Here is a 142075-nt window from a genome sequence, read left to right on the forward strand (position 1 = left end):
GGCAAGTGCTCTACCACTGAGCCATCTTCCCAGCCCTTATTTATTTTTTTAAAATCAGCTGTGGGGCTTGCACTCTGGGCCTGGGTACTGTCCCTGAGCTCTTCAGCTCAAGGCAAGTGCTGAACCACGTAAGCCACAGCGCTACTTCCTGTTTCCTGGTGGTTAAGGACTTTCCTACCCAGGCTAGCTTTGAACTACCATTGATCCTCAGATCTCATCCTCCTGAGTAGCTAGGATTACAGGTGTGACCCACCAGTACCTACCTTGAATTTATTTTTATTTAATTTATTAGACAGGGGCTAGGAAGGTGGCTCAGTGGTAGAGCGATTGTCTTGCATGCCTGAGGCCCTGGGTTTGATTCCTCAGTACCACATAAGCAAAAAGAAAAAAGCTGGAAATGGCGCTGTGGCTCATGTGGAAGAGTGCTAGCCTTGAGCTGAGGAGCTGAGGGACAGCGCCCAGGCCCAAAGTTCAGGCCCCACGACCGGACCCAAAAAAAAAAAAAATTTATTAGACAGTCCTGAGGCTTGAACTCATCAGGGCCTGAACATTTTCCCTGAGCTTTTGCTCAAGGCTAGCACTCTACCACTTGAGCCACAGTGCAACTTTTGGCTTTTTCTATTCATGTGGTACTGAGGAATTGAACCCAGGGCTTCATGAATGCTAGACCTACTCCACTACTAAGCCACCTTCCCAGGCCTCAGGATCTGAATTTTGAGAAGTAATAAATTCGGTCCTGAATTCTCCCATCTTTCTGTTTTTCCACTTGAATGCAAGAAAATTACAGGCAAGAACTTGCTTTAGTTTATCTCTGTATTTGTCTTCTCACCATTCAGCCATGTCACTACGTTTTGGGAATGTTTGCACAGTACATGTGGTATGAAGGAAGGTGAAGTAACACTAATCCTGTGTGTCTGCTGACTTAGTGGAAAATGATTCCCCAAGCCCAAATACCACATGGGCTATATTTTGGGCTGAATGTATTTCTATTAGACTCAATGACCTTGCTGAAGTGGAAAGGACAGATCTATAATCTATGGGTTTAACTGTTTTTCTCTCTCTTTTTTTTGGAGGGGTGTCCAGTCGTGGGCCTGCACTCTGGGCCTGGGCGCTGTCCCTCAGCTCTTCACCTCAAGGCTAGAGCTCTACCACTTGAGCCACAGCGCCACTTCTGGCTTTTTTTGTCTGCATATGTGGTGCTGAGGAATTGAACCCAGGGCCTCATGCATGCCAGGCAAGCACTCTACCACTAGGCCACATTCCCATCCCTCTCATCATTTTTTGCTTATTTGTTTTGGCAAATCCAGACATACCATTAAAAGGACCCATGAAAGGATCCGTCCAGGGGATTCCAGGGGACCATGCGGAGGCAGGCAGGCAGGCACAGGAGAAAGATTATTAGAAGGTTTATTAGAGGAGCCATATTTCCCCAGGACAGAGAGCACATGGTGGCCTTCACTATCTAGGTAGCAGCAGGGTCTGGGGGTAGGAAGTGAGGTAGATGGGAGTTCAGGTGGGTCTAGGCGGAGAGAGGGAAGGGCCAGCTGTATGGCGGGAACTCCAGGGCAGGAAGGAGCTCAGGTCTGGGTGGAGCTGAGGACCAAAGGTGGGCATAATGCTTACTACCATCAATCATGAGACTTCATTATTTTCTGTACTTGCTAAGAAAGAAAAACATCTCCCAATTGTAATTATGAAATATATCTCAAATTTCAGAGTGCTGGGTTTGGCCTTGCTGGGAAAATGGAGAACAGAAAGGGAATAGGCTGGGACTGTTTATTGAGGAACAACAAGGGCACAGCCCTTCTAGTGGGCTTGGAAAGGTTGTGCAAAGGGACTGGATTTTGGGGTGGGTTTATATAGATCTTAACAGGGAAGCACAGAATAAAAAATGGCCAATGGTCTCTTGAAAGCCAAGAGCAATGTCCTTGGCCAGGCCCCAGTGGAATGCTGGGTGTGGGGGCTGTTGTCTCCTGGGGACCAAGGTCAGATTAAGCAGGAGAGCACACACCTGGTGCTTTGCTTGGCCCTGGGGAACAATGCAGGATTCAATCCTTCAGGTACCACACACACTACATAATCCACACACATCATCTTTTTATAAATTGTAGTGGAGAACGCAAAAAAATAATCATATATATATATATATATATATATATAATGACAGCACCTAACAGCCATTTTTGCTTCTGTATGAATTGCTTTGTACTAGATGATTGTATGGTTTTTGTATGATTTTAACTGTGACTGGTTTTAGTTACTTAGTAGTGGAATGTCAGCCTGGGAGCCTAGAGTTGCTTAGTAAAAGACTTCAAAGGGTTTACAGCCCTGACCAAGGGGGCAAAGTCCTCAGAATTATCCCCACAGCTGCAACGCCCCTCCCGGAGGCCGAGGCAGTAAGGCCCTAGGGAAGAAATATGTTTTAAGAAACCTAAGCAACTCCATTTTTGTTTAACACTCCATCTCAGTTCTGCGACTTGACTCGTGATCCACTTTAGCCCCAATGCTAGGAATTTATGACAGAAAGCCATGCACAATTCTTGGAGCCATAGATGGCGTTTGCTTAAGGCAGGTGTTAGCCCCCAAGTGGTGTTGCCCCCCACCCACCTAGGACTAAGAGTTTCTAACCAACCCATTCTTCAGAGCCCGGGGCCAGACATGCCATGCATTCTGTTGGTCCGGGTGTGACTCATACCTTTTTCAGTGAAGCTATGGACCAAGGACATTTTTTCTGTAAAGGTCAACCAATCATTATTTGCCCAGTTTAGCTTGCTTTAAATGTAAATGTTAACCAATAATGTAATTTCTTATGTAAAAGTTCCTTAAAGTTGTTGATTCAATACTATAAAAGCGGCCCTGATTCTATGCTCAGGGCCTCTTAGCGTCACCGGTTACCACGTGCGCGGAGGACCAAGCTCGAGCTTGCAATAAACCGGCTCTTTGTTGCTTACATTGATCGTGGTCTCTGGTGGTCTTCTGGGGGTCCCCGAATTTCGGTATAACAGTAGGGCTTGAACTGGAAGCCTGGGCACTGTCTCTGAGCCTCTTCACGCTCAAGGCTAGCATTCTAACATTTGAGCCACAGGGCCACTTCCAGTTTTTGAGTGGTTAATTGAAGGTAAGCATTTCATGGGAACTCTTTGCTGGGTCTGGGCTTCAAACTGCAATCCTCAGATCTCAGCCTCCTGAGTAACTAGGATTACAGATGTGAGCCACCAGTGCCCAGCTACACACACATCAACTTTGTTACTTTCCCTCTGTATTAGGATCCTGGAGGAGCTAGGCACATTTCCTCTAAAACTCTCCAGATCACAAAAGGATTGGCACGTGAGGGTGTCGTTTTTCTATTTGTTTTAAACTTTTGCATGTATCCACAAAATATTGTTCTCCTTACTTTGAAACGTATACCAATGCAACAATAGCTCACATTTACTGAGTGCTAGATAAGTGATTTATTTACATTTTTTCAGACATCTTAATCCCATCCAAGGGACCGATTACCCTTGCAAGGACAGCTTTATAGGTGAAAGAGGTAACACCTTTTCTTTTGACAGTCTTATTTTTTTTATTTTATTTTTTTTACAGAAGCAAAGCAAGCTAGGTGGAACAATCAGGACTTAGGACACTAGTGTCCTGGAGCGAGACTTTCCTGGAGGTAAAGAACAAGATATATCTGTAATTCTATAAATGACCTATTTTACCTCTAGGGTTTTTTAACTCTGGGCCTGGGCACGGTACCAGTGCTCTTCAGCTCAAGGCTAGAGTTCTACCACCTGAGCCACAGCGCCACTCCCGGTTTTCTGGTGGTTTACAGGTGGAGAGAGTCTCACTGACTTTCCTGCCCGGGCTGGCTTTGAACAGCGATCCTCAGATCTCAGCCTCCTGAGTAGATAGGATTAGGATTACAGGCATGTGCCCCGCCAGAGGTTGGTTTTATAGGCAGAAAGAGGCTAGAAAAAGTAAAGCCACAAGTGGTAGAGTGCTAGCTTTGAGCAAAAGAAGCGCAGGGAGAGTGCCCGGGCCCTGAGTTCAAGCTCCAGGACTGGCAAAAGAAAAAGTAGCTGGGCGCCGGTGGCTCACGCCTGTAATCCTAGCTACTCAGGAGGCTGTGGCTCAGGTGGTAGAGCACTAAGAGCGCAGTGACAGCGCTCAGGCCCAGAGTTCAAGACCCACGACCCACAAAAAAAAAAAAAAAAAAAAGTAGAGTCAGAATGGGGACAGAGGTAGAAGGAGGAAAGAGTAAGGAGGGGAGGGAAGACGAGTGGGCTGTAGAGAAGGCCAAAAATCTGGACTAGGCGGGATGCTGGGTGTGCCTAGGTGTGCGTGCAGTGACTAAGGCTCCCGCCGCCAGAGGGGCTACGGTGTACAAATCAGGGGGTTCGAAGAAAGTCCTGGCGGTGGGCGTGCCCGGGTGGGCGTGGCCAGGGGCGGGCCCTAGCTCGGCGGGGCGGGCCCTCCGGTGGGCGGGGCCTGTGGCCGAGACTGCGGGCGGCGGCGGAAGATGGCTGCGGCTGAGGCTACCGACACCCAGCTGATGCTCGGAGTCGGGCTGATCGGTGAGGACGCAGGCGCCCTGCCCGGCAGGCCCGCACCCTAGTTCCGCCCCGGCCCCCCGCGCCGCCCGCGAAGGGAGGGTGCGGCACCCTCGTGTTGGGCCTGGGCTGAGGCCTGCCCAGCCGGGGCCGGCCTCCTGGTCTCCCTGGCCGGAGGCTGGAGCCGGGCCTGCGGCAGCGGCGCCGTCCGCACGCGGGACGGGGCTCCTCGGGCTGGTCCGGGGCTGCTCCGCGGAGCCGGAGCCGGGGTACCCGAGGCTCGGAGGCTGAGTGGCGCGGGGGCCGGGGCAGCCCCGGTGGGGCGGGACTGTCCGGGCCCGCGGCCTCCGTGGAGCATGGGGACCCCGCGTGACCGCCCGCCCGCCCGCTCCATTGTGCAAGCCGGGGTGGGGACCTGGTGGCCGACGCCGCCGGCCGGGTCCTGCTCACGGGAAGCGGGGGTCACGGCAGGCGGAGGCCCGGACTCGCGCCCGCAGTGGCGGGGCCCGCACTGAGGCCCTCGCAGGGTAGCCCCCGACCCCCCACTCCAGCACCGTGCGGTCTGGAATTTCTGCCCAGTCACGTGTGGGATCCCCGTCAGTTTTGAGGAATTCGGGGGTGAGGAAGTTCCTTGGGCAGCCCCAAATGTGTGTACGGTTCCAGATAGTGGATAGTTCCAGAAATCATTTGGCCGAAGGTGACAAGGAGTACCGAGTTGCTCAAATGAATAAATGACTGTCAGTTCCCTTATTTAAAAAGTCTTAATTCTCCTGATACTTGTAACTCACCCCTAAACACTCTGTCCTCTAGTGTACAAGTGTGGCACAAGCTTGGCTTAGGCTTAGCTAAACTGGAGAAGTGTGCTTAATTTTCAGTGTCTCTAAAGAGTGAATCTAGGAATTATTTCTTTGTGTTCATTTCTAAGGTGATTTTTAAAACTGCTTCAAAACAAAGCCTATCTTAGTCTTGTTAAATGGTACTCCTGAATTAAGGTGTAGTTAGATTCTGACTTTAGTAACAGCGAACAAAAAGATGACATTATTGTTATTATTATTAGTAATAATAATACAAAGGACTTAAAATTCCTTAAGTCAGGTTATAAGTACAAAGTTTCTTGGTCAGTGTTATCCCTTCCTATATCCTTCCCCATTTTTCCTCTCCTGTCCTTACCCTGAAGTGGAAAGCTGACTTTTGATCATATATTTTGTGTGTGTATGCTGGTCCTGGGACTTAAACTCAGCACCTCGGTGCTGTCTCTGAGTTTTTTTTGTTTGTTTGTTTTTGTTTTTGTTTTGGCCAGTCTTGGGGCTTGGCACTCTTCAGCTCAAGGCAAGCACTCTACCGCTTGAACCAAGCTGCCACTTCCGGTTTTCTAGTGGTTTATTGGAGATAAGAGTCTCACAGATTTTCCTGCCCAGGCTGGCTTTCAACCGTGATCCTCAGATCTCAGCCTCCTGAGTAGCTAGGATTACAGGCGTGAGCCACCAGCGCCCTGCTTGTCTCTGAGCTTTGGGTTTTTTTGGGGGTCCGGTCGTGGGGCCTGAACTCTGGGCCTGGGTGCTGTCCCTCAGCTCTTCAGCTCAAGCTAGCGCTCTACCACTTGAGCCACAGCACCACTCCTGGCTTTTTTCTTTTTGCTTATATGGTGCTGAGGAATCAAACCCAGGATCTCAGGCATGCAAGGCAAGTGCTCTACCACTGAGCCAACTTCCCAGCCCCTTTCTCTGAGTTTTTTATTCAAGGCTACACTCTAACACTTGAGCCGCAGCTCGTGTGTGTGTGTGTGTGTGTGTGTGTGTGTGTGTGTGTGTGTGTGTGTGTGTGTGTGTGTGTGTGTGTGTGTGTGTGTGTGTGTGTGTGTGTGTGTTTAATTGGAGATTAGTGTCTCTCCTACTTTCCTGCCTGAGCTGGCTTGGAACCTCTATTCTCAAATCCTGAGTAGCTAGGATGATAAGCGTGAATCATGAATGTCCAGCAAATCAACTTCCCTTCCCTTCCATTCTCCCTCCCTCTCATCCATCTATCAATATATATATATAGAGAGAGAGAGAGCTAGATAGATGTATATATATACACAAATATACATACATTTATATAATACATATCTATACATATACATACATATATAGAGAGATGTTTAAAGATAAAGGCACACATAAGACTGAATAACATCTATAAATATTTAAAAAGTTTTTAGGGACTGCCTGGGTAGCTCTGTGGTAGAGTGTTTGCCTGGCTTGCAGGATGCCCTGGGTTCAAGTCCCCAAAGAGTCAGGTAAGAATTTCAATACAGTATTTGCACAATTGGTATGTGACATGATTTGAAAGAGATTTTCATATCCATTTATTTTATGTTCCCCCAATGCTAGGGATGGAAACCAGGGATTCCTTTATACTTGCATTCTGTCACTGAGCTACATCACTCAGCCTTCTTCTTCTTCTTTTTTTTTTTTTCTTTAACAAACTTTTTCTTTTCTTTTTCTTTTTTGCTGGTCATGAGTCCTGAACTTGGGGCCTGGGCCCTGTCCTCAGCTCTTCAGCTCAAGCCTAGCAATCTATCACTTGAGCCACAGCACCACTTCCAGCTTTGGAAAGCCTCTTGGAAAGGTTTTGTTTTTGTTTTTTGGCTCAGTGGTAGAGTGCTTGCCTTGTATGCATGAGGCCCTGGGTTCGATTCCTCAGCACCACATAAGCAGAAAAAGCTGGAAGTGGTGCTGTGGCTCAAGTGGTAGAGCGCTAGCCTTGAACTGAAGAGCTGAGGTCAGTGCTCAGGCCTAGAGTTCAGGCCCCACAACTGGCAAAAAAAAACAAAAAAATGTTTCAAATTAATAAGCATTTATGTGACAGAGAGGAGGAATTCTATCATATCTAAGGTTAGAGTATATATTCTCTTATTTTATTAATTATTTTATTTATTTTTGTTCGGTTGTGGGGCCTGAACTCTTGCCCTGGCACTGACCCTCAGCTCTTCAGCTCAAGGCTAGCACTCTACCACCTGAACCACAGGGCCACTTCAGGCTTTTTCTGCTTATGTGGTGTTGAGGAATTGAACCCAGGGCCTCATGCATGCAAATTAGGCACTCTACCCCTGAGCCACCTTCCCAGTCCCTATTCTCTTATTTTTTGTGGGTACTAGGATTGTGAACTTAGTCTTACAGTTTCAGCTTGCTTGGTCATGACTGGTATTCTGCCACTTGAGCCATATCTCCAGTGCATCTTTTTGCTGGTTTATTGGAAATGGAATCTGGAAGTCTTTTTTTCTTGGGGTGGCTTCAAACTGTGATCTTCCAGGTCTTTGCCTTCTAGTATCTGGTAATCCAGTGTGAGCCACCAGTGCCCAGCTACGACTAGACTTTCTTCTTTTTCTTCTTCTTCTTCTTTTTTTTTTTTTTTTTGTCAGTCATGAGGCCTGAACTCTGGGACTGGGCACTGTTCCTCAGCTCTTCAGCTCAAGGCAAGCGCTCTGCCACTTGAGCCACAACACCACTTCCAGTTTTTTCTGCTTATGTGGTGCTGAGGAATCGAACCCAGGGCCTCATGCATGCAAGGCAAGCACTCTACCACTGAGCTACCTTACCAGCCTCTAGATTTTCATTTATGGTTTGTTGTAAAAGCTTTTTACTGAAGTGGACAAAAATTCAAAGTGATGACTTCATAGGATTTAGAGTCTCAACTGCCCTTTATAAAATAAGTTATTAAAACTGATTCCACTAAGTGCTTCTCAGTAACCAATCAATTTACTTCCTTGCTGCTGTTTGACATTCTCACAGTGACCATCTTTCCACCATAGAAAAGGACACAAATGGAGAAGTTCTGTGGGTATGGTGCTATCCTTCCACGACAGCTGTGTTAAGGAATCTGCTGCTCAGAAAATGCTGCCTTACAGATGAAAGCAAACTTCTTCATCCCTTTGTCTTTGGTCAGTACAGAAGAACATGGTTTTATATCACAACAACTGAAGTTCCAGATTTTTCTGTCTTGCAAAAGGTATTTAAAGTGAGATAAGATTATTCCCATAACCCTTAGCTGCAAATCTTATGAAGTGTTAGTGTCTGTGAGAAAGTTCTTTTTTTGCATTCATTCCTTCTATTAATATGTATTGTGGTTGGTAGAGTGGTGAGTAATACAGAAAAATGTACTCCTTTTCATCAAGGTCAAAGTGTGATGAAGTAGAAATGTAAATGTAGCTTAAAGCCATACCTGATTAAAAGTGACAAGTATTTTCATAATGACAAACTATTGTAACTGGGTGATGGACTCACATCTGTAATCATAAGTACTCAAGAGGTTGAGATCTGAGGATCAAGGTTTGAAAGCAGCCAAGGTAGACAAAAACACAAAACTTCTTTCTAATTAGCCAGCAAAAAGCCAGGAGTAGATCTATGGCTCAACTGGTAGAGAATCAGCCTTGAGCAAAAAAGCTGATCAAGAGCTGAAAGCCCTGAGTTCAAGCCCTAGTATTGGCCCAAGACAAAGAAAGCAAAAACTTTTGTAGAAGATATAATAATAATAAGTCTTGGGACTTGAACTCTGGGCCTGGACACTGTCCCTGAGCTCTTCAGCCTGAGGCTAGTACTCTACCACTTTGAGCCACAGCACCACTTCCATTTTCTGGTGGTTAATTGGAAATAAGTCTCACCGACTTTCTTGCCCAGGCTGGCAAGATCCTCAGATCTCAGCCTCCTCAGTAGCTAGGATTACAGGTATGAGCCACTGGCACCTGGCTTGATATAATTATTCTTGGTAGAGTTAAGAATTTGTGTGGTGTGTGTGTGTATGTGTGTGTGTGGCCTAGACACTGTCCCTGAGCTTTTTTGGTCAAAGCTAGAGCTCTACCATTTCAGTCAATTTCCACTTCCAGTTTTTAACATGTTAATTGGACATAAGAGTCTCCTGGACTTTTTTTGCCCTGCTGGTGTTGTCTTTAAAAACATGATCCTCAGATCTCTGCCTCCTGAGTAGCTAGGTTTACAGGTAAGAACCACCAGCATCCAGCTAAGAAAAAGTTTTTTTATTTACTTATGTACTGTAAGGATAAGAATTATAGAAGTTGGCCGGGCCCCAGTGGCTCACACCTGTAATCCTAGCTACTCAGGAGGCTGAGATCTGAGGGTCTTGGTTCAAAGCCAGCCCAGGCAGGAAACTCTGAGAGACTATCTCTAATAAACCACCAGAAAACCGGAAGTGACGCTGTAGCTCAAGTGGTAGAGCGCTAGCCTTGAGCTGAAGAGCTGAGGGACAGCATTCAGGCCCAGAGTTCAAGCCCCACGACCAATAACAACAAAAAAGGAATTATAGAAGTATGGGAGGCACTAGTAGCTCTTGCCTGTAATCCTAGCTACTAAGGAAGTTGAGATCTGAGGATCAAAGTTTATTCAAAAGCCAGCTGGGGAAGACAAATCCTTGAGTCTCTTATTTCTAATTAACCAGCAGAAAGCAGAGGTGAGGTAGATTGCCGACTTTAAGCAGAAAAAAAGTAAGGAACAGCATGAGGCCCTGAGCGAAAGCCCTAGTAATAGTAAAGGAGGAAGGAGAAGAAGGGGAGTTACACACATACATACATATATATATACATACATAATAGAAGAAGCATGTGAAACTTTTAAATTTTGGTCTTTGCTTTTTTAATGCTGGTTATCTTGTACAAGAAGTTTGTTAGAATAATAAAATTACTATTCTATCACAGTATCTTAAATTCTATTAAAGTACCTTTAAAAAGTATACCTTTTTTTGTTTCTTTTGGACAGGTGACTCATTTTTCTATTGTTCTGACCGCCAAAGATTTTAACCCAGAGAAATATGCTGCCTTCACTAGGATATTGTGTAGGTCTGTATAAAACCGTGTTAAATGCTAATATACCAAAATGGAAGTCTCACTCACTAGTAGCACAACAGATTTCTTCACAGAGGAAGCATATTTTAGCCCTCTGTCTCTTGGCTTTATAGTTTTATCGTAGCAGCTATATAGGGCTATTTTGTAAAGAGACCTTTCTCTTCTACTTTGTTGACTTCTCTTCTGATTTGGGAAAGTGGGCTGGGGAAAGAGAAAAAGCAGTTTGCCAGCTGTTATACTTCCTGGGTGTCTTGGGTCACTTGCCACTTTTGGTCTGTTACTTGTTACCTCCTGTCTAGGAATTTCCCTAGTAAAATGAGAAAGTTAAGTGCCTTAGGAACTTGCCAGCTGCTTCATATGTATCAGGATCTGTGTGTGACATTTTGAGGAAACTTAATAGAGATTTAACCATGATTCAAGTAGACTCAGTTTCAGCTCAACTATAAAAAAATATTTATTTAGCTGGATATTGGTGGCTCATGCCTGTAATCCTAGCTACTCAGGAGGCTGATATCTAAGGATCATGGTTCAAAGTTAGCTGGGGCAGGAAAATCCATGAAATTCTTATCTCCAATTAACCAGAAAACCAGAGTGATGCTGTGGCTTAAAGTGAAAGAAAAAAAGCCTTGAGTGAAAATGCTCAGACACAGTGCTCAGGCCCTGAGTTCAAGCCACATGACCCCCCTCCCATATATTTTTATACATACATACATATATATATATATATATATATATATATATGTATGTATGTATGTATTTGAAATACACCAATTCAGTTAGACATGGTGGCTCATGTTTGTAATCATAGTTACTTGGTAGGCAGAGATTAAAGTCATTACTCCATCTTCACCAGTGTTGGATATAGTGGTGCACACATGTCTAATTCTAATGACATGGGGTAGCACAAATAGGGGGGGATCACAGTCCAGGCCAGCTTAAGCACAAGAAATAACTAATAGAGCCAGGTGCTGGTGGCTCATGCCTATAATCCTAACCACTCTAGAAGCTGAGATCTGAGGACCATAGTTCAAAGCCAGCTGGAACAGGAAAGACCATGAGATTCCTCTCTCTAGGTAACCACCAAACATCCAGAAGTGGAGCTGTGGTTCAAGTGGTAGAGTAGTAGTTTTGAGTAAAAAAGCTCAGGGAAAGCACCCAGGCCTTGAGTTCAAGCCCTGGTGCTGGTACAAAAATAAAAGAAAGAACACTAAAGGTCTTTCAGAATGGTTCAGTAGTCTGCCTTTAACTAAACTGCAAGTGCAAGAGGTCCTAAGTTAACATTAAAATTTTTTTTTGTCAGTTGTGGGGCTTGAACTCTGGGCCTGGGCACTGTCCCTGAGCTCTTCAGATCAAGGTAAGTGCTCCACCACTTGAGCCACTGCGCCACTTCTAGTTTTCTGAGTGGTTTATTGGAGATAAGAGTCTCACAGACTTTCCTGCCGGGGCTGGCTTTGAACCTCCATCCTTAGATCTCAGCCTCCTGAGTAGCTAGGATTATAGGCGTGAGCCACTGGTGCCCAGCCTAGGGTTTTAGTTTTAATGTTTTAATATTAGCAGTAGGTAAAATTGTAATTTTAGATGCTATGTATACTCTGACATATTGGATCCAATAATTTTTTGGGAAAGTGAAGGGAATTGTTCATGTTTTTCACACTATAGGCTCAGGAAATGGATGCCTTTTGTCTTTTTGTATGTGTGGACTGGTACTGAGGCTTGAACTTGGGGACTCCCACTCTACCTTAGCTTTCGCACTCAAGGTTGGTGCTCTACCACTTGAGCCACACCTCTACTTCTAGATTTTTTTTGTTGGTTAATTAGAGATAAAAGTCCTATGAAATTTTCTGCATGGACTGGCTTTGAATTGTGATCCTCAGATCTCATCTTTCTGAGTAAGGATTACAGGTGAACCACCAGCATCCCTATTTTTTGCCTTTTCCACACATGCATACTCCTCCTTCTTCTCATTACCTAAAAGTTAAGTTGTATTATGAGTAAAATTTTACTGGTTTTGCAGCTAGCCACAATACAAAAACTTTCTTGCTATCTGAAGACAAATTGCAGGTATATGGCTCACTGTAGAATGTAAGCAACTATTTGCTGATGTGGCATTGACATAAAGGGAGGTTGTTATTGCTTGAAGAGACTCTTCCTTTTTTTTTTTTTTTTTTTTTGGTTGTGGGGTTTGAGCTGGGCCTAGGTGCTGTCCCTGAGTTCTTTAGCTCAAGGTGAGTGCTCTACCACTTGAGCAACAGTACCACTTCCAGTTTTCTGGTGGTTAATTGGACATGAGTCTTATGGGCTTTCCTGGCCTGGCTGGCTTTGAACTGTGATCCTCAGTTCTCAGACTCCTGGGTAGCTAGGATTACAGGCATGAGCCACCAGCGCCTGACTTGAAGAGAGTCTTTATAGAAGCCACAAACTAAAACCTCAGCAGAGGTGTTTTTGAACAAATACTGGACTCTACTGTATTTGATTGAGTCAGGATTAGGTTACTCAGTGGAATTCCCTGGAAGTATTGCTGGGCCCAGAAGGAAGAGTTGCTTCAGACCCTACTTTCTGCCCAGGGGGAAGGCCATAGATTTTCTAGCTGCTGCAGACATAGTATTATGGATTCCTCTGTCACAGAGAAGAAAGGAGGACTCTGCTAATATCAGCCTCCTCATGCCCTTTCTGCCTTCAACCTTCATGTACATACCCACATGCCCATGCACACCTATATACACAAGCCTGTGCACACTCAGAGAAATCATTTTTTCATCGTAGGATAACATGGTAGTTCACCTTTACGGCATGCGGCATTTATCACTGGAAACTTGAAAGAACTTGGATTTCTTAATTATCTAAATATAGCTACCTCTGGGAGCTCTGATAATAAGTATGTATTCTACAGCTAATTACTGCTTTTGCTGGGAACAATGCATAAAACTTCCTGCCAAAGGAAATTGCAGCAGTAAAACAGAGTTGTATGACTAAGTACACTAGTTGAGAACATGTGACATTAAAAACATAATGCAATATTCCTGGGAATAATGGGCCTCAGAAAGCCCATCGTTAATTCTGTTTCCATAGGGAAGTTCTATAGTCTTCTCCATATGTATGGAGAGAGCTGCCTTCAGAGATTGTGGTAGATCTATCCAGTGTTTTCTAACCTCATGAGAGAAGAAATACACTTGGGAAGGCTTAGACGTGCAGAAGTGTATGCGCAAACTGGCTTTAGACTGTGTAGCAAGTACCGGTGCCTAACCTCAGTGCATTTCGTCATGTGATTCACACCAGGTGAAAGCATGGCCACTTCTTGCCCTTTCTTACAGAATGTATGTGAAACATGGGAGCCCAGTTAAAATGATGGAGAGTTACATTGCAGTTCTCACCAAGGGGATATGCCAGAGTGAAGAAAATGGGTCATTCCTTAGTAAGGACTTTGATGTTCGAAAGGCATATCTGGCAGGTTCCATCAAAGGTAAGGAAAAAGGCAAAGGAAGACAGAAGAAACAAAACCCAGGCCAATAACAAAGGTCTCATTTTCATCTCTATAATGTGTTTTCTACATAGGGGGGCACTTTAACTTTATATATCCCTATTAGAAAGCATTCTTTGTGGCATCACTTTCCGTATTATTCTCTTGTTTGTTATAGAAATGTTCTTTCATCAGTAAGCTGGATTTCATGGCTTGAGTGCTCCCCTGACTTTCTTTTTTTTTTTGTCGTGGGGCTTGAACTGGGCTTGGGCGCTGTCCTTCAGCTCAAGGCTCAAGGCTAGTGCTCTACCACTTGAACCACAGCACCACTTCCTCCCCTGACTTTCATAGTTGTTCTTTCCTTACATCTTAGCAGTTAGCTCTTCTATCAAGAGCCCTCAAGCTGCTGGCCCAGAGTCCCTAATCCAGCTCCTATCTGGAAAATCCAGATGGCAGAGGTTAGAGTAAGGAGAAGGGGAATTCTGCAGGTGAGGCTATCCTCCATTCCTCCGTGTCAGAGCCTGACTGCTTTTTTTTTTGTGCCAGTCCTGGGGCTTGAACTCAGGGTCCTTTTTTGCTCAAGGCTAGTGTTCTACTACTTGTGCCACTTCCAGATTTTTGGTGGTTAACTGGATGTAACAGTCTCATAGACTTTCCTGCTGTGCAGATTGGCTTTGAACCATGATTCTCAGCTCTCAGCCTCCTTAGTAGTTAGGATTACAGGCATGAACCACTGATCCCCCCAGGGCTATACCCTACCTGCTGTCCTTTGTGGTTTCTGAGAATGTTGAGGTCTTTAGTGTTCTTTCATATTAGCTGGTAAGGACCTACGTAATGTCATGGGAGTGGGTTAGTGAACTTGCGAATAAGGAAAAAGAAAGATATTGGTTCTTCACATCAGATATTTTACTTCCTTGTTAGTCTGGCTTCTCTGTATATCCATCATAGAGTCCCTTGTGGGCCAGTTATCATCAGCTAAGACTCATCTTGGTGTACAGACATGGATAATATACCCATCCACCAAATGAGATGCTTCTGTGCTTAACATCTGCCTAGGTCTATCTTCTACATTAAAAATAAATTTTGTATTTGTATGATGAGAATTCTTTTTGGTTAAAAGTTTTATGCCAGGGGCTGGGAAGTGGTAGAGTGGGAAGCTCAGTGGTAGAGTGCTTGCTTTGCATGCATGAGGCCCTGTGTTCAGTTCCTCAGCACCACATGAGCAGAAAAAGCTGGAAGTGGCACTGTGGCTCAAGTGGTAGAGTACTAGCCTTGAGCTGAAGAGCTGAGGGACAGCGCCCAGGCCCAGAGTTCAGGCCCCACAACTGGCCAAAAAAAAAAAAAAAAAGTTCTATGCCATTACATAACATTTAATGCAGTAACATGATAATTTCTGTTTCTTTTTAGACATAGTATCTCAATTTGGAATGGAAACTGTTATATTACACACTGCACTGATGCTAAAAAAACGAATTGTTGTCTATCACCCCAAAATAGAAGCTGTCCAGGAGTTTACCAGGTATCATCATTAATTATTTAAACAGCATGAATTTTCTTGGCAGATTGAGATACTAGATGCCACTGTGTGCTGTGTTTTGTTGCATATTTGGTATAAATAGTATTGGCCTGGCCGCATGACTCATACCTGAAATCCTAGCTACTTACATGATTGAAATCTGAAGATCATAGTTTGAAGCCACCTTGGGTGGAAAAGCTTGAGAGATTCTTCCTGTAATCAACCAGCAAAATGCTATATTGGAAGCATGGCTGAAGTGGTAGAGCTACGGTTGTGAGCAGAAAAAACAAAATGAGTGAGAGCACAAGGTCCTGAGTTCAGGCACTAGTACAAGTACAAGTACACGTACACAACACACCAGATTCTTCTTCAGCATTAGAAATAGGATTTTTTTTTCTTTTTCTTTTGTGGGTCATGGGTCTTGAACTCTGGGCCTGAGCGTGTCCCTCAGTTCTTCAGCTCAAGGCTAGTGCTCTACCATTTGAGCCACAGCGCCACTTCCCATTTTCTGGTGGTTTATTGAAGGTAAGAGACTCACAGACATTTCCTGCCTGGGCTGGCTTTGAACTGCAATTCTCAGATCTCAGCCTTTTGAGTAGCTAGGATTATAGGCGTGAGCCACAGGCTCCCGGCAGAAATAGGAATATTTTAAAATAGGGAGTTAACAAACTTTTCTTTCAGCAGAGTAAATATATGAGGCTTTTGAGCTTTATGGTTTTTGTCCCAACCTCTGAGTTGTATGTAAATGAGTGAGCATAGCTGTGTCAAACTTTATGTACAAAGACAGGCAGCTGGCCCATAGTTCATAGTTTATTGATCTCTGGTGGTGGTTTTTTGTTTCTTGTTTTTGTCTTGTGCCCATCCTAGGGCTTTAATTCAGGGCCTGCACACTGTCCTTGAGCTTTTTTTGCTTAAGGCTATTACTCTACCACTTGAGCCACAGATACACTTCTGGTTTTTTGGTTGTTAATTGGAGATAAGAGTTGCACAGACTTTCCTGCTTAGGCTGGCTCAAACAATAGTCCTCAGATCTTAATCTTCTGAATAGCTAAGATTACAGGCACAAGCCACAAGCACCTGGCCTTGATCTCTGTTTTAAGTGTGTCATTCTTTCTTTCTCATCGTTATGGTGAGTTTCTAAAAGTTTTTGTTTACCAAATCCAACTTATCCTTCAATTCTCTTTGAAAAATAAGATGAGTTAGCATTTGTGCTGAGTTTATTGCATGATGAGCATTATCTAAGTAAGACCTACCTTAAATTATTGAGCTTCATCAAGGAAGCGTCATTACTCTGTTTTATGAATGAGAAAATTGAGGCTGGCAGAGGCTAAGTGGTAAGCTAATGAAAAGGAGGAGGACTTTATAGACAGAAAGGCCTAGGTATAAATTTGGAGAGGGCAGTTTGTTAGCTCTGTGACCACATAAAACATACTGAGTGTCCCTAACCCTAATGTCTTTATTCATAAAATGAAGATTATAATACTTCTTAAGTTTGATTTGAGGACTGGAAATACGTAATGTGCTTATGCATGTGCCTTGCCCTTAATATTTGCAATGGTTAGGATTATGATTATCTTACCTGAAGTGAGAGCACCAGAACTTTCACCCTCCCTATCTGGCCTCAAAACTGTATATTGTTACAGCATGATCTATTGCTTCTGAAACTGGGTGTCCCCAGCTGCTGAGCTGTCACAACACACCAGGGGTTTCCAAAGCTACAGATACATTCTGTATATCTTCCTACAGTACCTGTTTTGTCTTTAGGATTTTTATGGAAACCCGTGTTGTCTGAAAACAAACATGACATGATTTGCAGGTATGGCCAGAATGTTAAGTCTAAATGGGAGACTTCTATAGAATTTCTTGATCACAGGGACCACTTTGGTTATTAGTCCCCAACTCCCTCCGCATGGCCAGTTTAGACAGTCGCATGTTTAAAGAAAGACTTTAGAATCATCATACTGTATCTTGAGCTTTTTGGAGCTGATTTTACCCAAAAAGTATAGTTTAAAACGTGACATTGTTAGCCACATGCCAGTGCTCACACCTGCAATCCTAGCTACTCAGGGGGCTGAGATCTGAGGCTCAAGATTTGAAGCCAGCCAAAGCAGGAAAGTCCTGAGATTCTTATCTCCAGTTAATCACCAAAAAGCCAGAAGTAGAGTTTTGGCTCTAGTGGTAGCGTGCTAGTCTTGAGCAAAAAAGCTCAGGGACAGTGTGTAGGCCCTTAGTTCAGGCCCCAGTACACACACACACACACACACACACGCACGCACGCACGCACGCACGCACGCACGCACACACACACACACACACACACACACACACACACTTTAATATGAAGCCTACGGGTATAGGACTCTACTCCTTTGTTTCCTCTCAGGATAAGGAAGTGAACATCCAAGGTGTGGGCCAGCAACCATGTGATAGAATTCTTGCCTTGATTCCCCAGGACTTTGCCTGCCTTGGTGTGGCATCGACAAGACTGGACTATCCTGCATTCCTACGTGCACCTCAGTGCCGATGAGCTGGAAGCCCTGCAGATGTGCCCAGGTAGGCAACAGCATATGGGGAGGAGAAGTTCTGCTTTAGGTGTGTTTGGGTTTTGTTTAGGTGTTATGTTATACGCATTCCCTCAAAGGAAGTGCTGATGATTACTGTTTCTTTGGAAAATTCAATGAATTTTGTTTCCTATTTATATTTTCTGGTACCAGGGATTGAACTCAGGGCCTCACACTTGCTGGGCCTGCTTTTTAACACCTGGCTCTCTCTCCCTTGAGATATGCCTCCAACTTAGCAAGATAGTTTGTTAGGCAAGTGCTTTAGCACTTGAGCCGCATACCCATCTTTCCTCAGACATTCTTTGTTGTTGTTGTATTAGTTGTTGTTGCCAGTCCTAGGGCTTGAACTCTGGGCCTGGGCACTGTCCCTGAGCTTCTTTTGCTGAAGGCTAGCACTTGAGCCACAGCGCCACTTCCAGCTTTTTCTGTTTATGTAATACTGAGGAATCCACCCAGGGCTTCATACGTGCTAGGCAAGTACTCTACCACTGAGCCACATTCCCAGCCTGTCTTCAGGCATTCTTTTTTTTTTTTTTGGGGGGTCCGGTCATGGGGCCTGAACTCTGGGCCTGGGCGCTGTCCCTCAGCTCTTCAGCTCAAGGCTAGCGCTCTACCACTTGAGCCACAGCGCCACTTCTGGCTTTTTGTCTTTTTGCTTAAGTGGTGCTGAGGAATCGAACCCAGGGCCTCAGGCATGCAAGGCAAGCGCTCTACCACTGAGCCACCTTCCCAGCCCCCCTTCAGGCATTCTTGATCCAAATAACAAAGACCAAAAAGCAAATGCTTCCCTCCAACTTTGCTCTTTGACACTGAAGTCAAACTTTGGAACATTTTGAGTTGTGTGAATTTCTTCCAGCAGTTGACATTAATGTAATTTTAATCAATGCTATAGGGTACAGCAAATGTTTCTGCATATATAAAACCATGAGTAAAAGTAGATGATGACCTGTGAGACTCAGTTCTCTCTTGATATATTCAAATAATGATTTCTTCCTGCTCCAATAATTTGATCATCTTGGTAATACAGGTTACATTGCCGGCTTTGTAGACTTGGAGGTGAGCAATAGACCAGATCTTTATGATGTGTTTGTGAATCTGGCTGATAGTGAGATCAGCATCGCTCCACTTGCAAAAGGTTAGTTCTCTGTTTTTTTGTTTTTTGTTTTTAATTTTTTTATTGTAAAGATACTATACAGAGGGTTACAGTTACATGAGTGGGGTAATGAGTACACTTCCTCTTGAACATTGTTACCCCCTCCATTGTTTTCCCCCTACCATCCCCTCCCTCCCTCCCTCCCTTCCCCAAGGTTCTTTTTTTTTTTTTGATTGTGATTAAGTGATTACTTAATTTCCGGAAATTCACAGTATTGTGGAATAATGATGCTCATTTAAAGTCACAAGTTCATTCTAACTTTCCTGGAGCAAATTGTCTATCACAGTCTGTAATATATAACGGTGCTCATATGTTATATACCATATATGTGATCAGCAGCATGGGGATATTTGGTAGTGGTTCAACCAGATGAGTGGGAGTTCTTTGTTTCTTAAGTCCTGTTAGTTTTGTCATATCACCTAACATTTTGGATTTATCATCCACTTATCAGGGAGACCATGTACTGTTTGTCTCTTCGTTCTTGGCTTACCTCGCTCAACATGATTCCTTCTAGCTCCATCCATTTCCCTGCAAATGCCATTATTTTGTCATTTCTAATGGCTGCATAATATTCCATTGTGTATAGATACCACAATTTTTGGATCCATTCATCTGTGGTGGGGCATCTAGGTTGTTTCCATATCCTAGCTATTGTGAACAGTGCTGCAATAAACATGGAGGTGCACGTGTCCTTGTATATTGGTTCCTGTTGTTCAGGGTAGATGCCTAGAAGTGGTATGACTGGGTCGTAAGGGAGGTCAATCTTTAGCTTTCTAAGGACCCTCCAGACTGCTTTCCAAAGTGGTTGTATGAGTGTACATTCCCACCAGCAGTGTAATAGCGTTCCTCGTTCTCCACATCCCCTCCAGCATTTGTCGTTGGCTGATTTGTGGATGTGGGACATTCTGACTGGGGTAAGGTGGTATCTCAGGGTTGTCTTTATTTGCATTTCCTTCACCACCAGGGATGATGAACATTTCCTCATGTGTTTCTTTGCCATTTTTATTTCTTCATTTGAGAAGTCCCTCTTTAGTTCCCTTGCCCATTTAGTAATTGGTTTGTTAGGTTTGGGAGGGATTAGTTTCTTGAGTTCCCTGTATATACAGGATGTTAACCCCTTGTCTGATATATTGCTGGTAAATATTTTTTCCCAATTAGTTGGTTGTCTTTCTAGCTTGGTTGTGATAGCTTTATCTGTGCAGAAGCTTTTTAGTTCTCTGTTTTATTCTATTTTTCTCTGTGCTGTTATTGGCATGTATTGAGATACAAGCCAAGCAGTAGCAGTTTTTGGTTGTTGTTGTTGGTTGCGGGGCTTGAACTCAGGGCCTGGGTGTTGACTCAAAAGCTAATGCTCTACCACTTTTAGCCATAGTGCTACTTCTGGTGGCTTACTCCTGTAATCCTAGCTAGTCAGGAGGCTGAGATCTGAGAATTGTGGTTCAAAACCAGCCTGGGCAGGAAAGTCCATGATTCTTTTTTTGTTGTTGTTGATTGTGGGGCCTGAACTCTGGGCTGGGGCGCTGCTGTCCCTCAGCTCTGCAGCTCAAGGCTAGTGCTCTACCACTTGAGCCACAGCACCACTTCCAGCTTTTTTTTTTCTGCTTATGTGGTACTGAGGAATCGAACCTAGGGCCTCATGCATGTAAGGCAAGCGCTCTACCACTGAGCCACCTTCCCAGCCCAGTCCATGAGATTCTTATGTCTATTTAACCACCAGAAAATTGGAAGTGGTGCTGTGGCTTAGTGTGGTAGAGCACTAGCCTTAAGCAAAAAAGGTCAGGGACAGTGCCCAGGCCCTGAATTTTAGGCCCATAACTGACAACAACAACAAAAAAAAGGTGGGGAGGGTCTCACAGACTTTCCTGTGCTGGCTGGCTCTGAACTGCAGTCCTTAGGTCTCAGCCTTTCCTGTGCTGGCTGGCTCTGAACTGCAATCCTTAGATCTCAGCGTCCTGACAGCTAGCAACCACCAGTGCCTGGCTTGTTTTTTAGGATGATTTTTGGAAACCAGTGTTTCAGAGCCGACTTAACCTGGTCTGTGGAAGCTGGAGAGATTTTCAGTGTCCATGTCATTTGTTCCTTCAGACCTAGACATGTTAGCAGTCAGGATTAGTGGTAGTAGCTTTTTGTGGTCATTACCTTTTTCTTAAAAGTAGGAAAAGTGGAATGTTAGCATGTTCAGAATCTCTTTCAGATTCTGTCTCTGTGAGGTTTTATCTAGCAACTTCAAATTAAGAAAGCCAGAATTGGGCTGGGTGCCCGTGGCTCATCTTAAGAGACTGAGATCTGAGGATCACCCTTTGAAGCCAAGCCAATCAAGAAAGTCTGTGAGACTATTATCCAATTAACGATGAAAAGAAAAGCCAGCAGTGGTGCTGTGGCTTGCCTTGAGCTGAAGAGCTGAGGAACAGCGCCCAGGCCCAGAGTTCAGGCCCCACAACTGGAGGAGGGTTGGAGCGAAGTGTTTACCATCACACGTAGCTCAGATACTGCTCTTTGTAAAACCAAAGAGACAGAAAACTAGCTACTTAAGGTTTCTTAAAGATGGGGCCATAGTCTGGGAAGGTGGCTCAGTGGCAGAGTGCTTGCCTTACATGCATGAGGCCCTGGGTTCAATTCCTCAGCACCACATAAGCAGAATAAGCCAGAAGTGGCGCTGTGGCTCAAGTGGTAGAGTGCTAGCCTTGAGCTAAAGAGCTGAGGGACAGCGCCCAGGCCTAGAATTCAGGCCCCACAACTGACAAAAAAAAAAAAAAAAAGTTAAGGTCAGAAAGGGCATCTCTTCTGAGTCTATAAAGCAAGCATATTCCTATTAGATTGTCCCTGGAGGTGACAAGAACTTTCTGTCAGTCTTGTTGCAGACAGCAGCCAGGCTGTGGCTGATGTGAGTTAAGTTTCCTCCACTGGTGGCAAAGGGCCTCAGCCCATGCAATTCTCAGCCGCTTCCACCACACTGACAGGAAGCATGTCCTTTGCAACGTTCTCCACAAAGATACGGTGACATTCATTCATCACTGTAAGCAACTGGCTCGTCTTCAAGTTGCAGCTTATTTGTAGTCAGTTTTTTTTTTTTTTTTTTGCCAGTTGTTGGGGCTTGAACTCTGGGCTCTGGGCACTGTCCCTCAGATCTTCAGCTCAAGGCTAGCGCTCTACTACTTGAGCCACTGTGCCACTTCCGGTGGTTTTCTGAGTGGTTTATTGGAGATAAGAGTGTCACCGGACTTTCCTGCCCAGTCTGGCTTTGAACCATAATCCTCAGATCTCAATCTCCTGAGTAGCTAGGATTACAGGCATGAGCTACTGGCACCCAGCTGTTTTGTTTTGAACTGTTTTGTCTAGAAAAATAGTCCTTCTTATCATGTGGGTGTGAAGAGGAGTTCACTTTGGTGTTGGTGTGTTTTTCTTTGGCCTGTGAAGAATATAAATCATGCTCATGCCTTACCTCTATCATGTCATTCCATTTGTGTTTCATAATCAATGGAGTCATAAGAATTCCAATGGAATCAGCTGCCTTTTGAAATTTCTCTGTAGATATGGTCTTCCAAGTTTCCAATTAGGATGGCATGGTTATTTTATTTATTTTATTGTCAGTTGTGGGGCTTGAACAGCTTGGGCGCTGTCCCTCAGCACTTCAGCTCAAGGCTATCACTCTACCACTTGATCCACACTGCCACTTCTGGCTTTTTTCTTTTTGCTTATGTGGTGCTGAGGAATCGAACCCAGGGCCTCAGGCATGCAAGGCAAGTGTCTCACAGGCTTTCCTGCTCCGGCTGGCTTTAAACTGTGATTCTCAGATTTCAGCCTTCTGAGTAGCTAGGATTACAGGCATGAGCCACCAGCACCTGGCACATGGTTTTGTTTTTTTTGTTGGTCATGGGGCCTGAACTCAGGGCCTGTGTACTGTCCCTCAGCTCTTCAGTTTAAGGCTAACACTCTACCATTAGAGCCACAGCGCCACTTCCAGCTTTTTCTGCTTATGTGGTGCTGAGGAATTGAACCCAGGGCCTCATCCATGTAAGGAAAGCACACTACCACTGATCCACCTTCCCAGCCCCTCATGGGTATTTCTCTTTTTTTTTTGCAGGGGGGCGGGTTGGATCGTGGGGCCTGAACTCTGGGCCTGGGCACTGTCCCTCAGCTCTTCAGCTCAAGGCTAGCGCTCTACCACTTGAGCCACAGTGCCACTTCCAGCTTTTTTTCTTTTTGCTTATGTGGTGCTGAGGAATCGAACCCAGGGCCTCAGGCATGCAAAGCAAGTGCTCTACCACTGAGCCACCTTCCCAGCCCCCCTCATGGGTATTTCTAATTATATAAAGTCGTAAATATTCACTCAGCACACTTTTCTTACTCTCACAGAGGCCATGACGATGGGCAAACTGCACAAAGAAATTGGCCAGCTCATTGTTCAGTCTGCAGAAGACCCAGAAAAGTCAGATGGCCAGGTTATCCAGGTAACTCCTCCATCTGATCTGTTACCCAAGTAGGCCTGCTACCTACCCATGGCCAGGAAGAATGGCTAGCACTTCCTCCAAGGATCTGGACACTGAGACCGTCTTTGCTCCCATATAAGTCAGAATCACTAACCCTTTGCCCACCCTCTGCCAGCATTAGAGCAAAACCACTCAGGTTTACAATGTTGGTCATATACAGAGGTTTGAGTTTAGGATTTAGGTTTGATTCTGCATCGTGGACTAGAAATGATAACATACATGACTGTGTAATGTCTGAGAGCTTAGGAAGGAAATTGAACGAATTAAGCAGGTTGTCTGTTTGAAAATTATTTTAGCGAGTAAATGTCAGCAAATCAGGCCAAAAACATGGCTTTGCTAAGAGTGCCAGTGAGCCATCAGCTGCTTTAGGAGCTGCCCTGGGTGGCGGGCACCGTAGCGGCTCTTATGAAGAGTTGCATGCCAACAATAAATATCAGCATTCTCCTCCTTGGTATATACCCAAAGAACTAAAGGCAGACTCAGATGATTGTACACCCATAGTCACAGCAGCATTGATCAGAGTTGGCAAAAGGAGGAAGTCACCTAAGTGTCCAACAGATGAATGGATCAGCAAGATGTGGTATGCGCACACAACAGAATATCAATCACCCTAAGAAAGATAAAGTTGAAGTCAGGCGCTGGTGGCTCACACTTGTAATCCTAGCTACTCAGGAGGCTGAGATCTAAGGATCACAGTTCAAAGCCAGTCTGGGCAGAAAAGTCCATGAGACTTTTATCTCCAATTAACCACCAGAAAACTGTAAGTGGTGTTGTGGCTCAAAGGTAGAGCACTAACTTTGTGCAAAAGAGCTCAGGGACAGTGCCTAGGCCCTGAATTCAAGCCCCCTGACCCACACACACACACACACAAATGTAGTTGATTTATGCTACAAAATAAATGGGCATTCACAATCACATTGTGAAATGACAAATCTATTATGACTTGTTAGCATCTTTAAAAAAAATAAACACATGGTCTTTGTGACATACCCCCCCCCAAAAAATAAATGGGCATTATGCTAACAATACAATAATGAATAACATTATAATAATATTCAGGATGTATTTTGTGAATGCACTTAGATACCCACAATGGGCAGGTTTAAGAGGAAGAAGTACAGGGAGGGGCACTAGGATTCTGAGGGTTGGGGATGGGCAGGTACTGATACAGTGTAGTCTCTCTTAGGAATGGTGAAAAGATTCTGGAAATCTAGTTGTTCATGGTTGTTTACACCATGATTACACTAATGCCACTTTAAAATTACAAGGCTTTAAAAAATGCCTGTGATGCTGGGCGCTGGTGGCTCACGCCTGTAATCCTAGCTACTTAGGAGGCTGAGATCTGAGGATTGCGGTTCAAAGCCAGCCCTGGCAGGAGAGACCGTGAGACTCCTATCTCCAGTAACCACCAGAAAAACCGGAAGTTGCGCTGGAGCTCAAGTGGTAGAGAGCTCGCCTTGAGCTGAAGAGCTGAGGGACAGCGCCCAGGCCCAGAGTTCAGGCCCCACAGCCAACCAAAAAAAAAAAAAAAAATGCCTGTGATGTTGATTTTTCTAAGTCGTTTTGTTTTCAGAACTAGTAAACAGCCGAATTCTAGAGAAAAACTCACTATTTTTAGGTACTAACATACCTCTTTGTATTCTGCTCTATTGAAGGATATTGCCCTAAAAACAAAAGAAATCTTCACCAACCTCGCTCCATTTTCGGAAGTCTCCAACGATGGAGGAAAGAGAGTCCTCAATTTTGAGGCACTAAAGCAGAAACGATTTCCACCAGCAACAGAAAACTATCTATACCATCTAGCAGCAGCTGAGCAAATGCTGAAAATCTGACTGTGAGCCAGACTGGTTGTCTGATGTAAAGCTTTCCTTTCATTCTGATTTTCCATTAACGATGTAAATTACTGAAGATTACAGAGGAAATGTTCTATTTTTAGCAATTTATTTGAAAGTATTGAGATCTAACCCCAAAAGCCCTGAAAAAACACTTGTGATTTCCTCCCTGACTGCTGTCCATGTGGGAGTGTTGTTTCTACTACATCTGGTATGAGCCAGTGTCGTCTTGGAGTGAGGGAAGAGCAGATCCTGCATAGGCAAAAGCCTCAGTACACATTCCCTTTTGCCTCCTCATGTAGTCATAAACTAACATTAATTTTTCAGAAAGCTGCCTGAAGTTTTGCTTTGTATTCTTCCAGGAAGAACTATAATGCCTCATGAGGAACTCTTTCTGAGCCAAACTGCTAAGTTTTCTGCAGAACTGTCTAGATCATCCAAGAGGCTCTGCAGTTGCACTTTCTTGTAAAAGATTTTTTTTCTTGGCCTTTGAACGTTTTGCCTATATTATGAGGGTTTTGCATAGATTTTATACTTCAGTAGACTTTAATAATCCATATTTATATCGTACTGATGTAAGCATTTGGCAGATTTAAGTCAGCACTCTAAATTTAATCCTGCTGTGGCAACATTTAGGAAAGAAATCAGTCCTTGTCTGGTAGCATACATAGAAGGCCCTTTCAGTATGAATCTCTGGGCCTGAAACAAAGCCTTCATGTGATTGGTAAGGTAGTGAGTCAGTTTTTTGCAGGGCCCATGACCAGAGAATGTGAACATCTTCAAAGGCTTCAGTAAAAGTAGTCTGTACCTTTTTCATAGTTGAAGACCTTACATTTGCCAAATAAGCAGAGGTCTAAATTATATACTCATTTCATTATGTCTACTCATATTGATTAGGAAAGGTTACACTCAGTACTGTTGTCCTTTGGCATCTTACTTGGAAACATGTTTGCAAAAAAATTGTAGTAGATTTTTTTTTCTTGTTCTTAGACACTCCTTAAGTAAAAATTAAAAAACAAAAACAAAAAACCCTCAGGTTTTCCCCTCCTTCCTTGGGTGGGGACAGTGAGGACCTGGAATGAGATGATGTTTACTGAGACCAACAAGTGAGAATTAAATTTGCACTTTGGGACAAACAATACTAATGTCTTTTTCTCCTTCATTTTTTCTCATAATTACTCTTAGCTACTGATCAGAGTTGTTAGAAATCACAAACTTATAGTACATAAATCAAAGTGTTTTCATAGTCAAGAAAGTTTTGGATAGTGAGAGATCATGTCCACTCTGATTACCTACTCCAAACATAGAAATGAAAAAAAGAAAACCCTTTTCTCCCGTCCTAAGGCCTCAGGGATTGTGTGGTTGGGATGAGTGCGAAAGCCTTGTCCATGTCCTCCATCTCTGCCTGCTCCTCTCTTTGACAAGGTTTCCACATACCTGCTCCATGATGTCAGCCTTTGCCCATCCTTCTCTACCATTAATTTTGCTTAGTGTACACCTGTGACCAGACAAACCATCTGGTAGATAATTATGGATTCATTTTGGGCTTCTCTGAAAGTCCTTTTTATGAAAATTGGAAATAACCCTTTATTTTGGCTTAAGAAAAACTGAAAGGCACAAGGTTCAATCTTTGGTGATGTGGGTAGGGTGTATTAGAAACATTGTTTCAACATCCAAACAGGGACCCACCTTCTGCTATGTTCTGGGCTACCTGAAGGGCAAATGGTGCCTTGAAGAGTTTACTGGGGAACAGGATCAGCCCACAGGCTGATGTACTAATGTAGCCAAGGCCAGACCTGACAGGAGGGGGACAGGGTAAAATGGAATCCTGTGGCAAGGGCATCTTGGAAACCTGGAGGAAAGGATTAACATACAAGAGCAGAAGGGACAGCTTCCAGGAAGGCCTAGAGAAGCCCACAGTGCAGGTGAAAACCAGATGCTGACTCAGAATGAGGAGAGGAACTTCCAAGGAAGGTAATGGTTCCCCAGGGCCAAGTGAATTGATTTGGTCACCTGGCACTGGAAGCCCAGCCTTGTCTGCAGGTATGTGAAGAGCAGCACCAGTAGGGGGCACTACTGCGCTGAGCTGGATGGCAGCAAGGCCATGGTTGTCTGGACAGTTGGGAAGATGAGGCATCCTGTAGAATGAGGTGGGGTGAGGGTGCCCCCAACACTGTTGCCTGATGTGGAGACGCAGTGGCACCAGATGGAGGGAGCTGAGCCCATGTGTGAGTGGACCAGCTTTGTATCTGGCGGACACCCTAATAGCCTAATCAGGTCTTGCTCAGAGCCAGGATAGGTCTAGGGGCCCATCAGCATGGCAGTGTAGCCTTGGGATAGGGGTACAGGTGGGAACAATTCTTGGCTAACAATGCGGACCAAGCCCCCAAGGCCCCAGTGCTGATCAAGGCTGGCTTTGAAGGGCTTTTGTTACTTTCTTGATGAAATTGGCTTAGGAGGAACCAATTGAAAGGGAAGCTGGAGGCAGAGGGGACCCCAGAGACAGAACAAGGCCCTGAGCCACAGAGGGATCAGGAGCTGAAGCCAGCTGGCCATACAGAACAGGAGGTACTGCTGCTGGTAATGGCCATGGCTGACCCAGTGAGGAAGCTAACAGGGTCCTGTCAGTGAGGAGCTGCGAGTGTGGCAGGTGGGCACTGGTTATCTGGGATCGCCAAACTGAGCAGGACTATGGCAGGCACTAGGGCTGGGGCTGCCTGGGCTCCCAATCTGGAGATGGGCAAGGGGCAACCTTCACCTGTAATCTTTGAAGCATTCAGTTTTAGATGTTTATTAGTACTTTTCCCAGGCCAGCTCCTCGATGCCAGCTAGGACCCTCTTGTCCCTCTTCCAGCCTCAGAACCCAGCTCCAAAGCTAGTCTGTCTTGCAGGGGTCTCCTGAGACCTTGAAGGAAAGGAGGATTCCAAGCAGAAGCCACATAACTTCACCTAAAATAGCCTACACTCCTCTATTATAGAATAGTTCTGTTTCTTCTGTGGAAGACTGAATTTCCTCTTCAAGCTTTCTGCTCTGCACCTGAAAAGCAAAATTAAATTCTTTGTTGTTGTTGTTGTTGTTTGGTCCGAAAGTGGGGCCTGAACTCTGGGCCTGAGCGCTGTCCCTCAGCTCTTCAGCTCAAGGCTAGTGCTCTACCACTTGAGCCATAGCACCACTTCTGGCTTTTTTATTTTCTGCTTATGTGGTGCTGAGGAATGGAACCCAGGGCCTCATGCATGCAAGGCAAGCGCTCTACCACTGAGCCACCTTCCCAGCCCACACAATTAAATTCTTAATATTTATATGCACAAACTTCTGCCTTAGAAGTTAAACAATAAGCTAAGCGCTGGTGGCTTATGCCTGTAATCCTAGCTACTTGGGAAGCAGAGATTGAAAAAAGAAAAGTTCAAGCCAGCCTGGGCAAAAAGTTATCAAAACCCAATTTCAGGGCTGGGAAGCTGGCTCAGTGGTAGAGCACTTGCCTTGCATGCATGAGGCCCTGGGTTTGATTCCTCAGCACCACATAAGCAAGAAGAAAAAAGTCGGAGGTGGCGCTGTGGCTCAAGTGGTAGAGCGCTAGCCTTGAGCTGAAGAGCTGAGGGACAGCGCCCAGGCCAAGAGTTCAAGCCCCACGACCGGACCCCCAAAAAAACAATTTCAAGCAAGATGCCAGGTAGGATGGTGCACACTCGTGGTCGCAGCTACTTGGAAAGTGCAGGTAGGATGGTCCCAGTCTGAGTCTGGCCTGGGCAAAAAAACATGAGATTCTCCCTGAAAATTAAAAGTTTGTTTATATGTCTTTGGGAGTGTAAGGGGAGACACAGAAATGGAGGGGCAAATCTGGGGGGGCGGTGGCTAATGCCTATAATCCTAGTTACTCAGGAGCCTGAGACCTGAGGATCTCGGTTTGAAGCCAGCCTGGTCAGAAAAGTCTGAGAGACTCTGATCTCCAATTAACCACCAGAAAACTGGAGTGGTACTATGACTCAAAGTGATAGACTGCTAGCCTTCAGCAAAAGAGCTTAGGGATGGTGCCCAGGCTCTGAGTTCAAGCCCCACAACTGACCAAAAAAGAGTAAGAAATGGAGGGACAAAGGGTGAACAAGTGCAGCGGTGGTACTCACTAGACATATGTTGAAAATGAACTGTACAACTTGTGGGTGGGGGATGGGAAAAAGCAGAGAGAGGGCGAGGGAAGGAGGGACATTGTCCAAAAAGAAATGTACTCTTTACCTGAATTATGTGACTGTAACCCCTCTGTACATCACCCTTATCATAACAAAAATAAATAAATAAATAAAGGCAGGGGCATGGCTCAAGTAGTAGAACTACCACCTAGTAAGCTTGAGGCCCTAAATTCAAATCCTAATACCACCACAAAATTTAAGTAACCATTTCAACTTTTTAAATGATGTTTAATGAATAGCAATATCTATCATCTAAAATCTTTTTTTTTTTTTTTTTTGTCGGTCATTGGGCTTGAATTCTGGGCCTGGGTGCTGTCCCTCAGCTCTTCAGCTAACGGCTAGCGCTCTACCACTTGAGCCACAGCACCACTTCCAGTTTTCTGAGTGGTTTATTGGAAATAAGAGTCTCATGGACTTTCCTCCCTGGGCTGGCTTTGAGTTGCTAGGCTCAGATCTCAGCCTCCTGAGTAGCTAGGATTACAGTGTGAGTCACCAATGCCTGGCTTATCATCTAAAACTTTTTAATGGAAATTTTCAAAATTAAATGTAGAATTGGGCATTCGTGTTTTGTGCCTGTGATCTTAGCTACTCAGGAGACAGATGTGAGGATCAAGGTTTGTAGCCAATTCTAGCAGGAAAGTCTGAGACTGTTATCTCCAATTAATCACCAAAAAGCCAGAAGTACAACTGTGGCTCACATGGTAGAGTGCCAGCCTTGAGCAAAAAAGCTCAAGGACAGCACTCAGGCCTTGAATTCAAGCCCCATGATTGGCACACACTAAAAACTGTAGAAGGAATATAATAAGCTCTCCTGTACTCCCCACTCAGCCATAACCGTTAACCATCTGTTGATCTTATTGCCTCAAGCATCTCCCACACCCAGAAGTGGGATTTTTCTCCTTGAGTACTTTAAGACAATTTTCAAATGGCTGTGTCTTTTACAAATTCCAAATGGCTAGCTATTCAGGAGGCTGAGATCTGATTATCATGGTTCAAAACCATCTTGTACAGATGAATATCCAATTAACCAGCAAAAAAGTCAAACATGGAGTGAAAAAGCTAAGAGAGAGGGTGAAGCACCAATTTCAAGCCCCATATTGGCACCCACACAAAAGAAATTCCAAATGATAAAGATTGTTACTATGTATATGATAATGACAGTAACTACCTATGTCACTATGACACCTAAAAAAATTAACACTTCCTAATATCAACATCTCCAGTATCAAATAGTCCCACAAAACTGGCTATACTGGCTGACACAGGCAGGCAGAGGGTCTCCGAGCCCCTCCTGGTCCTGAATAGAATTATGTCCAAATACAGACATTGTTTTATTGCTTATTTTTTTATTTAGCAGTTGTGGGGCCTGAACTCTGGGCCTGGGTGCTGTCCCTCAGCTCTTCAGCTCAAGGCTAGTGCTCTACCACTTGAGCCACAGCACCACTTCCAGCTTTTTCTGCTTATATGGTGCTCAGGAATCGAAACCAGGGCCTCATGCATGCAAGCCAAGCGCTCTACCACTGAGCCACCTTCCCAGCTTCCTATTTTATAATTTTTACAAACAGATTTAGACAATAATTTAGCTGTATACCAAATGCTCACCTGTGTAATCCTAGCTACTCTGGAGGCTGAGATATGAATCTCATGGTTTGAAGTCAGCCCTGGCAGAAAAGTCTTTGAGACTTTTATCTCCAATTGACCACCAAAAAAGCCAAAAATGGAGCTATGGATCAAGTGGTGGTGAACCAGCCTGGAATGAAAAGACTAAACAAGAGCACAGGCTCTGAATTCAAGCCCCAATATGGCATTAAACATTTTTGCTGTACTTTTTTTTGTTTTTGATTGGTCTTGCAGCTTGCACTCTGGGCCTGGACGCTGTCCCTCAGCTCAGCTCAAGGCTAGCACTGTACCACTTGAGCCACAGCACCACTTCTGGCTTTTTCTGTTTATGTAGTACTGAGGAATCAAACCCCGGGCCTCATGCATGCAAGGCAAGCACTCTACCACTGAGCCACCTTCCTAGTCTCCCGGCTGCTGTACTCTTATAAACATGAAATTACATCTGTTACTGCTGAGATGAAGTGGAGGACACTCACCCGTCCAACTTGAGGAAACATGCTAAACGATACTGGCACCATCAGTCCCATCACCAGCACAGTACAAGATAGTTTGGCAGTCCACAATGACCATGGGTTTTGCAAGTAAAACAGGGTCCTGTAAGAGATAAGGCCACAGCTCACAGCTGGCACTGAACACTTCTGGCCTCTTTTTTTGGTTGGTCGTGGGTCTTGAACTCTGGGCCTAGGTGCTGTCCCTGAACTCTTCAGCTCAAGGCGAGCACTCTACCACTTGAGCCACAGTGCCACTTCCAGTTTTCTGGTGGTTAATTGGAGATAAGAGTCTCACGGACTTTCTTGTGAGGGCTGGCTTTGAACTGTGATCCTTAGACTTCAGCCTCCTGAGTAGTCAGGATTACAGATGTGAGCCACCGGTGCCCAGCTCTGGCCTCTCTTCTGAGGCAAGCCTCTGCCCCACTGGTGCAGGCCCGAAAAGCTGCATGAACTAGGTGCTTGCTGTGTGGGTCGGGCTCCGAGGTGGCCCTTGCTCACTGAATCCCCCACAGCCTGGGTGTAAGGTTGGTATGACCATAAGCCTCACACAAATGAAATGAACACACAGGCTGGTGACATAAGCATGGCATACGACATGGCTCAAAAAGTGGTGGATGAGTCAGGTGCTGGTGGCTCATGCCTGGAATCCTAGCTACTCAAGAGGCGGAGATCTGGGCTTCAAAGTTGAAAGCCAACCCAAAAAGGGAAGTTAGTGAGACTCTTGGCTCCAATTAATCACCAAAAAGCCAGAAGTGGAATTGTGGCTCAAGTGGTAGAGCACCAGGCTTGAGTGGAAAAAACCCAGGGGTTTGAGACCCAGGTTCTCTCAGACACTGTCCGAACCCCTGACAAATCTGCAGCCCCTGGCAACTCTACCCTTTGTTTTTTCTCTGATGCAAAATGGGGGAGTTAGGAGATCCACCAAGCCCTTCAGCTTCGATATTGAGGCTCTGAGAGGGTGCTTCTTTGAGATCACTGATAGCTCAGTTAGCTTCTAGATTCTTCCATGCTCATGAGGAAACTGTGACTACCTCTGCTCATCAGGCAGCCGGTACCACTTGTGTAAGCCTTGAGGGAGGACAGAGATCCCAGCTTTGACGGATTTGTAGTGTTGGGGTCACCCAGAACAGTCTAGAAAGACCTCAACTGAGCAAGTTTCCGCATATATACAACTGGACCAACCATGGGAAGTGATGGCTGCCTCTGCCCCGAGCACGACTTCCTGACATATGGCTCATGTGTTGCTGGCAGTTTCCTCCACTTCCCACGCTCTACAGTTGGCTGGCCTAGAACCAAGCCGGTGACCACTGTGGCCCAATGGGCTCCTCCTCTGGAGTGTCCTGATCTGACTGAAGACGGTCCAGCCTCACCTGGGCTTTGTATACATTCACCTCTGACTGGAGGCTGAAAGAAGAGTTACATGACTGGTAGTTTGCCCCGAGTCTACTCTGGCAGGAGAGGACACCAACAACAGTGGAGGAAGAGAGCATTCTCCGGAGGTCCACTGAGCGTTGGTTCCAGCAGCTGTGCACAATATTCCACCCACGCTGGTCCCTACATCCCAGGTCTCCCTTGTGGCGGGGTGGGCTCCTATTTAGCAAGCACAGGATCTCTGCCTAACAGGTCATAGCTTGCTTCACAATTGGGAGCCGGTCTACTATATGGGGGAGGGGTCAGGAGAGCAAGTAAGCTCATTACAGCATGCTCAGTGTTGGGGAGGGGGAACCTGTGCAAAGCTAATAGCACACTGGAGCTGGGTGGGTTTGCAAATCACCAACTCCACTGTGCTGGCAGCCTATGGACAGAGCACCCAGGCTTGATTCCAGGCTGGCTACAATCACCACAGCTAGATGTCTTCTGGTCTTCAAGAAATGAGTTTTTATTAGGAAGGTGATTGCAGCCCCCTCTTTCCGCCCTTCCCCCTAGGTTCACATCCCACAAGCTTTCTAAAGATTTTAATTGCTAACGTGTTTTTCCCTACCTATGGTAAGAAAGGTCCCACTTACCTTTTGTAAAAGTAGGTGAAGATTTCTGGGATCAAAGCCGAGATCCCAAACAGCACTGCCCTGGAGATGGATGTTTCCCTAACAGCCTGGTGAAAATGCAAAAAAAGGGGGCAGCTGAGTACACGGAATGATGGAGCTGGGGATTCTACAGCTCCTTGCACACTGAGGAAATGTGCTGGCAAGAGATGGAGCTGATGCGTCCCGGGGTCTTTCTAGATGTGGGGACAGGGAGGACAGCTGGGGCCGGCGCCAAGAGTACTGAGAGGGGATTTACTCCCTGACTCCGCTGTGGACTCCAGGCTCCAATAACCCAGCTCCTGTGTCTAAGCCCAGGGATCTAGACAAAGCCTTGCTTAGGACAAACAGCCCCTTGGAGGAGACATGAAACTTGCCACTGAAGTTGGTTCCACATTTCCTTTCAACTAGACCTCTGCCACTGGCCTCCAACCTTGAACCTGATCCCAGTCATTCCCACACTGTCAATGCGGGAAGCCATCAGAAGGCCAGCATCTTGAGACCACTGGTTTGGTACAGTACCATGTGAGCTCACTGCCCATACCCAGCTTCTAGCTGTGGAATTAAAGTGGTTTGCTATAAAACTATATTTTGTATAGGTATGTATTTATACTTTATAACATTCTCCCACTTTTCTTCTTCTTCTTATTTTTTTTTTTTTGCCAATCCTGGGGCTTGAACTCATGGCCTGGGCACTGTCCCTGAGCCTCTCTGCTCAAGGCTAACACTCTACCACTTGAGCCAGAGTGCCACGTCTGGCTTTTCCTGTGTATGTGGTACTGAGAAATCGAACCCAAGGCTTCATACATGCTAAGCAAGCACTTTACCACTAAGCTACCTTTCCAGCTTCTCCCACCTTTTCTATACCTTTTTCTATCTACTAAAACATTGAACATCTGAATGTATCAATTTGCTATATGAATTATATGCACAAACCATATATCTGTAAGGGCAATGTAGGGACTGTGAATGAAGAGAACTTGTGTTTTTATTTTGTCAGCACTTTGTTTTGTCCAGCTTGCTAGCTCAGCTTGTTTTTTTCTACTGGTGCTCTGCCATTGAGCCATACCTCCAACCAGCTCTTTGCTGGTTCCTTTGGAGATGGAAATCACATAGACTTGTCTGCCTGGACATGCTTTGAACTGTGATCCTTCAGATCTCAGCCTCTAGAGTAGGCAAGATTAAAGGCATGAGTCACTAGCAGTTGGCCTGGGAAATTTTGACTCGGTTTACATATTAACTGTAGACCTCAGCCCCGATAGATATAACTTCACAAGCTGGATGAACAGGCAGAGGCTGGAGGTGTGGTTTGGTGGTGGAGCACTTGTCTTGTATGTGCAAGGCCCTGGGTTCCATCCTATCTTTATGGGGGGCGGGGAAGGGAGGAGGAGGCTAACATTTGAGGGCTGAGGGTATGATTTAGGTAGAACACTTACACAGCACTACTGAAAAAAAATTAATCCTTCCAGGTACCCCTTGTGTTCCCCAGACCCTGTGACCGGTCCACATCCTCCCTTCCCAGTGGCCCTGCTCCCCTCAAACCACTGCTCAGCAGACAGCCTGTGACACACGCTCCAGCTCAGACCTGATGGATCCTCTGGAGAGAAGGCCTTTCCTTGCACAAGAATAGGAAGAGGCCAGAGGATCGTTTCCAAGGAAACTTTCAGGAGAACAAAGTAAAACCTCTGCTGTTTAGGAAGAGAGCAGGGGCTGCTGAGCCCGTAGTGCTTCCACACTGATGGGCGAAGCTTGTCTCTCTGTCTGGCCTGTGAGTGAGGGGAAGATACACCCCAAAAGGATACTCGTCATCCAGAGGCCCTAGAGGACGCCTGGCCGCTTGCTTACTTGGCTGAGGTGGCCAGAGAGGAAAGCCTTACGCTGACCTCCTGAAAGCCGACCCAGGAGCCCGATTACAATCAGATACTGCTGGTTACGCAGTTTCTGAAATTTTAGCCAAAGAAAATAGATCTTTCAGCCACTGGGAAAAGGTAAAAGAATGCGTATGCTTACGCACAGCCATAGGCACTTTATGCTTAAGAGAAAGACATTTTTTTTCTAAAGCAGATCATCAAACTCTTCCCTTCACCCTAAACTGGCCTCCTGCGAGAAACCAGGTTCCCACTGGTGAGAAGGGGTACAGGGAGGCTCCCACGCGCTGGCGGGCTGGCGGCCACACCCCAGGCACAGGCTGCACAGCCAGAGGGAGCAGGCCCCTCACAGGTGAGGGCTCAGGTCTGTGGACCCTAACACTGCACCTGGCAGGCAGGAGAGGCTGGGCAACAGGTGGCTACTTCAACACTTGTTCTCACTCTATCCTCCAGCTTCATGAGCCATTCTCAGCCATACTGACACCCAGGAGTTAAACTGAGTTGAAAAGAAGTGCAAACACAGGTCCACACGTAGTCTCCAGTCAAGGCTTGACGCAGCCACAAACTAGCCTGACTCCCACTGTCTACTGCCTGTGTGTAAAATGTCTGTTACACACACACGGTACTAATGTAAGAAAGAACAAAACACTGATGTGTGGTTCAAAATGGATGAGCAAAAGAGTAAAAGAAGCCATGTAAAAAAACTACTAGTTGGAGTAGGCACAGGAGGCTCACGCCTATAATCCTAGCTCCTCAGAAGGCTGAGATCTGAGGATTACAGTTTGAAGCCAGCCTGAACAGGAAAGTCCATGAGACTCTTAGCTTGTTAGTCACCAAAAACATGGAAGGGGAGCTGTGCCTCAAGTAAGAGTACTAGCCTCCAGCAAAAAAGCTAAAAGACAGCACCCAGGCCCAGAGTTCAAGCCCCAGGAATGGCACAAACACACAAAAAATCTACTGGATAACTCATTTATATGAAATTTCTAGAAGAGGTAAAAGTAAGAAGATAATGTTTTTCTAGGGCTTGGAGTGGAAGCAAAGAGTGAATACATGGGGGGATAGGAAGGTTTTAGGGAAATAGAAATGTGCCATAGGGCGCTGGGAAGGTGGCTCAGTGGTAGAGCGCTTACCTAGCATGCATGAAGCCCTGGGTTCGATTCCTCAGCACCATGAAGCAGAAAAAGCCAGAAGTGGCACTGTGGCTCAAGTGGTAGCATGCTAGCCTTGAGCAAAAGGAGCTCAGGGATAGTACCTAAGCCCTGAGTTCAAGCCCCAGGACTGGCGAAAGGAAGGAAGGAAGCAAGCAAGCAAGCAAGCAAGCTTGTTGCCAGGTGCTAGTAGCTCATTGAGGTTCAAAGCCAGCAAGGCAGGAAAGTCCCTAAGACTTGTGTTTTTTGTTTTGTTTTGGTTTTTGGTTTTTTTTGGCCAGTCCTGGGGTTTGAACTGAGGGTGTAGGCACTGTCCCTGAGCTTCTTTTGCTCAAGGCTAGCTAGCACTCTATCATTTGAGCCACGGAGCCACTTCTGGCTTTTTTTTTTTCTGTTTATGTGGTACTGAGGAATCTAACCCAGTGCATGCTAGGCAAGCACTCTACTGCTAAGCCACATTTCTGGCCCTATGAGATTATTATTATTTTTGTTGTTGTTGTTAGTCATGGGGCTTGAACTCTGGCCTGGGCACTGTCCCCAAGCTATTCAGCTCAAGGACAGCACTCTACCACTTGAGCCATAGCACCATTTCCAGTTTTCAGGTGGTTAATTGGCAATAAGAGTCTCACAGACTACTTTCCTGCCCAGGCTGGCTTTGAACTAAGATCCTCAGATCTCTGCCTTCTGAGTAGCTAGGATTACTGGCGTGAGCCTCTGGCGCCCAGCCCATATGAGATTCTTATCTCTAATAAATCACCAGAAAACTGGTGATTTGAGCTGTGGCTCAAAGTGGTAGAGTGCCAGCCTCAAGCAAAAGAGCTCAGAAATAGTGCCCTGGCCAAGTACAGCACCGCTACCCCCTCCAAAAAAACAAAAAACAAACAACAACAAAAAAAAACCCTGAGTGCTGGAAGTGGCGCTGTGGCTCCAGCGGTGGAGCGCTCGCTTTGAGTTGAAGAGCACAGGGACAGCACCCAAGCCCAGAGTTCAAGCCCCACGACTGACAAAACAACAATAAAAACCTGAGTACAATAAAGGAGTACAGGTGTGGCTCCTTAGAGTGCAGCAGTGGTGCTCACCGAACACTAAGTTGAAAATGAACTATACAACTTGTGGGTGGGATGGAAGGGAAAAATGGGGAGAAAATGAGGGAATGGGTAACAATGTCCCAAAAGAAGTGTACTCCTTACCTGGCTTACATAACTGTAACCCCTCTGTACATCATCTTTATAATAACAAATTAAAAAAAATTTTTAAAATGCCTTCCTAGCAAATGAGTGGTCCTGAGTTCAAGCCTCAATACAGCTAAATGGGAAAAAAAAAAAAAGTTCACAGCCAAAATGAGACTACCGTAGACTACACAACGATTTCTAGGAGTGTTAGATCAAACTATTAGATTTCTTTTTTTTTTTGTCGGTCGTGGGGCTTGAACTCTGGGCCTGGGTGCTGTCCCTCAGCTCCTCAGCTCAAGGCGAGCGCTCTACCACTTGAGCTACAGTGCCACTTCCGGTTTTCTAGTGGTTTATTGGAGATAGGAGTCTCACGGTCTTTCCTGCCCGGGCTGGCTTTGAACCGCGATTCTCAGATCTCAGCTTCCTGAGTAGCTAGGATTACAGGCGTGAGCCACCGGCGCCCGGCACTATTAGATTTCTTAACGTCTGTACTTGACAAGAAAGTGGTCCCCCCTGTGAAAGATCTTTTTGGAGTTAAACAGGTTTCCCAAAGGAATTTTGCTCAAGTTTGCACTCCACTTCCTACCTGCTGGCCTGCCCTGAGTTTCCATCTCCCCAGCCTCCATCACGTGTCAGCTTCTCAAAATCACTCCCTAACAGGTGTGTTTACACATCCCACCGGTTTCTTTTGAGAACTTAAGACTGGTGCATTATCTTTCAAACACTGGTACCAAAATGCAGACCTTTTCTCACAGGAATAGGGACAACGGCTAAAGAAAGGTAGAAAGAAAAGAAGAAAAAGAAAAAAAAAGAAAGGAAGAAGGTAAAAAAGAAAAGTAGGGGCTGGGAAGATAGCTCAGTGGTAGAGCACTTGCCTTGCATGCACGAGGCCCCCTGGGTTCGATTCCTCAGCACCACATAAACAAAAAGAAAAAAGCCGGAAGTGGTTCTGTGGCTCAAGTGGTAGAGCACTAGCCTTGAGCTGAAGAGCTGAGGGACAGCGCCCAGGCCCAGAGTTCAGGCCCCACAACCGGACCCAAAAAAAAAAAAAAAAAGAAAATAGAAGGCAGGGGTGGACGTGTGACTGGCTCTCCAACAGAAAATCCCATTCTCTGCTGAAAGATCAAGTAAGTGACTCCTTCACTGTACCTCATACCTTTTCCCCAGCTTTTCTGGAAAGGCCTATAACACGGCCTTCCTTGTCCATGACCTGAATCCCTCGAATGCGCTCAAGACTTCGGGATGCAAAGACATTCATTGCACTGACTTGGGCTGTAGAGAAAGAGAACAGGAAACAGGAGATGAGCTTCAGGCCAGCAAAAGAACATCTTTTTACAAGGTCTGTCCACCTCAAGCCACTTTTACACAGCTGCTCTCTGACCTTCGGTCTCTGCCAGGGGCCCAGCAACCCAAGGTCTCTCCTTGGACTGTGGAGGCAGAACTGCGACCACTAGCCACTCAGTCCTGGATCTTGACTCCCAGACAGAATCCAGGAGAAACCCAATCGCCTTCAAATATATTCCCAATCTTTGCTTAAGATGGCTTGACCAGGTAGGTCATGACATCACTTCCCCAATTTCACCACCGACAAGGTTCTACCAACTCTTCCAACTGCCTTGATCCTCAAGCCCAGGTATATGACACAAGCTATGTAAATTTTCACGCTGGCACACAAAAATCTTCCGTGAACACTCAACTTACTCTGCTGTCCGATTAACTTGGTTATGCTCCCTCTATTGCCACTTACCTGCTGTGTGTCCCTAAGCAAGTTATTTACCCTCCCTGTGCCTTAGTCTCTTCATTTGAAAATGGGAATATTTCCTGGAACTTGTCATTGGGATGACTAAAATGCTGCACAAGGATGGTTTGTATAGACAGACCTTTTTTTTTTTTTTTGTCTGTTATGCGGCTTGAACTCTGGGCTGGGGTGCTGTCCCTCAGCTCTTCAGCTCAAGGCAAGTGCTCTACCACTTGAGCCACAGCACCACTTTCAATTTTCTGGTGGTTTATTGGAGATAAGAGTCTCATGGGGGCTGGGAAGGTGGCTCAGTGGTAGAGCGCTTGCCTTGTATATCTGAGGACCTGGGTTCGATTCCTCAGCACCACATAAGAAAAAAGCCGGAAGTGGTGCTGTTGCTCAAGTGGTAGAGCGCTAGCCTTGAGCTGAAGAGCTGAGGGACAGCGCCCAGGCCCAGGGTTCAGGCCCCACGACTGGATCCAAAAAAAAAAAAAAAAAAAAAGAGTCTCATGGACTTTCCTGCCTGGGCTGGCTTTGAACTGTGATCCTCAGATCTCAGCCTCCTAAGTAGCTAGGATTACAGGCGTGAGCCACCAGCGCCTGGCTGTATAGACATACTTTAAAATGCAATTTGTGTAAAGCTGGGAATGTGGCTTAGTGGTAGCATGCTTGCCTAACATGCATGAAGCCCTGGGTTCAATTCCTTAGTACCACATAAACAGAAAAAACCAGAAGTGGTGTTATGGCTCAGGTGGTAAAGTGCTAGCCTTGAGCAAAAGAAGCTCAGGGACAAGTACCTAAACCCTGAGTTCAAGCCCCAGGACTGGCCAAAAAAAAAAAAGCTTTGTTGGGTCTGAGGGTTAGCTCAGTGGTAGAGCATTTGCCCAGTATGTGTAAGGCCCTAGGTTTGATCTCTTGTATCACTTTTTTTTTTTTAATTTTTTTTTGGGGGGGTCCAGTCGTGGGGCCTGAACTCTGGGCCTGGGCGCTGTCCCTCAGCTCTTCAGCTCAAGGCTAGCACTCTACCACTTGAGCCACAGTGCCACTTCCGGCTTTTTTCCTTTTGCTTATGTGGTGCTGAGGAATCGAACCCAGGGCCTCATACATGCAAGGCAAGCGCTCTACCACTGAGCCACCTTCCCAGCCCTCTTGTATCACTTTAAAATAATAATAATTTCTAAGTTAGTGTTCATCCTTTGACAATTGAGAGGCATCTACGGAAAGAGGGTCACGTCTCAAGCCAAAGACACAATTTGGACCTGGGGCCCCAGGAGGCTGCACATCAACAGCTGCCAACAGACCTGGTGTGGTCACGGCACCTGAGGTCTCAGGGGACAGAGGAGGACTCAAAGACTGAAAACAGCAGCAGACAGCACGTTCCCCGCCCTTTTTACTCACCGAAAAAGATGATGGGTAAGGCCCTTTTGATCAAAGGGTTAATCAGGGGATACTTTATTTGAACGAAATAAGGGAACAACTAGAAAATAAAAGAGAAACATCACTGGGGTAGGGAGAACAAGACATGAGCAACAGAGCTAGCTGACTTAGTTCTCACCTCAGCTCACACTGTGGTTGTACTGTGTGTGTGTGTGTGTGTGTGTGTGTGTGTGTGTGTGCGCGTGCATGTGTGTGTATGTATGTTGGTACTAGTGTGTGAATTAAGGGCCTGGATACTGTTCCTCTGCTCTTTTGCTTATAGTTGTTGCCCTACCACTTGAGCTATAGCTTCACTTCTGACTTTTTGGTAGTTAGTTGGAGATAAGAGTCTCATGGCCTTTCCTGCCCCGGCTGGCTTTGAACCATACTCCTCAGACCTCAGCCTTCTGAATAGCTAGGATTACAGGCATGAGCCACCAGCACCCAACTACACCTGGTTTTATAGTCTGCATTTTTCACCATTGTAGTATTGTGACATGCAAAGCAGGACACAATCGACATTAGAGGTCTATTGAGTCCAGTTGTCCCTCAGTCTCTAGTAGATATTAGTGCAAGGACATCCCAGATACCAAATACCAGATACCAAACTCTGCAGACTCTTGAGTTCTCTCTTATAACCTGTGCATATCTCCTATGTACCTTAAAGCATCTGTGATGATTTAAGAGTATCTAATACAATGTAAGTGGGTATGTAAGTGGTTATCATATTGCACAGTTTATATCTGTAACATGTTCAGTACAGATGTAGTGTTTTTCAAGTATCTTCTATCATCCACAATTGGCTGACTGCCCAGAAGTAGAATCTTCGAATACTAGGTCCACCTGTATGTACTTGGAAACTCAGGACTTATAGTGTGACTATTTTGAGTGAAATGCTTATAGGTTGACTTAAATGTTTATAGGTTGACTCATATGTTCTAAGTTGCTTAGGTTAACACATACATTTGTAAACAGAATAAAGCTTTATGAATTTTGAGGAAGAGAAAGGATCTAATAGGTAATAAAAACCTACTCCAAGGAAGGCTGAAGAACTGAATGCTCCCGTTCCTAACACCACTCGCTCTGCCTCATGATGCCTCTAAGGGAAAAAATCAAAGTACACTATTAGTAGTTTCTGCCCTGCAAAGATAACTAACAACAACAAACAAGCAAGCAAACAAAACACAACAGTGGGGTGCTGGTGGCTCATGCCTATCATCCTAGCTACTCAGGAAGCTAAGATCTGAGGATCCAGGCAGGAACTTCTGTGAGACTCTTATCACCATTGAACCACCAATAAGTCAGAAGTGACGCTGTGGCTTAAGTGGTAGAGTGCTAGCTTTAAGTGAAAAAGCCAAGAGAGAACACAAGGTCCTGAGTTCAAGACCCACTAGCAGCACATGCACAGATACACAAATCCTAAATCCAACATAACCCCAAATCACGCCCTGCCTGGGTTCAGTAAGAACTCACATAGCTGGAGTTGCCATTGGTGATGGTGAAAGCTGTTGTGTAGGCATAAAAGGAAACCTGCGGGGCATGAGGCAAGTGGACCACGCTATGGTTTTGTGGTTTCAAGCTCCACAGAACCCAGTGATCACATAAGTGAAAGAACCCTTACCTGAGGGACAAGTGTGGACATCATTCCTTTTGCTGGCATCATTGACAAAAACAGCTTTTCAGAAGAAAGCAGAGTAAAGTTACAGGAGCAAAAACATTTTCTAGGGGAGACTTAGTGCTAGGGCAGGAGAGTAAGGTGGGGGCCAAGCCCATGTTCAGTGAGCAATTAGTTGGTCCTCAACTAGTGGCTCCAAGGATACCCTGTGGGCATCCGGCAGGCCATCCGGGAAGCATGCACTTGCCAAGAGAGCTAAACAGGGGCACATGTGGAAGAAGGGATGGTCTGTAATGTGATAAAAACAAAAACAGAAATACCACCAGGTGCACAATGTTCCTGCAGGGCAGTTCCCAGCGCTGGGTGAACTACGTTGGGGCAGGATCTGGGGAAAGCAAGCACTATAGACCCGGATGTCTTTCCAAAGGCCTTCGCTGCATCTGAATGTGTGAAGGCATGGTCTTGAGGTGACACTGGGAGGTGCAGGAAACGCTGGGAGGTCTTCGGGCCAGTGGGTCATGACCTTCCCCTTTCTTTCGCTGCCTGGGTGCCCTAAGGGAGGCAGTTTTGCTCCCCGACACTCTCCCACCACAACGTGCTGTCTTGCTACCAGCCCAAGGGGACGACCTAACCATGGCCTGCAGCCTCTGAAGCCAGGAGCCAACATAAACCTTTTCTTTGAATAAGTTGATGACCTCAGGCATTTGTGACAGTAAGCTGGAAGGGGCAATCCCACAGGGCACTCGTCTCCTCTACAGGGCATCATGTGTGGCACAGGGAAGCTCAAGGCCCAGCTAGAGACGGGATAGAGGGACCAGGGTCACAGCAGAGAGCATCTAGCTGGCCATCCTGAGACAGGAGGGACCCAGCTGAGGTAGGGAGACGGGCAGACCTCTTCCCAAACCTGAGGCGAGTGGCAGCTTACTCACCATGGGTGCCGTCAAGGGCAGGAAAGCTGGAAGGAGAGCGGAGCAGAGCAGTCAGTGAGGCGGGCCGCCCGAGATCAGGCCTAAAGGGACATCGCCTAGTGACTTTCCGAGGGCACAGAACTGAAGGAGACCTTTCTTACCTTTTTTCACTAGGAAAAATAGTAACTATATGCACATGGCACAAAATGAAAACTGCCCAATACAGAAAGATCTAACCAGGAGATAACCGCCAGCCTGGTCAGAGCTCTCCCTGAACGGAAGCAGGGTCAACTGTTACTAACCCATCCTTCCAGATAAAGTTTTCTTTTTCTTTTTCTGGTACTGGGGCTTGAATTCTGCCTGCACACTCACTTGACTTCTTGTTGCTCAAAGTTGGTGCTCTACAACTTGAGTTACACCTCCAGCTTTCTGCAGGTTAGTTGGAGATAGAGTCACACTTTTCTGCCCAGGCTGGTTTGAATCTTCATCCTCAGCTCTCAGCCTCCTGAGTAGCTAAGAGTATACTATGCATGAGCCACTAGCAACCAGCTTCTTTTTTCTTTCCTCGTTTTTTTTTTGGGGGGGGGGGATGCTCACTTGCTAGATAGGTGCTCTATCATTTCAGCCATGCCCCTAGCCCTTTCCACTTCTTGGTTATTTTCAGGTAAGGTCTCATGTTTTTCTTGGGGACCAGCCTCAAGTGTCACCCTTTTAACTACGGCCTCCTATGTAACTGAGATGACAGGCACATGCCACCACCCGCAGCCGTTGAGATTTATAACCTTAATAAACCTATTCCCTTATTCACTTTCTTTTTTTTTTTTTTTGTCAGTTGTGAAGCCTGAACTCTGGGCCTGGGCACAGTCCCTCAGCAATTCAGCTTTAGGCTAGCACTCTACCATGTGAGACACAGCGCCACTTCTGGCTTTTTCTGCTTATGTGGTGCTGAGGAATTGAACCCAGGGCCTCATGCATGCAAGGTAAGCACTCTACCACTGAGCCACCTTCCCAGCCCACTCCAGATCACTTTCTAAGTAGTGTCCCAATCACCTTCTAAGTAGCCGGGATTAGCAGCATGGCTACAGATGAAGTGCTCAAGATCTCCGTGACAACTCCGATTCTCTCACACACATAGCTACAGAGTTACCACGCAACCACAGTCACTATACACCGTCCCAGACTTTACCTTTCCCTCTTTTTTTTCTTTTTGTTGGTCATGGGGCTTGAACTCTGGGCCTGGGCTCTGTCCCTGAGCTCTTCAGCTCAAGGATAGCACTCTACCACTTGAGCCACAGTGCCACTTCCATACCTTTCCCTCTTAACACTAATTCCTGCACTTAACCTTAATCTTTCTCATGAATTGTTGAAGAAGAATCTAAATGGTTGGATATTTATTTCCCATTTATGGCTTACAATTCACAGATCACGGATGCTACGCCCATCATCTGAGTGAATGCCATGGAAGTCAGAGCAAGAAACTATGCAGTATCCATAACACATGCAGCACTCACGAGCTGCCAGGTCTAAACCATCAGATACCATCACCAACCTGACAGAATAGGGCAGGTTCCCCCACAGGCCTGGTCCCTGCTGCCCAAAGCCCAGATCTTTCCACAGTAATGGACTCAGCTCTGGGCCTAGAGCCTGCTCTTTGCTATCAATCCAACAACCTTCCAGTATTCTTTTTTTTTTTTTTTTTTTTTGGGTCCGGTCGTGGGGCCTGAACTCTGGGCCTGGGCGCTGTCCCTCAGCTCTTCAGTTCAAGGCTAGCGCTCTACCACTTGAGCCACAGCGCCACTTCCGGCTTTTTTCTTTTTGCTTATGTGATGCTGAGGAATCGAACCCAGGGCCTCAGGCATGCAAGGCACACGCTCTACCACTGAGCCATCTTCCCAGCCCTCCAGTATTCTTTCTAAGGTGTGACTTCCAGACTGTCCACAGAAACCGTTCAAGGACTGGGCAGGGAATAGAACAGTGAAATAAAGCAATTCTCTGTTTGCAGCCAGGTTTTCCCAACCCACTTCTGCACTCAGCACCAGCTCACCTGCTGGCCGGAAGAACGCAGGGATCAGCCTGCTACTGTCAGGGTGCACGGTCGACTTCAAAGGACAGATAAAAAAGTTAGCTGCATGTTTGCTTTTATTATTTTAGGAGGCTAAAAATTAGGAAGGGGCTGAAACTTACAAGACTCCTCTTCCATGCTTCTTTAATCTAAAAAGAGGAAAAACAAGCAGATTTTAAAGATAGTTCAGTAGTAAAAGTCTCCTGGCCAATCTCTTTCCTTTCCCTATCCCCTTCTCCTTTCCTGCCCCCCCCCCCCCAAACCTCTATGAAGCACTGCTTCAGGGGCTTCATCTCAGAGCCTTGCACTCTGGCTCAGCCTTTTCACTCACAAATGGCTCTACCCCTGGAGCTACTCCTCCTGGCATTTTTGCTGGTCAGAAAGCTGAGATCTGTAGATCTTAGTTTGAAGCCAGCCTAGACAGACAGATCTGAGAGATTCTAATTTCCAATTAACTAGCAAAAAGCTGGAACTGGGACTCAAATGCTAGCACACTAGTCATAAGTGAATGAGCATACAAGGCCCTGAGTTCCAGACCTAGTACCAAAATAAATGAATAAAACAAAAATTTATTAGCATAAATTATATAAAAAGTTATATTTATAAACAGGAATATAATGTAGCTTAATCAAATTCACCCACCTATATTACTCTTAACTCTTTTTTTGGGGGGGGGGTCCAGTTGTGGGGCCTGAACTCTGGACTGGGCGCTGTCCCTCAGCTCTTCAGCTCAAGGCTAGCACTCTACCACTTGAGCCACAGAACCACTTCTGGCTTTCTTCTTTTTGCTTATGTGGTGCTGAGGAATCGAACCCAGGGCCTCAGGCATGCAAGGCAAGCGCTCTACCACTGAGCCACCTTCCCAGCCCACTCTTAACTCTTCTCCCTCCTTTTTATCAAGTGTAATGGGTTTCATTATGCTTTCATACATATGTATATTTTTATAATATCTACTACCCCAATCCCTCTCTCTACCTTCCCCCTCCCCCTTCCTCTCATCCCTCTCAACAGGACCCTTTTCACAGCCAGTTCACATCATTATTATTATGAAACTCTAGATTCTACATAAGAACAAAAACATGTGGAATCTGTTTTCTTGAGCTTATCTAAACACTATTATCTGTAGTTCTATTTTTCCTACAAATGACAAATAATATCTTCAAATAAAATGCTATATATATTCAGGACATTTTATTTTCCAATCCTTAGTAGTAGGACTAGGCTGATTCCACAGCTTGGCTATCATGACTATTTCTATAAGAAACATGGGATTCAGTTATCTCTATTGTATGTTGACTTATATTCCTTCAGATATATGCCTAGGAATGGTTAAGAAAGGCCACAGAGTAGATCTATTTTATTTTAGTTTTGTGTGTGTGTATGTGTGTGTGAGTGCTGGTCCTTGAACTCTGGGTCTAGGTGCTATCTTTGGATTTTTTTTTAATTTTTATTTTTTGCTCAGGGCTAGTACTCTACTACTTGAGCTACAGCTCCAGTTCCGGCTTTTTACTGCTTAACTGGAGAGAGAGTCTTATGGACATTCCTATCTAAGCTTGCTTCAAATTGTGAACTTTAGATTTCAACCTCCTAAGTTAGGATTACAGGCATGAGCCACCAGCGCTCAGCTTAAGTTAAGTTTTCTGAGAAAGCTCCATACTGGTTGCCATAGTGGCTACACTAATTTACATGACCACTGAGCAGTCTTACTTCTGATGACACCTTTGCCTCACCAGGAAGACAGGGAAGACCATAGGTATTTTCTACTACGTGGAAGGAACAAATCAAAAAAGGACCAAACAAACAAATGCACTAATGATAAGATATGATCCTTATAAAGAAACTACCCAGAATATTAAAAACTCCTCTGTAAACATGGAATGGACCAAAACCTAATTTATCTTTTAAGTAAATCCAGAAGCCAGCTTGTCCCTTGCTCAGAGCAGCTCAGGCTGGCTGCATTCGGAGTTCACTCTGCACCATTAACCACATCATTTGTAACAGAGTCGAAGTGTCAGCCCCGAGGCCACAAGAAGTTCTTAGAAAAACCAAGTTAAATATGTGAACTTGCCATGGGCTCCCTCGAGGGACTGATGTTTGTGAGCTCTGGAAATCTCCCTCTGCTGCAGGCTAAGTAACAAAATATTTGGTTGAGCCCACAGGCAAGAATATAATCCTGCCCCAGAACACTGCCTGTGATGGAAAACAGATTCTGACTTCAGAGGGCCTGCCTGAATTCTGGAGTTTACCATGAGGTTTCAGGAATCAGCTATAAAGAATCTCACTAATATGCACTACATAGGAAGAACAGTTTTCTTGCTTGTTTATGTGACAGAATTCTAACTGCTCCTAAAAAAACAAACCCAGGAAGTGGCACTGTAGCTCAAGTGGTAGAGCACTAGCTGAGGGACAGCACCCAGGCCCAGAGTTCAAGCCTCACAACCGACAAAAAAAGCAACACAAGCCGGGCATTGGTGGCTCACGCATGTAATCCTAGCTACACAGGAGGCTGAGATCTGAGGACTGTGGTTCAAAGCCAGCCCGGGCAGAAAAGTCTGTGAGACTCTGATCTCCAATAAACCACTAGAAAACTGGAAATGGCGCTGTGGCTCAAGAGGTAGAGTGCTCGGCTTGAGCTAAAGAGTGCGGGGACAGCACCCAGGCCCAGAGTTCAAGCCCCACAACTGACCAAAAACAACAACAACAACAACAACAAACAAAAACAGTTTTATAAGATGTTCCCCTATGCAGTGTGTCTGTCCAATGACAGGATTAATAGCCAAAGTACCACTTGATTTTACTCCATGCCAAGTAAAACCAACTGAAGGTAACTTCAGCCAGCCTCGAACCTTGCATATCTGTGCACATCTGCACTCAGGAGACATACCCTTTGGTCATTCAGGTTGTTTCTGGCTGCATCTTCATGGGTGAACAAGAGTTGCCTTGATTTTTCTATTCTTTCCTATAATCAAATATGGAGAAATAAAGCAACAGTCAGAATTTTTCAGATTTGTGCACGCATTTAAGAATCACAAGTCAGGGGCTGGGAAGGTGGCTCAGTGGTAGAGCGCTTGCCTTGCATGCCTGAGGCCCTGGGTTCAATTCCTCAGCACCACATAAGCAAAAAGAAAAAAAGCTGGAAGTGGCACTGTGGCTCAAGTGGTAGAGCGCTAGCCTTGAGCTGAAGAGCTGAGGGACAGCGCCCAGGCCCAGAGTTCAGGCCCCACAACCAGACCCAAAAAAAAAAAAAAATCACAAGTCAGTCTCCCAAACACATTACTGCAACTGTAAAACTGATTTCAAGGCTCTCCACTCCCTGAAAATGTCCATGAGGACAGCCCCAAGTGTTACATAGATTCTCCAGTTTCCTAGATTCTTCCAGCTCTACTGTGGCTGCCATCCCTCCGTCTCAGACATCAACTGCCTCCCTGGTGGCACAAGTCAGAATCCCAGAAATTCCTGCATCTGCCCCATGTCCATGGCTAATCAGTTCAGTTCGTGTTTCCTCTCTCTTTTTCTTTCTTTTTTTCCTTTTTGGTTGGTCATGGGGCTTGAACTCTGGGCCTGGGCACTGTCCCTCAGCTCTTCAGCTCAAGGAGAGCACTTTACCACTAGAGACACAGCACCACTTCCTGTTTTCTGGTGGTTCACTGGCAATAAGAGTCTCACGGACTTTCCTGCCAGAGCTGGCTTTGAACCAAGATCCTCAGATCTCAGCCTCCTGAATAGCTAGGATTACAGGTGTGAGCTACCAGCACCCAGCTTCCTTTTCTTAATGTGAGAGAAAAATACATATATACAGAACTAAAATAACCTCAACCAGAATTAGTAACTGTGAACATCTGGATATACTTGCTTCTAATTTTGCTTTTCAGAAGGAACCATTACCCTGTCTCATCCCTTTCCCATCCTACCAAAGCTACATCAATCCTCACCTCTATGTTTCTCCATTGAGCATCGCATTTCCATTAATTGCTTGTAACTAGTTCATACTTCTAGTGCTACTCAACACTCCACTGTATATCATTTTATCTATTTTTCTGCTCATTAGCACTGGGTTGTTTCCTAGTTTTTATGATTAACATAACTGTAAGGAACATCTTGAGGGAAAGAAGGATGCAGCCCTTAGACTCTGGTCCTAAAGGGTTTTTAGTGGTCAAAGAGCAGCTCCTCTTCACCCCTCACCACACTGACTCAAATCCTCTTCCTTCACTGGGACAACTGAGCCACCCCCAAATGAATGGCTTGCCAAATGCAGCTGGTCACTCGGCATACGACTACCAAAAGACCCTTTGACACACAAACCTCAGCAGCTGACACTGCTCTCTTGGTGAAGAACTTGGACCTTAGCTAGGCGCTGGTGGCTCACGCCTATAATCCTAGCTATTCAGTAGGCTGAGATCTGAGGATCACGGTTCAAAGCCAGCCCAGGCAGGAAAGTCTGTGAGACTCTTATCTCCAGTAAAACCACCAGAAAAATGGAAGTGGCGCTGTGGCTTAAGCAGTAGAGCGCTCGCCATGAGCTGAAGAGCTGAGGGACAGTGCCCAAGCCCAGAGTTCAAGCCCTACAACCAACAAAAAAAAAAAGAACTGGACCTTTAAGATCTCCCTGGTTCCCTGCACTAAACCAACTGACCAATTGAGGGCTCACTTTCCCACACCTGCTCTGTTTACCCAATTCCCTTTAGGGCCTTAGTTAAAGTTATTTGCCATACGCCCTGTTATAAAGCTTTTTGGAGGCAGTACTGGGTTTGAACTCAGGGTCTCACACTTGCTAAGCAGGTTCTCTACCATCTGAATCATATCCTCAGCTCTTTTTTGCCTTATTTCCAGGTAGGGTTAATATGCTTTTGTTCAGGCTAGCCTGGATTTCTTTCATTCTATTAGACCTGCATAGCTGGGATGAGAGGCATATACCACCACACCCAGTTTTTGTCGTTGAGATGAGTACCAATAACTTCTACCAGGGCTATCTTGAACTGTGATCACTCTGATCTTTAACTTTCAAGTAGCTTGAATTACAGGTATAAGCCAATATCCCTGACATTTGCTTTTTATTTTATTTATTTATTTTTTTGTCGGTCGTAGGGCTTGAACTCTGGGCCTGAGTGCTGTCCCTCAGCTCTTCAGCTCAAGGCGAGCACTCTACCGCTTGAGCCACAGTGCCACTTTCGGTTTTCTAGTGGTTTATTGGAGATAAGAGTCTCACTGACTTTCCTGCCCGGGCTGGCTTTGAACTGTGATCCTCAGATCTCAGCCTCCTGAGTAGCTAGGATTACAGGAATGAGCCACCGGCGCCTGACTTTTCTTTTTTTTTTAAACCAGTCCTAGGCACTGTCCCTGAGTTTCTTTTGCTCAAGGATAGCATTCTACCACTTGTGCCAGTGTCATTTCTGGCTTTTTCTGTTTATATAGTACTGAGGAATTGAACCTAGGGATTCATGCATGCTAGGCAAGCACTCTACCACTAAGCCACATTCCCCGTGCTTTGCTTTTGTTTTGAAACAGTCCAGTCTTAGAAGTTGCTTCTGCTTCTACCTCCCAAATGCTGAGATTATAGATATACACCACCTTGCCCAGCTGAAAAATTGGTTTTTATTCTCTTTAAGTGACAAGCACCTAGACTAGGCCTGGTACATGGGTGTGTGCACACATACATACCATGTGTGCAAACATACATGCATGCATGCGCACATGCACACGCGCACACGCGCGCGCGCACACACACACACACACCTCTCTCTACAAACACGTATTTTTGTCTGGTCATGGGGCCTGAATTCTGGGCTTGGGCACTGTCCCTCAGTTCTTCAACTCAAGGCTAGCGCTCTACCACTTGAGCCACAGCGCCACTTCCAGCTTTTTCTGCTTATGTGGTGCTGAGGAATTGAACCCAGGGCCTCATGCATGCAAGGTAAGCGCTCCACCACTGAGCCACCTTCCCAGTCCCTTATGTCACCCTTCTAACCTAACATGCTCAATCAAAATGAATAAAAACACATAATTTCATAAACTCTGTTATTTCAACTACTTTCAAAAGGGGAACACAATCTCCAAGTTTCAATATAAAATGGTGAAATTATCTCTGAAAACAAGAAAATACTTACAATTGAAATGAGCAGATTTGTAGGATCCAATAATTCTGTCCAGTGAAGAAATCTTTGAACAAAAGACTAAAGTAGGAGAAAAGCACCAGAGAAATTAATAAAAACAAGACACATAGCAGAAGTAGCAATTTACTTTATTCACCTTCATTTCTAGCTTTGAGTGTCTTGGCCTGCTTAGCTTTGAACTGCAATCCTCAGCTCTTAGACTCCAGAGTAGCTGGGATTACAGGCATGAGCCACCTGCACCCAGCTCTTAGAATCTTTTCAACAAAGTGTGTGTGTGTGTGCGTGCGTGCGTGCGCACACATACAAATCCTGGGGTCTGAACTCAGGGCCTGGGCAGTTTCCCTAAGTTTTTTTTTTTGTTTTTTTTTTTTTTTTTAGCTCAAGGCAAGCACTCTACTTGAGCCACAGCTCCATTCCTGGTTTTTTGATGTTAAAAGATAAAAGTCTCAAGGACTCTCCTACCTGGGCTGGCTTCAAACATTGGTTCTCACATCTCAACTTCCATGGTAGCAAGGATACAAGTGTGGGCTATCAGCAGTTGGCTTTCAGCACACTCATCTTGCAGGTAAAGGAAGCTGAGGTGAGAAGGTCCTGCTAGAGCTCCAGGGGTTCGGGCTGTGTCAGGAACCACTCATTATCAACTGGCCTTGAGGGTTGTAAGCTCAGTCTTTGGGGTTCAAAGTGCCTCCATTCATATCACTTGAAGCAAAGAACTCCAAAAACCTCAGAATATTTTCTGGCTTTCAGAGCTAGTTAACACTAATAGCTAAGGGAGACACATCAGTAAGATCTCAGTACTATAATCCAGCCTGGTTTGTCTCCACAAGCCCTCTACCCCCCCACACACTTAAGATGCCTATCTCAACATCCCAACCTTCAAAACGACCCTAACCTAAGTCATGATCTTCCAAAGAATACTATAACTGTGCTGGTTGGCTGGTCCCAAGTAGCTGAGCTGTGAAATGGAGTCAGAGTGAGTTGGGATTGATGCAGGGCTATCACATACGTGGTCCACAAAGAATATAGCAAAAGTAGGTGAAATCATCTCATTTGTTTTTTAGGTTATATGTTGAAATATTACTATTTGGCAACTGCTAGGCTAAACAACGTATTATTAAAATTAACATAGCATTATCAGTTATTTCTTCTTGCCATTTGTGTGTGTGTGTGTGCGTGTGCCAGTCCTGAGGCTTGAACTCAAGGCCTGGACCCAGCCTCTAAGCTTTTGATACTCAGGGCCAGTGCTCTACCACGTTAAGCCACAGCTTCACTTCCAGCTTTCTGATGGTTAACTGGAGATAAGTCTCACAGACTTTCCTGCCAGTGCAGGGTTTTGAACCGCGATCCTCAGATCTCAGCCTCGTGATTCGCTAGGATTACAAGCGTGAGCCACTGGCCTAGGGTTTTACTCATCATTTAAAGTACCCAGGGCGCTGCTGGAGGGAGGCGCGGCCTGGGGCTTCCGGCCGGAGGGGTCTGGCCGAGTGTCAGTGAGCTTTCCTGGGAGGGAGGCCCCAGCGCCAGCTCCGGGGAGGCCAGCTTCACTCCCACGTGCTGCTCAGCAGAGGCTCGGGCGGAGATCGCCGGGAGGTCGGGCCTCCTTCAGGGCGCCCTGAAGGGTGACCTTGGGGAGACCCTCCCCAGCCCCGTCCCGGGCCTAAGCGATGCTCTCGGCTGCAGCCGCGCCCTCCGCAATCTTGGTCCCCTCCAGAGGTGGAAGGGCGAGGAAGGCGCACTCCCGAGCCCCTCTGGGAGGAGGAGTCGGCAGCCACGGGCAGCCACGTGGCCTGCCAAGGTCACCTGGGCCAGCCTGACCCCACGCGCCGCGCGCGCGCCCTCCCCGCCCCCCGCCGCGCCGGCCCACGCGTACTTGGCGTTCCCAGATGCCGAAGCTCAGGTTGGGCTCCATGCGGGCGGCGGCGCCGCGGCAGGCTGGGAGCCTCCGGCCCCGCACTTCCTCCTCCTCTTCCGGGTGTCTAAGTGACGGGCGCGGAAGCCGTAGCCACCCCCGCGGGGCCTGGAAAAGAAGCCAGGCAATCCGCCCCACGCCGCCCGAGCGGCCGGCTCGCGCGCCTCGGCTCTGGCCCGCCCTGCGGACGCCCTAGGTGGCCGCGCGCCTGCGCCAGGGCTCCGTAGGCCCCGCCCCGGGCTCTAAGTCCCAGCCCCCAGACTCCGAAGACGCCGCCCCCGAGACACCAATCCCCGCCCCCTGCGTGTCCTGGTCCTCGCCATCGTCTCCCCATCGTCTCCCGCGAGCGCCCAGATCCCATAGCCCATCTCCCCCATGGGCGCAGTCCTCCCAACCCCATTCCCAGCTGCTCTGGAGTCTGGAGCCTCCAGGCCCAGGCGATTTCCTTGTCACAGAGCTACTGCAAAGACCCTGTAAGCAGCGCGTGGGACCCTCCATACTTCACCCGGACCTTGCACCTTCTCATCAGACTTTCAGGGCACACCAAGCTTTTGGGCATTACGCTTGAAAGCTCAAAGTGACACTGCCTCAAGTGGTAGAGTGCTAGCCTTGAGCAAAAGCAGCTCAGGGACAGTGCCCAGGCCCTGAGTTCAAGTCCCATGACTGGCAAAAATAAAAACAATGTACACGTAGGTACCAGTGGCTCACACCTGTACTCCTAGCCACTCAAGAGGGTGAGATCTGGGGATCACAGTTCAAAGCCAGCCCGGACAGGAAAGTCCGTGAGACTTACCTCCAATTAACCACCAGAATACTGGATGTGGCCCTGTGGTGTAAAGTGATAGACCACTATAGCCTTGAGCAGAAGAGCTCAGGAAGTGTCCAGGCTCAGAGTTGAAGCCCCATGACCGACAAAAAAAAAAAAAAAAAGAACAATGTAAGGGCTGGGAATATGGCTTACTGGTAGAGTGCTTGCCTAGCATGCATGAAGCCCTGGGTTCGATTCCTCAGTACTGCATAAAGTAGAAAAACCCGCAAGTGATACTGTGGCTCAAATAGTAGAACTCTAGTCTTAAGCAAAAGAAAAAGCAGCTGAGGGACAGTGCCCAGGCCCTGAGTTCAAGCCAAGGCAAACAACAACAAAAAAATGTATATGGTTTTGGGTAAAGTCAGAGCCATAATTTGCAAGACCCATGGGAAAAGAGAGCACAACACTCCTTATTTAGAAATTATTGAGAATTTTTAAAAGAACATTAAACTAAGTTTGCTGTTTGCCTTGACAGCTGCACTGTGTAGTGTGCCACCTATCAGCCAGACAGGCTTTTTGTTGGATTTTCCTCCCCCTTCTTCTTTGTTGAATACTAGATCAATTGGGGGACATTTGTAGAGAAAAACAGGCCTTCCATGCCATGCTTTCAACATCCAGGTGCCTGGCACAGGGCCAGCACTCAGTAATTTACTCAACTATTTCTCTATCTGACTGACTTTCCTGGGTGGAGGCAGCATCTGTGTAAATGCCCACAAAGTGTGGATGGAATCAGAGAAAAGCGGAGCCTAGATCAAGCTGACTCAATAGCTAATGACATGAAAAATTCAAGTATTTTAAAGTATGTTTATTTTATATTTTACATCAAGCACTTGAATCAAAATTCAATCTCTGGATTTAATATAGATCCTTTATAATTACATCTAATCATTATTTGAAAATACACACTGAACTAAGTCAGCTAGTGAATAAAATAACTGTAAACTAGAAACCTCAGGGACAGGGTCATGCATGATCAGTTAAGTCACGTTTCCACCGTGTTTTAGTCTCAATTCACATTTGTTTCCATCACAGACATCCATTTTGAGTTAGCTTGGACAGCAGAGCCTAATAACATAAAGCTATGTTGTCTTAAAGGAAATTCAGTTTAATACAAAGAACTTCAAGAAGAAAAATCAGGACTCTTGATCAGAAGCCTTCCATACTTGCGTTACTTTGGAGCAACGAAAAGTCTGGAAGGCTAAGGAGGAAGTGTTTTCTTTGCCCACTGAAGACATGATCAATAAGGACATTGCCAATAAAGGACTTCTGTTGGCTACTAACTACTGCCTGGACAAAGTTTTAGCCAGTGTTACAAAAAAGAAAACATTAAGAATGATATCTCTCCAGGAAATGGAAACAAGAGGGGTTTCTTTGTTAAAGAGAAATAAAGAGTAGTATCTATAAATACAAGCATGATTGGCTTTTTCCTTCTATAAATAATCTTTGAAATGCAAAAAGGGTGCCAGCTGAGGTTGTTTTCTGTAGTGAAGGTTCAGGTGCACACAGATCATCTACTGATGGACCTTCTCGAAGTATTCTTTGGAAGCTGTTGGACTTGGCTTAATCTGAAAGTATAAAGCCAATTAATTAGATAATGGTGACTTTGTAATAACAGTTTCAAAAGTAAGCTAAAAGCTCCCAATTTTGAACTAAAGCTCCTTCTTAGACTGATCTGTTTCCTTCTAAATATATGGAGGGAAATTATTCCATACATAGCCTGAATCATCCTATAGCCCACCCCTGACCCACAGCCTCACCCCATGGGTACTATCTGCACTCTTGCTTCAAGGTGGGCTTTCTTGGTAGAAGAGAAGACCTGGGACCCTCTACTGGATTCCCACTGCTTTTTTTTTGGTCGGTCTTGGGGCTTGAACTCTGGGCCTGGGCGCTGTCCTTGTGCTCTTCAGCTCAAGGCAAGCGCTCTACTGCTTGAGCCACAGCGCCACTTCTGGTTTTCTAGTGGTTTATTGGAGATAAGAGTCTCACAGACTTTCCTGCCCAGGCTGGCTTTGAACCGCGATCCTCAGATCTCAGCCTCCTGAGTAGCTAGGATTTACAGGCGTGAGGCACTGGCGCCCGGCTTCCCACAGCTTTTGAGAGAACTTACAGTAGGAGAATCTGGTGTCCAGTTTGCTGGGCAGACTTCTCCATGGGTTTCCACAAACTGGAATGCCTTCACCAAGCGGAGGGTCTCTTCCACGCTCCGGCCCACTGGCAGGTCATTGACACTCAGATGCTTGATGACTCCATTGGGGTCAATTATGAAGAGACCTCTGTGTCAGATTTATCCTCATTAGTACATCAACAGCACTGGATGTTGCAACAAGTCAACACATGCCCTTCTGCTTTTGGTTCTCTTTCTAATAAAGCATTTATTAAATTAAGGCTTTATAAACTGGAGGCATGGCTCAAGTGTAGGGCCCCAGCCTTGAGTACAAAAGCCAAAAATGGAGTTTTCACTGTTGTACAAAAAGCTCACCATCTCTCATTAATGACAGATATTTTAATAATGGCATGACTGAACTAGGTCACCACAGAAAACATAAAATATGGTCACATGTGTAAATTCACCAATGTGCTCCAAATGTCACACATTATCTGAAAGACAATGAATTCAAGAGTAAGACTTCTTAGCAGTGATTTAGCAAGCATTCTTTGGACTGTTGTATCAAATCTGGGCAAGAAATTCTAGACAAATGAGAAGGGATGTGGATATATCTTTTTTTTTTTTTTGGGTCCGGTCGTGGGGTCTGAACTCTGGGCCTGGGTGCTGTCCCTCAGCTCTTCAGCTCAAGGCTAGCGCTCTACCACTAGAGCCACAGCACCACTTCCGGCTTTTTTCTTTTTGCTCATGTGGTGCTGAGGAATCGAACCCAGGGCCTCATGCATGCAAGGCAAGCACTCTACCACTGAGCCACCTTCCCAGCCCGGATATATCTTATTGTAAGCAATAAATATTTATTAAATGAATGGTGTTGATGGGAGGAAACCTTGGGAAAATGTCTGAAGAGAATATGCTGGTCCTGACTTCATGTAATAGATGCCTGGGTTCATGCAATAAATAGCAGCAATCATCTAAGATGACCTCCTCCTCCTAAGACTGATTGTACAGCTGTTACTTAGACACCAATACACCAATAGAAACCTTTAACCCAGAGCTTTTGTTTTTTTTGTTTTCCAGTGCATTCTCAGCCATGCTGCTTTACTGCTAAAAGCGCCTGCGCACAGACACACACACACACAACACACAGAGGTGCACTTTCCAAACTCATACAACAGAGTTACTTTTTACTTCAAGGAATAAAATTTCTTCAAAATGCTCGACAATGCATAGATTAAAAAAGCAAGTTGCCTTCTGTAATACTTTACACATAACCAATAACATTTATTTACTATTATCTTCTGTACCAGTGGAGCAACGGAGAACATGTAGACAGTAAGCAATTCTGAACTTAAAGGAGAGTAAATTAAACCTTTGTGAAAGATACTCCAATATTAATCCTTTTAATTACAGAGAAGTGACTTTTTTTTTCTCTCAAAACTAGAACTGTTTTTTAAAGACAAAGTACTACCAGAATTCCTGTCTTAACTCAGGGAGGGCCAATGTTGGGATCAAACCTAGTGCTACATAGGTGGTAGGCAGGGGCTCCACCAGTGCTACATCCCTAGGGCAAATATTTTAATCGATGGGCTGGGAAGGTGGCTCAGTGGTAGAGCACTTGCCTTGCATGCATGAGGCCCTGGGTTCGATTCCTCAGCACCACATAAACAAAAAGAAAAAAAGCCGGAAGTGGCGCTGTGGCTCAAGTGGTAGAGCGCTAGCCTTTGAGCTGTAGAGCTGAGGGACAGCGCCCAGGCCCAGAGTTCAGGCTCCACGACTGGACCCCAAAAAGAAAAAAAAATATTTTAATCAGTGACAACATACTGCCAGCAAAGGAGACAGTATGTTTTCAAAATAATCTGTAACAAAGCAGTGGTAGAGACAGCTATGAGCAAAAACAAAACAAAACAACAACAAAAAGCCAGAAGCAGCAAGCGCATGCACATACACAGCTTTAACACACAAAAAATTGTGCAGTCTAACCAATTCATCAACAATAAAGCTCTGGTTACCAAACACAGCAAAGACAGAAACCAAATTGTAGATTAACCCAGAGCTTTTAACAGTCTCTTAAAGGATATAAAATGCCTGATGTCAACCCTTCAGAGAAAGGGCAAGTTAAAGGTAGGCAGGCACCAGTAGTTCATGCCTATAATCATAGTTACTTAGGAGGTTGAGATTGGGAGAATCATAGTTCAAGTCCAACCTGGCAGAAAAGCAGAACACTAAGGTATAAAGAACCTCTCCCTCTCTGGCCTGGCTCTAGTGCTGTTCCAGAAGGGGGCCGGCTGGGATAGACCAGACAGACAGAGGCAACGGGGCTCACAGACTCAGGAAAGACACTATCAGCCACACTCGGCATAGACTTAGTGCCTCTTCTCCCTTACTCCTAATACTAATGCTAGTAGGGGTGATTGCAAAATTATCAAGACCATATGTGGAAAACCTCTGCATGCCAACTCTGAGAAAGCAAGCTTACTGGGGCTGGGAAGGTGGCCCAGTGGTAGAGTGCTTGCCTTGTATGCATGAGGCCCTGGGTTCAATTCCTCAGCACCACATAAGCAAAAAGCCGGAAGTGGCACTGTGGCTCAAGTGGTAGAGCGCTAGCCTTGAGCTGAAGAGCTGAGGGACAGCGCCCAGGCCCAGAGTTCAGGCCCCACAACCGGACCCAAAAAAAAAAAAAAAGAAAGCAAGCTTACTAAAGGAACATACTAATCACCTCCAGGTCAACAAAGCCCAAGCTACCATGTGTATCCAAGTGCTGAACTCCTAGCTATAAGTCAAGAGGACAGCACTGTGAGGAGGCAGGGCAGGTGAGCTGGTTCAAGCACCCGCAGCAAAACCACAAAGCACCTGAGGTCAGGTTCCCCCAATCCCTTCTTCAGCCAGCAGTGGCCTCAACTGTATGGGAGAATGGACCATTGTCGCATCAATACATGAACATCCTCTCTTTTTTTGGCCAGTCGTGGGGCCTGAACTCTGGGCCTGAGCGCTGTCCATCACCTCTTTAGCTCAAGGCTAGTGCTCTACCACTTGAGCCAGTGGGCCACTTCTGGCTTTTTCTGCTTATATGGTGCTGAGGAATCAAACCCAGGGCCTCATGTATGCCAGGCAAACACTACCACTGAGCCACCTTCCTAGCCCCATGAACATCCTTCTCTAAGAGGAGAAGAGCTAGATAGGGCTCATCCATGTTAGCCACTTCGGAAAGCTGTCCATGCTCACAGGAAGTTATTTAATCAACACCTATGCAGACTAAAATTGAGGATTTTTTTTGTTGCTGTTTTGGCGTTTTTGTTTGAAATCACACCACTGTACCTCTATGGAGGCGTTATAGCATCTAAGCCACCCTACCAGCCACTTTTGTGTCTGTTATTTTCAAAACAGACTCTCAATTTCTGGGGCCAGTGTGGACTGTGATCCTCCTATCTGTGCTTCTCTGATCATGTGTGCCATTGCACTCAGGCCCTGTGTTTTGGCCTGTAACTTGAGATGATAGACACACACCGCTATTCCCAGCAAGTGCTTGCTCGAACTTTAATATCCCATTTCTGCTTCCCAGGAGCTAGGATTATGGGCTTGACTCACCAAGTACAGCTATGTTTTTGCTTATGCTTTTCCTGGAAGTGGTGTTGTGGCTTTAAGTGGTAGAGTAGTAGCCTTGAGCACAAAGAGGCTCAGGGACAGCACCCAGGCCCTGAGTTCAAGTTCCACAACCAACAAAATAAATAAAATAGGTATTGAAAAAATGCTTTTCCAGCCAGGTGCTGGTGGCTCACACCTGTAATCATAGCTACTCAGAAGACTGAGACATGAGGATGGTGGTTCAAAACCATCCCACACAGATAAACCAGAGACACATCTCTAATTAACCAGCAAAAATACTCAAAGTAGAGATGTGACCTAAGTGGTAGAATGCCAGCTTGAACAAAAAAGCCAAGCAAGAGCATTAGACCTTAAATTCAATCTCTAGTACTGGCACCAAAAAAACCTTTTCCAAAATAAACTTTAAAAATTTAAGCCAGCACTGGTAGCTTACACCAGTAATCCTAGATACTAAGAAGGCTGAGTATGAAGCCAGTCTGGGCAGGAAAATCTGTGAGACTCTTTTCCTTTTCTTCTGTGATACTCTTATCTCCAATTAACCACCAAAAAGCTGAAAGTGGCTGAGTGCCGGTGGCTCACACCTGTAATCATAGCTACTCAGGAGGTTGAGATCTGAGGATCGGGATAAAAAGCCAGCCCAGGCAGGAAGGCCAAGAGACTCTTATATCCAATTAACCTGGGGAAAACCGGAAGTGGTGTTGTGGCTCTAGTGGTAGAGCGCCTCCTTGATCTTTGAGCTGAAGGACAGCACCCAGGTCCAGAGTTCAAGCCCCACGACAGACAAAAAAAAAAGAAGCTGAAAGTGGAGCTGTGGCTCAAGTGGTAAAGCGCTATCCTTGAGCAAAAAAGCTGAAGGACAGCATAGAGACCCTGAGTTCAGCCCCAGGATAAAAAAGAAAGAAGGGGGCTGGGAAGGTGGCTCAGTGGTAGAGCGCTTGCCTTGCATGCCTGAGGCCCTGGGTTCGATTCCTCAGCACCACATAAGCAAAAAGAAAAAAGCCGGAAGTGGCGCTGTGGCTCAAGTGGTAGAGTGCTAGCCTTGAGCTGAAGAGCTGAGGGACAGCGCCCAGGCCCCAGAGTTCAAGCCCCACGACCGGACCCAAAAAAAAAAAAAAGAAAGAAGGGAGGATGGGGGAGGGGGAGGGGGAGGGAAGGAGAAAGGAGAGGGAGGGGGAGGGGGCAGGGAGAGAGATAGGGAAGAAGGAAGGGAGGAAAGGGGGGAGGAGGGAAGGAAGGGGGAGGAAGAAAGGGAGAGAAGGAGGGAGAGGGAGGGAAATGGAGGAAGAGAGAAAGGGAAAGGGAAGGAAATGAATGTAAAAGACAAACTAAAAGATCCAACAAAGATAAAAATACCACCACACACACACACACACAAATATATATATATGAGTTTCTAAAGTCCATGTAAGTACCCTAATAGTTTGGACAACACTAAATACAGAAAACCATGAGGAACACGATCTTACCTGAGTGCAAGACCAGGACCTTCCAACAGCACACCATAATCCCGGGAAATTTGTTTGGTTAAATCCGACAAGAGTGCAATGTTCATGTGGCCCAAGCCTCCATTCTAATAAAAATGCAAACACAAAATGGCTGCTGGGCAGTCTTACAGCTGTGGACCATGCAACAATGTTTGAAACCAACAACAATGGCAACATGTAAACAATTAACAGTAACTGCACTTGTAACAGCAAATGTACACCAATAAATCCTTCCTATTAACTAATTTCCTCCCTTAGTCATGCTAGCCTAAATTCTATTACCATGACCATTTCATAGATAAGGTACTTAACAAAAAGGTTAAGTTCATTTCTTTAGTCAGAGCTAGAAAGAAGCAGAGCAAGGATTTAAACCCAGCTGATACTGTTGGTCTTTTTCTAATTTTCAAAGCATTCTTTGGGTTAAAGATAGATTTTGGAAATATAAAAATGGAAGAGAAATACTGAATGATTTGATATTGATAGTCTCAGCATAGCCAGAAACACTGACCATGCACAACAGTGAAACCAATTTCAGTGCAATAAACATACATGCAGTGTCACAGGAGACAGAGCTACAAACAGTCCACTTTGGACTGGCCGTGTTTTGACAACTTTTAGGTCGCTCTTTATGGGATCTGAGTGTTAAGATGCTGGGGGAAGGGTGACATGTTGGGCAGCAGGTACACAGTTAAAGGTAGATGGAAGGAAGAAGCTTCTGGCTTCCATGGCACAGCAAAGTGATCACAAAGGACCAAAAAGAGATTTGGGGAGGGAGGTAGGGGTGCTGGTCCTGGGACTTTATGGGGGTGGGGGCATAGGGAGCTGTCCCTGAGCTTTTGGGCTTAAAGGTAGCACTCAACTACTTGAGCCACAGCTCTACTTCTGGCTTTTTATAGCAGCTAGATGGAGATGAGAGATCCAGACTTTCCTGACCAGGCCAGTTTTGAAACCATGATCCTCAGACCCTCAGCCTAAGTAATCAGGATTATAGGCATGAGCATGAGCCACTGTTGCCCAACTAAAATCGAGGATTTTGAATATCCATACCACAAAGAAAGGATCAATATTTGAGTTGATACAAATGTCAATTAGGGAAGTGTGGTGTGGCTCAAGTGATAGGGTACTAACCTTGACTACAAAGAGGCTCAGGGACAATGCCCAAGCCCTGAGTTCAAGCCCCACAACAACAAAAAAGTTTGTTTCTGGGGCTGGGAATGTGGCTTAGTGGTAGAGTGCTTGCCTACCATGCATGTAGCCCTGGGTTTGATTCCTCAGTACCACATAAACAGAAAAAGCCAAAAGTGGTGCTGTAGCTCAAGTGGTAGAGTGCTAGCCTTGAGCAAAAAAAGCTCAGGGACAGTGCCCAGACCCTGAGTTCAAGCCCCAGGACTTGCAAAAAGGAAAAAAAAAAGTTTGATTTGATCATCTGACAATGTACGTGCACACATAAAATTATCACATTATCTCATAAACAACAGAATGTTTTTACTGTAGATTATATATTATTGGTCCACTAAAAATAAAACAAAAAAGGTCATGAGTGCACAGCGAGGTGACTGGTGATGTACCTTCCTTGGTGTATTGATCCAGGCAAGATGGCTAAAGTGGGAGTCCACCGAAACGGCAATGACCTCACAGTTCACGTCATGAAACTCATTGGCTTTGTCACTAAAAGCAACAATTTCTGTAGGACACACAAAGGTGCTTGGGGGGAAAACAGAGCTTCATCAGACAATTTAGAAACAAGAACTTAAAATGTGAATATTAAATATTCTCAACATGAGTTCCATTTGCTCAACGCTGAAAACGCAAACCGACAGGCATCCTCAAGGGAGCCCTCAGAGATTCCAGTGTCACATCACACTAGGGAGCCACTACCTTCCATCTCTCTCTCTCTCTTTTCTTTTTGGTGCCAGTAGTGGGGCTTGAACTCAGGGTTCTACAATCTTGCATAGCTTTTTCGCTCAAAGTTATCACTTTACAATTTGACCCACATCTCTACTTCCAGCTTTCTGCGAGTTAACTGGAGATCAGAGCCTCATGGACTTTTCTGCCTAAGCTGTCTTCAAACCACAATCCTTATGAAATTTCAGCCTCCTGAACAGGCATGAGCCACCAGTTCCTGGCTCCTTTCATACCTTCTTATTGAAGGAATTATACCAAAAAACAAGAAGAGAGCCATTCTAAAGTTTTTTAAAAAAAAAAACTAGTTAGCCTTATTTTAAACAAAACCAAACCACATAGTTTCTTATCCTTCCTTTTCTCATTTCCCCCAAAGTTTCCCAGACTGTCTTAGGGAACCACAGTTGCAAAGTACTAAGACAGGGTCACATTCAACTCCAACATTCTTCCCACTTAATTACATCACTCCTAAGTGAGGAGCAGGTCATCAGTGACAAGGGGTCAGAAAGAACTCCCTCCCTGACCATAAGATAACGTACAAATGGGCAGTTTTGGTGTGAGGTAGAGAACAGTGCTTGCTTCTAGAATGATATGGAAATATCATAGAAATCACTTACAAATCCAAAGGGTAGAAGAAAAGCACCAAGTATTTCCCCTTAAAGTCATCAAGGCTAAGCTCTTTGAACTCTCCATTGACAACAGCTGTGCCTTTAAAGTAAGGTGCATGCTGGGTGACAGCGGGAGTATAAGATGAGGAACCTAGGAAAAAATAAAACCAAATAAAGAAGCCACACCCATAGTAATTCACCATTTGTCAGCAGTACATGATCTTATTTAAATTCTCGTAGTCATTAATTAGTAATACAAATTCAGTTCAACTGTCCATCTTCGGTACAGTAATTTTTCCTGCACAAGATTCGAAACTGGGCACCAATTCAACTCAAGGCACTTTGGAAACTAAAAGGGAGACAAAGGCATGAGGGAGGACTTAAGGAAGATGTGAGACTTGGAGATTAATTCTAAACGCGGGTTAGATTTGTCTAGTAGAGAGAGGACATGGTAAGAAGCATGGAGGACTGGCAGGAAGAGCAGGGCAGAAAAGTGCTCCTGGCACAGTTTGATTACAACGCACGGAATCTCTGACTATGGTGGGAAGAAGAGCAGAAGACAAAGTAGGTGAGAACGGGTTGCAGGCCAGGCCAGGCCAGGCCAGGCAGGTCCTCCAGTGTCGGGCAGCAGAGTCTATACTTCACAGAAGAGATAAGGGAGTCAGGCAGGAGTGGATTTATGGCTGTTTGGGGGAAGATTAGTTAGGAAGGAGTATAAGACTGATGTTAAGTGGTGATTTCAGTTATCTCAGTGAGTGGTCCTTTGGTGTAGCAGGGAACAGAAAGAAAAGAGACGTATCAAGACTGGAAAGGAGGGCTGGGGTGTAATACAGTGGTAGAGCATTTTGCCTAGCAAGTATGAACGCCAGATTCCATCCCAGCACCAATTTCTCACTCCCACCACCAACCAATCAAACAAGCACCTGGAGAAGACTTGCTTCTACCTGGAAATGAGGGACAAAAGAGTTCAGTGTCAAACTGTCTAGGCCACCCTTTACACACAACAAGCCCAGTAGGAATCTGAGAAATACCACCCCTTCTACCCCCACACCGATTCCCTTCAACCCAGTTTAAAAGCTCTGGCAACCAGTAAGGAAATGAGACAAGTGTAATGCAGCTGAGTGATTCTCAATCTTGGCTGCACATTACAATTATACAGTGAACTTCTAAACATTACTGATCCCTGGTTCACCCCCAGACACTGCATTAATGTGTTTGGGATGGGACATATTGTTTCTATTTTACCCAGTTATCTTTTCATTATTAAGTTGTTGTAATTCTTTAGACATCTTAAATAAAAACACTTTTTTACCTAAGAATTATATTCTTTAAGCTATGGCTTAGCTTTTTTTTTTTTTTAATGTTTTCTGATGGGTAGATCCTAACATTTTGATGCTGTCAATGAAGCACTGCAGATAATTCCCTACAGAGCTGCTCTTTAGGTACATCTTCATGCTAGGTTTCAAAAGTTCCAAGGAAAGTCAGGGTTCAGAGGTGCTGTCCTGTCCAAAGACAATGATTCATATTTCCTTTACATGGGAAGCACATAACACTTACTAGTGCTAAAGGCGAATTTTGCTTGAGTAGAGCCAGACCACAGTTTGTTTGTCAAGCACGTTCTTCTAGAAGCAACATGCCTAAGGGCTGCAGAGGTAGAAATACCCTGAGAGATGGTGCTTGCATGCCGGGCAACCTGTAAAGAGAAGTTTTATATGAGAAAGACTTTCAAGAGCCAGACGCTGGAGGTTCACAAATGTAATCCTAGCTACTCAGGAGGCTTAGATCTAAGGTTCACAGTTCAGAGCTAGCACTGGCAGGAAAGTCCATTCGATTCTTATCTCCAATTAACCACCACAAAACTGGAAGTGGTGCTTCAGCTCAAGTGGTAGAGTGATAGCCTTGAGCTAAAGAGCTCAGGGACAGCGCCCAGGCCCAGAGTTCAAGCCCCATAACCAACAAAAAAAAAAAAAAGAAAAGAAACTCTCATGAAGGGTGACTGAATCTGGCCCAGCTGAAAGGGCATCATGCCAATGATGGCCTCGGCTGTCCTAGGCTTTGGTAAACCAAATTCCAACCACCACCCCCCCCAAACTCTGCGAAGGACTGGATCTCCCTGTTCTTATCATCCCCCTCGGCTTCCTTCTTCAAGACTGTGAGGAGGGAACTGTAATGACAAGACTCAGTCTTGGCTCTAAAAAACAACAGAGGGCTGTCCCTGAGTACAAGCCATTTCCCCGCACCAAGTATTGCCATGTTCCACCAATCAAGGTTTCCTCAGAAACAAGCAAACAAGTAGAGCAAAGTTCATGCTCAAGGGAGGCCTTGGAGAGGTTTCAAGGGAAGTGTTTGCTCAACTTTAACGTCGGGCGTGACGCAAGAAGGAGGAAGGGCCTGCCTTGAACCCCATAATGAGAAAGGGCAGGGAGGGCAGCAAGAGGTCACTAGGTTGCGCCTACAGAAAAGCGGGCGGCGATAGCGGAGGGGGGAGAAAGCGGCTTTTGTTACAGTAGCACTGGCTGCACTCAGCATTTAAGAGTGTGCCCAGAGCAGCACCCAGAAGCAGGCGCAGCTCTTTCCTATTTAGGATTCAAGTAAGTTGAAGCTCAGAAAGGCGACGTCACTTGGCAAGGTCGAAGTTAGTGACCGAGGCGGGGTCAGGACGCCTGATTCCAGGGCCAGGACCAGATGCTTTGGTGGAAATGGGGTATGGGGCCGGGGGCAGCGACTCCGCGCGGAGGGACGCGGGCGGGGGAGGGGGGGGGTTGAGGGGGAGTTCTTGCGCAAGCGCACTAGGCGTCCGTGGAGGAGGCCTCCGGGTCCGTTACCCGCCCATACCCTCCAAGAAGGGCGAACAGCCCGCAGGCCGGAGCGCGAGCCTGTCCGGGAAGCAGTGCCCATGGCCATCACAGTGTTTCTGCGCTTGTGCCCAGCCGACAGCCACTCACCGAGGCCCGGAACAACCTCCCGGCAGCAGCCGCCATCTTCACGTGCACGCGGGAACGGCGGGTCGGGGCGGAGACGCTAGAAGCGAGTCCCGCAGGGGGCGGGACCTCGGCGGGTGGGTGTGGCCTGCACGGGGCGGGGCCAGCAGCTCCTTCTTCCGGTCTTTGGAGGACCGGGAGGGGAAAATTACCTTTACACTTCCTGAGCAGCAAAACACCTGTCCTGCTTGTCGCCCCGACCTAAATAGCTAACTGAGTGCTAGGTATTTGCTTGTTTCCTACTGCTTTCGTGTTTTGGTAACTTTGTGTGGAATATAGTTTCTGCTGTGGATAAACCCACTTCCTATTTCCGCCTGAGGCAGTCTTCTGGCTTCTACATGAAATGGAACTAATTATTAATTCAGTTTTAGTTCGTTAATAAGCTAAGTGGCTCAGATACATCAAAGCTTTGTGGGTCTGAAAACATTTAGGGATTGTGTGTGGGCTTTCACTTTGGCCTCTCTTCTCAACATTGGGAAAATTAGAAAAAATTTAAATGTGTTTTAATTTAAAAAAATTTTTTTATCAATTAATGAAACCAAGAACTTAGTGGTGAGCACAGAAGTTTGAAGCAGCACATCAAAGATAAAACTTACATGGTGGTCCTACAGTATATGTGAGAAATTTCCATCTCTAACTTGTTTTATGGAGTTTTTGTTGTTGTTGATGATGTTTTTGTCAGTCAAGGAGCTTGAACTCTGGGCCTGGGTGCTGTGCCTGAGCTCTTTGGCTCAAGGTGAGCACTCTACCACTTGAGCCACAGCACCACTTCTGGTTTTCTGGTGGTTAATTGAAGGTAAGAGTCACAGACTTTCCTGCCCAAGCTGGCTTTGAACCATGATCCTCAGATCTCAGCTTCCTGAGTAGCTAGGAATACAGGTGTGAGCCACTGGCATGTTTTATGTTTTTATTCACTTGGTTTGGTTGTACTGGGATTTGAACTCAGTGTGCTTCATACAACCACTTGAGCTTACACATCTTTTTCCAGTGAACTTTTCTGCTTGGACTGACCTCAAATTGCAATCGTCCAGATATCAACTTCCTGAGTAGCTAGGATTACAGGCAGGGCCATTGGCACCAAACTGTAGTATTATAACATGAATTTAGAAAGACAAAAACTAGCTTACGCACCTGTGGCCCACACTTCTAATCCTAGATACTCAAGAGGCTGAGGATCAAGGTTCAAATCCAGCCCAAGCAGAAAAATCCTTTCTCATCATGGGGTTCAAGACACTTATCTCCAATTAACCACTCAAAAAACTAGAAGTGGTTCAGTGGCTCAAAGTGGTAGAGCACTAGCCTTGAGTAAAAGAGCTCAAGGGCAATGCCCAGGCCCTGAGTTCAAACCCTATGACCAACAACAGAAGGGGATCAGAATGTTGGGTCTCAAAATTGTGAAGGTAAGATACAAGGGTACTGGTAGGATACAATGTGGATGAATAAGAACATTATTCTAAGTGAAAGAAGCCAGACAATTTCCTTTTTAAAAAAATATGAAATAGCTAGAATAAGTAAGTCATAGAGACCAAAAAGCAAGAGGTGCTTGGGGGAAGGAGGTATGTGATCAAAACAGTTCAAAACTAGATAAAGATAGTAATTGTACAACATTATGAATTTGCTAAATGCTGAGTTGTACTTTTTAAAGTAGCTAATTTTGTTATATGAATTTCACCCGTCTCAATTAAAAAAAAAAGAAACAGACTTACAACAATAAAATTGTATACTGTGATCCAGACCACTAATTCAATGATAAGAAAATGGAGACTGTGGGCTGGGAAGGTGGCTCAGTGGTAAAATGCTTGCCTTGCATGCGTGAGGCCCTGGGTTCGATTCTTCAGCACCAAATAAGCAGAAAAAGCTGGAAGTGGCGCTGTAGCTCAAGTGGTAGAGCACTAGCCTTTGAGCTGAAGACAGCGCCCAGGCCCAGAGTTCAGGCCCCACGACCGACCAAAAAGAAAAAAGAAAAAAAGAAAGAAAATGGTAACTATTAGAATCGAAAGGACCTTCCCCAAACCATACAGATGGTTAGATACAGAAGAGGACTAGAACTCATAACTCCTTCTTGTCTGAGAAGCCACTATCTGGGGCTATCAGCAGTTTCAGCCCCATGCATGTCACTGGCCACATGTGAGATAAGATTATTTAGGCTTAATAGCAGCATGGCTTAGCTTTCTGCCTTGCATTTAGCCAGCCCATCTTCCTGCTACTATCCTCTCAAGAGTACATTTCCTGAATCCTCCTCTCCTAGTCTCTCTTTCTTTCTCCCCTTCTCCCCTACCCCGCTTTTTCCGGTCAGCTGTAGGGCTCAAACTCAGTGCCTGGGTTCTGTCTCTGAGCTTTTTTGCTCAAGGTTAGCACTCTACCACTTGAATCACACTCCCACTTCCAGCTTTATTTTTTATACGTTTTTTAATTGTAAAAATACTGTATAGAGGGGTTACAGTTACATGAGCAAGGTAATGAGTTCATTTCCTATCAAGCATCGTTGCCTTCTCCTGTTTTTCCCCTACCATCCCTTCCCTCCCACTTCCACATCTACATCCTCTCACACACACACAGATTTTTTTATATTTAATTGGAGACAAGAGTCTCATGGACTTACCAGGTTGGTTTTGAAATGTGATCCTTAGATCTGAGCATCCTGAGTAGCTAGGATTACAGGCCTGAGCCACCAACACTCAGCTTATTGGCCATTTTCCTCATTGTTTTATTCAGCTCATTGAACTTTCTTTCCATTCACTACCACTTAAGTCCGTTATTGTGGATTTGCTGGCTTTTGAGGGAGACATGTTGCCTTGTTTATTCACTAATTTAGTGGGGTTTTTTTCACTGAAATATATGTATCTGAGGACAAGATTTGGTAGAGATTTTTATGTCCTGTGTCCTTCTAGTTGGTGATTTCTTGGAGATTACTTAAGATTGAATAATGAGTTGTAGTGTATTTTCCTGTTACTAGATTAGAGAGTTCCGGTTATCAAATAATTCATTTCAATGCTCAAGGCCCTATGTGTGGAACTTTTCCCCAGTCAGGATGAAAAAGCTTGCCTACAAAACTATTGAAGTTGATAAACACAATCTTGTATTTGTGGAGATACCTAATGAAGACTAGTCACTACCACTGCTCCAGTACTGTTTGATGAATATAGAAGCAAAGATGGATCTTCATGATCTAGGAAGAACTTAGCTAACCAGGGTGATTATAGAAAGGAGATAGGAGGATAGCAGTGACAAATACAAGGTGTGTGGTTACCTACTAAGGTAAGAAGTGTCAGCGAAGTTTAATAGAAGTTTTTAATGAAAAAGTGAAGCAAGGTAGTAGAAAATAATCTAGCTAACATGTTGGGTAAGGAAGAAAGGTGTGAGACAAAGTGAAGAGAATTAAGTAGATACACATACATGCTCATGGGCACACGCACACAAAATAACCTGAAGAAGTTTTAAAAAGAGGTAGAGTGCTAGCTTTGAGCAAAAGGAGCTTGGGGACAGTGCCCAGGCCCAGAGATCAAGGCCTGGAACTTACAATAAATAAATAAATATAATAAAATTGAGGGCTGGGAAGGTGGCTCAGTGGTAGAGCGTTTGCCTTGCATGAATGAGGCCCTGAATTCGATTCTTTAGCACCACATAAGCAAAAAGAAAAAAAGCCGAAGTGGCGCTGTGGCTCAAGTGGTAGAGCGCTAGCCTTGAGCTGAAGAGCTGAGGGACAGCGTCCAGGCCCAGAGTTCAGGCCCCATGACCGGACCCCCCCCAAAAAAAATAAATAAATAATAAAAAATAAAATTGAATAAGGAAGCCAGGCACCGGTAGCTCACTCCAATAAACTAAATTCTCAGCTGGCTGAAACCTAATGACTCCTATCTTCAATTAATCACCAAAAAGCTGGAAATGGAGTTGAGGCTTAAGTGGCTTCGGGCAGTATCAATTAAGTTCTTTAGATCTTTGCGCAAGGGCTCTTTCTTCCTTGGCCTGCAGCACTTAGAGCCAGGAGCCAGGCTGCAGACTTCCCATTCAAAAGGTTCAGGCTGCTCTAGCCCCTAGCTATTCAGTTCCCTCCTAAACAGAGGAGAGTTATGGTCATGCTCCCACCTTCTGAGTCCCAGCGGCCAATTATTCCAGAATTTGCTTAACTGATCTATTGTTGGAAATTTGTGTTGCTTCAACTTTTTCTTCATATTATAACCAGTGATGGGATCTTTATATATTCTTATGGCCAGATTTTTGCATACATTCTTTTTTTTTTTTTTTTGGTCAGCCGTGGGGCCTGAACTCTGGGCCTGGGCGCTGTCCCTCAGCTCTTCAGCTCAAGTCTAGTGCTCTACCACTTGAGCCACCGCACCACTTCCAGCCTTTTCTACTCCTGTGGTGCTGAGGAATCAAACCCAGGGCCTCATGCTTGGGAGGCAAGCACTGTACCAATGAGTCACCTTCCCAGCCGTTGCATGTATTCTTATCTATTTCTAGATAGATAGAAAACTTCTATAAATATTGTGTTTTTGTGATTTTTGGATATATATTGCCAAAATATCTTCCAGAAAGGCTATGCCAATTTACCCTCCCTCCATATAAGTATCAGTGGCAGTTTCTTTCTTTTCTTTTCTTTCTTCTGTCAGTTGTGGGGCCTGAAGTCTTGGCCTGGGCTCTGTCCCTGAGCTCTTCAACTCAAGGCTAGCACTCTACTACTTGAGCCATGGTGCCAGTTCTGGCTTTTTTTTTGCTTATGTGGGGCTGAGGAATTGAACCCAGGGCCTTGTGCATGCAAGGCAAGCACTCTACCACTGAGCCACCTTCCCAGCCCCTCAGTGGCAGTTTCTAAAAGATTTAGTCAATATGGCATCCAGACAGTTTTGAATGTCCTTCTTACTACAGTCTGTACTTCTCAAGTTAATCCATCTTCTGTTCTACTGTCTTATATATGTGAATGGCTGGTCCTAAGAGCCCAGAGCTGCTTAAAGAAAAAGACTTCATGTCTTATTCATCTTTGTTGTCTCCCTCATGCCTAACTGTGCTTCTTACTAAGCGGTCACTTAATAAATGTCAGAGGAAGGAAGTAATATACAATTGAATAATGACATATAGCCATGAGATTCTGCATTAACATTTTGGGCTGCTGTCTTAGCTCAAGCTGAGAAAACAAAGTACCATTCACTGGGTAACTTATAAATAAATAGTTGTTTCCCGTAGTTCTCAGGCTGAGGTCTGAGATGAGGGAGCCAGTGTGGTTGGGTTCCGGGTTGCAGACAGTCAACTTGTCATTGTTTCTTCACATGGCAGAGAGAAGGCAAGAGAACACGCTGGGTTCCCTTTACAATGGCACTAATCCTATTCATGAGGGCTCTGGCCTCATGACCTAATCACCTCCCCAAGGCCCCACTTCCAAATAACATCACATTGCCACCTAGGATTCACTTGTGACTTTTTGGGAACACACTAAATACATCAGAGCTACCACAGATGTACCAATACTGAGATTCCAAAGCACAACAATCAGAACCTCTATTAGCCTGCATGAGCAAGTGGCACAGTATTCCATAGACTCCATGCCTGTGATCTTCCAGGAGCCCCATAGAGCCTTTACCTTTTGTTTGAATGGATCCAAGGCTTGCTCTCCACCCAACTATAGACAACTGTGAGCTTCTCATCTCTCCCCTTTGCCCTTGCTCTAGAAACTTCTCTTGTTCTTATACATACCTCTGTGTCCCAGGGCAGTCACGTATCTTTTCTATCCTCCAATGCCAACTAAGACAGGCAATCATCTTAAAACCAAAGGAAGTCAAGAAAAAAAGTCAAGGTACACAGCAGGGTGGGATTCACACTATCGGTAGTATCTATAACCTTCCTGGCTTTTTGTTTTTTTTGGGTCCAGTCGTGGGGCCTGAACTCTGGGCCTGGGCACTGTCCTTCAGCTCTTCAGCTCAAGGCTAGTGCTCTACCACTTGAGCCACAACGCCACTTCCAGCTTTTTTTTCTGCTTATGTGGTGCTGAGGAATCAAACCCAGGGCCTCATGCATGCAAGGCAAGCGCTCTACCAGTGAGCCACCTTCCCAGCCCCCTTCCTGGCTTTTTTAGGAGTCCTTTATGGACAAATTTTCTCCTTTGTAATACTCTCTCCTATATAAAGCGGGATGTGTTCACCTGGGAGGCTGCCTGTGGAGCCTCTTTGGAGGCGTGTTGGACCTCTTCCTTACTCCAATCCTGGAGGAGCAAAACCTCCAGAGACCACTGCTCTCCTGATGAACCTATACTTTCTAGATTACTCTGCAACACACTGTTTTTGTTTTCATTGTGTTCTGGGGATAGAACTCAGGTTCTCACATGTGCAAGCAAGAACTCTACCAATGAGCTATATCCCTAGTCCTTGCCACAGTTAAAATCATTATTCCCAACATATCCATTTCAGAGTAAGAAGCTGGCTTGATGTTCAAGTAACTAAAAGCCCTTCAAACAATCTTCCCTAAACAAGGGAACCTTCCTCTCACCCTCAGAGAAGTTTTTCCTCTACTTTCACTGCTTCAGAAAAAAAAAAAAGTTGGCCTAAATAGTTGACCCATTTTACCTTTCAAGATTTCATAAGCATGGGCATCTAGTAACAAAGCACGCAATAGAAACACAAAAAGTTAACAGTTTTCAGAGTTTTTTAAAATGGTCTCCCTCTCTCTGCTTTATACTGAAGTGAGAGCCCCAATGTCATTCCAGAAAAACTGCTCTCTATACCCACCAAAGGCTGGAGATGCTGGGGCCTGAGAGAGACTGGTGAGCAAAGGTTGGGCAAACCATTATGTCAAAAACGAAGATGTTGATCAGTTTGGGTCCTTCCCAAGTGCAAAATAAAGATGTGTCTCAGAAGCAAGGAGGAGGAGGAGACCTTCCAGGACACTCGGGTGGCCAAGGCTCTAATTTGGAACTTTTTCATGGGAAGCACATACAATGACTTACAGCCTCTTTCCTTCTCAGGACCCTGTCCCACTCTGATGCACAGCACCCTGGATGCCTCTGTTTCCCTGGTCCTGTTTCTGTTTTGCATGCTAATGCTAGGATCCACCATTTAGTAATTACCTCTCCCTCCTCTGTTTGTCCCATGGACTCCAAGTCTGCTGTATTCTCTCTTTCCAGCAAGGAAAGTGCCACAGAATAAATGTGCTACCATGATTCTCATCATTGCGGAATACCATGCAGTTGAATGGAAACAATGCTGCATATGCAGTCTAGGAATCCCAACTGTGACTTTCTGGTTATTAATCTTTTGTTTATTTATTATTTCTCTGGCCATATCCTTATTTATAAATTTTGAATAATACTACCACCTGTTCATCAGGGGATGCATTGTTCAGCACATTGATATTACCCATCATTTAGCCTAATGTAAGAATTCCTGACTGGGTGCTGATGGCTCATGCCTATAATCCTACCTACTCAGGAGGCTGAGATCTGAGGCTCACAGTTCGAAACCATCCAGAGCAGGAAAGTCCATGAGACTCTTATTTGCAATTAACTTCCCCCGCATCCCCTCCCAAGAAGTGGAGCTGTGGCTCAAGTGGTAGCATGGTAGCCTTGTGCACAAAAGCTCAGGAATAGCCTCTGGGACCTGAGTTTAAGCTCCAGGGCAGGCACCAAAAAAAAAAAAATTGTGATGAAATTATTCTATATTTTGAGTATGCTAGTGATTATACAACTATATGCCTATATCTAAACTAGAACTAAACACAAAACAGTGAATTTTATTTCACCTACCTGGTAAGTGCAAGGCTCTGAGTTTGGTTCTGAGCTTAAAAAAAAAAAAAGAATGAGGGTCAGACATCAGTGACTCATGCCTGCAATCCTAACTATTCAGGAGGCTGAGATGTGAGGACTGCAGTTCAAAGCCAGGCAGGGCAGGAAAGCAGGAGGCTCTGTTGTTGTTGTTGTTGTTGGTCAGGGGGTTTGAACTCGGAGCCTGGATGCTGTCTTTGAACTTTTTTGCTTAAGACTAGTGCACTACCACTTTGAGCCACAGCACCACTTCTGGCTTTTTTAAAAAATGGAAATGAGGGCTGGGAAGGTGGCTCAGTGATATAGCGCTTGCCTTGCATGCATGAGGCCCTGGGTTCAATTCCTCAGCACTACATAAGCAGAAAAAAAAAGCCAGAAGTGGCACTGTGGCTCAAGTGGTAGAGTGCTAGCCTTGAGGTGAAGAGCTGAGGGACAGTGCCCAGGCCCAGAGTTCAGGCCTCATGACCGGACCCCCCACCCCCCAAAAAATGGAAATGACTCATGGACTTTCCTGCCTCAGTTGGCTTTGAATCACAATCTTCAGATCCTAGCCTCCTCAGTAGCTAGGATTACAGACATGAGCCACCAGCGCTCTGTACCTGTGAGACTCCTATCTCTAATTAATTACCAAACTAAAAAAAAAAAAGCCAGAAGTGGAGCTGTGGTTCAAGTGGTGAGTGCTATCCTTAAGCAAATAGGTCAGGGACAGCACCCAAGCCCTGAGTTCAAAGCCCCAGAATTAGCGCACATGCACATGCACGCGCGCGCACCCACGTGCGCGCACACACACACACACACACAAAGCTGGAAGTAGAGGTATGACTGAGTGGTAGAGTGCCCCAGTACCAGCACACAAAAAAGAACAATGCAACCCAATGTGTTCCTTTGTGGAATGTTCTCCAAGATATAATGGGAAGCAAAAAGATGTAGTGTGAAGCCTGAATAGTGGTTCCATTTTTATAGAGAACAAATCTATGCATATATGTTCGTGAATTTACTGAATTGTCTTTGAGATCACATACAAGAGAGTAAGATGTCAAGCTAGCTGTGGAGCCGGTAATTGGGCCACTCAGGAAGAAATTCAGGATCTTTTGCCTTCCTCTGTACTTTCACTGTGCACCCTTTGTGCCTTCTGAGATCTGTATCCAGTACTTCTATTACCTATTTAGCAATGTTGTGGTCTAGGCAGGGTTGATGATGCAGACCTGTAACTGCAGCACTCAGGAAGTTTAGGCAGGATTTTGAGTTTGAGGCCAGCTTGGGCTACACAGAGAGATCCTATCTCAAATGAAATAAGACACAAGGAAAAAAACCAACAAAAACATTGTTAAATCTGAATGGCCATGTCTTTCATGCTGGTATTAAAGAGATAGGACTTGTGGGGAGGTAATTAGGTCATGAGGGTAGGGTCCTCATGAATCGGATTAAAGCTACCCTTATTAAAGCTAGTTTGTCCCTTCAGCCATGTGAGGTTGCCTCCAGAAGTATGGGCAATGAATTTTAATGGTTCACAAATTACCCAGTAAGGTGTGTATTTTGTTACAGCAGCCAAATGGACAAAGACAAACCATAACTAGTGTCCCTCAACCACCCTCCTATACACACAGAGGCCAGATTCAACCTAGAAAGGGAGGACTCACTGGCATCCCAGGCAGATCCTGGAGCCCAGGTGGGTTGTGGAGCCTGAGCAATAAGTAATAGACACACCCTGTGAACAGACATGGCCTGCGATTGAATAATATCTCAAGAGCAGAATTCCCTTATGGTAAGTGGGATCGGGCCTTTAATATTCGTGTCCCCAATTTAAATATGATGCCTGAGATCTAGTTTGCCATGTGGGAGTTGGCTGCACCTCCAAGAATCCATGCTAGATGGCAACCTCTCTCCATGGAGGAGACTGGCAGCTCCAGCGACCAAGAACTCCAGCTGCACCTGTATGTTCCTACATTTCTGCGGCATGCTAGACCATGCCTTGGCTTTGAGATGTCACTCTAAGAAGGAAGAGCTTGCTCAAATCAACTGGATAAATTAAGATATTTTATGTCACTATAAAATAAAAAAATCAGTCTGTGTAAAACATTGTTTTTAAATATCCAAGTATTCATTAGATTTCATTTAGTATATAACTAGCTAGCTGAGACTTTAATGAAGAGTAGGGTTTTTTGGGGGAGGGGAGGGGGGGGAGGATCCATTTAAATATTCACATGTCTGTAATGGCTTGCCTTAAACCAGTGAAAGCTTTATTCTAAGGTTTCCAAGACAATTAGGCCCAGAGGCTCTGGAGCAAGAGTTTCCTGGAGCATTAAGGTGGCTGTTGTGAGTCATCTGGTTCTAAGGGCGCTTAGGAGCCTTTCCATGCAGCTTTCCTCCTCCTCCACTTCAGAACAGTTCTTTAGCTACTTTTGTCAACATTGTATCCACATTTCCATTCTGGGCTATCAGGAAAAACAAGTAAACCTGGCTTTACCATGACATTGCCTCTGGGATACTGGTCATGACAACCACAGGGTAGTGGACTGGATTCTTTCCTTACCTATATTAAGAGAAAAATCACTGGCTTTTAAGTAAATTACTAGAAAAGAAGCCATTTTTTCCTCCCCTACTCTGAATGTACAGAATGTTTCTACTTTCATCATGTAACATTCTATACCATCTCAGGACTCTGCCAGCCAGAAGGCCAACACCAAATGCTGCCCTTCACTTTGGATCTCCAGAAGTGGGAGCTGAAATAAACTCTTTTCACTAATACTTACCCAGGCTGTAGAATTGTGCTATTGGCATCAGAATCTGGACTAATATACAGTTTAAAAAAAAAACTAAATGACTTTAAAACTATTGTTACTAGAATAATAAGTGGACAGAAACATTTTAAATGTCAAATGTGATCATCACTGGGGCTCATTAGGAAAGGACTTTAGGAGCAGAGGAAATGTTAGTGGGAAGCCTCATGCCTCAATCTTCCAGCTTATATTTCTCCTCTCTTGTACATTTCTCCTCTCTTGGAGTCTTCCTGGTGGCTGAAACCACTTAGTTTTCTATGCAAAATTCTTTTGTGTATGTCTCCACGATGGCTTATTTATTTGGTGGTACTGGGATTGAACTCAGGGCCTCATGTTTGCTAGGCAGGCCCTCTTTCACTCTACCACTTGAGCCCCAGCCCACATCTATACACAATGGTTCTTATTCCAGCAGGCAGGTTTGCTTTCCAGCTTGCTTTCATGCCCAACAAGATTCCTGGGAAACTGCCTGTACTCCCCAAAGTGACTGGCACATAAAGGTAACCTGTGAAGAAGAGAATACATGAGAGAATGAAATCTCAATCTCCAGCTGTACCCTGAGGTCCACAAACAGGGTGCACGAGGGGTAAAAACTCTGGCTCCACCAGCATTTGGAAAGCCAATATAATCACTGAGGCAGATGATTTTAGGATGAAAATAGGGCTTTTCAGAATAGCAGATTTCTATTTATATGAACTCTAACCAGCAGTTTTATTCATGGGAGATATAGGTGCCCAGGGAATACAGATTCCTGTGGCTCAGCTGATCCTGAACACAGGTAACTCTGTGTTTGTCTTCTGCATAGTCCGATCCCTCTCATCCTTCAGAAGCCTCCATTTGAATTTCTATCCTTGTTCTCAGCTGTTTACCATTCCCTACTCCAATATGGACACTCAATACCTACTTTTCCCTGGGTGTGGAAGGTCATGCCTATAATCCTAGCTACTCAGGAGGCTAAATGTATAGTTCAAGGCCAGCTGGGGTGGTGGGTGTGTAAGTTCATGAGACCCCCATCTCAACCAGTAGCTAGATGTGGTCATGTGCTTGGCAACTCAGTTCTGAGAGAAGCATAAATAGGAAGATCAGATTTGAGACTGGCCCTAGGTGTAAATGCCAGGTCCAATTTGAAAAAACCTAAAAGCTAAAAGGGCTGGCCTGGCACTGGAGGCTCATGCCTGTAATCCTAACTACTTGAGAGGTTGAGATCTGAGGATCACAATTCAAAGCCAGCCTAGGCAGGAAAGTCTGTGAGTCTCTCTCTTTTATCTTCTGTCAGTTGTAGGGCTTGAACTAAGGGCCTGGATGCTGTCCCTCAGCTCTTCTGCTCAAGGCTAGCACTCTACCACTTGGAGCCACAGCTCTACTTCTGTTTTTCTGGTGGTTAATTGGAAATAAGAAATTCATGGGGACTTTTCTGCCTGGCTGGCTTCAAACCGTGATCCTCAGATCTCAGCCTCCTGAGTAGCTAGGATTACAAGTGGGAGCTACTGCCGCCCGGTGTGAGACTCTAATATCAACTAATCACCAAACAGCTGAAGTGGAGCTGTGGCTCAAGTGGTAGAGTTCTAGTCTTGTGCAAAAAAAGCTGAGGGACAGCACCCAGGCCCTGAGTTCAAGCCCCAGGACTGGTAAAAAAAAAAAAAAGGGCTGGCAGAGGGGGCATGGGCCAAGTGGTAGCATATCTGCTTCTAAAGAACAATGCCCATAGTTCAAAGCCTAGTACTGCCCCCCAAAATAAACCTCCCTCACTATTCTTCCTTAAAATAGACCCATTCTAAAGCAGACTTCAAATTGTTAATGTAGTTAATTGAAAAGATAATGATGGAATTATGGACTGGGATGGAAATCCCCCCTAAGTCTTAACTACTTTGTCAGCCAATTGATTTGTCTTCTTACAAGTTCTGGCAACCAAACAGAACAGAACACTCACGACCAAGTCATTCTGTCTAGCCTGGCCAGGCAGAAACTAAGTGCATAAACTCTGAGTCAGCCTGCTGGGTTCAAACCCCAAGACCTTTACTTGCAAGTTATGTGATTGCAGGCAAATTATAAAACCTCACTTTATCTAGAAAATAGAGCTATGTTCCCTATCTCATCCGGATGTTGTGTTCACCAAGATAATCCATGTCAAACAGTTAGCAGAGAGCCTGGCCCCCAGTTGGGAGTTGAGTAAATGCTAGCCATTGTTCCATTCTTGTGTTGGAATGTCCTAATTTCCTTACAGAGGTGCAGATACTTGACCTACAACTATTTATTTTGTAGGCAGGATGCATCACCCCGTAGTGGATAGAGAACTGGACACCTACCTGCTGCATGCCCAGCTGAAGTCACTGATGCCCTCTGGATCTGTTTCACAGTCTATTAAATGAGGGGGGCAGGCATGACTTTATAGGATTGTAAGTGTCTAGACTCAAGGCTAGATAAGTAAAATCACTAGGCATGAGACAGTGAAGAGTAGAAGGATCATAGATAACTATAGAACTTCACTTCTTAAAGGAGTGTGATCTATGGACCCTCACCGAAGTTGGTTGGGAGTAAGAATCTCAGGACCAGCCTCAGACCTAGGTCTGCACTTTACCAGAATCTGTATTGCTACAAGATTCTCAGGATTGGTAAGCACAGAAAGCCCGAACTGTTTTATAACATAAGCCATTTAAAGGTAATCCAATGTTATTATTACTAAATTTGTACTGGGTTTGAACACAGAGACTTACATTTGTTAGGCTCTACTACTAGATCAATGTTCCAGCCCTTTTTGCTTTCATTATTCTTCAGGTAAGGTTTTACATATATGTCTGAGCTGGTCTGGACTGTGATCTTCCTATTTATGTTTTTTTTTTCTTTATACATGGCATGACAGGTGCTTGTCACCATACCCAGCTTTTTATTGGACGAGATGGGATCTCATGCCCTTTTCATTAAGGCTGGCCTCAAACTTGTATCCTCTGGATCTCTACCTCCTGAGGCATGAGCCATTGACTCAGCCTTAGTTATTACAATTATTATTTTTTGTCAGTTGTGGGGGCTGAACTCTGGGCCTGGGCACTGTCCCTCAGCTCTTCAGCTCAAGGTTAGCACTCTATCACTTGAGCCAAAGTGCCACTTGTGGTTTTCTGAGTGGCGTATTGGAGATAAGAGTCTCAAGGACTTTCCTGCTGGGCTGGCTTTGAACCACAATCCTCAGATCTCATCCTCCTAAGTAGCTAGGATTACAGGTGTGAGCCACCGGCGCCCAGTTTAGTTATTATTTTTTTAAATGTCAATCAAGTAAACCAATATTGGAGTTTTATCAGGCCCTAGGCTGCTAAAATTGAACATTATAGTTGGTGGGTTCCATGATGTTGCTACCTTTAAGAGTCTCTCCTTCTAGCCAAGCACCAGTGGCTCACATCTGTAATCCTACCTACTCAAGAGGCTGAGATCTGAAGATCGTGGTTCTAAGCTAGCTCAGGAAGGAAAGCCAATGAGACTCTTTTTTTTTAAATTTAATTTTATTTTATTTGTGAACATACTGTACAGAGGAGTTACAATTACATGGGCAGGATAATGCGTACGAGACTCTTATTTCTAATTACCCACCCAAAAATCTGGAAATGGAGCTGTGGCTCAACTGGCAGAGAGCTAGGACAGCACCCAGGCCTGGAGTTCAAGCCCCAAGGGTGGCACTACTCTGAGACAGTGGCACTACTCATCACAAGTTTGGGCTCTGAGCCCTAACACACACACACACACGTATGTGTATATGCACATATATACATATCTGTTGCTTACAACAATACTTTCTGAAATGCTTGGTCCCACCTTATAATCGAAGCCCAGGAATATCTAACTCCAGACAGTAGGAAGTGGCTATGCCTCCTGGGAAAAAGACAACCCACAGCTGTTGGAATCAGCACTAGTCCTGTGTTCAAGGTCTGGAAAGAATTAATTTCTTTAGCCTTCAATGCATTAGAACTGTTCGGCGTTTCTCCCTGTACCTCCCTGCTACTTCCTGGCAGCCTTGGGGACAGAGGGTTTCCTCCTTTTGGACAGAGAAGGCCCAGAGCTGGCTTCAGAACGGATATCCGGCCTGAATGATGCAGAGGAGGCAAAGGTCTCATTGTTCCCTGGGGCCTATCAGCCCCGCCCGACACCCCAGGTGGCCAGAGATCCCATTTCCCATGAGTGGGGTTTGGGGGGTGCTGAACCCAGATCTGGAGTCTGATGTTCTGTGCCTAACAGTGGAAAGAGCTAAGAACCTCAAGATAAACAAGCCCGGAGTCTGAACGCATTTCCTCGCCGGCTGGGCGCTGGCCAGGCTGTTACTCATTAAGACTCCCCACGCGGACGCAAGCGACAATAACTTAATTCGAACGAGGATCGCTAGCTCGGGGCCTCCGGTGCTCCAAGGCGGCTTAGTAACCGAGCGCGCGGCTTCCCACGCTCGGATCGGCCTGCACCCGCCGCCGCCGCCGCCTGGGGGCGCTCGGGCCGCGTGGCCGCGGAGCGCGGCGCGGGCTCGCGGACCTTCCCGCCCTGGCGGAAACAAAGTGCACCTTTGTGAGCGCCCAGTCGCACGTGCGCGGCCGCCGGCCGGCGCGGACTGTGGCGGCCGCGAGTGGGGTCTCCGCCCCGAGGCTCCCGCCCGTGGCCCGGCTTGGCCCCCAGGAAGCGAGTTGCGGCCGGCTGGGCGGGCAAGTTCTCTCACCCCAGCACTCCGCTGCCGTGGCCCTGTGGACTCCGCTTCCCAGGCTCCTGGGGGAGCGGGAAGGGTGGTCGAGGGTTGCCCACGTCTCTGATCCCAGTCTCCCACTCGCCCAATGGTGGGCCTGAGCAAACCGGACTCTCGGGACGGTCCTGGGTGGTTCTTAGGCTTCACAGCCTGGCGGCGTCGGCCCCGCCCCGTGAACTACAAATCCCAGCAGGCTCCGCGCCACGAGCGCGAGTCGGGAGGCGCGTCCAGTCCGGAGTCTGCGCGGTGCGGCGGCCGGAGCCTGGAGTACCACACCCCCGGGAGGGACGGAGGGGAGGCTGAAGCATCCGAGGCATTAAAGCATCCGAGGGAGCCGGAGGGGAGGAGAATGGAGTGACAGAGACACGCGGAGGGTGGGGGGTGGGGGGGAGAGTGTTGAGGGAGGGGGGAGGGGGGACACAGAGGGAGGAAGAAGCGACGGCGGCGGCTCCTCGGTGCAGAGGGGGAAACTCCGAGGGCTCCGACAGGAATAATGCGGTAGCCCGGCGGGCGGCTGGCTCCCGGCTCCGGCAGCAGCGGCGGCGGCCCGAGCGGCGGCAGCCCGAGCAGCGGCAGCGCCCCGGGCGCTGACAGCCCCGCCGACCGGCCCCCTCGCTGACCGCCGGCTGTCAATGGAGCTGGAAAACATCGTGGCCAACACGGTCTTGCTGAAAGCCCGGGAAGGTAAGCGGCTGGGCGGGTGCGCGCCTGGCGCATTCGCCGCGGGCCGGGGTGCGGGTGTCGGGCGCGGGGCGGTTGGGGCTGTGCGTGTGCAAGGATGCCCGCAGTGAGTTGGTGGCGAGCAGGACAGCTCCGAGGGCTGTCTGTAGATGTTTTTTTGGGGGGGGGTTGCCCTTGTACTCGGAGAATTAAGACTTGGGGGGCGGGGGGAGAAGGTGAAGAAGGTTGCCGAGATTAAGATGTTAAAATAATCCCCCAGTTTTCCAGCTCTTACCCTGCGGAGCGGGCGATCGCCGCCGCCGTTGGAGGGTTAGTTGGGAGAGCATTCTTTCAGGGAGAGAGGGGCAAGCGTGCAAATAAAATAGCTTTCGGAGTCGGCGCCAGAATGGTCCTGTGAATGCAAATCGGTGTGTGTTCGTTCGGGGACGGTGCGTGCGTGCGTGCGTGTGTGTGTGTGTGTGTGTGTGTGTGTGTGTGTGTGTGTGTGTGTGTGTGTGTGTGTGTGTGGTGGGTGATGGAATTAGCAGAAGCCAAGTCTTTGCCTGCGCTGGCTGAGTTGATAGAGACTATTGCTGGAAACCATCCTCTGGGAATGTTTCTTAGGGAAATCCCGTCGTGTGGAAGGAAGCCTTTTTAAAGGCAAAGTAAGATGTTGAGGAATTAGCCTGTTTACAGAATAATGAAAGGATGGCTGTACACATCACCTAGGAAATAATCGTTTCAGAGCTGGTTGTTTTGCTCCCCTGCGGGACTCCCCGCCCCCCCTTCTCCCCCCCCCCCCAAGTCGGATTGGAGGCTGATAAACTGAACTGTTTGGGTTTGGCTCGGTTAAGCAAGGTAAGTATGTTGGCACTTAGATGAGTTTTGGATGCAAACCTCAGAATTCCTGCATTTGGCTGGCAGGAAGTGTCGTCCAAATGGAGTGAGCAAGATTCTAAGTCTTTCCTATAAACACTTATTTTGACTCTTTCTTGCAATTAAAAAAAAAAGTGACCCAGAAACTTAGATGCTTCCTAAAAGGATTGTGTTGTGTGTGTATAAACACATATATTTAGGAATACCTGGAATGTATGTAACATCTCTTTTGCCAAGATTTGGATTCTTGTACACAGCTTTTTTTTTTTTTTTTACTTAAAAAAAGGGGGGGGGGAAGGGGAGTGTTCTTTCCCGGGAGGAGGCTTTGTTTGATGCCTAAGGTGGAAGGCAGACTAAAGTTGACTTTAGAAGGATCCTTGGTAAGCAGCCCATGAAAATGCCATAACTACTTCTTAATATTTTCATTCACCCACTTTGATGAATGAGGGAAGAATTTCTGGCCAGCAATAAAACGATTCATGTTTATCCAGCCCATTCCTTCACCTTGCGGCTTGGTACACACTGTGCAGCCAGTGGTGCACAACCACCGTGGGCTGAGTTTCAGCAGCTCAACCTAGTGTTCATGATGCACTTTTGTCATTTGTCACTGTAAAGCAACTACCCAGAATGTTTGTTTTGAAAGCCCAGAAGGGAGGCTATGCTTTGAAAATACTGGACAGAGTTTAAGATAGGGAAGTTTACCATCACTCCCTCCACATTTGTCGCGAACAGATTTGGACTGTAACTTGGTGACTTGAGTTCCTAAAGCCTGTGGGGTGTTTTGTTTCTTTCTTTGTTTTCCCTTAACTTGACATTTTTAGTGAACTGGATCAAGGTGGAGCCGGTGGGCTCTCCTGTGGGCTGAGCAGTGCAATCCTGGAGGAAGACCTGGTCTGTAGCCTTCAAAGCAAGCCACCTAGTGGTGGGAAGTGGTTGTACAGCTCAGGGCCTGGGGGCTGGGAAAGTTGTCCCTCCATTCTGAAATTACTTGTTGGGAAATCTCTGGGCATGATGGTGTTGGAGGCCTGCGAATTTCACTGGTTCCTCCCGTGTCTAGGGAATCTGCTTCCCAGATTTGTTGTGCTAGATATTTGTCTGCCTAGAGGGATTTTTCTTCTTCTTCTCTTCCCTCAGTATTTGGTTGCTTCTTTTAAAATGTTTCACTTAGACTGGGCAAAGTGGTTATCAATTATCCCCTCTCCTCTATTGTTCTCCCCAGTGCTTTTTGCTGAATTGACTAGCTGGTGTTTTTGCTTGTCAGGTTAGCAAATGGGTTTTTTCAGAGCCCTAGGGAGGAGAACTCCAGATTGGAAGTATATGGAATTAGGGCAGAATTACAGGGACACAGAAGTGCTCAAGAATGTATCTTTTGTGCTTTTTCCTTTTAAAGGCTTTCCATTTTCTGTGAGAGTTTGGTAGTCATCTGGTGGTGAGAAACAGCTCTTAAGGATGACTGCAGAATAGAGAGGACTTGACCTGTAAGGAAATATGGAGAGATTGATACAAGGATGAGAATAAATCATTTATGTGGAAGTTATCTTCTTAAATTTTCATTTCCCCCATTTTCTCTCATGTCTAGAGAAAACCACAATTTTAAGTCCTACTTAACGAAGACTGAGCCTTTATTAAAGATCTGAACCCAGGCTGGGAAGGTGGCTCAGTGGTAGAGTGCTCGTCTTGCTTTCATGAGGCCCTGGGTTCGATTCCTCAGCACCACATAAGCAAAAAGAAAAAAGCTGGAAGTGGCGCTGTGGCTCAAGTGGTAGAGCGCTAGCCTTGAGGTGAAGAGCTGAGGGACAGTGCCCAGGCCCAGAGTTCAGGCCCCAGGACCAGACCCCCCCCAAAAAAAATTAATAAAGATCTGAGCCCAGATAGCCTATTACTGTGGAAAATTTTCAAATAAAATTTTATTTTTATTTCCGTTATTTTTCTTTACAGTTATTGTCTTGAAATCATTCTATTAAATTTAACTATTTTCTAGATAACTATGAAATGAAAGCCTAAAGAGATTGAGCCATGCCTATCATACACAAAGGTTTAATCCCTGAGACCAAGAAAAAAGAAAATAAGCTTTAACTAGTGACATAGCTAACTTTATAATAAATTAAAAAAAAAACTAAATTGTCTAAAATGTTTAAAACGCTATTTAAAAGATTATTGTGAATGGTTACAGATGAGAAATATAATTGGTGAATGTGAAATTTGATTTAGTTAACAAAATACTTGTAACTACTATTTCTTTTGTGGTATTGGGGATTGACCTCAGGGCCTCACACTTGCTGGACAAGGGTTCTACCACTTGAGCTATGCCCCTAGTCCTATTGTAAACAAGTTTAAATGTGGCTTTCAAATAAAAGTCACTTACGTCCCAAACAATAGACAGACCTTGAAGAAAGACAGACCCACTTTGTGAATGCTATAATTTGTAGTTATCTGTGTTAGTGGGGAACTTGGAACTATCATTTGATATTATTACACATTCTTAAAAGCAGATGGCTTGTATATTTATCATACATGCAAATTCTTACCATATTAAAGTATATATGGTGGGCACTGGTGGCTCACACTTATAATCCTAGCTACTGAGGAAGCTGAGATCTGAGGATAGAGGTTCGAAGCTAGACTGGTCAGGAAAGTCTGTGAGACTCTTATTTCCAATTAACCATCAAAAAGCTAGAAATAGAGCTGAGGCGCAAATAGGAGAGCACCAGCTTTGAGTGAAAAAGCCAAGTGAGAGCATGAGGCCCTGAATTCAAGTAACAATACTGGCAAAAAACAAAACCAAGCTGGGCGCCGGTGGCTTACCCCTGTAATCCTAGCTACTAAGGAGGCTGAGATCTGAGGATCACAGTTCAAAGCCAGGTCTGGCAGGAAAGTCTGTGAGACTCTTATCTCCAATTAACTACCAGAAGACCAAAGTGGCGCTGTGGCTCAAGGGGTAGAGTGCTTGCCTTAAGCTGAAGAGCGTTCACCTTAAGCTGAAGAGCAGAGGGACAGCTCCCAAGCCCAGAGTTCAAGCCCCACGATTGACAAAACAAAAAACAAAAAAAAAACCCCAAAACAAAAAACCCCAAAACCATACCCCCCAAACAAATAACAAAACAAATGTATAAACTGGAAAACATTAATGTAGAAATGAAATAGAAATGGTTTATTAAAAATAATTAGAAAATATAGTAGGTAAGTTTCACTTTGTGACAATTCTCTTTAAATTAAAGATAGTGATTTAAAGCCGGCACCACTGGCTCAAATCTGTAATCTTCGCTGGTCTGGAAGCTGAGATCTGAGGATTGTTGTTCTAAGCCAGCCCAGGTAGGAAAGTTTAAGAGACTCTTATCTCCAATTAATCATCAAAAGGCTGAAAGTGGAGCTGTGGCTCAAGTGGTAGAGCACTAGCCTTGTTCTGCAAAAGCTTAGGGATAATGCCAGGACTCTGAGTTCAAGCTAAGGACTGGGGGTAAAGGGAAAGATAGTGACTTAAGTTCAAAATTCTCAGCTCCCTGCAGTGTATTTTGGAATCTTTATTTGTCCTAATCTCATGAGTAAGCAACAATTTGATCACTTAAAGACTTCAGATTACACTCCTAAAAATGATTGAGGAAACAATGAAGTTGAGACTGAATTCATGCCAATTTTTGGAAATGAGGTAAGTGATTAAGCATTTAATGAAAAGGAGACCCAGACTAACTCTTCTATCTATTTACATTTCAGAATCTCAGAAAATTGGCAGGCAACCTAGTGTTGAAATAATGGTAGTGAGACAGAGTGTTTGCAGAGTGCTGTTTGTGAGTTTCTTTTCTGTTTTCGTTTGGTTGGTCATGGGGCTTGAACTCTGGGCCTAGGCGCTGTTCCTGAGCTCTTCATTTCAAAGTTAGCCCTCTACCACTTGAGCCACAGCACCACTTCCAGTTTTCTGGTGGTTAATTGGAGATAAGAGTCTCACAGACTTTCCTACCCAGGCTGGCTTTGAACTGGAATCCTCAGATCTCAGCCTCCTTAGTAGCTAGGATTACAGAGTGAGCCACTGGTTCCCGGCTGCTTGTGAGTTCCTTTTTTTGCTTTGTTGAAGTAAAAGTTTTCAACTTTTCTCAGTCAGGATCTGTGGTCTCATTACTGGGAGAACACTGGTGAGAAAATTTTTTTCAAGTTGCCAACCTTTCCATTCTTCCCAGGCCAGGAGTAGCTGTATCTGATCAATAAAGACGTCAGAGGGAGTATTTAAGCATATTTTCCTGAGTTTGAGGCTAGCAATCACAAAGTACAGGAACTAAGAAGTCAGGAACATAATGACTTTGCCATTTGTCACAGTTGTTGAAAACCAGAATGTGCAAGAACCATTTTGTCAGATAACACTGCAACTTGTCTTCCTGATGATCAAGATATGGGACCTGGGAGGAGGTGAAGCTGGGGCTGGGGGAGGCTGGGAAGGATTGCAGGAGGAAATGAGCTGGCAGTGGCCCTGGGAAGGGCAGGCTTTGCTTTGGCTGGACCTGGCATTCCACAGCAGGTTCGAAGCCAGAGCTCATTCCACCTCTCTCCCTCAAATCTAGCCTAGTTCATGATGCTGAAACTGAAATGTGGCTCTATTGTTAGAAATTTGCCATGTCTGAGCCAGGCACTGGTGGCTCACACCTGTAATCCTAGCTATTCAAGAGGCTGAGATCTGAGGATCATGGTTCAAAGCCAGCCCAGGCAGAAAAGTCCATGAGACTCTTTTCTCCAATAAACCACTAGATAACCAGAAGTAGTGCTGTGGTTCAAGTGGTAGAACACTTGCCTTGAGCTGAAGAGTGCAGGGATGATGCCCAAGCCCAGAGTTCAAACCTCACAACTGACCGAAAAAACAAGCAAACAAACAAAGAAATTTGCCATGTCTGAAAGCTTGCAGCACAACCCCCCCTCCCCCCCCCGACAGCTTTGGGGAAGCTGACTTATTCTGCCCAGAGCTTCTCCCTTTAACCTTAGGGTACCAAAGAGTAGCTTTCAGCCTGGCTGAGGCAGATAGTGTGTGGCCTATTAAATACAAGGCTGTTAAAAGAAACTGCCTTTTATTTTGTGTAGTTTCCTTTTCAGTACTGACAGCATGGGTGTAGAGAAACCAAACCAAGAGCTGTATTTCAGAAGGCTTTCTTACTGAAAGTTTTCAAATGATGATAGTAGTTAATCTCGCTGCCTGTTTTTTATAATCATCAGATAAATGCCCACAAGACTCTCATCTTTCAGTAGCTTAGCTGCTTCTTGTCAGATCCTGAACTCTAAAGAACATGATTCTTCCAGTGCCCAAACTAATCCTTGTTTAAATTATGTCTTCAGAAGCCATAACTCTTGTAGTGGCTTGCAAAATAATAGCTTTGGATCTGGGCTAAAGGTTGCAAGAAAGCTCAAGTGAATTTTAGGCACAGGCTCACTATTTGACCAAGTTCACCTTTACTAAGGCTTTTTTTTTGGGGGGGGGGTCCGGTCGTGGGCCTGAACTCTGGGCCTGGGCGCTGTCCCTCAGCTCTTCAGCTCAAGGCTAGCGCTTTACCACTTGAGCCATAGCGCCACTTACAGCTTTTTTCTTTTTGCTTATGTGTTGCTGAGGAATCGAACCCAGGGCCTCAGGCATGCAAGGTAAGCGCTTTACCACTGAGCCATCTTCCCAGCCCCTACTAAGGGCTTTTTGACCCAAGCCTGAGGACTTCCTATGTTCTTACAAAACATCCGGGTCTGCAGGTGATATTTAAAGCTAATATATGTGGCCAACAGATTTGTGGCTCCACGTAAAACATTATAATATCTAAATTAGTAATTGAAGTTACAAAAATGTATTGTTGCCATAGGTCTTGCCAGTCAGAAGTGAAACCTGAGAAAACAAGTGTTGAGAAGATCCTTAGGAATGTCTTCAATCCTAGTACCTTCAGCACCCCTCCCCCTCCCCTACCCCGCTTCTCACACCAGGTCCTAAGATGTGACTTTAAATAATTAAAGTGTATTATATAGACTTAAACCATAGGGGTGATTTATATTTCAAAACATATCCTGTTATATGTAAGCAAAAAGTTTTAAGACTATCTTAAATATTCACAAAATTTATTTTTGGAGGGCAAAGACAATGTTGTTCCTTTTACTGCCAATCAGACACTGGGGAAGCATTCCATTTTGTATAAATCATGCTACTTTTTAAAGAGAAAGCAGTTACTTCCTGACTGGCCTCTGCCCCCACACCCATTTGTCTTTTGAGAAAATGATTCATTTGTCTTCTGAAACTCTTCCAAGGGTAAATTCATTTATGCATCCAGTCACCATTTGGTTATTGAAAGGCCCTGGGCAGAGGTGATGTTGGCCTTGGATAAATGCATGGGAATGGTTTAAGAGATGGAATGGTATGCACTATTATCTTTTGAGGCTGTGTTTTTGCTTTTTGTGGTGGAGGGATCAAATACAAGTTCTTGTGAGTGATAGATAGGTAAGTGCCCTACATGAGTCTTTCTTATGGTTTTTGTTTTTGCTTTTTTGGTATTGGTCCTGGGGGCTTGAACTCAGGACCTAGGCTCTGTCCCTGAATTTTTGTGCTCAAAGTAGAGCCACAGCTCTACTTTTAGCCTTTTTGGGAGTTAGAGATAAGAGTCTCACAGACTTTCCTGCTCAGGCTGGTTTTGATCCGTGATCCCCAGATCTCATACTCTTTTTTTTTTTTTTGGTTCGGTCGTGGGGCCTGAACTCTGGGCCTGGGCGCTGTCCCTCAGCTCTTCAGCTCAAGGCTAGTGCTCTACCACTTGAGCCACAGCGCCACTTCCGGCTTTTTTCTTTTTGCTTTTGTGGTGCTGAGGAATTGAACCCAGGGCCTCATGCATGCAAGACAAGCGCTCTACCACTGAGCCACCTTCCCAGCCCTTGATCTCATACTCTTGAGTAGTTAGGATTACAGGTGTGAGCCACCGGTGCCTGGGCTTAAGGTTTGTTTTTGTTTTTAACTGACAAAACTAGATACCAGCAGAACTGGATTCTTCCTTCTCCACCTCCCCAAAGAGCTAAGACTGACTGTAGTGTGAGATAGGTAGATCAAGGTACAAACCCTTTAGCTAGTGGATCATGGTACGAATTCCTTAGTTAGTGGACTATGGTGTAACACCCATATCCAGTGTGAATCTCATAGCTGGAAACCCTGCTGTAAAACTTAGAGGTGCATAGACTGGGGTGGGAACTCATGGCTAGGTGGACCACAGTATGAATCCTGAAAACTGTAGACTCTGAAGTGCCTGGACTTTGGACTGTGGGCTGGGAGACCAGTATGTGATTTAGGGATAATTAATAGTTTCTATTCGAGGTTTATGTCTGAATCAGGAAGACAGGTGCTCATTTTCTAGGAAGTGGTGGTGTTTTTATGAATGTCACTTCCTACAGATGGAAAGCACTAAGAATAAGGACAGGAGGAGTCTTTGGTTGAGGAAGGACAGGCTCCTGGAGGACTGAATCCCCCAGGCTTTGCTGTCTTTCCAGAGCAAAGTCTGGGCCGTTGGTGGGCTGCAGTTCTGGAGAAGAAAGGTGGGGACTGCCTTCCTTGTTGACTTTTTGTGGGGATTGGGTTGTGGTGTCCTCTAACATGGCCTGTCCCTGGGAATGACCTGAAATGTCATTTTGTTATTTAGTTCTCTTAATGGGCTCTGTCTAACATGGTAACTACTGGCCGTACATCACTATTTATATTTAAATTAGTTTTTAAAAATTATTTATTATTATTTATTATTTATAAAAAGTAGTTTTTATGCATGCTAGGCACATTTATTTCAGTGTTCACTAGCCACATGAGGCTAGTGGCCACTTATTGGACAGTAGAGCCTAGAACATTCCTGTCATAGCACAAAGTGCATTCCATCAGAGCAGTTCAACAGAGTTCTACACAATAAATGGGTGTGATACCTTATGACTTCTGACATGAAAGATGAAGGGAGTGTGAAAGAAAGCCAAGAGATCAAGTGACAGAATAGGCAGAGAAAGGGAGAGAGGAAGAAAGAAATATGAAACAAAAATGGGTGGGAGGAAGAAAGACCCTCAGAGCTGGAGTGGAGGAGAGGCCTGGAGAGACAGGCTGTCCAGCTTGAGGCACCGACTGTTTGGTTCTGGGATGAGCGTGGATGTTGGTGATGGTGGTGAGGAACCATCATGCCCCCCTATTTTCATGGCTTATTGGGAAACTTGCCTAAATTAAGCAACTGACTTTCCTGATTCGGATTAAGTGCATGGACCAGACACATACAGAACCTGTGTTCTTTCTTGAAACTCCTCATGTGAGAGTGTCCTCAAATAGTCATTTTATTAAGGAAAAAAAAAATTAAGTCAGGAAAGAATTGCAGATCCACAGAAAGAAAAAAAGAAACTTCGACAAACTTCATAAAAGCAGTCTGACCTGAGAGTAAAAATAAGCTAAACAATTAGAAGTGTTTCCACTTATTCTGGACAGGACTGAGCTGAAATGAGAAAAGATGTATTTGAAGATGTCAAAGACAGACTAATTACTTCAAAATGGACTCTCCTTAACACATACTGTTTCCTGTAAGATTTGAAACATTTTAACAGTTACTGAGTTAAGGCATACTTGTGAAGGGAAGATAGCCTTTGAAACAATGTAATAGGTATTTGTTCTTCATTGTCTGGATAGGAACCGCTGCTTGGCTATTTGAAGTAGTGCCAGAGCCAGCTGATGATATCCTTCTGACAGAAGGCAGTTAGGATACTTGTGACAGGGCCAGCTGGGTCTCCAGGAATTTGTAAACTATAGAGGACCAATCTTTTTTTTTTTTAAAGGCAACAATGAAATGAATCTCAAAGGATATCTTCCAGGACCTGTGCAGAAAGCAAAAGAAGCTGAGATAAACCATGAGAACATTCCTGTGTTGGGAAGTAGTAGAGGCCACAGCCTTGATGGAGCCCAGTCTTTCTTCATTTCCAGAAGGAAGATGACCCTTGACTTAGTGGATAGTGAAACCAAGAGGAAGCACGTGTCCAGAGTCCTTTGAGCTGTGGATTTTGGGGGAGTAGTCACAGGTAGATCAGCCTCCCAATGTCTACACTGTCTCCACATTCCAAAACAAGCCTTTCTTCTCCTTTGTAGTAGCAGAAACTAACACCAGACATATTTCTCAGGGTGGAGTGTTTTTTTTTTTTTTTAATTGTGAAAATACCGTATAGAGGAGTTACAATTACATGGGCAAGATAATGAGTACATTTCTTATAAAAAATTGTTGCCTCCTTTGTTTCCCCTTCCCATCCTTTCCTATCTCCCCCCCCCCCCCAGTGGTTTTTAAAACGTGAACACTCACAAAGCAACAGAGAAAGTTTGTCTCTATCAGATAAAAGAGGTAAACAGGGCTTGCAACTTCCCTCTCAGACTCTGATTTCAGAGAAGTGCCCATTTGAGAGTGGTTGAATAGTGACGGATAGGTGAACTTTTTCTGTAGGTGATTCTGTTCAGCAATACTGATGCGTCAATCAGGTGATTGTGTGGTTGAGGGGTAGGTGGGATATGGGTATGCTGTGTACATGTCCTTACATGCATGTACATACACCAACTTTTAGGATCCCCATTACCTGAATGAATTCTCTCCCTCCACCTGTGCCTCACCCACAGATACATCAAATGAGCAAAATTAGTCTTATAGAATTCTTCCTCCCCATAGGGTTAGTGGACAAAGACTTGTCTTTAAGGGGCAGGATATTAAGACAAATGGGGGGGGTGTAAAGATGGTGACAGGAAGCCGGCCTTTTCCAGCTGTGTTGGCTTATCCTGTGCAGGCCTTGCATGCTCCGTGCTCCCTTTCTACTCCATTTATCCTTGCTTTCAGGCATGTCTGCTGATGGTGGGACTTGAGCTGTGTGTATCTAGTTCTCTACAGTTTCTTAACATAAAAGTGGCAGTCTAGGTCGAAATTCAGGACATCTTGGTCCCTTATGAAAGTGGGCCCATGGAGTGGCCTTTTATTTTTCCCCCAGAAAAATCTCTCTCGGGGTTAATCCTTTTCCAGTTTTCAGTGAGTGTTTTCATTTACAAACCATGTCAATGTAGGTGTGTGTGTGTGTGTGTGTGTGTGTGTGTGTGTGTGTGTATTGCATCAATTTAGCGATTTTTACTTTGGGAAGTGATGGAATCTAAGAACCATGGCTGTACTTGAGGGTCTGCTGTTGGACATCGGCTCCTGGCCAGGAGGCAACATGATGTCACTTACCGAGAATAAGGGGACAGGAAGTCATGCCTTTGATCTGCTGCTGCAGGGGAGATGTAGCTCTAAACTTACCCATCCCAGGAAGGAAATGGGGGGGGTTAGAGTTACCCAACTACAGGATGGAGGGAGTCCAGCTAGTGTCATTGGCCTGCATAGTTGATAAAAAGTCTTGTGAAACCTCATTTGAAAATGGAATTACATCTTGCTGAGTCTTTGGCAGAACTTCTGGAATGGAAGCAAGCTGAGAAGGGTCAGTAAGTGGCCCAGGAAGAGTAGCTTTTAGTAACTAATGCAGAACGTGCTCTCTCTCTCTCTCTCTCTCTCTCTCTCTCTCTCTCTCTCTCTCTCTCTCTCTCTCTCTCTCTCTCCTCCCCCCCCCCACGAGTCCTGGGGCTTGAACTCATGGCCTGGGCACTGTTCCTGAGCTTCTTTTTTGCTCAAGGCTGGTACTCTACCACTTGAGTCACAGCGCCACTTCTGTTTTTTCTGTTTATGTGTTTCTGAGGAATCGAACCCAGGACTTCATGCATGCTAGGCAAGCACACTACTGCTAAGCCACAATCCCAGCCCTCTGCCTTCTCTTAGTGTCATCTTTAATGTGCCCAGGACAAGCAGGGTGCGATGTGCAGACAATATCCCATGAGAAACAATCAAACTCTAGAAGAGACAGGGATGGAGCCAGGACAAAGAATTTGGCTGTTGACTTGAATGCCAAAGGATGCTCCAACATCTTCATTTTCCCAGGCTGGAGTTGCTGTGGGAATAAATGAGCCCACACTTACAGACGAGGATGGGTGTCATGGGAGGATGCGCCTGGAACATCATGGATGTTCATGAATATTTCTAGAATGAATGGTTAATATTATGTCTATGTTACGGGAAGGAGAGAGGGAGAGCAGAGAAAGCAAGATACTTAAAGTTTAAAAGACCTTGATGTCACTGTAGCTGGCAAATTAGGAAATGCTCCAACATGGCTAAGAAAGATTAACTAAGGGTGGAGGGCCAATAGGAAAAAATGTTTTCCAAATGTTTTTCTTAACTGTGAAAAACGTTTGGCAAGTTTCCCCTCCCCCCTCAGTTGGAAGTGGTTTGTTGTCGTTTTGGCAGAAATAAATATTTGCATTAGACCAAATGTTCGGGGCAAATGCTTCTCTCCAATTTTGAGGCTCAGCTTGTTGGAGGAAATGCTTTGTGCTGAAAACACTCATCCTTTTCTGGCCAAATTGAAGGTAGCTGAGGGTGAGGGCTTTGCACGCTTTGCTTATCATTAGTAGAATGAGTCTGAGCAAGTGGAAAGAAAATAAGAAACCAAGCAATGATCCTTCTAGACCTGGGAATGGCTGATGACCTGGTATCTGAAGGGTGCAATCATTAAAGAAAAATGGCCTTTCTGCTCACAGGCAGGGCGGCTGGGTCCAATCAAAACAAGGAAAGCGTATGTTAACTTGGAGGAGAAATTTCTAAACATTCAATTCTGTAATCTCTCTGAAGAGGAAAAGGCGAACCTGTTGGAGCTTTCAGGGTGATGCCAAACCCTGTGATATATAATAATTAGTAACCACTAGTTATTCTGCCACATACTCATTCCCCAAACCACTAACCACCACTTGGGATGGAATGCACTAGGCCTATACATTTGCCTCAGATGTCTTCCCATTAGTACTACCCAATTAGAGAGGACTTTCAAAATTGAAGCTTAATTCTTAATTCTTTTTTTTTTTTTTTTTTTTTTTTTTTGGTCGGCCGTGGGGCTTGAACTCTGGGCCTGGGCGCTGTCCCTCAGCTCTTCAGCTCAAGGCGAGCGCTCTACCACTTGAGCTACAGCGCCACTTCCGGTTTTCTGGTGGTTTATTGGAGATAGGAGTCTCACGGTCTCTCCTGCCCGGGCTGGCTTTGAACCGCGATCCTCAGATCTCAGCCTCCTGAGTAGCTAGGATTACAGGCGTGAGCCACCAGCGCCCGGCTTAATTCTTAATTCTTAATAGCAAAATACAAATTAAGGAAGAGAAGGCTCATTTTCTTTGGATGGCTTATCAAGGTGAAGGTCCGTCTTCAGGTACACTTCTTCGTTTACCTCTCTGTAAACCATTGGATGGCCGATTGTTTTCTATCATGGTGTCTGGTATTCTTGCTATGATTTTTGGGAGCCTGAAAACATTTCAGAAATTACTCTGATAGTGCAGAGGAGGTGAGAGGCCTATGAAAAGTCAAGTTCTTCCTGGGTAAGTGTTGAGAAGTGACTCTGAACTGTGGAATTACTGTTACCTTGGCTGGGCCCATGTGCTCTAAAAACCTGCCTTATGTGTAAGAGTAGAATTTTCAATGGGAGAGAAATTCTAGTGGGAAATAACCCTGTTGGGCTGTTACCTAGTATTTAGTTGGTATTTACTGTGTACTTGGCACCCTGTTGGGCTCTGGGAGAAGGAAGTAGAAGGCAATGGGCATCTTCTTTCTAAAACACAATTAAAAAATGATCAAGCCCTTGAGGCTATCATTTTATTTCCTCATCCAGATCCTGTGATTTCTTCTCCATTCTTACTGATGAAGAATCTAGGCTAGAGAGGTAAATTACCTGGAGCACCCGGCTGTCTCCACGTCTGATTCTTTCTGTTCCCACACAGCTGCGTTCCTCAGAAATCTAATCAGCTATTTGGAGCATCAATGCTAACATATATAAGACCTTAACAAATGAATCAAGCATGCAGCTGTGACTCACAGTAAATAGGAGGAATTCTGTCTAATATTTTAGATTGCAAAAAAAAATGTGCACATATAACACTTGCTCTGAAGAACATCAAGAAGAAAGTAAAAAGAAAAAAAGCCCTCTTCCATACACACCTGCTACTGGTCCCGCTACTGAGATGATGATCACTGTCTGCATTTATGTGGCCTTTCCCAGCTTTTGTGTATGCACAAGCAAACTTAGATCTCATTCTCCCTGCCTTTTATGGAATGGGGTAGAAGCCTTGTCTACTGAGAAAGTTTAGAGTACTTACTCTACCTCCAGCCCTTTTTATGTTAGTTATTTTTTGAACAGAGTGTCATGTTTTTGCCCTCGCTGGCCTGGACTATGATTGGCCTGTTTATACTGCCCACGTAAGCTAGAGTGACAGATGTGCCCCACCATGCCCAGTTTTTATTGGTTGAGATGGGCAGTTGAGAACATGTGGCTCAAACTGACCTCCATCTACAATCCTCTCCATCCCTGCCATCCAAGTAGCTGTGATTGTAGACTGGAGTCACCAGGCCTGTTTAGAGATATCATTTAATGTAAGTGGAGCCTCTTATTTATGTTGTTTTGAGCCATTTTCAGGCAACTCTGTGGCAGAACCTTCTGTTTTTAGTGTCTTATGGAATGTGTGGGTGGTAGGAAATATTGGGAGAGACTTTAGAAGTTAAGTATGTATCAGTGGCATGCTGGACATTTTCTTTTCTTTTTCTTTTCTCCTTTTCTTTGTTGGTTGTGGGGCTTGAACTCTGGGCCTGGGCGCTGTCCCTCAGCTCTTCAGCTAAAGGCAAGTGCTCTACTACCTGAGCCACAGTGCCACTTCTGGTTTTCTGGTGGTTAACTGAAGATAAGAGTCACACAGACTTTCCTGCCTGGGTTGGCTTTGAACCATGATCCTCAGATTTCAGTCTCCTGAGTAGCTAGGATTACAGGTGTGAGCCACTGGAACCCAGCTATGTTGGGTATTTTCTAACCCTTAGGTGTTAAATGGTTCTAATGAGGTTAATGTCTTTGTCTTTGATGAGTTTTGTATTTAACCAAGCCCCTGTTTGGGGGGCACTTAGACTTTCCACTGTTGAACTATATTACAAGCGGCATAGGAATAGCAACCCCTTGTATAATCCTTCTGCACTTACAGACTTAATTTTTTTCTCCTGTGGGAGTGTCTGCCTCATAGCATCCTCCTCCTCTTTGGGAAGAATGCTAATAATTTCCAAAATAGAATTCGGGTCAGCCCTAGTGACCCTAGAGATGGCCAAAGGACATTTTCTTATGAGAAAGGAGCATGACACTTGTGATGTGACGTTTTTGAGACCTTTGGGATTTAGCATCCTTCTCTTCTGAATTATCACTCATCTTTCCTAGGCTATTCACAGCTTGGGATAGAGAAAAGTTAAGGTTGAGTTTATCATAGATTTTGCTTGTCAGGGACTCTTTTTGCCCATGTAAATCAGGCTGGAAATAAAGGCTCAGACAAGCTTATAGCTTTGTGAAGGAGGGACAACTTTTTCTTTGAGATAGGGTTTCGCCCAGGATAGCCTGGAATCTCACATGCCTGGATCATTTGATCATCACCCTGTGGGATGACCTGGGAGTTGTACTTGTTGCTTTTATGCCGATTTGATAAGAAAATCAGGCTCAGAGAATTAAAGCAAGGATTTACTTCCCTTCTGGTGCTAATCAGTTGCTCAGTTCCCATACCTCAGGGCTCTTGGTTTTAGGTGTGCTGTTCACAGCTCTCCACTGCAAGGGCACCATTGTGTAATGGATCAGACCTTAGGTCAGAAAGTGTTCTGAGGACCACGAGCCCCTTCCAATTCTCCCAATTTCCCCTAGGTACTGCGGCTTTGGCTCTACTCATGATATTTCCCTGTTTTGTTTTGTTTTTTTTTTTTCTTTCCTTTTCAGTTCCTGTACAGTATTCTCTCCTGTGTGGGGTTTTGTTCCATCACTGGTAACTGCTTTGGTTGAGAGTTTGCATGTGATTTACTCAGGTGAGGCCTGCACGATTTCTACCTGGAGAATAAAAGTATAAATAAAAACAGACCTAGGGCTGATGCTGGTGGTCTGTGGCTATCATCCTAACTACTCAGGAGGCTGAAATTTGAGGGTCGCAGTTTGAAGCCAGCCAGAGTAGGAAAGACTTGTAAACCTCTAGTGAACTACAAGAAAGCTAGAAGTGGAGCTGTGGCTCAAAGTGGCAGAGGGCTAGCCTTGAGCACAAAAGCTCAGGGACAGCACCTAGCCTATTGGAGGGCAGAGGGGTGTTTTCTCCCTTGAAATGTTTGTAAGTGTGTGATCTCACATTTTGGCACTCACGGCTGCCTAGAAGCATCAGGGTCTACAGGGGAAAAGGCTGTTCTTACTGGACGTGGCTCCGAGTTTCATGTCACCTTTGTCTGCAGGATGGATTGTCCTACCCACAGCCAGAACCTACCTGCCCGGGAGGATGGACCTAGGTCTAAAGGAAACCCACATGGTTTCAGTGCCAGGGCTAACAGAGCCTCCAAAGTTGGACGGTACCCATGCCTGGATCTTTGAGCCCCAGGCTGATCTGGTGTCCTGTGGCTGTTGTATACTACTCCATAAGCTGAATGGCTTTGAAATTTGTTGTCTTGCCAGTGCTGGTGGCTCACACCTGTAATCCTACCTACTCAGGAGGCTGAGATCTGAGGATCTTGGTTCAAAGCCAGCCCAGGCAGGAGACTTCGTGAGACTCTTATCCAATAAACCACTAGAAAACCGGTAGTGGCAGTGTGGCTCAAGTGGTAGAGCACTTGCCTTGAGCGCCCAGACCCAGAGTTCAAGCCCCATGACTGAAAAAAAAAAATTGTTTTCTCATACTTCTGGAGACCAGATGTCTAAAATCAAGGTGGAGGCAGGGTCCTCCTCCCCTGGAAGATGCTAGAAGGATCAGTTCCAGGCCTCTCTCCTTGTAAATAACCATTTTCTCCTTGTATCTCTTCATATCATCTTCTGCCTCTGTCTGTTTCTCATCATGATTCTCTACCTGCCACCCTGTTGTAGTTTTATTATGACATGGTCTCAGTACGTGGCCCAGGCTGTCCTGAAACTCTTGATCTTCCTGTCTCTACTTCCTGAGTGCTGGGATTACAGGTGTACATCACCATGCCTGGGGCATTCCTTCCCTTTGTTTGTGGGTACTAAGGATTGAACTCATTCTTCTTGCTTGCTAGTCAGGTGTTCTGCTGCTTGAGCCATGCTACCAGCCCTTTTGGCTTTTAGTTATTCTCCAGATAGATTCTTGTGTTTTTTCCTAGGGCTAGACTTAGACTGTTATCTTTTACCTACTGTCTCCCTTATAGCTGGAATGACAGGCATGAGCCACCACATCATATGTGTTGGTTGAGATGGGAGTCTCACTATTTATCCAGGCTGGCCTCAAGTCATGATCATTCTGATTTCCACCTCTCAAATAGCTGGAATTACAAATGTGAGCCATCACACTCAACTGATTTTTCTTCTTTATAAGGATACCAGACATATTGGAGCAGGGCCTGCCCTAAGGCCTCATTTGAACTTGACGGCTTCTGTAAAAACCCTATTTTCAAGCCAGGCACTGGTGGCTCACAATTGTAATCCTAGCTACTCAAGAGGCTGAGATCTGAGGATCACAGTTTGAAGCCAGGCGGGGCTGGCTTATGAGACTTTTATCATCAATTAACCACCACCAACCCAGAAGTGGGGCTGTGGCTCAAGTGGCAGAACACTATCCTTGAGCAAAAGAGCTCAGGGACCGTACCCGGGCCCTGAGTTCAAGCCCCAGGACTGACTGGCACACAAGTCTATTTCCAAATAAGGTCACATTCTAAGGCTCTGGGGGTACCTTAGGAATCTGAGGAGAGGGGAACACAGTAGGACCCATAACACAGGCCCTGTTCATGACACACTCCATCAAAGCCTGGAATCTGTGTTTGAGGAACTCCCGGAGAGTTCCTGTGTATGTGCCAGGTGTAACGAATCCACAGAAGCCAACAAGTTCTTGCTCTTCTGCATCTCCTCTGCGATTGTCTGAGCCTCAACTCCAGCCTGGCTCTGTGCACAGGACTTCACTCTGCAGCCTCCCACAGCTGGTATCTATCTCTCCTGTCTGCTCATTCCATTCAAATCACTGCATTAAAGAAAAATACATATTAGGTAGACTCCTTGCCTCCCCCTGAGGGCTGGGACCAGGGCTTCACCGGGTGCTGAAGGTGTCCCAAGTGTCAGCCGGTGAAGGCCAAGAAGGTTGCACAATATCACCCACGAAGTTCTGTTTTTACATCTGGGATGAATGCATTGATCTTTGCTGAGGGAGCCTCTAGTATCAGAGGACACCTGTGATGATCCTTGGAGGGATGGACATCAGAACCAACCCAAAAGGGAAACTGTGTCACCAACTGTGTGACCTTAGGTGTATCACTTGACCTCTCTGACCCAAAGTGTGTAAATATGTAAGTTGGCTCAGGTGATCTCTGAGGTCCTTTTCATCTTCCCAATCTTGAGAATTTGCTGGTGAATTTTCTACTGATAGTATTTTAACTGTGGGTACTTCCTAATAGAATGGGATGTTAGTTTGAAGAGCAGACAGTACACATTAAAATGAAAATTACCCCCAGAGAAAAGAGTTAAGAGTCAAGAGGGACTACATGCATAGTACAAACAAACAGAACAAAAACCTGCTGCTTCTAATTTAACTGCTGCCTGCAACTAAAGAAAGGGAAATATATGATGTTAGTATTTTCTTTGGTGGATTAAACAAAGGAAAATTAAATTAAAAAATAGATTGTTCTGCATTGTATTGTTTTTCCTGAAAAAGTTTAAAAATGCATGGTTCTCCATCTGGCCAAAGAAAACAATTAAGTAAAGATTGTTGAGAAAACGTGAGAATCTCACATCCTGACATGACTGATGGATGCATCTCAGGATAGACATGAGACATTTCCAAGGAGTCAGAGACTGAGAAGCATCACCTGCTTTTCAAGTAGGAAGGACGATGTTGGGGTACGCTGTTGCCACCCAGAAGGAAAGAAGCAGAGACTTGAATGGGCTCAACTAGGACTCCAGCAGGTTCCTGGCAGATCCTTGCTATCAGTCACTCAGTTGCCTGCACTACTAGTTCTAGACACCTGCCTTATCTGCCCAGATCCCATATTATGATCCACAACACTGCTGTTCTTTCCAGATTTCTACAGTTGAAGTCCCAGGTAGAAGAGATTGGTGATTTACACCAAGCTGGCTAACTTGCCTGAGACCAATATGCTACGAATTTTCTTTCTTAAGTCTCAGGCTGGTGAGGCAGTGGTCAGACTGACAGGTGGGTTGAATACACATGAACAGTGGCTTAATCTCACTAGTAATCACAGATTACTTAATATTGCAGACTCCTTCCTTCCCAAATGTCTCAGACATTGATAATGTCCCATTAAGGACGCGTGGGTAAGCTAGGGGCTGGTATGGATGCATTTACAATTTCAGTTACTTGGGAGGTTGAGGTGTGAAAATTATGAGCTCAAGGCCAGCTTGGGCTAATTAGGGAGACCTTGTCTTTAAAAAAAAAGTAATAACTTTTTTTTTTTTGTCAGTTGTGGGGCTAGAAATCTGGGCTTGGGCGCTGTCCCTGTGCTCTTCAGCTCAAAGCGAGCACTCTACCACTTGAGCCACAGCGCCACTTACGGTTTTCTGGTGGTTTATTGGAGATAAGAGTCTTATGGACTTTCCTGCCCAGGCTGGCTTTGAACCGAGATCCTTAGATCTCAGCCTCCTGAGTAGCTAGGATTACAGGCGTGAGCCATTGGCGCCCGGCTTAACTTTTTTTTTTTTTTGTTTCAAACCATATATGTTGATTGTTGAGAGGGGTGAAAATGGATGAATCTTTCTCAAGGACAACTTAGCAATGTAAACATTGAAAATATAAAACTGTAGCCCCTGACCTTAAAACTCGACTTCTAAGACTTTATCTTAAGGAAAAGTCACTGTACAAATGAAATTCAGGATGTTGTTCAGTAGCTGGGGTGTATAATGTAGATAAGTTAGAAACAAAGCTGGGTGTGCTGGCATGCACCTGTATTCTCAGCACTTGGAAGGCTAGGGGAGGATGAGGAAGAAAAGGAGGAGAGAGAGAGAATCATATTCAAAGGGTGGACTTATACATAACTCATTAGGAATTACAGGGATCTAGTTGTGAGGATTTAGCACATTGGTAGGGCACTATTCTTGCTTGACCAGCTGGGAGGCTGCTAGACACATCATCTAGAGTAACTAGGGACAGGCCTGGGAAGGCTGGTTTCCTGTCAGCACTGTCTAGTGAACTCACAATGAGCAGGGCTGCTTTTGGGGGCAACCATCCGAGCCTACTGCACTGATAAGATCCAGGGCCTCCTAGAGTGCTAGGAGGAGCTAAACTCTTCTGGAGTGCAAAGATGACATAGACCAAGTCTGTTTGATCAAGTCCATTACCAGGTGCACTTTAAGAACAAAGGCAGTCTTGATGGTCAGAGAAATGGCATTGGACTGGGTCTTGAAGATAGGTAACTAATATGTGAAGTGCTGTCCATGGAGCCAGGTGCTGGGAGGGAGAAGCATGTCTTTTACTATAGTCCAGTATATTAGGGATCCTTGTCTTTTACACAAAGGAGTTTCACCAGAGAGGCTGAAGCACTTGTTCAAGGTCTCAGCAAGTTAGCATTGCAGCTTGGACTTGACTCTCCAGCCTGCACTGTGGGGGTGAGTTCCCCTGTTTGAGGTTACAGGTTAGCCTTAGATGGAGACCCTGTATCTTGTCAGTACAGGAGGGCAGAGCCCAGTTATCACCATAACGGGTGGGGACAGCTTGAGGTCTGGAGTGTATAGTGTAGAGTAACAGGGAGAAGGCAGGCTGGATCTGAAGATGGTCTATGGAGAGATCTTCAAATGCTAGGCTGAGAAGTGGGGAGTTCATCTGAGCAGAGCTGCGGATACTGGCTGTGCTTGAGGATAACAGGCTCTGATGGTCAAGAGCAGAAAATTCTGAGAAGTATACAGAGCCCCAGAGTCCTGCAAAAAGGAAGGTGTGGGAAACTGGGCAGCCACATGCAGAAAACTAAAAGTGGACCCCAGCCTATCACCATGCACCAACATCAACTCAAAATGGATTAAAGACCTTAACATTAAACCTGAATCTCTGAAACTACTGCAGGACAGAGTAGGAGAGACACTTGAACTAATAGGCACAGGAAGGAACTTCCTGAACAGAGTCCCAGGGTCACAACAAATTGGAGAGAGACTCGACAAATGGGACTACCTTAAAATAAAAAGCTTCTGCACAGATAAAGCTATCGCAACCAAGCTAGAAAGACAACCAACTAATTGGGAAAAAATATTTACCAGCAATATATCAGACAAGGGGTTAACATCCTGTATATACAGGGAACTCAAGAAACTAATCCCTCCCAAACCCAACAAACCAATTACTAAATGGGCAAGGGAACTAAAGAGGGACTTCTCAAATGAAGAAATAAAAATGGCAAAGAAACACATGAGGAAATGTTCATCATCCCTGGTGGTGAAGGAAATGCAAATAAAGACAACCCTGAGATACCACCTTACCCCAGTCAGAATGTCCCACATCCACAAATCAGCCAACGACAAATGCTGGAGGGGATGTGGAGAACGAGGAACGCTATTACACTGCTGGTGGGAATGTACACTCATACAACCACTTTGGAAAGCAGTCTGGAGGGTCCTTAGAAAGCTAAAGATTGACCTCCCTTACGACCCAGTCATACCACTTCTAGGCATCTACCCTGAACAACAGGAACCAATATACAAGGACACGAGGCATCTACCCTGAACAACAGGAACCAATATACAAGGACACGTGCACCTCCATGTTTATTGCAGCACTGTTCACAATAGCTAGGATATGGAAACAACCTAGATGCCCCACCACAGATGAATGGATCCAAAAATTGTGGTATCTATATACAATGGAATATTATGCAGCCATTAGAAATGACAAAATAATGGCATTTGCAGGGAAATGGATGGAGCTAGAAGGAATCATGTTGAGCGAGGTAAGCCAAGAACGAAGAGACAAACAGTACATGGTCTCCCTGATAAGTGGATGATAAATCCAAAATGTTAGGTGATATGACAAAACTAACAGGACTTAAGAAACAAAGAACTCCCACTCATCTGGTTGAACCACTACTAAATATCCCCATGCTGCTGATCACATATATGGTATATAACATATGAGCACCGTTATATATTACAGACTGTGATAGACAATTTGCTCCAGGAAAGTTAGAATGAACTTGTGACTTTAAATGAGCATCATTATTCCACAATACTGTGAATTTCTGGAAATTAAGTAATCACTTAATCACAATCAAAAAAAAAAAAAAGAACCTTGGGGAAGGGAGGGAGGGAGGGGATGGTAGGGGGAAAACAATGGAGGGGGTAACAATGTTCAAGAGGAAGTGGAAGTGTACTCATTACCTCACTCATGTAACTGTAACCCTCTGTATAGTATCTGTACAATAAAAAAAATTTTTTTTTTTTTAAAAAAAGGAAGGTGTGGGGATAGGTAAGCGCCCCTTGGGGAGGCTGAATCTATAGCATTTGCACCTTTGGGAGATGGTGATGGGTGGAAGAACCCTCTGCAGAATTGCAGGACAGTGCAGAGATGTGTCTGGCTCTGGGGAAAGGCAAGCTTGGTTCAGGCCACTGTGAGTGGCAGATTGGCCAGCATGGAACCTCAGAGGATACAAGGCTCCTACAGGCCAGAGATGTGGGCATAGCAGAAGAAACCAGGAGGGGAGTTGGGGGGGCATGATACTGTTTTTCTCTGCCCAACAGATACTTCCATCTGGTGTAAGCAACCTCTGTTTCTCTTGGAGTGCTGTTTTCCCTCACACTGAATCCTCAAGGTTAGGTGGGGATGACTTCTCATTGGCTGCCTCAGTGAATAGATGAACCACCCCTGGCCACTCAGAGCCTATATTCTCTGACTCCAGGGATGGGGTCAGGGATGGGGATGTGATTCTTGGGTCAGAGAAGGCTGCCATTCTGCTGCTGAGGCTGCCACATTGAAGGAAGGGAAGTTCCTGAGCCACTCAAAATCATTGCCACAGCCTGTGGGAGAATAAAAGGCCAAAGGGGATGGGAGAGGGTGGGAATGAGATAACAGAGCAGTGACTGAGAGTGACTGAGAGTAACTGAGAAATCGAGATTGCTCATTGCTCTGTTTGATTGATTTTGGTCTCTAGCTGTCCTGGGAGCCAAGTGTGCTCCTTGGGCAAACTGATGTCCTGATTTGCTCAGGAGGATGAGCTACAGTGGGGAGTACTTACCTGAAAGGGCCAGAAACTGCAGGCCCCAAAAGACAGGACATTGGTAAGAGGAAGGAGTCCCTTGAGACAAATCTGAGGCTGGACAGGACATGGGTAAGAGGAAAAGGTCCCTGGAGATAAATGTGAGCTTTTGTCCCAGGCTTTGCATGGTCCAGGTGCATTTGATGCCTGTCACAAACAGACAATACAGTCTCCAGCCTGGCTGCTGTTGCGGGACTCCAGTTGTGACAAAGAAGAAAAAGATCAGGAAACAGGTAAACAAACATTCCTGTCCCCATGGAAATGGGAAACCAAGGTGTTAGGAACAGTAGCTGTATGTGAGTCTGGAAGTGGATAATGTCCACACACATTGGTTTGATCCCCGTGGAAGCCTGCGCATGTCCATAAATTCATTCCTTAGCCGGCTTCTCCAGGGCTGGCTGGCACCTCCCATGAGCTTTGGTCTCACCATAGTGAGAACAGCTATAAACTGAATCCACAGCTTATGTGTGGGGGCCTCACAGCCTCCCTTTGGGGTAGATGCTATTTTTACCCAGCTCTACAGATAAGAAGATGGAGGCTCAGAGAGACACTCTCACTTTCTCCAAGGTCACAGAAAGGAATGGAAGAGCTTGGATTTGAACCCAGACCATTAACTCTGTTAACCACCATATTCTACTATATCATGTAGGTGAGGGAAAAAAAATACCAGTACAAGTCGTTCATGTTTTACATTTGATTTTATTACACATTTGATTTTATTTATCCTCTGCCATAAACTTAGTAGGCAAGTACAACTGGTTAATCTCATTTTATAAATGAGGAAACTGAGGCATTCAGGAATCTTGCCCAAATTTTACTGTCTGTAGGAGGCAGAAATATATTTTAAGATTATCTTTTTCAGATGGATTTGAAATGCTAATGTGCCTTGAGTTTAATTTGGAAGCTTGGGATGGGTGATAACTGTAATTTCTAAATCTGGCTTTCATCAATCATGATGTTCTTCATGTGCAAATTTATATTAGATCAGGAGCAGGAACATGAAAGATAAAGAATTATGGCACCTTGATCGTTCTATTGTTGGAAAGCCATTTTCTGGGGTTCACAAACACGTAAGGAATTGGACAATGTTAAAGCCAAAGATCGAGGTTTAAAAACAAAATCACACCATTCTCTATGTAAATTGGTTCCTTGGTGAAGAAAGAAACCAAATGTACTACTGTTTGTGGGCTGTCTGGATGTGTTACAAATGCTGTAGAGTGGGAGTGTGTGACAATTTTTTTTTTTTAAATTGAGGGCCCATTACAAGACACACTTGGGCTGCTTCAACTCCCTGAAGCTCATGAATTGGTTCAAGAACAAAAAGCATGAATCACTTTAATGTGGTGGTGCAGGGACATCTGCCTGGATAATTTCTGACCTTTTTCTTTTTGGATGTGTGTTATATATAAGAATTGCTGCTTGATTGGAGGTGGGCTTGGGGACCTCTAGCCTCTAAGTTTTGTGAGAACAGGGCCTGTGTGTTTATTGCTTTTTATTGTGTTTATGTATCATAGATAAACAGTAAGTTGTGGGATGTTTTGTGTTTGTTTTTGTTTTGAGACAAGGTTGCTTTGTAGTCTAGGTTAACCTTGAACTAGCAATCCTCTTGTTTCAGCCACTGGAGTTCTGGGATTACAGGTGTGTATCACTATGCCCAGCTTGTAATAAACTGTTAAAAATTAACAGTGAACCCAGGAATACTTGAATTCTCCCCTACGCCAGGTCTGTTTCTTCCTAGGATGCTCCTAAAGGTCTGATGGGTAGCTAAATACTGATGAGATCTTGTAACAATGGTCTAGCTGGTCTGGGGCCCACAGCCAGGGTGAAACTCTGGTCAGCTAGAGGAAGTGGCCTAGTCTGATAGTCCAAACAGCCCCCTTCCCTGCTGTCGCTCAATTTGTACCATCCTTTTAGAACAGCAGAAGGCTCCTCTCCACCAGGACAGGAAGAAGTGGAGCCAGGAAGATTCAGGCAGCAGACCTAGAGGATCTAGGTCTTGCTTTGAGCTGGTTTAAGCCTCAACCAGAGTAGGCCTGGTGATCTGAGGAGGAGGTTTGGGTTGGGCATCATAGTGGCCTGCTCAGGGAAGATTCTGCTTTTACTCAGGGAAGACTCACGGTAAAATAGCTCTTGGGTAATGCAGATCTCCAGTGCTTCATATTTCCTAAGCAGGCATTCCTATCTTTGAGCTATGTCTGTTATTTTTCCTGCCCAGATGAATGCCTGGGAATGATCTACCTGTTAAGCTTCCTTGTAGTTAGGTTAATAGGCCTACACCATAAAGTCTGGCTTTTTTTTTTTTTTTTTTTTTTTTTTTTTTTTTTGTCAGTTGTGGGGCCTGAACTCTGGGCCTGGGCACTGTCCCTCAGCTCTTCAGCTCAGATGGCACTCCTGGCTTTTTCTGCTTATGTGGTGCTGAGGAATCGAACCCAGGGCCTCATGCATGGAAGGCAAGGACTTTACCACTGAGCCACCTTCCCAGCCCAAGTCTGGCTTTTTGTTGAGAAAGAGTCTCACAGACTTTTTTTCTGCCTAGGGTGGCCTTTTGAACCATGATCACAACAATCTCAAGTAGTTAAAATTACATGTGTGAGCATGGACAGCTGGCTAAGTTCTGATTTCTTTCTTTCTTTTTGGTACTGATACTGGGGTTTGAACTCCATGCCTGTTACTCTCATTCACAGCTGACACTCTCCAACTTGAGTTGCACCTTCAGCATTTTTCCAGTTAATTGGAGATGACATCTAGTAGACTGTTTCGCCCAGGCTTTGAACTTCAATTTTCCAGGTCTTAGCCTCCTGAATAGCTAGGATTATAGACAGGAGCCATCTGTGACTGGTATAAGCTCTGAGTTTTAATTGATTATTTGAGATGTGTGCACACTGTACTGAGTATTTTGTGCACTTTTCTGGTGTTTTTGCTGAACTTCTGTTTCCTTTTCCCCTTTCTGTTGTACAGGGGATAATACCCCATCGTCTATAGCACACACTTGTCTATATGTTATGTCTCTTTATCCTTAGAGAGGTCTTAGCTGTGTAGCACCATTACCCTCATATAACAGGTAAGGAAATCAAGGACTTGAGAGACAATGTCATGTGACTTCTCAGTTGTCTAAGCCAAACACAGCAATAGGATTTTTGTGTGTGTGTGTGCTAGTCCTTGGACTTGCACTCAGGGCCTGGGCACTATGCTTGAACTTTGTTGCTAAAGGCTGGTGCCCTGGGCCACATCTCCACTGCTGGCTTTCTGATTGTTAACTGGAGATAAGAGACTCACAGATTCTCCTGGCTGGGCTGACTTTGAATCATCATCCTCAGATCCAAGCCTCCTGAGTAACCAGGATTATAGGAGTCAGCCATCAGTGCCCAGTTGGAACAGGACTCTTAAACACCTGTTTCTTTTACACTGTGTCTCTGACCCATCCCTGTTTTGAGTTTGGGAACAAAGGTTTGGACCTTTGTTTAGTGAGCCTGTTAATATTTCAGTTACTGGTTTTGTTGTGTCTCTGGATTTGTATTTTGCATATATATATTTAGTATGTATTTACATATATGTATATATGTGTGTATCGATATATATATATATCTATACATACAGAGTCCTGTTCCAACTGGGCACTGATGGCTGACTCCTATAATCCTGGTTACTCAGGAGGCTCGGATCTGAGGATGATGATTCAAAGTCAGCCCAGCCAGGAGAATCTGTGAGTCTCTTATCTCCAGTTAACAATCAGAAAGCCAGCAGTGGAGATGTGGCCCAGGGCACCAGCCTTTAGCAACAAAGCTCAAGCATAGTGCCCAGGCCCTGAGTGCAAGTCCAAGGACTAGCACACACATACAAAAAAATCCTATTGCTGTGTTTGGCTTAGACAACTGAGAAGTCACATGACATTGTCTCTCAAGTCCTTGATTTCCTTACCTGTTATATGAGGGTAATGGTGCTACACAGCTAAGACCTCTCTAAGGATAAAGAGACAGAACATATAGACAGTGTGTGCTATAGACGATGGGGTATTAACATCCCCTGTACAACAGATATATATATACATATCTGTATCTATACACACACATACATACATACTAAAAAGAGCCAGGTCCATTGTATCTTTCAACAAAGCTGATAGGGAATTTCTGTAAAGTGAGTTTGAGTGAAGTAAACCATATATCCTGCTTGAAAAATAAGATTGCTTCCAGAAAGCTCCCAGGAGACCATAGCCCCTCAAAGAACTGGGCTGTGAGGAGTGAGGGTCTGGCCTGCTTGTTGGCCATATCCTGTCCTCATGCTATGCTGTCCCCACCCACTAGGCCACAACCACGGATGCGGTTTCTGGCACTGGATGTTGCTGGTGCCTAGAAGTGTAGTCTGGGTGGCAGCAGGCACATGCTGAGAGAATACAAACGAATTTCACTTGACCTTCTTGATTTAAGACTTTCCTTAGACGATTTCATGTGTTGGCAATAATAGGGGAGAATTCTTGTATAGTAATATTTTCTACAATTAAAGAGACAAGTGTAGTTGTTACAGCCTGTAATCCCAGCTGTTTAGGAGGCTGAAGCGGCAGGATTGGAAGTTCAAGACCAGCTTGGATTATAACAACAACTTTACAGTTGAATATTGGTCATCATTTCTGGGCCAAAGGTCCAGGCTCTTAATTTCACCATAGACCTTGCTGTGCCCTCTTGTATTACACCACGTCCTCTTTACTCATTTCTGTCACCTGACCAGCCTCTGGTTTCCGGGCCAGTTTCTTCCATAGTTTATTTGCCTTGCAAACTCTGTATGCAAAAGAACACATTCCCCTTTTGACAGGCCTATGACTGCCCTTGAGATGTAATGTCAATGGATATTAATTTAGTTCCTCTAAGTCTGAGAATAAACTTTTTACTGTGTGGATACTTAGCAGTAAGAAACATATCTCTGGATGAAGAGACCACTAGCCATTAACCAGGTATCCAACAGACTAAGTGGATGGGCTGCCTTCAAGAAAGTAATTTACCAAGCTGAATGGTAAAAGTAGTATTAGCTATAGCGAACTTGGGCTCCAGCGAGGCAGGGAGGGTTGAAGAGAGGTGGATGAGGGACTAGGTAAGCTAGGGTAGTGTGGAGAGGCCCTGCTATCAGCAGAGTCTACCCTACCCTCCTGGGACCATCTCAGAGTCAAGAAAGTAGAGAGCAGGCAGTTGAGAAATACCTAGGCTTAGCTGGAAGGGTGCCCTGTGCGTCCTTCAGAAGAGACTATTTCTGTCTGTCTTTTGGGAGCGCTGGACACAGAGGGGCTGGGCTAGAGGATGGAAATGGCTCTAAACTTTGCTTCTTCCATTTCCTGTCCTTCCTTCTACAATCTGGATTAGAGGCTTAATTCTGAAAGGCAGTTGCTCTGGGTGTGTCTCTCTTGTGTGTTGGGTATTTCCTGGGCTGAGAGAGGGTTTCCTGGTCTTCAGGAGACAGGAAGCTTGATCTACCAGGGTCTGCCCCTGGTAGGAGGGCAGACACTCCAGTTTCCTGGGTGGAGGGCTGGCCTGCAGATCTTAATTAAACTTTGGACTGGCTCACTCTGGGAGGTGGTGAGATTTCCTCTAGAGATTTAAAATAAAGAGCAGAGATTGGATTTGATCTGGAACACTGGGTGTGGCGAGCCTGGTACTTGGGTGGACCCCAAGGTCTCCACAGCCTTTTGAGACACCCTGCTCCTCCCTCTTGGGTCCTCGGAGGACTAGAGAGTTTCTTTTCACTGCTGTGAAAGAAAGCATCACACAGCCTTTGACTTCTTGGGCAATGAACACGAGAATACCTGGCTTCTTGCCGTTCTCATAGTGCTCATGTGCTGACTTAAGTATGCTCATCAGAGTGGAGCACAGCAAGCTCATGCTTCCTACATAGCTGAGAGTTGTGACTTCTCTAGGCCTGAGACTGGCAGACTCTGTTTGTGCTCTGATGTAGTCAGCCACATCCAGAGAAATAGTGACCACTCCTCCACCACCATCCCCCCCCCCCAAAAAAAAAAAAAGAAGGGTGATCTTATACCTAGGTTAGGGTTAGTAGTGTCCCCTTCCATTCTTGGAAGGGGCCTTGTTTGGACAATATATAGTCACTGCACCATGAAAGAATGGAAGACCTCCATAGAACATGTTATTTTGGAAGAGGGAGGGCATTGAAACCAAGACATTAAAAAATTTATTTTATCTGAGTGCTGTTGACTCATGCCTGTAATCTTAGCTTCTCAAAAGGCTGAGATCTGAGGATCTCAGTTCAAAGCCAGTCCAGACAGGAAATTCCATGAAACTCCGATCTCCAATTAACTATCAGGATACTTAGTGGCCTGACTCAGAGTGGTAGAGCACTAGCCTTGAGCAAAAGTGTCCAGGCCCTGAGTTCAACAACCAACAACAACCACAAAATTCCATAAATATGTACATAGCCAGGTGCTGATGGCTCAAGCCTGTAATCCAAGCTACTTAAGAGGCTGAGATCTGATAACTGCAGTTGGAAGCCAGCCTGGGCAGGAAAGTCTTTGAGAACTGAAAAGCTTCTGCTACTCCTGTTGGAAGGGACTGGCAACTCCTTGGGAACTGGCTCCACACTGCATATCTTAAACATCCAATAATGTAGATGCCTAGGCCCCAGGGCCAGTGGCAGTAGCACTTTGCCTAGCCTCTCAGCCCTTTGCTGGGGACCACTTGGTCCACCTGTGATCTGATTGAGGAGAGTAGAACTAGCAATTGAATAGACCTTGTATCCAACCTTAGTCCACCAATTTCTTAGTGGCAGAAGCCAGAAAGTGAGGGAGGTGCCAGCACTGGGGAGGTAAAGAACCACTGGTAGGATTTGGGCTGGTGGCCCTGTGTGTCCAGAAGGACCACTGTCCTTTTTGGGTAGAAGGGAGAAGTGTCATGTGAGAACCTACATGTCAGGATGGTCTTCCCTGAACTCTGTTTGCAGCCCTGTCTTCAACTAACAGATTCATGGGGCCTTCCTACATTTCCTACAGTGTTCAGCAGCTCTTCTTCTTCTTCTTTCTTCTTCTTCTTCTTTCTTCTTTCTTCTTCTTCTTCTTCTTCTTCTTCTTCTTCTTCTTCTTCTTCTTCTTCTTCTTCTTCTTCTTCTTCTTCTTCTTCACTTCTTCTTCTTCTACTTCTTCTTACTTCTTCTTCTTCTTCTTCTTCTTCTTCTTCTTCTTCTTCTTCTTCTTCTTCTTCTTCTTCTTCTTCTTCTTCTTCTTCTTCTCTCTTCTTCTCCTTCCTTCTTCCTTCTCCTCTTCTCCTTCTCCTTCTCCTTCTCCTTCTCTCCTCTCTCCTCCTCTCCTTCTCCTTCTCCCTCTCCCTCTCCCTCTCCACTCCCTCCCACTCCCCCCTCCCCCTCCCCCCTCCCCCCTCCCCTCCCCCCTCCCCCTCCCCCCTCTTCCTCTTCTTCCTCCTCCTCCTCTTTCTCTTCTTCTTCTTCCTCTCTCTCTCTCTCTCTCTCTCTCTCTCTCTCTCTCTCTCTCTCTCTACTCTCTCTGTGGCTTTTTGTGTCTTTCTGTCTCTGTCTTTCTCTTTCTGTCTCTCGCTCTCTGCCTGGTCATTGTCCCTAAGCTTTTTTTTTTGTGCTCAAGGCTAGTGTTCTACCACTTGAGCCACAGCTGCACTTCCAGTTTTCTGGTTGTTACTTAGAGATAAGAGTCTCACAGACTTTCTTGCCTGGGCTGGCTTCAAACTGCAATTCTCAGATCTCAGCCTAGAGAGTAGTTAGTATTATGAGCATGAGCCACTGGAGCCCAGCATTCAGCAGCTTGTCTTATTCAGGCCTGTCTTCAGTTTCTAACCACAGACTTCTAAGGGAGCACAGATATTTTGCCATACTGAGCTGGTATAGGCTGTGGAAAGAAGTTTTATGTAAGAGCTATGTGTAATTGTAAAAGTGTCATGGCTAGCTAGCATCATGGCTGGCTTGTAGGTTTCTTTACTCATTGACCTAGTGAATGAATATTGATTGCAAGAAGCAATGGTAGATTGCTTGATGGTAGAACTGGCCTCCTTAAGGAGTACTCTACAGGATGACACAAGTGTAGGGGCAGAAGAAATACTGTCTTCTAACCTTCTAGGTTTTGTGCCTGGGTGGGGCCTACAAATTAAATAGATTGGCAAGAGAAAATAAAACATCGTAGTCATACTTAGGTATGGGAGTCCACAAAGAAACTTAAAAACTTGAGGAGGTGGTTAGAATTTGGAACTTATATGCCATCTTAGACTAAGCAGAGGAAAAGAGGGTTGGGGTTCTGGGAGCTGGGCAAATGTATGGTAAATAAGGGATGTTTAGGAAGGAACAGTTGATTCTGGTGTGCTAAGAGTTGGATAATTGTTTTCTTTTTTTCCCTGCTGTGGGAGAGATCTTTACAAATGGAAATTTATGTCTTGCTTCTAAGCAGAAAAGGGGAGGGCATAAGTTCTAATTGCTTTCAGCTCAAAATAATCTTTATGCCATAATGGAATGGCAAGTTCTGGTCTCCTTCATAAGTAACTTAGACATGCCATTAGAGAAAAATAAAGATGAAGAGAGCAAGGATTAAGCCCTGAGTAGAAAGTTTTACTGCAAGGTGGGGAGCCAGATCTAGTGTAGAGTCCAAGCTCTGAGGGAAGGGATAAATCTGGACAGGGGAAGTGGCATAGGTTGCATATCTCACTGCCCATCAGCTGTGTTCCCTCCACACTGGGAAGGCGCTGACCCTTGACTGGCTGGTGGCAGTCTCCTGTATACAAAGGTGTTCCTGGCATGGAGGTGCTCAGCTGTGTCTGTTATAGAAAAGATAACACCCAGTGAGTTCTGTTCTAGGGCCCATTGGCTGGCCCCAGGTCAGATTGGTTCCATCTGTGGGGTTGTGTACCCATTGGAAATGAAAGTTATCTAAATAATGTCAACACATGAAAAGTAATATATATATAAAGTAATATATAAAAAAGTAATATATAATATATAAGAAACAGAGCATTAAAAAATTCCAATTGTAGTACTCAGAATTTTGGCAGTATGTGATAGAAACTCTTAATTAGTTTGAATAAAAAGGAAAACTTGCAGCTTGATGTGTCTGAGAATCCAGATCTGTCTTTGGCTTTCTGCATCCAAGGATTCAAGGATTCAGGTTCTTCCTGTTCTTATCTTAGCTCTTCCATCCTTCTCTACTTCTTGGTTAGGTCTAGGTTTACTATTCAGCAAATAGAGTGTCTATTCTGAGACAGCAGGAAGTCCTGCGAGGGACTGTTTTGGTGTCGCTGTCATTTGCTTGCCTCATGGTCAGAGCTAGACAGAGGGAAGCCTTTATAGGTGGGGGCCATGCAGAATATCTGTTACTGAAGCAGGGAATGACAGAGTACCACACCATGAAAGTGACAACTCTGTCTCAAACCATGCAAGAATGAGGTCACTCATGGAAGGACCTAGAGATGCACTAGGAACTTACCTGCCTGTCATAGGAGCATGGGTTTTAAAGTTGTTTTTACTCTCCAAAATCACAGTGTTTCGAAGAGAATAATGTGGACCAGTGGTGTCCATCCAGTCACAGTATGATTAGTAACTGGAGTTCTAAGCCAGAGGCCCAATTGCAGGGGTTCCACAACATAGCCTAGCCACTTGCCCCTATATGCCAGAGAAAGGATATTTATTATATACCTTGGGATGAGGCACAAGGGGGCCCTTCAGCCCATCTTAGGGGTGCAGACATGAGCTTTAGGCTTAAATAAAAGAATTGAGGCAAAGGTGAAATGGATGCATAATTTTATGTTTTTATTGGGGCTTGAACTCAGGGCCTCACACTCTGGCTTGACTTTTGTATATATCACTGATGTTCTACCATTTGAACTACATCTCCAGTTCCAGCGTTATGCTGGTAACTGGAAATAAGAGTCTCTCGGAATTGTCTTCCCTGGCTGGCTTTGAACCTCCATCCTTAGAATTTAGCCACCCAAGTAAATAGAATTATATGTGTGAGCTACTCGTGCCCAGCTAGGCATACTTATTAAACAATTGCAGGCACAGATGTAGTCTAGTTGATGATCATCTGAAGTTAGTAAGACAGAGCCTGGTCATTATAAGAAAGGCATTGTTGCTCTCTGCCATTAGATGTTATTAGTCATTCTGTCTTTCCTGGATTCCAAGGTGGCTGCAGAGAGAATGGCTTTGAATAGAAAAGACAGATAGCAAATGGAGATAGGAATGTTAAACTTTCTTCCTTTTAGTTTCCATTTTGGACATTTCCAAAAATCAGTGCCTTTAGCAATAGCTGTTTCTAAGTAAGTACCTGTTATAGGGCCCAAATCACCATATACTTTAAATCTCTATCATTTACCCTAGGGTTTAGTATACTTTCTCCGTAAAGGGTAGATAATAAATAACTTAGGCTGTGGGCAGTATGGCTCTGTTGCACTCACTCAACTTGACCATAGCAGTTCAAAAGCAAAGCAAATAGGTATAGCTGTGTATCAGTGAAACTTTTGGAAGTGGGACTGTGGCTCTAGTCTTCAGCAAAAAATACTCAGAGATAGTGTCAAGGCTCTGAGTTCAAACCTTATGACTTACCAAAAAAAAAAAATTGTGTGTGTGTGTGTGTGTGTGTGTGTGTGTGTGTGTGTGTGTGTGTGTGTGTGTGTGTTTTGCTGGCCTCCAGTGGCTCATACCAGTAATCCTAGCTACTCAGGAGACTGAGATCTGAGAATCATGGTTTGAAGCCAGCCTGGGCAAGAAAAGTCCATGAGACCCTCATTTCCAATTAACCACCAGAAAACTGGAGGCTCAGCGTGGTAGAGTGCTAGCCTTGAGTAAAAGAGCTTAAGGCCAGTGCCCAAGCCCTGAGTTCAAGCCTTATGACTCAAAAGAAAATTAAAAAATACTTTCTTTATAAAACTAACATCCAAGAAGATTTGACCCCCAGCTCTGATGGTTCATGTCTATAATCCTAACTACTTGGGTGGCTGAGATCTGAGGATCACAGTTTAAGCCAGCCCCAGAAAGCAAGACTGTGAGATTTTTATATCCATTTAACCACTGGAAAGCTGGAAGTAGAGGTGTGGCTCAATTGGTAGAACATCAATCTTGAGTAGAAAAATCCAAGAGACAGGTGCACAGAGGCCCCAGGTGTGTATATGCACACACACACACACACACACACACACACACACACACACACACACACACACACAATTTACAAAGATTTTACCCACAGATATCTTGCTAATCCCATGATATGTATGTGTGTTGTTGGGGATTAAACTCAGGGCCTCTTGCTTTTATTCTAATAGTCTTTAAGATATTGCTCTGAATTCTATATTTTCAAACAGTCTGTGTGTCTGATAAGGGGTTAATATCATAAATATAGCAGCTGGGGGCATAGCTCAAGTGAAATGCTTGTCTAACATGAGGATTTTATTTCATTCCCCAGTCCTATGCCTCAAAAACAAACAAACAAACAAAAAACCCCAGCGTATACAAGGAACACCTACAACTCAACAATAAAACGGGATCGCAAAATTGGCAAAGTACTTGGATAGTCATTTTTATATGTGTGTGTGTGCCAGTCCCCGGGCTTGAGCTCAGGGCATGGACACTGTCCCTTAACTTTTTTATTTAAGGCTGGTGTACTATTAGTGAAGCCAGAAGTCTACTTGTGGCTTTTTGCTGGTTAATTACTGATGAGAGACTCCCCAGTCTAGCTTTGAATTTCAATCCTCAGTAGTTTGAATTATAGGCATGAGCCACTGGTGCCTAGCTCTTAGACAGACATTTATCCAAAGAAGACATACGAATGGGCAATAGGTATTGGAAAAAAGATGCTCAACTAATGATCTGGGAAACCCATGTTAAAATAATGGTGGCATATGACCTCATTCCTGTTAGGATGGCCATGATATAAAAACAACTGAACAAAAATACCAAATGCTGGCAAAGATGTGGAGAAATTGAATCCCTTGTGCATTGTTGGTAGGTGTAAAATGGTACAGATGCTGTGGAAAACGGTAGGAGTTTCCTTTAAAAAAAACAACAACTATAAATAGATTTACCATATGTTACAACAACCCCATTTCTGGGCATTTATCCAGAAGAATTGAAATCAGGATCTTGAAGGGATATTTGTGTTCTCACATTCTTTGCAGTATTATTTACAATAGCTAAAAGGTGGAAACAACCTAAATGTCTATTGATGGATAAGTGTATCTGAATGAAGCTATGTATGCATACAATGGAGTATTATTCAGCTTTGAAAAGGAAATCCTGCCATAGTTACAACATGGATGACCCCTGAACGTATTCTGCTATGTGAATAAGAAAGTCCTCAAAGACAAATACTGTCTGATTCCATTTGTATGAGGAATTTGAAATAGTCAAGTTCATAGAGAATTGGTGATTGCCAGGGACTAGAGGGAAGGGTGTTAGTGTTCATGAAGTTTCAGTTAGATAATGAGAAGGTTCTAGAGGCCTGCTCTTACAACATTGTTTCCAGTTTTGTTTGTTTTTTGGTCCAGTCATGGGGCCTGAACTCTGGGCCTGAGCGCTGTCCCTCAGCTCTTCAGATCAAGGCCAGTGCTCTACCACTTGAGCCACAGTGCCGCTTCGGCTTTTTTGTTTTTGCTTATGTGGTGCTGAGGAATCGAACCCAGGTCCTCATGCATGCAAGGCAAGCGCTCTACCACTGAGCCACCTTCCCAGCCACTGTTTGGTTTTTGTTGTTGTTGGTCCTGAGGCTTGAACTCAGGGTCTGGGTACTGTCTCTGAATCTCTTTGTGCTCAAGGCTAGCACTCTACCACTTGAGTCACAGTGCCATTTCTAGCTTTTTTTTTTTTTAATTTATTGGTAATAAGTGTCTCACCAGGACTTTTCTGCCCATCCTGGTTTCAAACCGTGATCCTCAGATCTTAGCCTCCTGAGTAGCTAGAATTACAGACATGAGCCACTGGTGCCTGGCTTGTGTTTCCAGTTTTAATTCTTCATTACTAAGAAATATAAGAGGGGGCAGTTTATAAGAGTTTATTTTTTGTTACTACTGTGTAGGAGTTGGAAAACATAAGATGGACCCTATCACAGAAGTGAGGAGTTAGGGTATCTGTGTCTGAAGGGATATATGATATTGCATCACAGATTAAGTTACTGAAGATGTCATGGCCACAGCCAAGAAGTGACATCTAGAGGCTATAATGAGATGATCACTTCATACCTTGGCCAGGGTGGTTTTGTTTTGGCATTTTGACTATGCATGCACTTTTAGACCATGGCTTTGGGATTACTGTGGTATGCCTAGTTGAGGTTAAACTCCCTTTCACACCCTTCAAATAAAGTGTTGCTTGGGACTGAAACTATCCACTGTTTGGTCAACAGAAGGCCCTCATAGCCCTGATGGGTAGGTTGCCAGAGAAGAGCTGTCTCCTCACAGATTTGCATTTCAGTACCTTCAGACTGTCTCTGCCAGATGCTATTTTAACTGGCAAGGGGGGCTGGCCATGAGCTCCCTGGGATCTGTCCAGAATTGAGACTGTGTCTGGGCCCCTAGGGTCAGATGGTCAGATCCATATCCTGGTCCTGCCTGGGGAAACAGGATTTGGATCCTCTATTTTCTGTGATTAGATGGCGTGAAGAGGTGGCCTGGAGCTCTAGCCTGTGTGACTGTCCTAGGACATGGGACTCTAGGCCTGGAAAGAGTGGAAACTCTGAGAACATTCCATTTGAATAAGATGCATTTAATAAGAGCAATGGAAAATGGCAAACCTGGCTTGGGGAAAGGGAATGTGCTCTTTCATGTAAAACAAACAAACAAAAAAATGTAACTGTGGGAAGCTTCCAACAAAATAAGATGACCTGGAGGCTGGATTTAAAAATTGGCACAGAAGGAAATCTCATTTCCACTGTGATGACTCCCCCTTCAGCTATGCTTAAACTGGTGGAGCAAACCAAAATAACTTCATAAATGAGAGTTGCTACAGTCAGGAAAGCTGTGCCTGGACTGTTGCACACCAGATGAAAACCTTGGCGGCTGTGTTTATGACCCATGTCCTTGGTTTGGAGGTTGATAGTGTCTGCAGAGGGTTAGGTCACACCCAAGTGCAATTTGAAAAAAAAAAAAATCCACTGTAGAGAGTCAAAGAGAGTCAAAGAGAGCTGTGTTTATGTTCTGTCTTTTAGGTCACCTTTGTTTGCTTGTTTTTTTCTGTCCGGGGAAGAATGTCTTTGTCCTGCCATAATTAATTGTAACCAGCTTTTGTCTAGATTTGGATACATGGAACCTGCTCCAAGTATGTTTCCCAGTGGTGTTTTGTAACTGGGACTTAAAGTTTTCTTTCTTCCACTAGAAAAAGAAAAATGTATTTGGGATGTAAGAGGCCCAAATTATAGAGCCAAATACGTACATAGGCAGGCATTAAGTCTTTATCTGCTGACCTTTGATGGTCTAGTTTATATGGTTGTGAATGTGTGTATAAATATATATTTTGCATAGTTAGTTTTTTTCCACCCCAGTTCTGGGGATGGAACAGGGACTTCTTGCCCTCCAAGTAAGCCCCTTTTCCACTGATCACATCCTTAGTTCTAGGTTTATAGCTGATATGGAATAGAGTCATAATATATGTACTGCTGCACAACCTGCTTTTTTTTCACTTCGGTGTGCAAAGCTGCACCATTTCAGCTCAAATATATATATCTTTGATTTATTTATTTATTTTCTTTTTCTCCTTTTTTTTATTGTGAAAATACTGTACAGAGGGGTTACAATTACATGGGCAAGATAACGAGTACATTTCTTATCAAGCATTGTAGCCTCCTCCTTTGTTTCCCCTTCCCATCCCTTCTCCCCCCCCTCACCCCCCATGTATATCTTTTAATGCTGTGAAACATTCTTTTTTTATTTTTTTATTTTTTCATTTTGGGTCCGGTCGTGGGGCCTGAACTCTGGGCCTGGGCGCTGTCCCTCAGCTCTTCAGCTCAAAGCTAGCGCTCTAGCACTTGATCCACAGCGCCACTTCCAGCTTTTTTCTTTTTTCTTATGTGGTGCTGAGGAATTGAACCCAGGGCCACATGCATGCAAGGCAAGCGCTCTACCACTGAGCCACCTTCCCAGCCCTGTGAAACATTCTGTAATGTGAATTCCATCAATAATTTATTGTACTATTTCTTCTGTAGGTTTTTATTTTCAATACTAGTGTTTGAATTTAGAGCTTCATGCTTTACTAGCTTGTTAGCATTCTACCACTTGAGTCATGCCTCATCCTTTTCCCTCCCTCCACTCCTTCCTTTCCCTCTTGGGACTGAAGAGTTATACCCAGGGCTTTGTGCTTGTAGTTCTAGGAAAGCACTTGAGCCATTCTACCTCTCTTCCTTGCATTCCTCCTCCTTCGTTCTTTCTCCCTCCTTTCCTCCTTCCTTTCTATATTGGGATTGAACTCAGAGCTTTGTACTCACAGATGCTAGGCAAACACTCTTATTACTGAGATGGTCCCCTTATTCTCTTATTTTGCTATTAAAGGAAGTAATGAAGGCATGGCGTTGTGCACATGCCCTGTGGAGCTTAGTCTGCCTGGCTTTGAACAGGGCTTCATCTGAATGACTTTGGCATGTGTTAGGAAACTGCAGCCCTTCTGGCCACATCTACCCTCCTCATGTTTTTGTATGACTTGCAAGCTGAGAGTGATTTCTTCATTTTAAATGGTTGTAGAAAAAAAAATCAAAGAAATAGTTCCTGACACATGAAAGTTATATGAAACTCAGAATTCAGCCTTAATAAGTACAGTTTGGTTGGGACAGATCCATGCTTACTTGTTGACCTGTTGTCCATGACCGCTTTCCTGTTTCAGCAACAGAGTTGAGTAGTTGGGAAAGAGACCATATGGCCCACCTAAAATATTTACCATCTGGTTTGTTATAGAAAACATTTGCTGACCCCTGACCTGGGGCAAGTTACTAATCTCTCTGTGGTCTCAGCCTTCTGTTCTTTACAATGGAGATAATAATACCTTTGTCCTGCAGTTGTGTGACTTAATACATCTATCAAATCAATATCATTTGTAGAATATACCACATGTATCTTGTCAAGTGTGCATATATAAATTATATGCAAAACTTGACCCTTTTAAATGCTACTGTTATCATACTATTATGGTTACAGTCTCCATGCTTGGTGCCCACCTTGAAGGATATCACATATGAGAAGTTGGCTTACTGGTGAGGGGTGTTTGCTAGCTGCTGCCGAAATCCCTTCCAGTTGGCTCTACCAGTTTATTCCTCTATTTTCCCATGTTGTGGACAATGCTGGGTAAGGATGCAGGGCTTAGAAAAAAAAACTGTGTCATGGATCCTGACTTCCAGGCTTCTCAGGGACAGAATTGCCCCTCAAAGGGCTGTACCCGGGCCTTAGGATAAATGTCCCTGGAGAGCTGTCTCCTCCAGTCACAATCCATTCATCCCTTGTTGAAGGAGGACCTTATCTTTCTATGCTCAGTAATTTTCATTTCATACAGAAGAAGCTGGGGGACTCAGAGACAGCTCTTTCAGTGTCTGGAAGCTAGGGGTAACAGTGCCCTTGGACCCAGCAGTAGAGGCCCTTGTTTCCACTCCACTCCCAACTTGAAGGAGATGTTAGCCGCACTACATTGTTTATCTGCACATTTGCATCTTGATAAATGGGTCAGAGCCACATGAAAAACTGCAAGTGAGCTTTGGATGATGTGGCTTGTTTGTTCTCATCCTGAGTGAAGATTTGAATGGCACCTGTTGCTATATGTTTTGTATCCTGGTATCTTGAGTCTGTGCTGCTCAGTCACCCAGAGAGTGAGGCAGTTCCAACAGATAACCCTCCTTGGGGTGGAATGTCTATTCTTAGTCTTCTCCCTGGGCGCCTATCAAGGCCCTTTCAACAGCACTTCCCATGTCCCATCCACACGTCTGTGGGATGCTAAGCGAATTTACCCACATGTTCCTGACCTTGGGAACGAGGGGAAAATGTTTCTGGTGTTGTGTGTACTTTTAGTGACGAACATTTGCATTCTTTCCTCCTTCTTAATTGACATTAAGAAACAACAAAATGCTGTTCTCCCCAAAACTGTTTGAATTTAGAATTTGGACTCTTAACTTTGCATAGACAGTACTTCTTTACCAGGAATGTGAAACATTTGACAGAATTTCCTGAAGGAACAATGAGCCACGGTTCCGTGATTAAAACCACATTAAAAAAAAAAAAAAAAAACAGGCTATATCAACAGACCCTGCAAGGTTACCTCTTATTTGGCCACATTTTGAAGGCAGTCCGAACTGGATGTTGATGGTATCACAAGGTCTTTCTGGTGCTTAAGCTAATTAAGAGCAGGCTCAGAACGTCATCATAAGCCTGTCTATAAGCTGTTTTCCCAGAGGGTGGGTCTTTCCTGTCTGCAGCCCAGTCACCCAGAGTCATTGTAGCTGAGGAAAAGTCAACACTTGATCTGACGGGCTGTGAGCCTTTATCTGGAATTGTAATTGTCATACTCCCACATTATTTTCTTGCTATCTTACAGGGCAATGATGAAAGGTGTCTGAGGGAAAGAAAACAAAAGAAAGAAAACCTTGGAGAAGATAAATGCCTAAGCAGGGTTAGTTAACCTTGATACCATTGGTATTTGGTACCATGTACTCCTTTGTCATTGAGAGCTGGTGTGTGTGTCATAGGAGGTTTAGCATCACTTCTGATCTTTGCCTAGTAGATGCCAGGAGTATGCCTGTAGTTATGACAACCAGACACGTCTCTAGATATTGTCAAATGTCTCCAGAGGACAAAATCACAGGTGGGCTAGATTTTGGTGATCTCACATTTGTACCGTTTGTTGTACTGCCTCTTGCGTCTCCAGCCCTCAGCCCTCGCACCAGTGACGGGTCCTTTGTCTCTTCACTCACCCTCCCTGCCTTGTGGTATTGCTGCATCTGGACAGCTGTGCCCACTGCAGCTCTGGCCTACCAGATGAAGTAAAGCATATTGTGGGGAGGCAGTAAGCACTTTGCATGGCTGGTCTGCATGATCTTTGGGCCAGTAGATGTGCTGGGGTTTCTTGGAGCAGCTGTGTGGGTAACAGGCTATGTTGGAGACAGCAGCCATTCTAAGGATAGCTTTTGGGCAGGGACTTGGGAAAGATTGGGTGTACCTGGCAGCCCTGGTGCTGTTCCTGGGCACATAGGTAGCTGCTGGGTCTTGAGACTATGATTTCTGGAAACCCAGGCTTGGGAAGGGCATAGAGCTACTCTTACTGTTTCTTCTTTGGGACCCTACTGGGCAGAGATGGTGAAGTTCTAGGAGAGCCTCCCATCTGGATCCTGGTGGCTAGAGCATGCCTTTCCCAGGGAAGACTAAAAATGTCTGTTCCTAGGATGTATGGATCTTCCAAAGCCGTGGTCCCAGGCGCAGTGCACCAAAGCTGGGAGGAATGGCCCTGCCTGGTCCAGGTGTCCTAAGACCCTTCACCCCAGGTGGCAGCATGGCTTTGAACAAGTGTCTTCTTTCTGGTCCTTGGGTTTCCCCAAAAGCCACCTTCTAGGTGAGGCATTCCACCTTTCTTGTCCCACCTGATCTACTGGCAGAGGAATACTGATAAGAGGTGGGAGTGTGGTCTTCCCACATTGATTTAGTTTTGACTTCTTAACTGAAGGTCAGTGGCTGTGGCCTCATAGTTGTCGGGTTCTAAAAGAGACCCCAATAAAACAGCATTCTTCTTCCTCAAACACATTGAAAGCTGAGGCCATGGCGGAAGGTTTGGACTCAGTGACTTGCCCAGGTTTATCTGTTTAGTCCTCCTCCCCCCTGGGACCAGTAAACTCAGTATGTGAAAGGCAGGAGGGCTCTGGAAGATGGGATGCTTCAGAACGTACAGGTCTGGCCACACACAGGCAGGAGATGGGCCTGGCTTTTCCAGCATTCTCTTAGGACACCAGACAGATGAGGGTGTCACTGCCTCTGCCCAGAGTCCACCCAGCAAGGATACCCCAGTGTAACACAGCAGTGTCCTCTGAGCTCAGCTGGGGTTGGGGGGGGGGCGTGGAGGGCCTATTTAGATCTTGGTGGCTATCAGCTCTCAACTCCAAGGAGACACATCCATAGGTAATCACAAATTTAGTATTGCCACTCAGCTTTGCTTCTCCCTATTCAAAGGTCTTCATGGCCTCTGGGCCTTTTGAAGGAGGACAAACCTACTGGTACCCCTTTATTTACTTAGATAGAAATTTATTTTATTTTTAATCCAGTAGCTTGGACTCCTCCGTGTAGCCGCCCTATTTTACATACCTATTGCCTGAGCCCAGGTCCTACATGGGCTTGTTCCCTAACTGCTCCCTGATTTGCCAAGCTAGGCTAGTAGGCTGAGCTCTTTCCTTGTACTGCCCCAGCTCATTTGGAAGTCACAACTTGCCCTAAAAATGGTGTGAGTGGTGAGCTCTTTCTTCGCTGGGGCTTTAGGCAGCCCCACCCAACTCTGGGGCGGATGCAAGGCCTGAGATGAGCTGTTGTGAATGATGACACAATTCTGGAAAAATGCAGCATCTCCCAGAGAGGATTTCAGAGCTCTGCTGGAGAGGGCTGGGGCGGGGGTGGGGGGGGGGATTTTTGTTTTTTGTGTGTGTGTGTGTGTGTTTTTTTTTTTTTTTTTTTTTTGCCTCAGGAAAGTGTGTGTGCATGCATATGTGTGGGGGCATGCTTTTATGGAACACACCTATTTAGATATTCACATGGGCTCTTTTTAAGAGTTGCTCCAGAAAAGGAGAAAGGTCAGCAAGCTGGATACCTGGTTGGAAAAGCTTAGCCTTAGTTGATGGGTCTCCTCCGAGATTCTTGCACGTAAACAAAACCAAACCACAGTTGGGGAGGATGAGCCATGCCAGGGGCCTTCTGGGCTGGACACTGACCCTTGTAGTCATTCTAAGTGCCTTTGAGAAATGCTGTCAGAATCGTATAATGATTGTGTTGGGGGACACTGGGAGTCATTGTTACCAAAGAGGAAACTGAGGACCCTGGAGGACCATGACCTACCCAGAGTTGCATAGCCTATGCTTGGATGTTCTCTGATGTCTCAGGAAGGGGTTGTCTATTCTGTCCCCCCACCCCCCTTTTGTCTTTTCTTTTTCTTTGGTACTAGGGATCAAACCCGGGACATTGTGCTTTCTGGGCAAGTGCTTTGCCTCTGAGCTACATCACAACCCTCTGCTCACTTTTCACATTGTGCATTGTGTGGGTTTATACCATCAGTGTTTTGTACTCTGCTCTTATTCATTCAGCAACTTAGAGTGTTACACACTGTTCCAGGAGCTGGGGATAGAGTAGGTGGTAAGCAAGCAAATCTGGTTCTGGCGATAAGGACTGCAGTCTAATGGGGAAAGTGGCCTGGAAAAAGAAATTGTGCATGGGCTGCCATGGGAGTGCCAGCCACGTGCTGACCTGAGACCCAAGATCCTTTGGAACCTGGACAGGGAGGCAGAGGTAACAGGGGACCAAGGATATCATTCTAGCTTTGGAATCTGGCCTTCTCTTCACCATCTACTTCTGAAATGATTTCATCAACCCCCAAAGAAACCCCCTGTCACCAGGCCCTGGTGGTTTATGCCTGTAATCCTAGCTAGTCAGGAGACTTAGATCCGAGGATCACAGTTTGAAATCTGCCAGGACAGGAGAGCCCATGGAACTCCCTATCTCCAATTAACCACCAAAAAAGCCAAAAGTAGTGCTGTGGCTCAAGTGGTAGAGCACACCTTGAGAATAAAAAGCTCAAGGACAGTCCCCAGGCCCTGAGTTCAAGCCCTACTACTGGCACCAAAAAAGAGATTAAAAACCTGCATCTATTAAAAACCTGCACTCCTCATTTACCCTGCCATTAGCCTGTCTGTTCTGCCTTTGTGGATTTTCATATTGTGGGCATTTCACACAAATGGTATCATACAGTACAGATTCTTCTGAATCAGACCTATTCCACTTAGCCTGTTTTCAGGGTTTGTCCATGTGATGACATATGCCAGTATTGTAATTCCCCTTTGTGGCCACATAACATTCCACTGTATAGATGTGCTGTATTTTGTTTATTCGTTCATCCATTGGAGCCCTCTTCATTTAAATTCCAGTCTTACTCCTCTGAGGCCTCCTGGAGTTCTCTGGTGACTGAATGTTATTTCTAGTTTCCCTAATGGATACTTGGATCAACATTCTCCACCTGGTAGACTGGCAGTATTTGACACATTTTCCAGGTGGCCTTAGAAGACACTAAAGCAGTGGTTCTGAACTGGCATAAAGAATGTCTTCTTTCCCAGCCCTCCTAAATCTGATCTAACTTCCCTGGGATCATGGCCCTGAGGTGGGAGCAGGTCACTGGAGAGTGTTTGGTACTCTCAAATGCCTTTGTTGTCTTTTATTTAACTGATGTAAAGCTTACATACTGTAGCATTTACCTTTTTAAAGTCATAGCTCTGTGTGCTTTAGCAAGAGGCATAGCTGTGTAACTGCTGTGACAATCAGGAATACTTTACCGCTGCTCTCTTATTTCTGAAGACCCCTTTGTGGTCACCTCCTGTCCTCAGCCCCTGTCAGTCACTGTTCTCCTTTCTGTTCCTGTTTGTCTTTACACCAATGTCATAGAATAGGAATCATACAGAACATGGCCTTGGAGTCTGTTTTCTTTCACTTCTTTTACAACACATTTGAGATTTGTGCATGCTGCTGTGTGTATTAGTCCTTTTTGATTCTGGGTTGTAATCCATTGCTTATCTGTTCCTTAGCTGAAAGACATTTGGGTTATTTCCAACTTTTGGTGACTATAAACAGTCATAAACAGCTTTTTTTTTTTGTGAATATAAGTGTTCACTTTGCCTGTGTAAATATCTAGGAGTGGGACGCTGGGTTGTATGGTAGGTGGATGTTTAACTTTATGAGAAACTTCCAAGCTGTTTTCCAAAGATCTGGACCATTTTGCATGTCTATCAATGATGTATGAGCATTTGTTTTCTCACATTATGTTCTTGTCCCCTGAATCCAGCACAGCAAATATATGCTTGGCTCTTTAGTTTCAAGAACACAGATGCGTTCTTTCTGCCATACCTCTGGGGGCCTCTGAGTTTATGGTTTTAGTGTAAGGAATGTATTTGGGTGGTAATCCCAGGAAAACACCATCAGGGGAGTAGAGAAGTGACAGGAAAAAGAATGGTAGCAAGTGGAATGTCAATAAGTGCCTCACCATTTGGGGTAACTGGCCCCTGAGACCTGAGAAATGACATAGAGCATACACCTGAGTCATGTCCCTAAAAAGGACCTAGAACTGGGTTTTCTGTCTGTAAACCTTTTCCCAGCATCTATCCACTGAGGGTTGCTGCAGCTGTTCTTTAGTCGTTGGTGTTCTCACCATGCCCATGTGTCGGGGAACTGTTTTTGGTAGTCAAAGTCACAGTAAAGGGCTTTGGAAGTCAGGAAGGGTTCCATCCTGCTCTCCTTGCATCCTCTTTCCTCATGGCTCTGTCCACTCATTGCTTTCTCTATCTTTGCCTCATCATTTCTGTTTATTTCATGTCTTTTCTTATCCCTCTACTATTAGCTGGCCAAATGTTGACTTCCAGTTCTCCCAGGGGGAAAAATTGATTGATGGATTATTCACTATCTTTTTATTGGACAGAGCCATCTGGTCAAGGTCACCTATAGCCACACTGACACTTTGGTTAGATGGCCTGCCCTGAACCACCAGCCAAGACCAGACAGGTAGTCTTAGAGAGCTGAAAGCAGCTGTCCAATAGACCCTTCTGTGGTAATGGAATGTTTTGTGTCTGCCCTGACCATCCCAGTAGCCACCGACTGGCCTTGTGTGGCTGCTGAGTGCTTGGCGTGTGGCTCCAAGAAACTGAAGTCTTAATTTTGAATTTAGGATTTAAATTCATTAGCCACATGTGGATAGTAGCTACTGTAATGGATAGGGTCTTGACCTCTTTCCCCAACATATAATCCTTACTGCAAATGAAAAAGTATTTCAGATTTTTTTTAAAAAGCCAATTGATATTCAATTCAGAAACTTGGTGATTTTGAATCTTTAAGATTTTCTTCCCCCTCTCTGTTTGCTTCAAAACTTAGTTAGATCCAGGCAGATGTGGTAGTGATACCTGTAATTTTTTTTGTGTGTGTGTGCCAGTCCTGGGGCTTGAACTCAAAGACTGGGCACTGTCCTTAAGCTTTTTTACTCAAAGCTATTATTCTATCACTTGAGCCATAACTCCACTTCGAGCTTTTTTGGAGATAAGGATCTCATGGACTTTCCTGCACAGGCTGGCTTTTGAACCTCAGTCCTTAGAGCTCAGCCTTCTGAGTAGATAGGATTGCAGTGGTGAGTCATTGGCATGCGGTGTGGGTATGATTTTGCATTTTGAATCTCAGGAACACATTCATATTCTTTTTTTTTTTTTTTTTTTTTTTTGGGTCTGGTCGTGGGGCCTGAACCCTGGGCCTGGGCACTGTCCCTCAGCTCTTCAGCTCAAGGCTAGCGCTCTACCACTTGAGCCACAGCGCCACTTCCGGCTTTTTTCTTTTTGCTTATATGGTGCTGAGAAATCGAACCCAGGGCCTCAGGCATGCAAGGCAAGTGCTCTACCACTGACTGAGCCACCTTCCCAGCCCCACATTCATATTCTTTACACTGGTGCTATGCCTAATTTTATGTCGTCAGATATATGTGCATGAGTTTGTGGCTTCTCCTTAACTCTTGACACTTGGCAGTGGAGTCAGGCCCACTTGAATGTAGGGCTTCTCTTGGAACTGGAAAGAATGCGGTTCCCTGACTGTCGTCTGTAGGTAAGTTCCTCGAAGTCAGAGCCAAATTAGGTTCTGCATAGCCTGAATGAAGATCTTGAGCTTTTGTTTTCCTATTGCTTTTCCTTGGCTTCAGGAAATGACCAAGTAATGCTTAATTAGAATTGTTTTGGCATCACTGCTATGGGGTAGAGCTTTGAGGAGTATCAGGCAGGGAGGCAGGAGACCAGGGATCCTACTTGATCTAGAGCACAGCTCAGGAGATCTTTAGCAAGGAGTTATAGGTTTCTGAGCTTTACCTTTTTCATCTGTAAATACAAAGTTTTGATTAGATCTGCACTAACCAATATCCTCTGGGTACCATGGGAGATGTTGACAGGTTATCTGAAAAACAGTTCTTTGGTCAAATATGTTAGAGAATATTTTTTATTCTTATCTCCCATGATGGCCACAATACATATTCTTGGTGTTTGTTTTCAGTGCTAGAGATCAAAACCAGAGCCTTGCACCTATTAGGCAGGTGCTCTACCACTGAGCCATACCACCAGTCCTCAATATACATTTTTATGTCAAAGATGATGAACAGTCCTGCAGCATATATATATGTGTATATATATGTGTGTGTGTGTGTGTGTGTGTGTATACATATATATGTTTTCTCTACTTAAATCTTTATTTGAACAAGGAACCTACCTCTTCTTCTTCCTTTTCCTTCACCTTTTTTTTTTTTGTGTGTGTGCTGGTATTGAGGCTTAGATTCCAGACCTGTGAGCTGTCCCTTAGCTTTTTCACTCAAGGCTGGTATTCTACCATGTAAGTTATAGCTCTACTTCTAGCTTTTTTGTTGTTGTTCTTGTTCGGTTGTGGAGCTTGAACTGTGGGTTTGAGCGCTGTCCCTGAGCCTCTTTGTACTCAAGGATAGTGCTCTACCACTTGAGCCACTTCTGGTTTTTGAATAGTTAGTTGGAGATAAGAGTCTCATGGGGACTTTTCTGCCAGGATGGCTTTGAACCGCTATCCTCAGATCTCAGCCTCCTGAGTAGCTAGGATTACAGGCATGAGCTAGGGTGCCCAGCTTCTACTTCTGGCTTTTTGCTGGTTAATCGGAGGTTAGTCTTCTGCATAAGCTGGTTTTGAATCTTAATCCTCAGATTTCATCCACCTGAGTAGCTAGGATTATGGGTGTGAGCCACTTGTACCCACCTTTTTTTTTTTTTTTTTTTTACATTTTTGGCATCTCCTAGAATACTGTTCTATAAGCCTGTCTGTTAAGGAAAGAGGGAGGAGCTTCACTTTTTAAACTTTTTTTTCTGGTACTCTGATTTATACTCAGAGCTTCACACTTGCTCAGCTTGCTTGCTTGGTTTACTTGTTCTATTGGCTCACTACCACTTCAGGCCCACATGCAGCCTGGCCTTTTCTGGTTTTTTTGAAGTTGGAGGGGTTTTTTGTTTGTTTGTTTGTTTGTTTTTTGCCAGCCCTGGGGCTTGAATTCAGGGGCTGGGCACTGTCCCTGAGCTTCTTTTGGTTAAGGCACCACTTGCCACTTCTAGCTTTTTCTGTGTATCTGGTACTGAGGAATTGAACCCAGGGCTTCATGCATGCTAGGCAAGCCACATTCCCAGCCTGAGGTTGGAGTTTTCTTGGACTTTTCTGTTCAGGCTGGCTTCAAACTGATTCTCTAGGTCTCAGTCTACTAGTGCCTAGCAGCTCCATTTTTCAAACTTAAGTGTCCTAAGCTAAGGAGGAAATTAGGTCTTTTTGGTTATGTTCTTAGCTCTTTCTTTTTCTATTTTTTCTCCCTCCTCCCACCCCCTTTTTGTTTTTGTTTTTTGTTTTTTTGCCAATCTTGGGGCTTGAACTTAGGGCCTGAGCTTCTTTTGCTCAAGGCTACTACTTGAGCCACAGTGCCACTTCCAGCTTTTCTGTTTATGCCATACTGAGGAATCAAACATAGGGCTTCATGCATGCTAGGCAAGCATTCTACCACTAAGCCACATTCCCAGCCTTCTTACCCCTTTCTATCCTTCTTCCCCATGTATTTAAAACTAGTGGGTTCATTACTATTGACCTTTTCCTTTTTGGTAACATATACTTCAGAGAGAGAAAAGACAGATGGCAGGCAGGAGGCAATTTGGAGAGAGTCATCATTGCTTATCTGTTATCACAGTGAGCTGCCTGTGCACCACCCTGAGTATTTGTTATGAGTATCTGCATCTTGTTTCTGTGTCATTTTACAGCCTGGCACTTCTGAAGTCCAGCAATATGACTGTGATCAGGGAAAGATCTTCCCATTAGCAGTGACAGAAGCTCAACTCCAGCTAGCTTAGGTAAACAAACAAACAACTTCAGGGAATTTATTGGCCCACACATTTGGAAAGTTTAGTCCTGGGTGGGGCTCTTATGATGTCCTCTGGTGTTTACCTTGATCTATTTCCTGCCTTCTTCTCTCTCCCTGAAGTTCCTGGTTCTGCTTTTCTCTGCTGTGTCCTATTTCTGTCTTGTTCTTGCTCATTTTTTTTTTCTTCTTCAATCATCTAGAACTGTAAGCAAAAACTTCCTATGATTTAAATTCCCAGTGTACAGTAGTTTGTTACAGCAGCCCTGGTGATCAAGGCAGCTGGCTTCTGTTGAGCTGGAATCAGGGTCAATCCTGGGGATCCCGGTGCCCTGAAGTTCCTGGTATAGAGTACCAGCTTTGTCCCTTCAGCTACTCACAATGCAAAGAGGTCCCTGAAGCTGCTGGGGGCAAGTCCCTGCCAAAGGCTGAAGTCTGGGATGGAGTGTCCATCAGGTCATTCTCTTATTCTAGTGCTGAACTGCTATAATTCCCTCTCTGGGCCCAACAGAGAAGCTCTCTGGGAACCCCTGCTCCCATGGAGGCTGTATCCATAGTCTTAGGGCAGTTTATTTGGTGATGCTCTGGCACTGGGCAGTCTGATTTCTTAACCTACTTTTAGAAACAATGCTGTGTGTGTGTGTGTGTGTGTGTGTGTGTGTGTGTGTGTGTGTGTGTGTGTGTGTGTGTTTAGCAAAGAGAGTCCTCAATCATTCAGCCACCCTCCAGCTTTTTCTTCCCTTTCTAACTTGTGTGTTTTTAAAGATGAGGAAGTGAAATAGTAAAGCCAGAAGGTCAGCCAAGGGATTATACTATCTAACTCTTCCATCTAGGGTAGGAGGCAGAAAAGATAGATTCTATATAGACCTAAAAAGTACTTCAAGGCTTTTTCTCCTGCTTAGTGGTGGAGGAAGCAAAGGGCCTTCCTCCACTTTCCCCCTGGTTGTGGATCTAGATAGTATAAATTAGAGGTGTCTGGGGGTTCTCTGGCATTGGTGAGGGTGCCCTCTTGTCAGTTTACCAGTCTGGTATCTAGGACCATAAATGTTGGACAAGCTGGACAATGGGTTACTGACTCATGGGTCACCATGGCTAAGGAAGGGATTCCATGCTGGGAAGATGGCAAGGGACTGGAGGCTGAGTTAATGTATTTTGATTTAGAGAGTGAGGAGAGTAGCAAATGGAGACAAAAGCACCAGGCCAGTCTGGATTCTATAGCAAGTAGGCCTAGCTCCTGTCTGTGGGCCCAAGTTGCCCTCCATAAAATGAAGGGGTCAGATCAGATGGCTTCTGGGAGAATTTAACGCTATCATTTGAATGGAGGCCTTACCTGCTCACCACACAAATGGTGACGTGGGACTGGGGAAGCTGACCGTTCCTAGCCTCTTGCCTGACCAGATCCAAACCTGAGAGATTGCCTCCCCAAAAGTGAGTCCTAGTAGAACCAAAGCAGACTGGATGCTACAGAGGAAGGAGGGCGGAGAGCCCTCCTGTGTACTCATCCCTTGTGAGCATCCTTTTGGGGACCTACTAGGTTTGGCACCCTGTGTTGTGTCAGTAGGTGACAAAGGACAAGGTAAGGTTGATGGTTCCAACTCAGCCTCATTCTAAAAACAGGCTACCTCACATCCTCCTGTGTGCCTCCCAGATGCAGAAATTCCCTTCACGTCTGCAGCAGCAGGTAGAAAATTGAACTAACAGAGCCAACTTTAGAGCAATGTTTGTGTTAAATTGACTACCTATAATTCTGTTATTGAAAGATAACATCCAGTGCGCTGTTTTTCTGTGCAAAGAAGTGAATTCATTACTGGAGAAGCATACCTTAGTGTCCTTCTGCCTCTGGGCAACAAAAGCTTTGGCTGCCTGGGAGTTGAAGCCAAGGACTGCCACATCAGTGCCAGAGCCTCTTTCACTCCTCCACTGCCTTGTTACATGAAGATTGAGTAGGCAGAGTGAGTGCTGGAATCTTGCCTCCTCCGGGGTCAAGAAGGACAGGACCCTGGGCCATTTATATGTGCTTTTGTCGGTAAAATGGGGACTATAATAGGGCTGCTGAGTTTGAAAGCATGAGCACCCGGCCCACAGTAGGTGCTGACTGCTGTTGTTTCGGTAGTGGCTACTATGGTTGTAGTTGGCAGTGGTAATCATCCCTTTGTCATCATGATGGCGATCTTAGGACACTTAGGAAATGGGGTCCTGAATAGGATTATCTCATGTTTGGTTCCTATAAAATGCCACCTAGGTCCTGTCCACAGGTCTTTGATTTGTAGGTGAGGTTCATCAGCTGGCATCACTCTGGGGATGACTTGGGAATGGCTAACACAGAATGTGCTCAGCTGGGGGCAGTGAGAAGCCACCTTCCAGCCAGTGTCTGGCCTCTTCTTGGGGTAAGAATTATGGGCCGTGGCTACTAGCTTACTGCCTCACTCCAGACCCTTCCGGATAGCTTTGTTTGTTCCCTAATAGAAGCACAGAAACAAGCTGGCATCGTTTCTAAACAAAGGGGGACTTTTCACAGGAAGTTCGACTACTCGACATGTTCTCCCTGCTTGTCGAAGCGTGTGGCCTCTTCTCCAACAATCAGGGTGACTTTGTTGCAGAACAATAGACAATGATTGTGCTGCTTCCTGTGAGGAGGAAGAATGGGTACAGGTGGGTGTCCAGGGCCCCATTCCCATGGAAGGGGTTTCCTGAGAATATCCCATAGCCCCTTGACATATGCCCAAGGATTCATCTGGGTAGTGACACTGTGTGCTGCCCTGTAAGGAGACCATCAAAGACTAGTGTTCTCGAGACTTCCCACAGGCCAGGCCTGTTCAGAGAGCATTACACACCTAAAGATGTATGTGACCATGGTTGATACGAGTTGCTAATTCTTCTCTCCAGGTCTCCTCTGCAGAACTACCAGCTCTGAGCCTGACATACTGGCTTTGCTGGCGCTGCCTGCTCTGCCAGCTGCCCCTGTGCCAACCTCCCATGTCTTGTCTGCTCATGCCATTTGACCTTTGAGTTCCTTGAATGTGACTGGATCCCATTCTCCCCTGTCCCTTGCCCTCTTCACCCACTTGATTGCTCATTGACCTTCAGTGTCTGGCACAAACACCAGCCAGCTCCTCAGGGAGGCTTGCATTTGCCATTCTGAGTAGCTGGCCTCAGTTATGGAATACTCCCCGCCCTCAAAGGTTGGTCTTTATTTGCAGTGCCTTGTTCCTAAGCTTTTGTACTCAGTACTCCACAATATCAGTCATGGCACATTCAATAGCAGACTTGCATGCTGCTTAGCCCTGGCTTGACCATCTCTGCAGGGCACTGTCCTCAGCCTTCCTAGATACATAATCTCACATGCCAGGTTAGTGCATGTGTTAGTTGGGCAGGTCTTTAGAGATTTCAGTGGTTTCTTGGGAGAAATATTAAGTTGAGAGGTGGGTCTGGCTTTTTAAAGGTAACAATAGGCATTTTCCTTCCAGCAGCTCAAACCGCAGTATGCCTGGCACATTAGTTCAAAGAAAAAAAGGAATCCACTGCGTTCTTAAGAAAGCTCTGGAAATTTCATCTGTGTTTGAGTGAAATGGGGTCTCCAGAGGAACACAAATGTGGAATTTGAACTCTACCCTACCTTAGAGAGCTAGGTTGAAGGGTAGGACCGAATGTATTCAAATGTCACCAGTGTTATTATTAGTCATAATCTTATCTTTGTTAATAATAATAACAGGACCCACCTAGAAGTTACCAAATAGCAGACTTCCGTAAAGCTAGGCTGTCAGATAGCTCTGAAGACTTGGGGAAGGCGCCAGGGTGAGGATGGAGTGTTTGCCGGAAACCCCGCCCTGCTCACATGTGTGCAGCGACATCCTCCACGCCCTTTGGGGCACTGGTCATACAGAGAGACTCCCTGGACAGCAGTAGCCCTGGGCAGACGCTTACATGGCCTCCTTGAGGCTCTTTCATTGAACCTAGCTGCTCACACAATAGGGTCTGCAGGTTTGGGAACTCCAGGCTCCAAGGCAGCTTCTCCTTATGGCTTTTTCTGCTTGCCTTTTCCTCTCTATTGTCTGCTGCCCCAGAGGCTAGCTGAAACAATGTGTTTCCTACAGATTTTGTTTGCCTGCCTTGGCCTCTTTGTTTTGCTTTAGTAAACAGACATTTAGCATATACAGATCTGTACACTTGACAAAGAGAAATCTGGAACTGGTCAGGATGGCTGCACTGAGTCACCAACTCTTGAACTTGAAGGTCTTGAACAGCTCAGAGCTTCTAAATGACTCATTTAATCCGCACTGGGCTGGGTACGGGGCTTCTATTGCCGACTGCAGCAACAGAGGCAGCAATGGGCCTCTGACTAGTCAGGGGAAGCAGATGTTTGGGTGCTAGGTTATGATGAGGTTCAGCGTTTGGACTCTGGACTTGACTCTGAGGAGTTCAAGTCTTAGCTGCAGCACTGTATTGGCTGTGTGACTTGGGAGAAGTCAGTATGCATCTAACAGAACCTATTTCACAGGTTATTGAGAGGAGAAAGGCTATTTGGAATTCATTTGGCACAAACCTGCTATTGTCACTTGTCTGCTGGGCCAGTGTACAGGCTCCCCTGCTGCCTCCTAACCACCTTTGATGCCATGTGTGCAGCCCATGCCCCAGAATTGAACAGAACTGGACTGGGGATGGCTGTACCTTTGAGTGGTTCAGTGGATGAGGAGGGGTTATGTGGGTTACAAGTGAGCAAAATATGGATTTCTGGAAAGGTCCTTAGGTGTTCTGTTCTAAATACAAAGAGCTGCATCCACCAGCACCTGTTCTGAGGTCAGTCTTGTGCAAGGATATGGTAGATTCTGGTGGGTCTGAGTGGACTTTGATGGGTGGCTGATTCTGCACAGTGCAGCAGGTTATAAATATCAGGAGCAGGTGACTGGAGAGCATACAGACTCCACATGACCTGCTAAGAAGGATTTCAAGTAAATTCACCATGGGGTGATGGATGCTTGGGGTAGGATGCCAGCCTCCAGCATTCCAGCCCTCCCAAGGCATTGGTACCCACAGGCCACAGGGTGGGACTCATTTCCCTAAGTTTTATACTCAATCAGCCTGCTTTTTAAGCCTTTTGCGGGGATTTGTTTAATGGTAGGTTAGTGGCTGGCCCTGTGCCTAGGTCTTTTCTTTTAATGATGTCATCCTTTTTCTTTCATCCATGCAGTTTTCTTTTTATTCAGCCAGCTAGAGCTAAATTTGCATCATGATTGAGATGCATTTTTGAATAACTGTTAATAACCAATTGGGGACTGGTTCTGCCCAGTTATGCTGACAAGGATGGGGACCCAGGCATTGGCCAGCATCCTGATTCACACTCACCTGCCAGACACATAGGAGCTGTAGTTTCCTTCAGCACACAAATACAAGCCAGCCAGGCCTTTGAGATGTCCGATCACTATAAGACTAATGAACTTGTGCTACCAAGTGGTTAATGTCAGGTGGGCTTCACCCAGATATTGAAGAAGCTTCTTGGCAGAGACAGGTAGAGAAAGATCCCAGGGGTTCATGTTGGATTCCTAAACCTGTTGTCAGTGGCTGGAGGAAGGGGACACGTGTTTGCTGGCGGGATGATGTAACAGACTGCTCACATCCTCGAACAGAGCAACATCCTCTGGGTAGACTTTGAGGCCCAGGCCCTGGGGTCAGCACTCAAGGGTCCTAGGCTCAGCTCCAGCTCTTGCTGGGTGGCTCTCAGCAAGGCTCTTGGCCTCTGTGAAAGGTGCTATGGAAATGGAAAGATACTTTCTGTTTTTAAAGTTTCTCTGAGAGAGCAACATTGCTAAAACAGTTAAGACCCCGGGGCTTGAACGATGATTCGTCCACATGCTAGTTTCCAAATAGTCTCAGTCTCCTCGCCTGTAAAATTGGCTAATGATAGTCTCTGTGTCTTTGGTGTGGAGAAGATTAAAGGAGAGTGTGTTGGCGCCCGGGCACAGTTCCCAACACATTGGTCTGGCTCAGGGTCTGGCTGCCCTGGAGTGGAGACTGCTGCCTGTGGCTGAGGAGACACTGGGGTGAGCACCCGAACCACAGGTCGAGGGACACAATTGATCAGCATCCTTAGTTTCTCTTCTCCCAGCAGGGGCGAGGTTGTGGAATGTGCGCTGCCCCTGACCTGTTAAAAAGGCAATCAGGGCCACCTAGGAGAGGAAGCACCCTGGTTCTTTGCCCTGGGCTGGCTGGAGCTGAGGTTGCCAAGTGACCAGGCTGGTGGCATTTTCTATCCTTACACTTTTCTGTGCCCACCATGAGGGAGCCTTGATAAGTAGGAAGCAAAACCCTTTGTTGAAAATAGTGACCTTTGGAGCTGGAGTCTAGCCTGAGATCTCCAAAATTCTCTGTTCCCTCCCTCCCCTTTCCCCACCCACTTCTCTCCTCTTTTTTCCCCCTCCGTCCCTCCTTCTCTCCCTCCCTCCAGTTCTTCCTCTCTCCTTTCTTCCCTTTCTTTTTTTTTTTTTTTTTTGTCGGTCGTGGGGCTTGAACTCTGGGCCTGGGTGCTGTCCCTCAGCTCTTCAGCTCAAGGCAAGCACTCTACCACTAGAGCTACAGTGCCACTTCCGGTTTTCTGGTGGTTTATTGGAGATAGGAGTCTCACGGTCTCTCCTGCCCGGGCTGGCTTTGAACCGCGATCCTCAGATCTCAGCCTCCTGAGTAGCTAGGACTACAGGCGTGAGCCACCAGCGCCCGGCAATGAAAGTCTTTTGGTGATTTTTTTTTTTTTTTTTTTTTGGTCGGTCGTGGGGCTTGAACTCTGGGCCTGGGCGCTGTCCCTCAGCTCTTCAGCTCAAGGCGAGCGCTCTACCACTTGAGCTACAGTGCCACTTCCTCTTCCCTTTCTTCCTCCTTCCTTTCCTCCCTCTCTCCCTCTCCCCCAGCAGTAGGTTTAGAATCCTGACACACACTGTGCTTTTGGCTGATGCTGTTACTGGTTGATGACCCCACTAAGATGCCAGGAAACTAGGTGAGTGACTTTGGAAAGTGTTCAGAAATTTACTCATGGGAATAAAACTGGAAAAGTGAGGGAAGGCTGCCGACATGTAAATGTGAGTATTAATTGTTCAGTGTTCTAAATCAAAATCAGCAAGGATGGGAAGGGCTTCCTTGAGGAGACTGACAACTTTCTTGCTGGGGCAGTACTACAGCAGTTGTGTTTGTATGTCCACAGCCATCCTAGCTTAGCAGTAGGTTTCAAGAATCCCTCCGGCTGGGGTCTGAGGATGGTCTCCATGTTCTGTCTCCTCTGTGATGAGGGGGTGTTTATAAAGAAAATCAGAAAGTGTTTTTGATTTTCTCAAAGCTACCTTTGACACTTTAGCAACATGATTAGCTGAGGGGGCAGAAGCCTAAATAGGCTCCAGATGAGGCCCAGCTGGTCAGTCACATGAGATCCAGAAGAGACGCGTCTGAGTTCCCCCACTCTCTAGCCCTCTACCCTTTACCTTTTATTGCCATCTGCCCACAAAAATAGTATCGTTCCTTAATGTAGTGCCGCCAGCAGGTTGGCCTGAATAGCGGAATTTTGTTTTCTTATAGCCCAAGGTCAGGGTGCCAGTAGAGTTGAGCTGCCCAGAAAACGTCTCCATGGCTGGTAGAAGGTCTTGTCCTCGCTGTAGGCTGTGTCCTTTCCCTGTGCATATGTATCCATGTCTCCACTCTGATCTTAACACAGTCTCTTCTTTAAAAGACCCTCTCTCCAAATAAAGCTACATTTGGAGGTGCTGTGGGCTAGGATTTCAACAATGGAAGTTTTTAGTGGAGGGGCGTGATTCAGGCTATAACAGGTGTCAGGCCCTGAGCTAGGTGCTCATGATAGAAAAATGAGCTCTGTTTTCCTAGGTGCAGCTCAGCATCTTGAGGTCAAGAGGGCACAAGGACCTGATGTTCTCACCAGGGAAGACGCAAACTGGGTGGGCTTGGGGTTTCTGGTAGAGAGGGGATGGTTAAGACAGATTTGACTTTTGTGACAAAGGGAAAAGCTCTGCTGCCTGTCCATAGCACACACTTCAAAGCACACTAAGTTCTTGGGGAGCAAGCAGCAGTGGCGTGTGATCAAGGCCAGCTCCAGCCTTGCAGGGTGGGGGTCATGCATGGCTCAGTGAGATTTCAGGGGAAGCACGAGAAATAGAGCAGCCACAGGCAAGTGTGAAGCCTGGCTTGTCGTTACCACCTGGTCTGTGATTATCCTGTGGTGGTGGTGCTGGTGGTGGTAGTGGTGATTGTTGTGGTTGTGGTAATCATCATAAAGGGGGCATGAATGCTATAGGCTTGTTACATTGGCTCTTTTGCTCCTTAGATTCCTGAGTCTAGAACCCTGTAAACCTGTTGCCTGGTGTGCTGGACTGACAGCAGACCACAAAAGCTCCAATGGCATAGGTGGGTGGTGTTGGGACTTTACCTGAGGCAAGAAGTCCCAGGGTGTTGGAGATCTTGAAGCTTTGATTCCAGAGGGAGCATATGTAGTTTAGGAGAGAATAAGGTGGTGCCGGGACAAATTGTGTTTAATCATAAATTCTCCCCAGCAGAGTCTGTGTGAGTGTTAGCAGCAGTACGGATGAGCAATTAGTGTTAGAAATCACACTGAATCGATTGTGGGCCCATGCACTTATCACTGCACCTCACAGATGGGACTTAAACCCTGTTGGCTGTGCTACCTTCAGAAATATGAGCATCAGCTTTCTCTGGCAGCCGAGCTGATGGCTACCGTCCATCCCTCTACCATTCAGAAGTGCTCTGACAGCTTTGTTCTGTTGTCATCTGCTCTCCAGGTCCCTCTGCCTCAACAGATTGATACCATTTTATTCTTTTACTGTTATTTTAGCAGCCTCAGGAAAGGTGGAAATACATGGGTGTGTAAGAGTCTATTTGATTCCCCGTTTTTAATTCACTTGGGCATATACCTTGAAATGGAACTGTGAGGTGAAGTGGCAATTCCATATTGAATATTTTGAGGAGCTGCCAAACTATTTTTCTCCAAGAATGCTTTGGAGGCTGTGACTTCCTGTGGCCTTCAGGATAAAGCCCCATGGCTGCCTTTTACATTCAGCAGTACTCTCACTCCAGACTGATCCCCACCCCCCTCCCACCCTCCTCCCAGTATCAACTGCACACTTGAGCCAGGTCATTCTTCCCACCCCTCAATCCCTATCTAGGGATTCAGGATAAATTTTGCTTTTGTGGCTCCTCCCTGCTGTTCTGAAGGCAGATCTCATGGGTCTGGCCAGTGACCCCAGCCCTAGTTTACTAACTGGTTGGCAGTCTCTGCCCTGTGCTCTTGAGTGCCTCACCCCTGACCTTCAGCTTCCATCGGGCGAGGAGCACCTGTTCACTGTGGCAGTGCCTGGCTCACTCCATGCCTGCACATGACTGCCTTGACTCTGCTGCCCATATTCAAGCTGCTCTTTGCCATCAGCCTCCCCTGAGGTGGCATCTTTTTCACAGGGAGGGATCTGGCTGGCCTCTGGTGTTAGTGTAGTTGAGTCCTCCATGTTGGCAGGCTACCTTGGGTTCCCAGGGTGGTGGTGATTGGCTAGCTCCTCTCTTGGGCCTCTGCCCATTTGGAAACATGCCCTTGAATACTGCCATCTCTGATCCAGGCCATCAGGTCATCCGATCCCCCGAGGTGGCTGAGAAGCCTGGCCAGATGCCCCTGGGGTGAGCTGGTATCAGAAAAGCAGGGAGCGCTTCCTGAGCTTTGGGCACCAATTCAGTAGAGACCGTTGAGTTGTCTCATTGAGTAGCTGTCACCCAAACTGGAACCTGAGGTCTCATCTCTTGATCCCCTACTTCTCACTCAC

At 45.3% G+C, this 142075-nt stretch overlaps 4 protein-coding genes across 8 annotated transcripts in view; 2 read left to right on the plus strand and 2 right to left on the minus strand.

The window, feature by feature from the left end:
* Positions 1–4476: 4476 nt before the first annotated feature.
* On the plus strand, positions 4477–26513 carry Dennd10 (DENN domain containing 10). 4 transcript variants are annotated; one of them, XM_069988127.1, is made up of 9 exons: positions 4477–4556; positions 8323–8519; positions 10280–10359; positions 13677–13825; positions 15230–15341; positions 17791–17891; positions 18927–19034; positions 23409–23503; positions 25198–26513. In XM_069988127.1, exons 1-9 carry the CDS (start codon positions 4502–4504, stop codon positions 25372–25374), a joined length of 1074 nt encoding a protein of 357 aa, XP_069844228.1. In that variant the 5' UTR covers positions 4477–4501; the 3' UTR covers positions 25375–26513. The 4 variants fall into 4 exon arrangements, with proteins under 4 accessions (XP_069844228.1, XP_069844229.1, XP_069844230.1 ...); XM_069988128.1 differs by having other exon boundaries at positions 4482–4556; positions 8303–8451; XM_069988129.1 differs by lacking the exon at positions 10280–10359 and having other exon boundaries at positions 4482–4556; positions 8303–8519.
* Positions 26514–28149: 1636 nt separating this feature from the next.
* Sfxn4 (sideroflexin 4) lies at positions 28150–53807 on the minus strand. 2 transcript variants are annotated; one of them, XM_069988131.1, is made up of 14 exons: positions 53599–53807; positions 51723–51788; positions 48503–48577; positions 45741–45767; positions 45601–45655; positions 43578–43603; positions 42655–42708; positions 42507–42563; positions 42067–42132; positions 41016–41094; positions 39036–39151; positions 33677–33762; positions 31656–31773; positions 28150–28411 (listed from the first exon to the last, which is right to left on the minus strand). In XM_069988131.1, exons 1-14 carry the CDS (start codon positions 53635–53637, stop codon positions 28334–28336), a joined length of 942 nt encoding a protein of 313 aa, XP_069844232.1. In that variant the 5' UTR covers positions 53638–53807; the 3' UTR covers positions 28150–28333. The 2 variants fall into 2 exon arrangements, with proteins under 2 accessions (XP_069844232.1, XP_069844233.1); XM_069988132.1 differs by lacking the exon at positions 42507–42563.
* A 1434-nt stretch (positions 53808–55241) lies between these two features.
* Prdx3 (peroxiredoxin 3) lies at positions 55242–67191 on the minus strand. The gene is made up of 7 exons (XM_069988135.1): positions 67092–67191; positions 65704–65839; positions 64156–64297; positions 63205–63340; positions 61619–61722; positions 56553–56718; positions 55242–56010 (listed from the first exon to the last, which is right to left on the minus strand). The coding sequence occupies exons 1-7, from the start codon at positions 67125–67127 to the stop codon at positions 55957–55959; spliced, it is 774 nt and encodes a 257-aa protein (XP_069844236.1). The 5' UTR covers positions 67128–67191; the 3' UTR covers positions 55242–55956.
* A 15560-nt stretch (positions 67192–82751) lies between these two features.
* The window catches only part of Grk5 (G protein-coupled receptor kinase 5), a 190439-nt gene continuing 131115 nt past the window's right edge, over positions 82752–142075 (plus strand). The window contains exon 1 of the mRNA XM_069988136.1: positions 82752–83046. Within this exon, the coding sequence (XP_069844237.1) occupies positions 82995–83046 (52 nt within the window). The 5' untranslated portion in view covers positions 82752–82994. The remainder of the gene's footprint in view (positions 83047–142075) is intronic.

This window comes from Dipodomys merriami, unplaced genomic scaffold (genome assembly GCF_024711535.1).
Source record: "Dipodomys merriami isolate MVZ:Mamm:240054 unplaced genomic scaffold, mDipMer1.0.p SCAF_35, whole genome shotgun sequence".
Taxonomy (NCBI): domain Eukaryota; kingdom Metazoa; phylum Chordata; class Mammalia; order Rodentia; family Heteromyidae; genus Dipodomys; species Dipodomys merriami.

Bases quoted from the DNA above. Each gene is read 5' to 3' on its own strand.
- Sfxn4 (XM_069988131.1), bottom strand. From the start codon at position 53,637: ATGGAGCCCAACCTGAGCTTCGGCATCTGGGAACGCCAA. The intron at 42,709-43,577 runs GTGAGTAAGCTG...TCTTCTGAAAAG, and splicing joins TGCCCTTGACGGCACCCATG to CTGTTTTTGTCAATGATGCC. The intron at 42,564-42,654 runs GTAAGGGTTCTT...CATGCCCCGCAG, and splicing joins TGTCCACACTTGTCCCTCAG to GTTTCCTTTTATGCCTACAC.
- Prdx3 (XM_069988135.1), bottom strand. From the start codon at position 67,127: ATGGCGGCTGCTGCCGGGAGGTTGTTCCGGGCCTCG. The intron at 65,840-67,091 runs GTGAGTGGCTGT...TTCTCTTTACAG, and splicing joins GGAGGTTGTTCCGGGCCTCG to GTTGCCCGGCATGCAAGCAC. The intron at 56,719-61,618 runs GTAAGATCGTGT...AATCTGACACAG, and splicing joins GGTCCTGGTCTTGCACTCAG to AGGTCTCTTCATAATTGACC.
- Dennd10 (XM_069988127.1), top strand. From the start codon at position 4,502: ATGGCTGCGGCTGAGGCTACCGACACCCAGCTGATGCTCGGAGTCGGG. The intron at 8,520-10,279 runs GTATTTAAAGTG...TCTTTTGGACAG, and splicing joins ATTTTTCTGTCTTGCAAAAG to GTGACTCATTTTTCTATTGT. The intron at 23,504-25,197 runs GTAACTCCTCCA...GCTCTATTGAAG, and splicing joins CAGATGGCCAGGTTATCCAG to GATATTGCCCTAAAAACAAA.